The 144,179-nt window shown below is 44.1% G+C and overlaps 1 protein-coding gene and 1 long non-coding RNA gene across 2 annotated transcripts; both read right to left on the bottom strand.

Moving 5' to 3' along the window:
- Positions 1-39,060: 39,060 nt before the first annotated feature.
- LOC121279594 lies at positions 39,061-88,134 on the bottom strand. Its single transcript, XR_005943443.1, has 3 exons — positions 88,108-88,134; positions 71,275-71,389; positions 39,061-39,180 (listed from the first exon to the last, which is right to left on the bottom strand). It is a non-coding gene; the product is annotated as an uncharacterized LOC121279594 (long non-coding RNA).
- Positions 88,135-90,174: 2,040 nt separating this feature from the next.
- Positions 90,175-98,313, bottom strand: LOC121280022. The gene is made up of 4 exons (XM_041191651.1): positions 97,836-98,313; positions 97,728-97,804; positions 95,926-96,108; positions 90,175-90,405 (listed from the first exon to the last, which is right to left on the bottom strand). Exons 1-4 carry the CDS (start codon positions 98,311-98,313, stop codon positions 90,175-90,177), a joined length of 969 nt encoding a protein of 322 aa, XP_041047585.1.
- Positions 98,314-144,179: the final 45,866 nt, after the last annotated feature.

Raw genomic sequence — 144,179 nt, 5'->3', positions numbered from 1 at the left:
AAGGCTGAATGGTTCATAACTGTATCTGTGTTTTCTTGATCAGCAAGTGTGAAGACTTTGCTGATTGCTGGTTCTCCCTACAATATACTTTCAATATCTGCAACACAACTTTATTACAGTATTTCAATACCTCAAAAAACTTATTAAAGCATCAAGATAGAGTGGGATAGTAGGTAAGTAGACAAAAGGACAAGATTGAAGTCAATGAAAATACTCAAGAAGCATGTGCAGTGTAAAACAGGTTACTGAATTACTACGAGCCTATTACATTCTCCCATTGTGACAATTCCATCCCACAAAACCTGCTCAGAGTAAACTTCTATTAGCAACAATGAACTCCAGCCAAGATACCATCTTCTGTTCGCAAGGTAATTATAGATGACAAAGGCCAGTTGTCCCAGTTCATCTCATCCATCCAAATGACATATGAAGATATGTATTAGAAGCAAGAGAAAGGTATTCAGCCCCTCGAGCCTTCTCGGCTATTTGACAATTTTGTCTATACCAGCGACTACTATAATTCAAACATACTTAATTGTTTATAAAGTGATTGGGACATTGTGAAAGGTGCTGTATAAATGTAGGTTTTATCTTTCTTTCATTACATCTGCATGCAGTAGGTGGAGTGACTCTAACAACGGTGAAATTGATGGCCCAATGCTGATTCTCTAAAGATAATCAATCACAGAGCAATCAAATGATGTTGGAATTTGGCTACAAGGAAGTCACTACATTTACAAAACAATGTAACCCTGTAGCTAATACAGCCTTACCATTCCGACTTCTCTGACGCCAACCAACAATATACCAAAAATGGCATCTGCTCCTTTTACACTACACTTTCCCCAGGATTTGTCAATCAGATTTGTATCAGCAGTTCAGGAAAAATACACTTTGAATTATTGATTTGAATTTTTCAGAATGATACAGTGTACAAAAACTCAATATGGCCTTAACTCAAGAATTGGATTGTCTCCCCTTCCCCCAGAAGCTGTCATGCCAGTTGTGTTGTACACTGTAAACTTACAGCCTATCTGGGGTGAACCTAGGATGGTGTAGAGATTTGTAAAGCATTTCTTTAAGCAACCACCCAGTGACAAATAGAGATTTCATTCCCAAACTTTGCAAGAGTAATAAAATGGGTGATAGTCAGTGTTCCATCAATCCCAGTTTTTAGTTTCTCACATTTACTTTGATAAAGCAAGCAATCCTTACAAAACTGGAGTTGATGGGAATCGGGGAATCGCTGGTTGGAGTCATGCCTAGCACAAAGGAATGTGGTTGTGGTTGTTGGAGGTTGGTCATCTCAGCTCCAGGACATCACTGCAGGAGTTCCTCAGGGTCGTGTCCTTGGCCTAACCATCTTCAGCTGCTTCATCAATGATGTTCCTTCCATCATAAGGTCAGAAGTGGGGATATTCGCTGATGATTGCACAATATTCGGCACCATTCGTGACTCCTCAGACATCAGTTCCTGTCCAAATGCAGCAAGACCTGGACAATATCCAGGCATGGGCTGACAAGTGGCAAGTAATATTTGTGCCACATACATATCAGGCAATGACCATCTCCAAGTAAGAGAGTCTAATCTCACCCCTTGATGTTCAATGGCATTACCATCACTGAATCCCCACTTCAACACCCTGGGGGTTACCATTGACCAGATATTGAACTGGACTAGCCATATAAATACTGTGGCTACAAGAGCAGGGCAGAGGCTAGGAATCATGTGATGAGTAACTCACCTCCTGACAAAACCCACCCCCCCCCCCCACCCACCCCCCCACCTGTCCATCATCTACAGGGCACAAGTCAAGAGTGTGATGGAATACTACCCACTTACTGAAGAAGCTTGACACCATCCAGGACAAAGCAGCCCACTTGATTGGCACTACATCCATAAATATTCACTCCCTCCACCACTAACATACAGTAGCAGCAGTGTGTACCATCTACAAGGTGCACTTCAGGAATTCACCAAGGCTCCTTCAACAGCACCTTCCAAACCCATGACCACTACCATCTAGAAGGATAAGGACAGCAGATAGATGGAAACACCACCACCTGGAAGTTCCCCTCCAAGTCACTCACCATCCTGCCTTGGAAATATATTGTAATTCCTTCACCGTCACTGGGTCAAACTCCTGGAACTCCCTTCCTAAGAGCACTGTGGATGTATCTACACCACATGAACTGCAGCAGTTCAAGAAAGCAGCTCACCACCACCTTCTTACGGGCAACTAGGGATGGGCAATAAATGCTGGCCCAGCCAGCGAAGCCTACATCTAATGAATGAATAAAAAGAAAATCACTGCAGGAGCTCCTCAGGGCAGTGTCCTTGGCCCATTCATCTTCAGCTGCTTCATCATAAGGTCAGAAGTGGGGATGTTCACTGATGATTGCACGATATTCAGCACCATTCATGAAGCCTCAGATACTGAAGCAGTCCATGTCCAATTGCAGCCAGGCCTGGGCAAAATCCAGGCTTGGGCTGACAAGTGGCAAGTAACATTCCCACCACACAAGTGCCAGGCAATGACCATCCCCAACAAGAGAGAATCCAACCATTGCTTTTTGACATTCAATGATATTACCATCACTGAATCCCCCACCATCAACATCCTTGGGGTTGCCATTGATCAGAAACTGAATTAGACTAAATACTGTGTTTACAAGAGCTAGGAATCCAGCAGCAAGTAACTCACCTCCTGACTCCCCAAAGCCTGTCCATCATCTAAAAGGCACAATGCCTGTATGAATGCAACTCCCACAATACTCATGAAGCTTGACACCATCCAGGACAAAGCAGCCTGCAACACAAACATTCAATCCCTCCATGTTATGGCACAGCTGATGGTAAGTGCTGAGTTGTTCAAATCCCAAGGAGAATCTTGAAACAACTTGTTTTGCAATTTGTATAAATTTCGAGATACGTGCCCTGAATTCAGTAGTAATAAGACCACCATGCCTTATAGGTTCTTACAAAACTAGATTAAACATTTATTAATGGAGGAAATTACTTTAAATACATACATAGATCTACAAATTACTACTATGACTTCTAAATCCTCTAATCAATCTAACTCCCAGTTCCACTTTCGTTAAAGCAACAGTGAGGCACACAAGATCCAGGGAAAGTAAACGATACCCTGAACAGTTGAATTCAAAGTGAGTTCTCTTAATTTCAGCCCCTGAAGGCAATAGTTTGGTACATACAGGCTGAAGGCACTGCACACATGTTGAGTCTTAGATTGCCTTTTCCTTACACACAGCCTTCGGTCCTTTATACATATTTTCCCCTTTGAATGCTGTCACGACTCACTGAGGATAGTGTGCCATAGTATCAAGGCCCCACTGCCCTCTGAGTCATGACAAATATGAGAAGTTTAATCAGACCAAATTGCCCCAATTCTACCTAACTTTTTAATTTAGGTTAAAAAAATGAGCACCAGGTCTGTAAACCTAACAAGTAAATAACTATTTATTAAACAAATTGCCTGTAGCCAGTGGCAAAAGAAAGAAATATGAACTGCTAATCTTTAACTACATAACTTAAACTGTACCCCTTCTTAAGCCTCTATACAGAAACACACACACACACACACACACACATAAGACACACAAAACATGGGCCAAGATTTTGCTATGGTGTTCTGGGAGCAGGCGGGTGTGGAGCCGATCACCACCTACAATTGGCTGTGCACCATCAGTTTACGCGGGCAGGCCAATTAAGGCCCGTCAAGCATAATACGCGGCCAGTAGTGCTCAGCACTACCTGTGCATGCGGGGGGAGGAGGCAGAGTCGGGGCCAGCGCTCTTTCATGCATGCGCACAAAAGAGCGCAGCAGCCTCCCTGAGGCACGGAGCTGACTCAGGGAGATTGAATGGATATTAAAAGGATTGAATAAATTATTTTAAAATGTATTTAAACATGCCCCCTCATATGACTGTGTCATATGAGTTGGGACATGTTTTTAAATTTATGAAAATTACTTATTTAATAAAAGCTTCAGGAAACCTCATTCTGCTCGTGGATGAGGTTTCCTGAAAAACGCAAAGGCCGCTTGGGCTTTTTGCCTGCCCGCCAACCTTAAGTTTGGATGGGCAGCGTTCTTAAGTGCTTTAATTAATTTCTTAATGGTCTTAACAGGCCAATTACATTTCGGCAGCCAAGCAGCCGACTCTGGCATGCACCCGCCGAATGAAATATTGCAATTGCACCTGATGATGTTGGGATGCATGCCTGACGTCATCGCATGTCATTTTAGACGTTGATGTGTTAGGCCCGCACACGCCAACCGGAAAATTCTGCCCATGGATTTAAACAGTGAGATACAACAATTCACAGCACTAAGTTTGGGATTAGATGGGTTGACTTTGATTGCTTTCTTCCAAATTCCTTGCAGGTTGTTGTGGCTGGCACAAGGTGGTCTGCCAGCACTTGCAGTCTGTGGTTCTCTGATTCAAACTTGCTTTTAATGTCTCTACTGGTGCTTTTCCTCCTGACAGGTGTTTCTCAAAGAAAGCAGGATACAGTGATGTGAGGATTAGCCAGCTAGCTACTATGGCAGGATTACTGGAGCTTTACAAAACGCAGGAGAGAAAGGTTTCAGGTCTTTCCCCTTTTCAGGCTAAGAGCTGATCTTCTGCACTGTCCTCACACAAAACCTGGCCATTTGTTCAGAAGCCAATTAAACCGCCATCGCTAGGCAGTCCCCTCTTTAGACCAGCAACATTCTGTCCAACCTGACAAAAACTGTCCCAGGAGATAGCAACATTGCAGATTTTCTTCTTCCTGCTCCAGTGAACATCTCTTATAAACTGCAGCCATAGTAGTTTTAAAAGCCACAGTCTGATCTTAAAGCCACAGACCAACGAAAAATAAAAATATGTTCTTTACAAATTCCCATTGTTTCACCATGTTGTTGGACTTTATCTTTCTGCTCACAAATCAATTTAATTGGTCCCCTTACCTCTTTACCATAGACTAGTTCAAAAGAACTAAAACCAGTCGAGAATCCCTAATAACAAATAACAAGAATGGAATTCCTCTTTTCCAATCATGTGGAGAATCCTGACTGTATGCTCTCATCATAGTTTTTAGAGTTTGATGCCATCTTTCCAAAGCTCCTTGTGACTCCGGATGATAAGCTGTTGACTTAAACTGTCTTAACCCCAAACAGTTCATTACTTCCTTAAACAGCTGTGACATGATTGTATTTCGTTAGGTAAGTCATACCTTGTAAAAAATTTAGTTAACTCATCCACAATCTTCTTTATTGTAATATTTCTCAAAGACATCGCTTCAGCAAACCTGGTTGACACATCCATTATTGTCAGTAAGTGCTGATTTCCACCTTATGGAAGGGCCCTACCCAATCAATTGTGACCCTAGTAAAGGGTTCTTCAAATGCTGGAATTAGAATTAAAAGTTCCTGCTTAATCACTACATGTAGTTTCCCTATCACCAGACATGTGTGACATGTTCCACAGAATTTGACTATATATCTATGCAATTCAGGCCAAAAAATGTTCTTGTACTTTCATCTGTGCCTTTCTAATTCCTAAATATCCCCCCATTGGAATTTCATGAGCTATCCTCAGAATCTCATTTCCATATTCTGATGTACCTCCCCATAGCTTTCATTTGCTGAAACATAATAAGACCTTTTCTTATTAAAACTTAAGGTACTAACATTCTGGAATACATTTTGCCTGTTTCTGAGTAAACTTTGATATAAATGTTTTATTTGTGAATCTTTTTCCTGTAACTCCACCAATGTGCTTGAGTTAAACACTTCAGCTGAATTGTCTTCCAGTCTTTCTTTCTAAACAATCAGTGTCAGCTAATTGGACTTCCACACCTTCTCCCTGCCTTTGAATTTCCTGTTCTTCTTGTTTCAACCTATGAGGCTGTGAGCTTGTTATCACACATTGTAGAAACAACCCAGGATACTGTCTCATAGAGCCATAGACTCATAGATGTTTAAAACATTCTGCTCAACATGTCCACGCTGGTCAACAAAGATGTACACTAATCCCATTTACCAGTGCTTGGCCTATAGCCCTGGAGACTACGGCAATGCAAGTGAATATCTAAATACTTCTTAAATGTTACAAGAGCTTCTGACTCAACCACGCTTTCAGTCAGTGAGTTCCATAATCCCACCACCCACTGGTGAAAAAAATTCTCCTTAAATCTAAGAAGAGTTAAGCCTTCTACATCTTACCTTAAATCTATGCCCCCTGGCTATTAATTCTTCTGCTAATGGAAAAAGTGCCTTCCCATCCAGCCTATCCATGCCCCTTATGTACACCTCTATCAGGTCCCTCTCAACCTTGATTGCCCCAAGGAAAACAACCCCAGCCTATCCAATCTTTCCTCACAGCTCAGACCCTCCAGCCCAGACAGCATCCTGGTAAATCTCTCTAGTGCATTCACACCCTTCCTATAATGTGGTGACCAGAACTGCACACAGTACTCCAGTTGTGACCTAACCAGCATTTTATACGGTTCCAACATAGACTCCCTGCTCTTGTATTCTACACCTCGACTAATAAAGGCAAGTATCCCATATGCCTTCTTAACCGCTTTATCTACCTGACCCACTACCTTCAGGGATCTGTGGACATCTCTGATCTTCAGTACTTTCCAGGGTCCTACCATTCATAGCCCTCCCCAAGTGCATTACCTCACACTTTTCCAGGTAGCCATTCTGCCTACCAATCCATTGATATCCTCCTGCAGTTTATGGCTATCCTCCTCACTATTTACCACCTTACCAATTTTTGTATCATTCACGAACTTCTTGATCATACCCTCTACAATTAAGTCCAAATCATTTATGTACACCACAAACAGCAAGGGCCCACACTGAGCACTGCAGAACCCCACTGGAAACAGACTTCCAGTCACAGAAACATCCCTCTACCATCACCTTCTGCTTCCTGCCTCTCAGCCAATTTTGGATCCAATGTGTCACTTTGCCTTGGATCCCATGGGCTCTTACTTTCTTGACCAGTCTGCCATGAGGGACCTTATCAAAAGGCTTGCTAACGTCCATGTAGATAGACCACATCAAATGCATTATCCTCATCAACACTCCTAGTTACCTCCTCAAAAAATTCAATCAAATTTGTAAAATGTGTCCTTCCCTTAACAAATCCATGCTGACTATCCCTGATTAATCTGTGTCTCTCCAAGTGCAGATATATTCTGTCCCTCAGAACTCTTTCTAGTAACTTCCCTACCACTGAGGTTGACCGGCCCGTAATTTCCTGGTCTAACTCTTCCTCACCTTTTTAATAATGGGACAACATTAGCAATCCTCCAGTACCCTGGTACCTCACCTGTGGCCAGAGAGGATTTTAAAATTACTGCTAGGGTCCCTGATATCTCTTCCCTTGCCTCCCTGAACAGCCTGGGATACATCTCATCCAGGCTTGTGGGTTTATCTTTTTAAGGCTGCTAAACCCGCCAGTACCTCCTCTTGCTCTATGTTATTTTCCTCTAATAATTCACAGTCCTCCACCCTGATGTCTATATCTGCATTGTCCTTTTCTATTACGAAGAATGATGCAAAGTATTCAATGAGGGCTGTACCCATGTGGACCCACACACAGATTACCTCTATGGTCCCTAATTGGCCCTACTCTTTCCCAAGTTATTCTCTTGCTCTTTATATATTTAAGAAACCCCTTTGGGTTTTGCTTTATTCTACCCACCAATGCTTTCTCATACACTTTCTTAATTCCTTTTTTAAATTCCCCTCTCCATTTTTTATACTCCCCCAGGGACTCGGTATCTGCCATATGCTTCTTTTTTCATCTTAATCCTAGCCTTTATGTCCCTTGACATCCAGGGTTCTCTGGACTTGGTTCCCTGGCCCCCACTTTATCTTTATGAGAACATGTTTGCCCTGTGCTCTCGCTATTTCCTCCTTGAATGCCTCCCACTGCTCTGACACAGTTTCATAGGCAAGTAGCTGCTCCCAGTCCACTTGGGCCAAAACGTATCGTATTTTAGTAAAATTAGCCTTTCCCCAGTTTAGAACTTTTATTCCTGGCCCAACCTTATCCTTTTCCATTATTATCATAAATCAAGCTGAGTTATAGTCACTATTTCCAAAATGCTCCCCTACTGATACATCTTCCACCTGCCGGGGCTCATTTCCGAATATTAGGTCTAGAATTGCCCCCTCCCTTGTTGGGCTTTCTATGTAGTGGCTAAAAAAGTTCTCCTGGATGCAACTTAAGAATTTTGCTCCCTCCCTATCTTACACACTAAAACTATCCCAGTTAATATTTGGATAGTTAAAATCTCCAACTATTACTGCCTTATTATTCTTACACATCTCTGAAATTTGATTACATATTTGATCCTCTATCTCTCCCTGAGTGTTTGGGGGTCTATAGCACACACCCAACAGCGTGTTTGCCCCTTTTGTGTTTTTTACTTCTACCCATATGGCCTCATGTGATGATCCTTCCAAGATATCATCCCTCATCACTGGCTATAATTGATTCCTTGATCAATATTGCAACTCCCCTGTCCTCTTCCAACCCACCTATCTATCTGGTCTGAACACCCTATAACCAGGAATGTTGAGCTTTCAATCCTGCTTTTCTTTTAGCCAAGTATCAGTTATAGCTTTGACATCATACTCCCACATGCCTATCTGTGCCCTCAGCTTGTCTGTCATATTCCTCAGGCTCCTTGCATTAAAATATTTAGCCTTACTAAACTCACTTCTTTCTTATCTGGCCTATGTTTCCTCTGCCTTCCAGACTCACTTACTCATGTTTTAACTTTTAATTCCATCTGAACTTCTCTCCCCTCTGAAATATTTTTCAGGATCCCACCTCCCTGTCAATTTAGTTTAAATCCCCCCAACAGCATTAGCAAACCTCCCGCGAGGATGTTGGCACCGTTCGTGGTCAGATGTAATCTGTCCAACGAGTCCCACCTCCCCCATAAATGGTCCCAATGCCCCAGGAATCTAAAGCCCTCCCTCCTGCACCATCTCTCCAGCCACGCATTCATCTGCTCTATCCTTCTGATCCTATACTCACTACTGTGTGGCACCGGGAGTAATCTGGAGATTACTACCTTTGAAGTCCTGCTTTTCAATTTCCTACTTAACTCCCTAAAGTCTGCTTTCAGGACCTAATTTCTCTTTCTTCCTATGTCATTGATCACAACATGGAGCATGACCTCCGGCTGTTCACCCTCCTCTTTCAGAATCTAGTCTGGTTTATTTAAAAATACAAATGTTCCCTTGACACCGATGTTTTTAACTTCCTTCATGTTTACCTAATTACCATTTGAAACCTAACTTCTCCTCTTTCACAAAAGCACCCAGACTAGTTGCCTCTAATTCAATTAAGTTACACACACACACACACACACACACACACACACAGACACATATAGACACATAGACACATCCCACTATTACTCCATTTTACAATAAATACCAATAACATCATGAGAATTATTATATCTCCCTGATACCTCACCACCAAGTCACAGTGGCAGCAGTGTGTGTCATCTACAAGATGCACTGCAGGAACACACCAAGGCTCCTTAGAGAGCACCTTCCAAACCCATGACCTTCTAAAAGGACAAGACAGCAGATAGATGGGAACACCACCACCTGGAAGTTCCCCTCCCAGCCTCCGTTCCTTCACTGTTGCTGGGACAAAATCTTGGAATTGCCTTCCTAACGGCACTGCAGTGGTTCAAGAAGACAGCTCACCACCAGTGAAATGCAGTGAGAGAGGAACTGGGGGAATAAAAGAGTGCAAGCAGGAGAAAGATAACAGCTGGGAGGGTTAAACAGCATGAAAAGGAGCAAGACAGAAGCTGAGAGATAAAACAGTGTGAGAAGGAGCGAGAGAGGGGGCAGGGAGATAAAAGAATGTGGTAGGAGCAAACGAGGAGACAGGAGATTTAAAAAAGCATCAGAAAAGGGTAGAGATGAGCCAGAAGATAACAGTGCGTCAAAAGGAGCAAGAGGTAAATCAGGAGATAAAGGGAGTGAGAAGGAGCGAGAGAGGAGCCATTGAATGCAAGGTAATGTATTTTGGAAGGTCTAATACAGGTAGGAATTATACAGTAAATGGCAGAGCACTTAAGTGCATCAATGGGCAGGGGATCTGGGTGTACAGATCCACAGGTCACAAAGTGGCAACGCGGGTTAAAATTTTAAGAAGGTGTTTTGGAAATTATGAACATGTCCCAACTCTTTTGATATTGTCACATGAGGGGACATGTAAGAGAAATTTTTTTTTTCTATTTTTAATATTTTTGGAAGTAGTGGCGATCTCCCTGAGGCAGCACTTAGCCTCAGGGAGATGAGTGTGCTCTTTCGTGCGCATGTGCAAAAACGTGCACTTTCGATTTTAGGCATTCCCCCACCGCTCGCACAGGGAGTGCATAGCGCTTCCATGCAGACATCACGCTAGGTGGACCTTAATTGGCCCGCCCACGTAAAATGGCATCATACCCGCCCATCAACCTCCCCCCCGATGGGGGGAAAATTCAACCCTTTGTGTGGAAGCTACTGCAGTGCCAGTGCGGGAGCTGTCTTCGAAATAAACCAACTTTAACCAAGAGACCAACCTGGATTAATTCTTCCACCACAACCTCTTATTGTGAGTAACATGGTAGCAGAGGATGAACTTTAAGCTTTGCTAATTGATTGCTGTATATGAAGATGTTTGTCTCAGTCCTGTGGAGGAAAAGAAGTGAACTGTTGCTGACAATTTAAGTTATGGAATGGTGGGAGGAAGGTGCAAAATTGCAAGCTTTGACTATCCACCAATTTTTTCTGACTCTAAACCTCTGGAAGGCTGAAGTTGAAATGTGGACCCAGGTTACTGCTATACCCCGGAAGAAGCAAGGTATGGCTTTGGCATTATCATTACCAGCCAAAAGTAAGATAAGGAGTAAAGTATTTTCAGAGTGGAAAGTGGATGGTTCGGACCATGAAGAGCGATTAAACTGTCTGACACAATTTTCGGATAAGTTTTACAAAAAGGATGAGTTATTGGAAGTGTATGAAGCTTGGATGATCTTTGATAGGTTTAGGAAATCACATGATCAGTCCATGGAAGAATATATCATGTATTTTTATAAATGGCACAGGTGACTACAGCAATTTGAACTGGAAATTCCAGAATTGGTATTGGCATTTAAATTACTGGACTGTGCTCGCATTTCCCATGTTGATAGTCTTTTAGTGTTAACAGGGGTTCAGTTCTGGGGGAAAGAACCTCTCTTAGATCAAATAGCTGCTGCCCTAAAATTTCTGGGGAAACACTCGTTCTCTGCCACTTTCTTAGCAAATGTGAACAACTATGAGAATTCAATGGTGGCCGAATTTCGCGGTCAACCAAATGTTAGATGAATATTCCAATACAAAGATGGGGTTAATGACAAGAGGTCTGAAAATGGTCATAGCCCTAGCCAATTTGAGAGTTGGGACAAAATGTGTGTCTGGGATGGTGACTGTAGATGTTTAAATCCAAAAAATGCACTGAGAATGGTTAATCAGTGTTTTTAGTGTGATTCCCAGTGCCATAGGGCAAAGTCAGCATTGTTTCATCAAGGGAAGGTCATGCCTGACAAATCTGTAAGAATTCTTTGAGGAGGTAACGAGTAGTTTAGACAAAGGAGAGCCAATGGATGTTATCTACTTGGACTTCCAGAAGGCCTTTGACAAGGTAACGCACAGAAGGCTGCTCAGTAAGATAAGATGGTGTTAGAGGCAAGGTACTATCATGGATAGAAGATTGGCTGTCTGGCAGGGGCCAGAGAGTGGGGATAAGGGGGTCCTTCTCAGGATGGTGGCCGGTGACTAGTGGAGTTCTGCAGGGGTCAGTGTTGGGACCATAACTTTTCACTTTATACATTAATGATCTAGATGAAGGAACTGAGGGCATCCTGGCTAAGTTTGCAGATGATACAAAGATAGGTGAGGGACAGGTAGTATTGAGGAGGTGGGAAGGCTGCAGAAGGATTTGGACAGATTAGGAGAATGGGCAAAGAAGTGGCAGATGGAATACAACGTGGGGAAGTGTGAGGTCATGCACTTTGGTAGGAAGAATAGAGGCATAGACTATTTTCTAAATGTGGAGAGAATTCAGAAATCTAGAGTGCAAAGGGACTTGGGAGTCCAGGATTCTCTTAAGGTTAACTTGCATGTTGAGTTGGTAGTTAGGAAGGCAAATGCAATATTGGCATTTATTTTGAGAGGACTAGAATATAAAAGCAGGGATGTGCTGCTGAGGCTTTATAAGGCTCTGGTCAGACCACATTTAGAATATTGTGAGCAATTTTGGGCCCCGTATCTCAGGAAGGATGTGCTGGCCCTGGAGAGGTTCCAAAGGAGATTCACGAGAACGATCCCAGGAATGAAAGGCTTAATATATGAGGAACGTTTGAGGACTCTGGGTTGATGGATTTTAGAAGGATGAGGGGGGATCTGATTGAAACTTACAGAATACTGAAAGGCCTGGATAGAGTGGACGTGGAGAAGATGTTTCCATTAGTAGGAGACTAGGACCCGAGGGCACAGCCTCAGAGTAAAGGGAAGACCTTTTAGAACAGAGATGAGGAAAATCTTCTTTAGCCAAAGAGTGGTGAATCTATGGAATTCATTACCACAGAAGACAGTGGAGGCCAGGTCATTGAGTGTATTTAAGACCGAGATAGGTTCTTGATTGGTAAGGGGATCAAACGTTACGGGGAACAGGCGGGAGATTGGGCGAAACTTATCAGCCATGATTGAATGGTGGAGCAGACTCGATGGGCCGAATGGCCTAATTTCTGCTCCTATGTCTTATGGTCTTATAACACAATGAACTGCCCACAGCGAAGGAATCATGTTTTTGAATTGACCCATGAGACAGATTCATCTGAAACTGAAAATGATGATGGTGAATGCCATGATGGAGTTGTACTGATCACTGAGAGTTTGAATCCGATGATGAGTATCTTGATGGTAGATTCCATCAACTGTGCAGTTCTGGACAGTGGCAGCACCTCTACGGCGTGTGGCATGGACTGGCTTGACTGCTATCTGGAATCCCTCAATGAGGCAGACCGGCAGAAGGTCAAGGAGTATGAAAGCTCTACCTGTTTCAGGTTCGGAGATGACTTCATTAGTGTCCTCCAAAGGGGTTGTCCTTCCTTGTAAGATAGCAGGTATCAATCTGTTTATCAATACTGATGTGGTTTCTAGCGAGATACAGCTATTGTTGAGTCAAACTGCAATGAAGAAGGCTTAGATGACGCTAGGTATGAAGAATGATAGCGCAGTCATGTTTGGGAAAAATGTGGATCTACATTTTACTGGGTCAGGCCGTTACCGCTTACCACTAAGGAAGCCAGAGATTTCTCATCAAAATGTTCATGAAGTTTTGTCAACTGCTGAGAATGAGAATTTGGTGGACAACAAGATCATTTGGAAAATACATGGACAGTTTGTACATCTGGCGCCACAGAAACTGAAGATTCTGCTTCGAGATGTGGGAGTGGTCGATAAAGGATATGATGATCTTATTGAACAAATTACTGCTCAGTGTGAAATGTGCCTTAAATATCACAAGACACCACTGAGACCTGTTGTGAACTTGCCACTAGCCAGGGAGTTTAACAATGCAGTGGCAATGGACTTGAACGTTTGGGACAAGGATAGGATTTTTTTTACTACGCTTCATAGATATGGCAACCAGATTTAGCCTATCCACTGTGATACATAGTAAAGATAAAAGGACCATTGGTAATAAGGAGAAATGGGTAGGAACAGGATTAGGAACACCAGTGAAGTTACTCACAGATAATGGTGATGAATTCACCAATGAGGAATTTTAAGATATGTGCAAAAATTTAAACATCATAGTTATGCACACTGCAGCTGACAGCCTGTTTAGTAATGGTCTTTGTGAAAGAAACCATGCAGTAATAGATGACGTGTCACATAAAATATTAGTTTAAGGTGAGAGGAGAAAACTATAGAGGAGATGTGCGGGGGAAATTTTTTATGCAGAGGGTAGTGAGTGTCTGGAATTCGCTGCCAGAGGAGGTGGTGGAAGCAGGTACGATAGTGGTATTTAAGAGGCAGCTTGACAAATACATGAATAGGATGGGAATAGAGGGATATGGACCCTGGAAGTGCAAAATGTTTTAGTTGACGGGCAAAATGATCGGCGCAGGCTTGGAGGGCCGAAGGGCCTGTTCCTGTGCTGTACTTTTCTTTGTTCTTTGTTCTGATCAACTGGATTGTAAATTGCAAATGGCGCTGGCATGGGTAGTGCATGCGAAGAACTCTCTGCAAATGGTTGGGGGGGTACAGTCCATATCAGTTGGTGTCCAGAAGAAATCCGAAGTTACCTTTTGTGTTGTCAGATGCTCCCCCTGCTCTAGAAGGGACTGGCATTAGTTCCATCTTTTCTGCTCATCTAAACGCTTTGCGTGCGGGCAGAAAAGCTTTCATTAAAGCTGAGGTTTCGGAGAAAAGTCGGCAGGCCCAACAGCACCACATAAAACCATTGGGAATGCAGTTTAGACAAGGAGACATTGTATATCATAAAAGGGAAGACCAGAAAGAGTGGAAAGGACCTGGAAAAGTTATAGGGAGCGTTGGGAAAGTAGTAATTGTGCAACATGGTTATCAAACTGTGAGGGTACATTCTTCACAGTTAATTGGTACTGACTATACCTTTACAGGTTCTGAACAGGACATAGAACATGAGGAACCACCATGCACTTCACATACACATACACTGGGGAGTTATGAGGAGCAGACAACAGCAGATACAGGATTGACTGACCATGAACAAAGTAACACTGAGGTACAGGACAACGCTATTCATCCAAAAGGGCAATTACCCAAAGTAGGAACAAAGGTAACATACATGCCAGAAGGGACCAGTGTGTGGAGGGATGTCACCATCATAAGGAGAGCAGGAAAGGCCACTGGTTAAGACAAACAACGGCTAAATGTGCAGGATGAAGGGCAGGAAACAAGACCTATCAATTGGCAAACCGAGGTAAAGATGTGGGAACCCAGAAAGCGCCCTGAGTGCTGACTGTGGCCTAGAAAAAGATCACGGACTTGTAAACAGAGTTCTGTTTGCATGGGAGGATGATCATTGTCCAGAAAGGGAGAGGAATGTGAGTAAAGGCCGTAACTTAACAAGGAGGACTAGAGAGCAAGCTAGCAATCTCAATAGGAGTAGAAGTCCTTTTGACAGATTCTAGTAGCTGCTAATAAATTGGAAAGTAAACTGATAAGGAAGCCAAATGGAAAGAGTTAGAAAGTTGGGAGGAATTTGGGGTGTATTCTGAAATACCTGACAGAGAGCAGCCAACTTTATCTCACAGATGGATCTGGACAGAAAAGGTATTCCCAAGATGGCACATATAAGGCCAAAGCGAGATTAGTAGCCTGAGGCTTTGAAGAGAGACTAGAAAATCAGGATGTCAAAGTGGACTCACCTACAGCAGGGAAAGTGAGTTTGGAGATTTTTTTTAGCTATTTTGGCATCCTATTCCTGGGAATGCAAATTGATTGATATAAAGGCTGCGTTTTTACAGGGGGAGAAGTTTCAAAGGGAAGTTTTTTTGAAACCGCCCAAAGAAGCCGGGGGTGTAGAAGGAAGGCTATGGAAATTGAACAAGTCTTATGGGTTAAATGATGTGTCAAGAGTTTGGTATTTTTCTGTGATGTCTGTCCTGTTGAAAACAGGTTGCATTCAGTTAAAGGCAAATCCCATGATGTTCTACTGGTACCATAAGGAGAAACTAGTTGGAATCTTGTTGATGATTTCCTGTGGGGAGGCTCTGTAGAATTTAAACAATGGATAATCAAGAAGATGATGAATGAATTCCAGGTTGGAAGTCAGGCTTCTGGGGCCTTTAAATACATAGCTTTAGGCATTAAGCAGAGCAAGTTAGGATTGGCACTGAATCAACAACGATCATATCTAGAAAATGTTAATTATATCCCAATAACTCGTGGTAGATCCTCAACGAGGACCTTGCTACCAAGGAAGAAGTGGAACAGTTGAGAAGTTTGATTGGGCAGTTGAACTGGTAGTGCACTCAGACTAGGCCTGACACTAGTTATGATGTGTTGGAGCTGAGCACTATGATGAAATATGCGACAGTTGAGCAAGTTCTGAGAGCAAATAAAACGCTTAAAAAAAAAAATTCTGAGCAATGTGTGTTCAAGTTTCCAGCCTTGGGTGATCCAGAAGATTTGAGGTTGGTCATTTTTAGCAATGCTTCGCATGCCAATCTTCCAGATGGGTACTCTAGCACAGCAGGGTTTATCTTGGTGGGAAAGAATGATAAATGTTGCCCACTGGCTTGGGAGGCCACGAAAATAAAAAATACCCTTAGCTGCTGAAACGTAAGCCTTTGTAGAGGCATTAGATATGGGGGTTTACTTACATAGAAACAGAAAATAGGAGTGGGAGTAGGCCATTCGGCCCTTCGAGCCTGCTCCACCATTCATTATGATCATGGCTGATCATCCAACTCAATAGCCTGCTCCTGCTTTCTCCCCGTATCCTTTGATCCCTTTCGCCCCAAGAGCTATATCTAACTCCTTCTTGAAAACATACAATGTTTTGGTCTCAACTACTTTCTGTGGTAATGAATTCCACAGGCTCACCACTCTCTGGGTGAAGAAATTTCTCCTCATCTTAGTCCTAAATGGTCTACCTCAGACTGTGACCCCTGGTTCTGGACTCGCCCACCATTGGGAACATCCCTGTTGCATCTATCCTGTCTAGTCCTGTTAGAATTTTATAGGTTTCTATGAGATCCCCCACCTCATTCGTCTGAACTCCGGTGAATATAATCCTAACCAACTCAATCTCTCCTCATATGTCAGTCCCAACTTCCCAGGAATCAGTCTGGTAAACCTGCGCTGCACTCCTGCTATAACAAGAACATCCTTCCTCAGATAAGGAGACCAAAACTGCACACAATATTCCTGGTGTGGTTTCACCAAGGCCCTGTATAATTGCAGCAAGACATCCCTGCTCCTGTACTCTAATTCTCTCGCTATGAAGGTCAACATACCATTTGCTTTCTTTACCACCTGCTGTACCTGCATGCTTACCTTCCGCGACTGGTGTACAAGGGCACCCAGGTCTCGTTACACATTCCCCTCTTTCAATTTATAGCCATTCAGATAATAATCTGCCTTGCTGTTTTTGCTACCACATTAGAATTTTATAGGTTTCTATGAGATCCCCGCCTCATTCTTCTGAACTCCAGTGAATATAATCCTGACCGACTCAATCTCTCCTCATATGTCAGATCCACATTATACTGCATCTGCCATGCATTTGCCCACTCACTCAGCTTGTCCAAATCACACTGAATCATCTCTGCATCCTCCTCACAGCTCACCCTACCACCCAGCTTTGTGTCATCTGCAGATTTGGAGATATTACATTTAGTTCCCTCATGTAAAACATTAATTATACATTGTGAATAGCTAGGGTCCCAGCACCAATCCCTACAGTACCCCACTAGTCTGCCTGCCATGCAGAAAAAGACACATTTATTCCTACTCTTTGTTTCCTGTCTGCCAACCAGTTTTCTATCCATCTCAATATACTACCCCCAATCCCATGCGCTTTAATTTTACACGCTAACCTCTTTTTTGGGACTTTGTCGAAAGCCTTCTGAAAGTCCAAGTAAACCACATCCACTGGCTTCCCCTCATCAACTCTACTAATTGCATCCTCGAAAAATTCCAGTAGATTTGCCAAGCATGATTTCCCTTTCGTAAATCCATGGTGACTCTGTCCGATTCTGCCGCTGTTTCCCAAGTTATTAAATCTTTTATAATGAACTCTCGAATTTTCCCAACTACCGACGTCAGGCTGACTGCTCTATAATTCCGTTTTCTCTCTCCCTGCTTTAAATATTAGGATTACATTAGTTACCATCCAATCTGTAGGAACTGTTCCAGAGTCTATAGAATCTCGGAAGATGACCACCAATGCATCCACTATTTCTAGGGCCACTTCCTTAAGTACTCTGGGATGTAATTTATCAGGCCCTGGGGATTTATCGGCCTTCAATCCCATCAATTTCCCCAACACCATTTCCCTACTGATACTGATTTCTTTCAGTTCCTCCCTCTCACTAAACCCTGTGTTCCTCAACATTTCTGGTATATTATTAGTGTCCTCCTTTGTGAAGACAGAACCAAAGTATGTATTTAGTTGGTCAGCCATTTCTTTGTTCCCCATTATAAATTCCCCTGTTTCTGACTGTAAGGGACCTACATTTGTCTTCACCAATCTTTTTCTCTTCACATACCTATAGAAACTTTTACAGTCAGTTTTTATGTTCCCTGCAAGCTTACTCTCGTACTCCTATTTTCCCCTTCTTAATCCCTTGGTCCTCCCTTTGTTGAATTTTAAACTGCTCCCAATCCTCAGGTCTGTTGTTTTTTCTGGCCAATTTGTATACCTCTTCCTTGGATCTAATACTGTCTCTAATTTCCCTTGTAAGCTATGGTTTGGCCACCTTTCCTGTTTTACTTTTGCACCAGACAGGGATAAAAAATACTTAAGAACAACAACAAAGAAAAGTACAGGACAGGAGACCCTTCGACCCTCCAAGCCTGTACCGATCATATTGCCTGTCAAACTAAAATATTTTGCACTTCTGGTGTCCATATCTCTCTTTTCCCATCCTATTCATGTATTTGTCAAGCTGCCTCTTAAACACCACTATCGTACCTGCTTCCACCACCTCCTCTGGCAGCGAATTCCAGACACTCACTACCCTCTGCGTAAAAATACTTGACCCACACATCTCCTCTTAAGTTTTCTCCTCTCACCTTAAATCTATGTCCCCTAGTAATTGACTTTTCCACCCTGGGAAAAAGCTTCTGACTATCTACTCTGTCCATGCCACTCATAATTTTGTAAACTTCTATCAAGTCGCCCCTCAATCTCCGTCACTCTAGTGAGAACAATCCAAGTTTCTCCAACCTCTCCTCATAGCTAATAACCTCCAGACCAGGTAGCATCCTGGTAAACCTCCTCTGCACACTCTCCAATGCCTCCATATCCTTCTGATAATGTGGCGACCAGAATTGCACGCAATATTCCAAGTGTGGCTTAACCAAGGTTCTATACAGCTGCAGCTTTTATACTCAATACCCCATACCATATGCCTTCCTGACTACCTTATCCACCTGCGTTGCATCTGATCCCGTGTGACTTTACCTTCTGTACCAGTCTGCTATGAGGGACCTTGTCAAAGGCCTTACTGAAATCCATGTGGATAACATCCACTGCCCTTCCCCATTGTTGATCATCTTTGTCACTTCCTCAAAAAACTCAATCAAGTTAGTGAGACACGACTTCCCCTTCACAAAACCATGCTGCCTCTCACTAATATGCCCATTTGCTTCAAAATGGTAGTAAATCCTGTCACGAAGAATCTTCTCCAATAATTTCCCTACCACTGACATAAGGCTCACCGGCCTGTAATTTCCTGGATTATCCCCGCAATCCTTAAACAATGGAACAACATTGGCCATTCTCCAGTCCTCTGGGACCTCAGCCAGTGAGGATACAAAGATTTCTGTCAAGGCCCCAGCAATCTCATCTCTCACCTCCCTCAGTACTCTGGGGTAGATCCCATCCACCTTAATATTCTTCAAGATGCCTAACACCTCCTCTTCTTTGATCTCAACATGATCCAGGCTATCAACACACTCTTCCCTAGACAAAGCGACCACTAAGTCCATCTCTTTGGTGAATACTGATGAGAAGTACTCATTTAGCATCTCTCCCATTTCTTCTGTCTCCACACACAGATTCCCACCTCTGTCCCTGAGTGGGCCTACCCTTTCCCTGGCTACTCCCTTGCTTTTTACCTGTGTATAAAAGGCCTTGGGAATTGCCTTAATACTGGTTGCCAATGACCCCTTTAAGCCCCCCTGACTCCTTGCTTAAGTTTCTTCCTACTTTCTTTATATTCTCCACGGGTTTCATCTGTTTCCAGCCTTCTAGCCCTTACGAATGCTTCCCTTTTCTTTTTGACTAATCTCACAATATCCTTTGTTATCCAAGGTTCCTGAAACTTGCCATACTTATCCTTCATCCTAGCAAGAACATGCCGGTCCTGAATTCTTATCAACTGACGTTTGAAAGCCCCCCATGTCAGTTGTTGATTTGCCCTCAAACATCCGCCTCTAGTCTAAATTCCTCAGTTCCTGCCTAATATTGTCATAATTAGCCTTCCCCCAATTAAACACCTTAACCCAAGGACTCCTGTTATCCTTATCCACCAGTACCTTGAAACTTACTGAATTATGGTCACTTTTCCCCGAAATGCTCCCCTACTGCTACTTCGACCACCTGGCCGGGTTCATTCCCTAATACCAGGTCCAGTATTGCTCCTTCCTGGTTGGACTATCTACATATTGTCTCATGAAGCTCTCCTGGATGCACCTTACAAATTCTGCACCATGCAAACCCCTAGCACTAACTGATTCCCAGTCAATATAGGGAAAGTTAAAATCACCCACAACATCTTTCCAAAATCTGCCTAATATATTGACAGAAATATTATATAGGGGGCAATGGGGGAATAGTTTGCCCATAGAATGTTATGTTGACAATGTTCATTCCACAAAGTGTCACTGAAAAAAAGCCTACAAATAGACCTAGCCAGCATAGAGATGTTAGAAAGAAGAAAGATCTCTAAGGTAAAATGCATTGACACAAGTCACCAACCGTCAGACTATTTTACAAAAAGTGCCTGCTCTAAAAAGTTAAGTGTGTTGGAAGAGGGCTGTCTTCATAATGATGCAATGAAAAAAATTGTTTTTGCTTTATAATTGTGTGTGTGATGTGGATTATTTTCTTCTGTTTGATTAAAAAAGTGTTCAAGTTTTTTTTAGTTTTAATTTAAAAAAGAGGGGAATCTGTTAATATGGCAATCATCTTGTTAAAACTAATTGATGGTTAAACAGGTAATGGGCACTAATTATCCCAACTGAATAGAATAAAAAGGTGCAGCTGGAACACTTTGTGTGGAAGCTATGAAGAAGTTAGTAGCACTGAGAAGTTGGCTTGGAAATAAGCCAGCTTTAACCAAGAGACCAGCCTGGATTAATTCTTCCACCACAATCTCTTATTGTGAGTAACAAAAGAGAGGAGCTGGGTGGGATTAAAGAGCATGAAAAGGAGGGAAAGAGGAGCCGGGAGATGAGTGCGAGGAGAAGCGAGAGATGAACCAGGGGATAGATTGAGAAGGAGTAAGAGGGGCCTGCTGATAAAAGACTGTGAAGAAGTGGGAGAGGAGCTGGAGAGAAAGAGTATAAGAAGCAGTGAAAGAGGGGCCAGGGAGATAAACCAGTGTGAGAAGGAATGAGAGATGTGCCAGGAAATAAAGAGCATGAGAAATGTAAGAGAGGAGTTGGGAGAGCAAAAAGCAGATAGAGAAATGGGAGATAAAAGTGAGCAAGATGCAGTGAGAGGGAGGTTGGAAGAAAAGAAGTGTGAGCAGGGAAAGAGAGCAGCTGGGGGATTAAACAGCATTAGAAGGAACAAGAGAGGATAGGAAAAACAGTGTGAGAAGGAATGAGAAGACAAGAGATAAAAGGGCATCAGAAGGAATGAGCTAGTGAGATAAAACAGCATGAGAAGGGGTGAGAAAGGAGCTGGAAGATAAGAGCATGAGATGGAGTGAGGGAGGACTTAGGAGATAAAAGAGCCAGAGGAGGAGAGCAGCTGGGGGGATTAAACAGCATGAGAAGAAATGTGAGGAGCTGGAAGGTAAAAGTGTGAGAAGGATTGAGAAAGCAGGCAGGAGATAAGACCGTAGGAAGGAGCAAAAGAGGAGCTAGGAGATAAGAGCATGAAAAGGAAAAAGCTGTGGGGAGGAGTTAGGAGATCAAAGAACCTGACAAGGAGTGAGTTAGGAGCTGGAATGTGAAAGAACATGGGAAGGAGTGAAAGGAGCCAGGAGCAAAGTGAAAAGGAAAAAGAGTAGCTGGGGGAGGGGATAAGAGCGAGAGAGGAGCCAGGAGATCAAAGAGCCTGAGGAGGAGTGAGACATAAGTCAGGAGATAAAGGAGTGAAAGAGCAGCTGGGAGAAAAGGCAGTAGTTGGGAGGAATTAAGGAATGAGGGGAGTCAGGAGATCAAAAATCATGAGACGGAGTGAGAGAGGCCCAGGAGATAAGAGCAAGAAGGATCATGAGAGGAGCTTGGAGGAATAAAAGAACGAGAGACGAACCAGCAGATAGAGGGATGGGAGAAGTAGTGTGAGGGGAGCAGGGAGATAAAGGGATGCAAGAAAAAGTGAGTAGAGCTGGAAGATAAGAATGACTAGGATTGAGAAAGCAGGTGTTAGATAAAAGACCATGGGAAGGAGCAAGAGAGAAGCTGGCAGATAAGAGTGAGAGGGGCCAGGAGATATAGGAACATGAGAAGGAGCTGGAAGATAAGTGTGGGGAGGATCAAGAAAACAATATGGAAAATAAAGGAGTGTGACAAGGAGAAAAAGAGCAGTTAGGGGGTTAAAAAGCATGAGGAGCAAGAGAAGCCAGGGAGATAAAGCAATGTGAGAAGAAGTGGGAGAGGAGCTGGGAGATAAGTGTCAGAGCAAGAGATGAACCAGGAGATAGAGACTGAGAAGGAAAGAGAGGAACCGAGAGATAAACGAGCATGAGAAGGAGAAAGGGAGCAGCTGGGGGTGGGGGGGGGGGGATGAAATAGCATGAGAAGCAGTAGAGAGGAGCAAGGAGATAGAGTGAGAATGAGTAAGAGAGGAACCCAGATGTAAAAGAGGATGAAGGAGTGAGAGGAGACAGATGTAAGAGTGAGAGCTGAGCCAAGAGATAAAAGGGCATCAGAAGGAGTAAGGGCTGAGCCAGGAGAAAAATGAGAAGGAGAAACAGAGGAGCAAGGGCTCTGGGCCCTCGCTCTGTGTTGGGGCATTGTTGCAACACAGCAGTTGGTAAATGCTGAGTTATTAAAAATCCCAGAAGGAAATTTTAAACAACTGTCATAACTTATTATGTTTTGAGTTTGCAGCTCTAAATTCAGGAATAAGACTACCAAGTCATAAGTGGTCTCTATATCAAAGTAAATGAAACATTTATTAATTTACAACAAATTAAACACATACACATGGCTACAAATTACTACCATAACTTTTTAATAAATTCCCAAATTAATCTCCACTAAGGCAAGTTATTCTATTAAGCAAAAACTTTAAAAAGACACCAGGCAAGGCTGGTGTTCACCTTATGAATTCAAAATGAAGTTCCTTTCAATTTGCAACAGCCTTACAACTGCTTAGATCTTCTGTGCCTCTGACCTGCACACACTAACTCCTGAGGTTATATCTAGCCTTCCCTTTGAATGCAAATTCTCATTGTATCACCACACCCTTTGAATTCCATCTCCTCTAACAATAAAACCTCTTTCAAAGTACCAATTCTATTAGTAATATAAACATATTGCTTGGTCTCTGTTAGGTAGGTACAAGATTTCACCCCCAGTCTTTGAATGGTTTATTCAACAAAATGCAAATGCACCCTTTACCTTAACTACCTTAAGTTTAAAATCTAAGCTACCACACTTCAAAGCAACCAGGCTAGCTGTCTTAAATCCAAATAAAACACAAGCGCAGACTAAATCTCTATTTTTAAAAAAAAATAATTTCCAATAACATTATATACATTACTATCTTTTCATGACAGCCCTGCGCTCTCGCTCGGTCTGTGCAGAGCTCTGGTGTAGAATTCTTAGGGCGGCTAGGTCTGAGCACCCACCATCCGAAGAGTAGGCAGCAAGCTCATCCCTGTCGACTCCTGAGGAGCCCTGCTGCCCTTTTTACACTCTAACAAGTGTTGTTTGTCAGGAAGGTGGATCTTCCCCACCCCCCGACTCAGGAGGATGTGCCGCCTCGGGGATATGCCAGCTTCATGGACATGTGGCGGCTAGAAGAGCCTCTGTGAGAGCCTTTATGAGGCTAAGTCAGAGGAACCGGAGGGAAAGCTAAGTGTCAAAAGTCAGGTCGGGGATGGTAGGGAAGATCTGCAGGATCGCAAAGGGGCGATCAGGGTCTCGGGGCATAGGCCATGGGGCAGAGGGAGGACCGCAGGTCACCGGGCTTTCAAGGAACAGTGCCCCCAGTCAGAAGGGGGCTTCTGATGGAGTCATTCTCCCCCCCACCCCACCCTCAACCTTGGTGCCCGAGATCTCACTCCCTTCATTTCTGGCCTTACCTCTCACTGAGATCATTCGCCCACCAGCCTAAAAATTGAGACCACGCAGGAAGCAGCCGTTAAGTGGCCATTAAACTCTGCCGGGAACCAGAGAATCCCATCATGCAATTTGACAACACCCACCCCACCCTGCCTTAGAACCCAGTGTGTGTGTGTGTGTGTGTGTGTGTGTGTGTGTGTGTGTGCGGGGGGGGGCGTTGGTGGTTGGTGGTGAATGTGAAATTCTGCATCTGGTCTCATTTTGTATAGATTGGTCTCAACAATTTGGACTTTTCTCACTAATTGGCTCTCAGGGTTGTCATACAAGGGACGAGAATCACTAAAAGAACAATTTGGTTAAATTTAGGACAGTCATATAATCATTGCTGCACAAAAGGAAGGCATTAGGTCCATTCCAGCTCTCTAGAGTGATACAATCAATCACATTCCCCCACTCTATTCCTGAAACCCTGCAAGATTGTTTCTCTCAAGTGCCTGTTTCCTTTTGAAATCATTGATCGCCGCTGCTCCCACTACCCTCATTACCACTTCCTCACATTTCCTGGTTTCTCTCGCCTAAACCTTAAATCAATGCCCCCTCATCCTTGTATGATTAGCTAATGGGAATAGTTTTTGTCAGTAAACCTTGGCAAAATAATATATGGTGGAAATGTAAGTAAAATATTTTATTTGATCTAAGATGTCTTCCTGTCAAAAGGGATACGTATTACTATTGGGCACAAGTGCTGCTTCAGTTGAGAAGGAGAATATTTGTAAGGAAGGTGGCCAAGGAATTAAAAGTCCTGGTCTCTTGGTCTGTGCAGGAACTTTTAAGTTGTACAACTTTTGGCACCAATTCATGCTGATGACAGGAAGGAGTCGACGGATTTTTGCAATGTCCAAGTGCCACATGGTTCCAAGGAACGTTCTGCAGGCCCAGTCTGACTGCAAGTGGGTGGGTCACAGCCAGTAGCGCTTGTTCATTTCTATGTCCCTATATGTAAGATATCCCTGGTCGATGATGGGCCAACTCTTGTCATAGTGGTAGTAATAGGGACGGGGCCTTGCATCTTCATGGGTGCTACTAAAGAACACTTCTTTGTGCTCTATCTGGGTGTACGGGAGGTACATGCGTACTTTATCCAAAATGCTGCCAGGCCAGAAGGCATTTGTGTTGGTCTGGATGTTGGGAGACGAGCCTGGCACAGACTGAAGCTTTGCCTTTAACTTTCTGAAAAACACAATCAAGAGAAGGCATTGATAACATTGATAAAGGGTTTTAACCTTTCCAGCTCAATTTATTCTTGTGGATTTTGATGGAATCAATGCAATCAAGAATGTTTTGTCAGATGTGGGTGCCACAAGTAAGGCCAGCATTTGTTGCCCATCCCTAATTGCCTTTAAACTGACACCTGAAATGGCCTAGCAAGACATTCTGTTCAGAGTCAACCACATTGCTGTGGGTCTGGAGTCATGGCCAGTTCAGGTAAGGACAGCAGATTCCCTAAAGGACAATAGTGAACCAGATGGGTTTTTACAACACTCGATGATAGTTTGATGGTCACCATTATCGAGACTAGCTTTATATTCCATGTGTGCGCCTGTGGGTGTGTGTCTGCAGGGCTGTGTGTGTACCTGTGTGTGTGTGTCTGCAGGGCTGTGTGCATATCTGTTGGGGGGGTGCTGTGTGTGTGTGTGTGTGTGTGTGTGTGTGTGTGTGTGTGTGTGTGTGTGTGTGTGTGTGTGTGTGTGTGTGTGTGTGTGTGTGTGTGTGTGTGTGTGTGTGTGTGTGTGTGTGTGTGTGTGTGTGTGTGTGTGTGTGTGTGTGTGTGTGTGTGTGTGTGTGTGTGTGTGTGTGTGTGTGTGTGTGTGTGTGTGTGTGTGCGTGAGTTGGGATGTGCGTATCAAGTTTTCTGCAGTACTACATATTATTTTTCTCTGGAATCTGAGGATTGATTCATCCCTGTTGAGTTTGGAAGATCTGGTAATGTCACTGTGTGAGGTAAGCCTCATTAATGATGCACCAGGAGTTCACTCCCCACAATCTGTCCACACACGTTGACTCTACACCTGGTGCAAGAGCTCAGAGTTTGATCTCTCAACACCATGCCAACTGATGACTGCTCACTCTTTGCAGAATATATCCGCATTGCAGGAAACTCGCAGCACGTACTTACATAGAGGGCTGCATTCATCTGCAGTCAGGGCCCAGCTTTGCCAAGCGAGCTCCTACAGAATGTTAAAGCACTTTGCGAAATTACTACAATATTCCAGAAAACATTACATGTTAACCTTGTGTATTTCGTATAGTCATCCAGTGTCATGTGTAGTTTCTTGTTGCTAGGGCTCCACCATCCTTCTCTTTTCCACGGCCTTTCCTGCGGGATTGGAGTGAGGTAGTCTTAGGCACTCTGAGGAGAAATCGAGAGAACTGAGAAAAATTGAAATGAGAGGAAGATTGAAGTTTTGAGCTCAGCACTGAGTTGCAGATTCCCAGCACTGTTGTGGGAAGTCAGGATCCGAGGTCAGATCTTTCATAACTGTTTGAGCAGAAGAATTCAGTGTTTGTGGACACGTGAGATGGTCCCAAGCAAACACATCAGTTAGATTCCAATCTATTAGGTTCCAATCAATGAGGGGGAATGTGAGTTGGGGACACTTTGAAACTTAATGGGGGTGGTGCAGGGTCTGGACAGTTTACTCCAGACTTCAGTCATACCTGGTAGAGAGGTCTGTTCAGAATGGGTTTGGTGTGACCAACAGCATGCAGAGTAAGGGGAAACCAGGTGAGCTAGTGAATGAGGATCCTCAAACAGCTATAATGACATTGCTATTCCTGAGGATAAGGATAAAGACTGTCCTAAGAACTGTCAGAGGCTGGACCGTAGCACCTTGGAGCAAGCGGCTGTCCAAAGGAGCAGAGGTGATGGAGGAGGAGGAGTGTATTAATTACCCCAATATTGATTGGGATGTTGTAAGAGTAAAGTGAAAGGAGGGGGGGTGGTTTCTGAAATGTGTTCAGCAGAACTTCCTTGAACAGTATACAGAATAGGTCCAACTAGAACGGAGGCACTGCTGGATCTAGTGCTGGGGAACAAGGTGATTTTTTTTTTCCCTTCATAGGATGTGGGCATCGCTGGCAAGGCCAACATTTGTTGCCCATCCCTAATGGCCCTTGTTCAGGGGGCGTTTATGAGTCAACCACATTGCTGTGTGTCTGGAATCACATGTAGGCCAGACCAGGTGATTTCCTTCCTAAAGGACATAAGTGAATCAGATGGGTTTTTACAACAATTCATGGACATCATTGCACTTTTAATTCCAGATTTTTAAAAATTGAATTCAAATCCACCATCTGCCAATGGCACGATTCAAATCCAGGTCCCCAGAGCATTACCCTCTGGATTACTAGCCCAGCGACACCATCGCCTTCCTAATCAAGTTGACAAAGTGACGGGGGGAGGGGGAGACACATGGTCAGAGTTTTTAAAAAATTATTGTGGGCTTCGCTGGCTAGGCCAGCATTTATTGCCCATCACTAATTGCCCCAGAGAAAGTGAGAAGGTATTTTGCCTTCTTGAATCGCTGCAGTCCCTGTGGTGTAGGTACACCCACAGTGCTGCTAGAGAGGGAGTTCCAGGATTTTGACCCAGTGACGGTGAAGGAATGGCGATATATTTCCAAGTCAGGATGGTAAGTGCCTTGGAGGCGAACTTCCAGGTGGTGGAATGTATCTGCTACCCTTGTCCTTCTAGGTGGTAGTGGTCATGGGTTTAGAAGGTGCTGTTGAGGACCCTTGGCAAGTTGTTGCAGTGCATCTTATAGATGGTACACACTGCTGCTACTGTGCTTCAGTGTTGGAGGGAGTGAATGTTAAAGGTGGTGGATGGGGTGCCAATCAAGTAGGATACTTTGTCCTGGATGGTATCAAGCTTTTTGAGTGTTGTTGGAGCTGTACTCATCCAGGCAAGTGGGGAGTATTCCATCACACTCCTGACTTGTGCCTTGTAGATGGTGGACAGGCTCTGGGGATCAGGGAATGAGATGCTCATTCATGATAATGAATCTATCAATCTCATTTAAAATTTACAATTGATCTAGAATCTGGTCCAGTTTGTGGAAGAGTTCCAAACTTCTCCCACTTTTTTGTGTAGATATGTTTCCTAACGCCACCCCTGATTCCCAACCTCTGACTTGCTCTTGTAGCTATAGTTATATGGCTGGTCCAGTTCAGTTTCTGGTCAATGGTAACCCCCAGAATGTTGATAGTGGGGTATTCAGTGATGGTAATGGCATTGAACATCAACTGGTTATGGTTAGATTCTTTCATTGGAAATGGTCTTTAGCGTGCATTTGTGGGGCGCCAATGTTACACCAACGTGTGGCTGATCTGCAACCTAACTCCATATACCTGTCTCTGCCCCATATCCCTTAATACCTTTGGATAATGAATCTATCAATCTCATTTAAAATTTACAATTGATCTAGAATCTGGTCCAGTTTGTGGAAGAGTTCCAAACTTCTCCCACTTTTTTGTGTAGATATGTTTCCTAACGCCACCCCTGAAAGGACTGGCTCTAATTTCAGACTTTGCCCCTATGTCCTATATTGCCCAACTAGCAGAAATAGCTTTTCTAAATCTATCCCATGTCTATGTCTGTTCTATCTGCACCGAATAATTTGTTCAGAGAAGGCTGCGTCAGACTGATTTTCTGAGGAACACGATTCAGGAGCAGAAGTAGATGGTATGGCCCATTGAGCCTGCACCACCATTCAATACGATCATGGCTGATCTTGGGCTTCAACTCCACTTTCCTGCCTATTCCCCATGTCATTTAATTCCCTGAGAAACTGAAAATCTCTCTCCCAGTCTTAAATAAATATATTCAACTATGGAACATCCACAACCCCTCTGGGGTAGAGAATTCCAAACATTCACAATCCTTTGGGTGAAGAAATTTCTCTTCATCTCAGCCCTAAATGATCATCCCCTTATCCTGAGATTGTGACCCTGTGTTCTAGATTCCCCACCCCAGGGAAAACAACCTCTGTGTCTACCCCGTCAAGCCCCTTCAGAATCTTGTGTGTTTTACTGAGATCACCTCTCATTCTTCTAAACTCCAGAGAATATAGACTCAGTTTACACAGCCTCTCATCATAGGACAACATCCTCATCCCGGGGACCAATCTAGTAAACTTCACTTTACAGCCTCCAATGCAAGTATATCTTTCCTTAAATATGGAGACCAAAACTGCACACATTACTCTAGATGTGGTATAATTAGCCTGTACAATTGTAACAAAACTTCTAGTACTCCAATCTCCTTGCAATATGGCATTTGCCTTTGTCATGTCCATAAGACATGAATGAATTCAAAAATTGTGCAAATCAAACCTTGCTTTCAGCTTTTTTAAAAATGGGCTTTGCTGGACCAAAAACATGGCTGCTACAGATCACATGATTCGCAAGTTGACTACAGTTCTGGAAACTTCCGACAGTAATTCCAGGACAAAGCTCAACCCTCATCTTTGTGGAATCTCACATGAATCATTGTGTAAACCCCTTACAATCAACAAGACAAGGGAGGAGGTGTTCTGACACCCCAGCCTGGGTTTATAACAGAGAGAGCCATCGAAACTTGTTATACACGTGGAGGCGCTAATAGCCGCCATCTATCTCTAAAGATGAACAATGGATTTTGACCAGAGACATCAGAACTGACTGAGGTTCTGACACAACAAACTGAGGTTGATATACCGAGACAGGAATCTTCCAGAGAACCAGAGAATCTTCAAGAAGGTTTAGACTTGAAGCAGACTTTGTTGTCAGCCTGGAGTCCTGTGTTGGTGTTGACAGGCTGGATGTTAAAGGCAGACTGCCCTGTGAGTCCAGGAATGTAACGGTCAGCTGGGTTCAGGTGGTTAAAAGCAGGAGTTGCCGAATTCCTTCAAAGTTGATAATGACACAACATTGGACTCACTAATGGGCAACACCACATGACCTTGGCTCCTTCAGCTTTTGGAAAGTTTTAATGTTACATTCCTGGACTCACAGGGCAGTCTGCCTTTAACATCCAGCCTGTAAACACCAAAGCAGGACTCCAGGCTGACAACAAAGTCTGCTTCAAGTCTAAACTTTCTTGAAGCCTGGTTCTCTAGAAGGTCCATGCCACTACCTGTAGAGCAGACCAAGTCTCGCTATATCAACGTCAGTTTGTTGTGTCATTATCAACTTTGAAGGAATTCGGCAACTCCTGCTTTTAACCGCCTGAACCCAGCTGAGCATTAATTCCATGAAGGAACTGACAGTCATGTGAATTAATGTCCATATCTTTGGTGGGTTTTTTAAAAATGTTAGTCCCAGTTATAAAACCATAGTTGTGAATAATCTATACTTCCGATTCAATTCTAAAGAGAGTTTGCTGTGAGTTCACTTTGTAATTGACTTCACAAACAGAGGACTTGGGGAAAGACATCACAGCCTATTTCAAAAATTAAAACATCTCTGCTTACAGACAGATGGCGAGAAAAATAAAAGGGGTTCAGTTTGCCTCTTTGCCCCGTCTGTAATACAGTGCAACATTCCAAACATTACATAACTGGGTCTTCGACAATGGAGACCTCCATAAGAAGAGAAAGGCTTTAAGTCTACAATGCTGATGTTTTCAGCACCCTTATATAGGGCAGTGAGACTTGGGTCACCTACAAAAGGCACCTCTGGATGCTGGAGAATTTCCACCAGCAGTGTCTCCAAAGGATACTCAAAGACAAGTTGAGCAAACTCCAGCATCCTCACCGAAGTCAATTTCTCCAGCATGCAACCATGATCATCTGAAATCAGCTCTACTGGTCTGGACACTGAATCATCAAGTCAAGTATCAATCAATTCAAAACATCAAATAAGCAGCTTCCAAAACAGATCCTCCTTTCACAAATCAAGGGTGGTACCTGATCTCAAGGAGGATAGAGAAGGACACTCTGAAGGACTGATTGAAAAAGGGACAAATTAACATTGGTACATGGAAGGGACTTGCTGCTGATCATGCACCTCACCCAACAAACCACAACACAGTCAGAAATGGAAAGCATAAGCTCTGCCACTGAGAAGCGCTGGAAGTGATAGGAGAGAGAGCTGAACAATTACAAGGTTATTGTTATGACCCTTGATTATTAGTGTCTTCCCCACAACTGAGATTACAAGTGTAAAATTTTCTTGTTTCACTTTCCCGCCCTTCTCAAAGAATAGCAACTTTCCAAACCAGAGGGATAATTTCTACATAGAGACTGTTTTAGAAGATCATATCCAATGCACCAACCATTTCCTCAAGTCATGTCAATAAGATATGAAAAGAAATCCAAACCGTGAACATCAAACTTTATTCTTCTTTTTCTATTTTCAAAATAGACTTTTGCTGAATCAAAAGATGGCTGCTACAGGTAACATGACTCACAGGATTGGCCATCTGTCCTGGAAGCTTCCAAAAGGAGTTACAAGAGCAAGAGTTCCCTTCTCATCCTTGTGGAATCTCACACCCCATTATAAGGGCATTATCATCATGAAACAAGGAGACTTGCAGAAATCGAAACTTGTTAACAGACCAAATCGCACACATAGGACTGTCCGGGACTATTAAGGGGACAATGGACACCATCTGCATCTTGATAAGCTTACCCCTCTAGCAGAGTCAGTGTCTGCCTATACAATGGCTACCCAAAACAAGATCCTCAACATGGATGGTGACTCTTTCAGAGGCTAATGACTGGGACATTATAAGCCACAAAACAGAGTTCAGACATAGACACCTTTTGAAATCACTGTGGAGAAAGACTGAACTGACCGTTTTGAAATCTCTATATTCGTTTGAGAACTGAGAAACAAGCAGTCTGCTGAATTAACAGTAACAGAAAAGATCTCCAGCAGGAATCCCAGCTGACTATGCAGTTGGTCACCATGTCTTAATTCCTTGAAGTCTGCTTGATTTCAGAAGTCTCTGATCATTGTCTGCCAAGTGGTCTAAGCACAGAAATCCCATCGTGCTGCATCGTCATTTGTTGAAAGATTTTCATGTTGCCGTACTCAACCAGGAACCGGCCTGAACTAACTCCACTACAAAGGAAACACCTTTGGGATTTGACTTTCTGGACTCTGGAAATCACAAACTAATATTTATTTGTGGTTCTTTTAGATTGAAAAGCAGGACCTCAAATGTAATAACCTCAGGATTACTCCCAGAGCCATGTATTTGGGAGATCAGGGCCAGAATACTGCTGTCGGCGTGCGGGGGCGGGTCCGACATGAAAAATGATGCACTATGGCGTCGGGCGTGCGTCCCAGCATCATCGCGCATCATTTAGAAATTTTGTTTGGTGGGTGTGTGCTGGAAGTGGCTGCGCACCTACTGAACTATCAATGGCCTATTAAGGTCATTTAAAGTAATTAACCTTATTTACAATGCTGCCCATCCAACCTTAAGGATGGTGGGCAGGCAAAGAGCCCAAGCTGCCTTCACTTTTTTCAGGATAAAAGGTTTTATAAAATAATTTAATAAATTTTGCTAAATGCATAAACATGTCCCAGCTCATGTGACACTGTCACATGAGGGGACATGTTTAAATAATTTTTCAGATCATTTATTGTAAATTTTCACTATCAATTTAATCTCCCTGAGGCAGCTCCAGTGGAAGAAGGGGCTAGCAGCAAAAATGGCCATAGAACAAAAAAAATGCGTAAAAAGACAAGTCTACAGGCACTGTATCTAAATGCACAAAGCATTCGCTATAAGGTAGACAAATTAACTGTGCAAATAGATGTAAATGGGTATGAAATGATTACGATTATGGGGATATGGCTGCAGAGTGACTAAGGCTGGGAATTGAATATCCAAGGGTACTCGATATTTAGGACGGATGGGCAAAAATGAAGAGGTGGCGTGGCATTGTGTTAGTTAAGGATGAAATCAGTGCAATAGTGAGAATATGGGCTCAGAAAATCTAGATGTAGAATCAATCTGGGTGGAGTTAAGAAGCAACAACGAGCAGAAAATATTAGTGGGAGTTGTCCATTGGCCTTCAAACAGTAGTGGTAAGTTAGGGGATGGTATTAAACAGGAAATTAGAGATGCATGTAACAAGATTACTACAGTAATCATGAGTGGCTATAATCAACATAGACTGGGCAAACCAAATTAGCAATAATACTATGGCAGATGAATTCCTGGGCCAGAATCTTACAGCCCAGTTGAGGCAGGGTCGAGCCGAGGCATTCTAAATTCCATTGACTTCGGCAGGACCAGAAAATCCCGCTGGATTTTGCCCCTGGAGTGTGTACAAGATGGCTTTTTAGACCAGTAAGTTGAGCAACCAACTAGGGAACAGGCTATCCTATATTTGGTTTTGTGCAACAAGAAGGGGTTAATTAATAATCTTGTTCTGCGGGGTCCTTCAGGCAACAGTGATCATAACATGACAGAATTCTTCCTTCCGCTGGAAAGTGAAGTAGTCCAATCCGAAACTAGATCGATCTGAAACAATCCTAAACCTAAAAGGAGGCCATGAAGCCATGAAGGTATGAGGTGCGAGTTGGCTAAAATAGATTGGGCAATTTCATTAAAAGGCATGACGCTGGATAGGCTAATATTTAAGGACTGAATGCATAGTAACAATTATATATTGCTTTCTGGCGCAAAAACACAACAGGGAAAGTGGCTAACCATGGCTAACAAAAGAAATTAAGGATAGTAATAGATCCAAAGAGGAGTCATATAAAGTTGCTTTAAAAAGTAGCAAGCCTGAAGGAGCAGTTTAGAATTCAGCAAAGGAGGACCAAGAGATTAAGAGGGGAAAAATAGAGTATGAGAGTAAACTTGCATGGAACATAAGAGAACTGTAAAAGCTTCTACAAGTATGTAAGAAAAAAACAATCGGTGAAGATAAACATAGGTCCCTTATTGTCCAAAGCAGGCAAATTTGCAATAGAGAGCAAGGAAATGGCAGAGCAATTAAACAACTGCTTTGGTTCTGTCTTCACAGAGGAAGACACCAATAACTTCCCAGAAATACTGGGGAATCGAGGGTCTAGTGGGAAGGAGGAATTGAAGGAAATTAGTATTACTAAAAAAACAGTGCTGGAGAAATTAATGGGACTGAAACGAAAAGAAAAAAAGCGGGAAAAACTCCACAGGTCTGACAGCATCTGTGGAGAGACAGAGATAACGTTTCGAGTCCGTATTACTCGTCTACAGATCTGGGACTGAAAGCTGATAAATCCCCAGGGCCTAATAATCTACATCCCAGGGTACCAAAGGAGGTGCCCAGGGAAATAGTGGATGCGTTGGTAGTCATCTTCCAAAATTCTTTAGATTCTGGAACAGTCCCGGCAGATTGGAGGGTGGCAAATGTAACCCCACTATTTAAAAAAGGAGGGAGGGATAAAACAGGGAATTACAGATTGATGGCCTAACATCAGTGGTAGGAAAAATGCTACAGTCTATTATAAAGGATGTGATAACAGGACACTTAGAAAATATCAATGGGATTAGACAAAGTCAACATGGGTTTACGAAAGGGAAATTGGAGGTTTTTGAGGACATAACGAGCAGAATTGATAAGGGAAAACCAGTGGATGTGGCGTATTTGGATTTTCAGAAAGCTTTCGATAAGGTGCCACATAAGAGGTTAGTGCACAAAATTAATGCACATGGAATTGGGGATAATATATGGGCACGGATTGAGAATTGGTTAGCAGACAGGAAACAGTAGGAATAAATGGGTCTTTTTCGGAATGGCAGGCAGAATGCAACTCCAGCATGATGCCACCACCAAACACATCTTCCCTTCACCTCCATGGCGGCATTCCACAGGGATTGTTCCCTCCGGGACACCCTGGTCCACTCCTCCATCACCCCCTACACCTCAACCCCCTCCCACAGCACCTTCCCATGCAACCGCAGAAGGTGCAACACCTGCCCCTTTACTTCCCCTCTCCTCACCGTCCAAGGGCCCAAACACTCCTTTCAAGTGAAGCAGCATTTCACTTGCACTTCCCTCAATTTAGTCCACTGCATTCGTTGCTCCCAATGCGGTTTCCTCTACATTGGAGAGGTCAAATGCAGGCTGAGTGACTGCTTTGCAGAACACCTTTGATCTGTCCGCAAGCATTACCCAGACCTCCCTGTCCCTTGCCATTTCAACACTCCACCCTGCTCTCATGTCCACATGTCTGTCCTTGGCCTGCTGCATTGTTCCAGTGAAGCTCAACACAAACTGGAGGAATAGCACCTCATCTTCCGACTAGGCACTTTACAGCCTTCGGACTGAATATTGAGTTCAACAATTTTAGATTATGAACTCTCTCCTCAGTCTTTCCAATCCCCTTCTTTTTTTTTCCAATAATTTATACAGATTTTTCTTTTCCCACCTATTTCCATTATTTTTAAATGTATTTCCATCCATTGTTTTATCTCTACCTTTTTGCCTTTTTTGATTTCTTCACCCCACCTCCACTAGAGCTATCTGTACTTTGCTCGTCCTGCTTTCTACCCTTAATTAGCACATTCCTTAGATAATATCACCACCTTCAACACCTCTTTGTCCTTTTGTCTGTGACATCTTTTGGTTATCTCCACCTATCACTGGCCCTTTATTCAGCTGTACTTGTCCCCCCCCCCCTTTAAGCCAGCTTATATTTCACCTCTCTTCTATTTTTACTTAGTTCTGTTGAAGGGTCATTCGGACTTGAAACATTAACTGTGTTCCTCTCCGCAGATGCTGCCAGACCTGCTGAGTTTTTCGAGGTATTTTTGTTTTTGTTTTGGATTTCCAGCATCTGCAGTTTTTTGCTTTTATCTCAGTTAAATTGAGGATAGTTATGGAAAAGGACAAGGTTGGGCCAGGAATAAAAGTTCTAAACTGGGGAAAGAATAATTTTACCAAGATGACATACAATTTGGCCCAAGTGGACTTAGAGCAGTTACTTGAGAATAAAACTTTGTTAGAGCTTAGGAGGCATTCAAGGAAGAAATAGTGACAGTACAGGGCAAATATGTTCCAGTAAGAACAAAGGCGTGGGGACCAAGTCTGGAGAACCCTGTCAAGGGACATAAAAGGTTAGGAATAATGATATAAGAGAAACTTATGGCAGATACTGAGGGCTCAATATGGCAGAGTCCCTAGAGGAGTATAAAAGTGCAAAGGTGAACTTAAAAAGGAAATTAGGAAAGCTAAGAGGGCATGAGAAAGCATTGGTGGGGAAGGTAAAGTCCAAAGGGATTTTTTAAATATATAAAGAGCAAGAGAATAACTAGGGAATGAATAGGGCCAATTAGGGACCATAGAGGTGATGTGTGTGTGGACCCGGAAGACATGGGTACAGTTCTCAATGAATCTGAGCTAAGAGGAAAGAGTGGATAGGCTGGGGTTGTTTTCCTTGGAGCAGCGAAGGTTGGGAGGGGGCCTGCTAGCGGGGCACAGGTTCGGTAGAAAGGAAGGCAATTTTTCCATTAGCAGAGGGGTCAATAACCAGAGGGCATAGATTTAAGGTAAAAGGTAGAAGGCTAAAAGGGGTGCTGAGGAGAAACTTCTTCACCCAGAGGTGGTGGGAGTCTGGAACTCATTGCCAGAAAGGGTGGTTGAATCAGAAACTCTCGTCACATTTAGGTATTTAGATATTCACTTGCATTGCCACAGCCTCCAGGGCTATAGGCCAAGTGCTGGAAAATGGGATTAGTGTATGGTATTAGAAAATGGGACATGATGGGCCAAATGACCTTCTGTGCTGTAAACGCCTGAGTCCATGAGTCTGAGGCAGAGTATTATTTAAATGGTGATAGATTGGGAAATGTTGATGTACAAAGGGACCTGGGTGTCCTTGTACACCAGTCACTGACAGCAAGTATGCAGGTGCAGCAAGCAGCTAAGACGACAAATGGTATGTTGGTCTTCATTGCAAGAGGACTTGAATACAGGAGCAAGGATGTCTTATTACTGCTGTACTGGGCCTTGGTGAGACCACACCTGGAGTATTGTGTGCAGTTTTGGTCTCCTTATCTAAAAATGGATATACTTGCCATAGAGGGAGTGCAGCGAAGGTTCACCGGACTGATTCCTGGGAAGACAGGATTGTCATATGGAGGAGAGATTGGGCTGACTAGGGCTGTATTCACTGGAGTTTAGAACAGGATGGGATCTCATTGAAATGTATAAAATTCTGACAGGGCTGTCAGACTGGATGCAGAGATGATGTTTCCTCTGGCTGGGGGCTGTCAAACAAGGGGTCACAGTCTCAGGATATGGGGTAGGCCATTTAGGACTGAGATGAGGGAAACCTCTTCACTCAAGTGCGTGTGTGTGTGTCCCACCCCCTCTGCGATATGTCAAATAAACTAACTTTCTCAATTAATCATTATGTGACTTTGCTGCAAGTGATTATTGAATTGGATCAGACAAATTGAGCGATTGGGTAAACATGCTACAGCCTATTTTAAAACTAATGCAAAAATATCTCTTACGGACAGACTGAGAGGATAAATGAGTTCACTTTGCCTCTCTCCTGCCTGCAACCCTCACCTACTTCTTTTGCAGACCTACAGGTTCATGTGTAAAGCAAATCACCCATTCACACAATCAGTTATTCATTTACAGAGTAGGCCATCCACTCACACCTATGCATACTCACTGGTTTACATCCAGAGTGCGCCACAAACTCTCACTTGTACACATCCATGGCTGGTATCTAAAGAAGGACACCCACTTGCATTCCCCGAGTTCATATCTGGATCAGGTCGCCCACACACGTGCTTACACAACCGCTGGTTCATATCTAGAGTACGACTCCCACCCACAGTTTTGGTGAATAGGTGTGATATCAGGTAAGGAATACAATAAGTGTCTTGCCCAGCTGACATTTTGATTCCCCAGACACCTAATAGGAAACAACAATGTTCGGGAGAGCAGTAAGGTTAAGAGTTGAAACCTTGGTTCGTGCTGAGTTTTGACATTTGAGCCTGGGTGGCTGCTGGGCAGTATTGACTACAAGAACTAGCTTGACTGACTTGAAACAAAAACAAAAAATGCTGGTAAAACTCAGCAGGTCTAACAGCATTTGTGGAGAGAAAGACAGTTAATATTTCGGGTCTGTATGACTCTGAAGAAGAGTCATACGAACTCGAAACGTTAACTCTTTCTTTCCATAGGTGCTGCTAGACCGGAGATTTTCCAGCATTTTTTGTTTCTATTTCAGATTTCCAGCATCTGCAGTATTTTGCCTTTATCTTAGCAATTGACCAGAGCTGGGGAAGGTTCCAGTTTTGATCTACCCAATAACATAAGGCAGGATTGGGCCCATCTGTGAGGCAGTCCATTGTCAAATAATAATGAGTTCAGCATTCAGCTTGTAACCTGTCTCTCAGTTTTGTCTCAATACTCAAAACATAAAATTAAATACTATCTTATGTGGGCATTTGTGCCAATCTGTTTGCGAACAGCAAAGTTCCCACAAAGAACGCAGAGAGAAATAACCTGCTAAGCTGTTTGTGGTGGTGTTGGTTGAGGGAGGAATGAAGAGCACCAGGAAAATTCCCTGTCAGTGCTCAAACTATGCTTGTGGAATCTTCAAAACAAAGCAAGGCAGGCAGACATGGATAGTTGAGTGGACAACTAAGAGTGACCAGCTCAACATTCAAAGAGTTGGCACTTGTATTCCAGCAAGAGTTAGCAATTTCAGGACTGAACTTGGAAATATGGTGGAGGTTGTAGTGAGCAGGTGGGAAAAGAAACGGTCACATTACCTCAGCTTTCTCTCTGGCTCTTCAATGACTTCCTTCAGGAAATTGTGTTCCACTTCTAACCGCATCTGGAGGGACCCCTCCTTTTGTGCCAAATCACAGTTGAGCTGATCCAAAGCGATTTGCCGTCTAGGATATTGATAAGATGGAGAATTATTCACAAACATTCCTGTACTCTTTGGTACTCAGTGTTTTCCTGAAGTTATCTCAATAGAAACTCACAAATTTGACGTAGTCTACTTAGACTTCAGCAAGGTTTTGATAAGGCCCATGGGATCAAAGGCAATTTGGCAAATTGGATCCAGAATAGGTAGAGCGGCAGGGAGCAGAGGATGATGGTCAAGGGGTGTTTTTGTGACTGGATGCTTGTGTCCAGTGGGGTTCCACAGGGTCCCTTGCTGTTTGTGGTATATATAAACTTGAATGCAGGAGGGTTGATCAGTAAGTTCGCGGATGACACGAAAGTTGGTTGGGTGGTAAATAGTGAGGAGAGTAGCCTTAGATTACAGGAGGATATGGACGGGCTGGTCAGATGGGCTGATCAGTGGCAAATGGAACTAATCCGGATAAGTGTGAGGTGATGCACTTGGACAGGACAAAAGGCATGGGAATGCACAATGGTAGGACCCTGGGAAGCACCGATGATCAGAGGGACCTTGGTGTACATGTCCACCGGTTCCTTAAGGTAGCGGGACAGATAGATAAGGTGGTTAAGATCACAAAAGGGATACTTGCCTTTATTAGCCGAGGCATAGAATATAAGAGCAGGGAGGTTATGCTGGAACTGTATAAAATGCTGGTTAGCCCACAGCTAGAGCATAATGTGCAGTTCTGGAATCGGCATTATAGGAAGGATGTGTTTGCACTAGAGAGAGTGCAACCAGGATGCTGGCTGGGCTGGAGAGTTTTAGTTATGAGGAGAGATTGGATAGACTGAGATAAAAGCAAAAAACTGCGGATGCTGGAAATCCAAAACAAAAACAAAAATACCTCGAAAAACTCAGCAGGTCTAGCAGCATCGACGGAAGGGAGCACAGTTAACGTTTCGAGTCCGAATGACCCTTCAACAGAACTAAGTAAAAATAGAAGAGGTGAAATATAAGCTGGTTTGGGGGGGTGGGGGGGGGAGAGAACAAGAGCTGGATAGAGGGCCAGTGATAGGTGGAAATAACCAAAAGATGTCACAGACAAAAGGACAAAGAGGTGTTGAAGGTGGTGATATTATCCAAAGGAATGTGCTAACTAAGGGTAGAAAGCAGGACAGGCAAGGTACAGATAGCCCTAATGGGGGTGGGGTGGGGGAAAGGGATCGAAATAGATGGAAATAAACTTAAAAATAATGGAAGTAATGAAAAAAAAATCTATATAAATTATTGGAAAAAACAATAAGGAATGGGAAAATCGGGAAGGGGGTGGTGATGGAGGAGAGAGTTCATGATCTAAAATTGTTGAACTCAATATTTAGTGCAGAAGGCGTTAAGGTGCCTAGTCAGCAGATGAGGAGCTGTTCCGCCAGTTTGCGTTGAGTTTCACTAGAACAATGCAGCAAGCCAAGGACGGACATGTGGGCATGAGAGCAGGGTGGGGTATTGAAATGGCAAGCGACAGGGAGGTCTGGGTAATGCTTGCAGACAGACCGCAGGTGTTCTGCAAAGCGGTCACCCAGTCTGCGTTTGGTCTCTCCAATGTAGAGGAAACCGCATTGGGAGCAACGAATGCAGTAGACTAAGTTGAGGGTAGTGCAAGTGAAATGCTGCTTCACTTGAAAGGATTGTTTGGGCCCTTGGACGGTGAGGAGAGGGGAAGTAAAGGGGCAGGTGTTGCACCTTCTGCGGTTGCATGGGAAGGTGCCGTGGGAGGGGGTTGAGGTGTAGGGGGTGATGGAGGAGTGGACCAGGGTGTCCCGGAGGGAACGATCCCTGCGGAATGCTGCCAGGGGGAGTGAAGGGAAGATGTGTTTGGTGGTGGCATCATGGCTGGAGTTGGCGGAAATGGCGGAGGATGATCCTTTGAATGCAGAGGCTGGTGGGGTGATAAGAGAGGACAAGGGGGACCATATCATGTATCTGGGAGGGAGAAGAAGGTGTGAGGGTGGATGCGCGGGAGATGGGCCGGACACGGTTGAGGGCCCTGTCAACCACTATGGGTGGAAAATCTCAGTTAAGGAAGGAGGAGGACATGTCAGAGGAACTGTTTTTGAAAGTGGCATCATCAGAACAGATGCGATGGAGGCGAAGGAATTGAGAGAATGGGATGAGGTCTTTATAGGAAGCAGGGTGTGAGGAGCTGTAGTTGAGGTAGCTGTGGGAATTGGTAGGCTTGTAATGGATATTGGTGGGCAGTCTATCACCAGAAATTGAGACAGAGAGGTCAAGGAAGTGTCAGAGATGGCCATGTGAAAATGATGGAGGGGTGGAAATTGGAAGCAAAATTAATACATTTTTCCAGGTCCAGACGAGAGCATGAAGCAGCACCAAAGTAATCATCGATGTACCAGAGAAAGAGTTGTGGGAAGGGGCCGGAGTAGGACTGGAACAAGGAATGTTCCACATACCCCATAAAGAGACAGGCATAGCTTGGGCCCTTGCGGGTACCCATAGCCACACCTTTTATTTGGAGGAAGTGAGAAGAATTTAAGGAGAAATTGTTCAGTGTGAGAACAAGTTCAGCCAGACAGAGGGGAGTAGTGGTGGATGGGGATTGTTCGGGCCTCTATTCGAGGAAGAAGCGGAGAGCCATCAGACCATCCCGGTGGGGTTGGAGGTGTAGAGGGATTGGACGTCCATGGTGAAGAGGAGGCGGTTGGGGCCAGGGAACTAAAAATTGTTGATATGATGCGGGGTATCAGAGGAATCACGGATGTCGGTGGGCAGGGACTGGACGAGGGGAGAGAGAATGGAGTCAAAATAGCAAGAAATGAACACCACTGAACATCAAGCCATTGTTTCCAGGAGTGTTACTGACCTCATCTCCTCTGGAGATCTTCCTTCCACAGCTTCCAACCTGATAGTCTCCCAACCTCTTGTAGCCCGCTTCTACCTCCTACCCAAAATCCACAAACAGGACTGTCCCAGCAGACCAATCGTGTCAGCCTGCTCCTGCCCCACAGAACTCATTTCTTGCTATCTTGACTCCATTCTCTCTCCTCGTCCAATCTCTTCCCGCCTACATCCTTAATTCCTCTGACACACTACATCATATCAACAATTTCCAGTTCCCTGGCCCCAACCGCCTCCTCTTCACCATGGACGTCCAATCCCTCTACACCTCCATCCCCCACCAGGATGATCTGATGGCTCTCTGCTTCTTTCTCGAACAGAGGCCCGAACAATCCCCATCCACCACTACTCTCCTCCGTTTGGCTGAACTTATCCTCACACTGAACGATTTCTCCTTAAACTCCTCTCACTTCCTCCAGATAAAAGGTGTGGCCATGGGTACCCGCATGGGCCCAAGCTATGCCTGTCTCTTTATGGGGTATGTGGAACATTCCTTGTTCCAGTCCTACTCCGACCCCCTCCCACAAATCTTTCTCTGGTACATCGATGATTACTTTGGTGCCGCTTAATGCTCTCATCTGGACCTGGAAAAATGTATTAATTTTGTTTCCAATTTCCACCCCTCCATCATTTTCACATGGTCCATCTCTGACACCTCCCTTCCCTTCCTTGACCTCTCTTGTCTCAATTTCTGGTGATAGACTGTCCACCAATATTCATTACAAGCCTATCGACTCCCACAGCTACCTCGACTACAGCTCCTCACACCTCGCTTCCTATAAGGACTCCATCCCATTCTCTCAATTCCTTCTCCTCCGTCACATCTGTTCTGATGATGCCACTTTCAAGAACAGTTCCTCTGACATGTCCTGCTCCTTCCTTAACCAAGGTTTTCCACCCAGGGTGGTTAACAGGGCCCTCAACCGTGTCCGGCCCATCTCCCGCGCATCCACCCTCACACCTTCTTCTCCCTCCCAGATACATGATATGGTCCCCCTTGTCCTCTCTTATCACCCCACCAGCCTCTGCATTCAAAGGATCATCCTCCGCCATTTCCGCCAACTCCAGCCATGATGCCACCACCAAACACATCTTCCCTTCACTCCCCCTGGCAGCATTCCGCAGGGATCGTTCCCTCCGGGACACCCTGGTCCACTCCTCCATCACCCCCTACACCTCAACCCCCTCGCACGGCACCTTCCCATGCAACCGCAGAAGATGCAACACCTGCCCCTTTACTTCCCCTCTCCTCACCGTCCAAGGGCCCAAACACTCCTTTCAAGTGAAGCAGCATTTCATTTGCACTTCCCTCAACTTAGTCTATTGCATTCGTTGCTCCCAATGCGGTTTCCTCTACATTGGAGAGACCAAACGCAGACTGGGTGACCGCTTTGCAGAACACCTCTGGTCTGTCTGCAAGCATTACCCAGACCTCTCTATCGCTTGTCATTTCAATACTCCACCTTGCTTTCATGCCCACATGTCCGTCCTTGGCTTGCTGCATTGTTCCAGTGAAACTCAATGCAAACTGGAGGAACAGCACCTCATCTTCCGACTAGGCACTTTACAGCCTTCCGGACTGAATATTGAGTTCAACGATTTTAGATCATGAACTCTGTCCTCCATCTCAACCCCTTCCTGTTTCTCCCCCTCCTTTTTGTTTTTTCCAATAATTTATATAGATTTTTCTTTTCCCACCTACTTCCATTATTTTTAAGTGTATTTCCATCCATGTTTTATCTCTACCTTTTAGCCTATTTCAATCCCTTCCCCCTACCCCACCCCCACTAGGACTATCTGTACCTTGCTCATCCTGCTTTCTACCCTTAATTAGCACATTCCTTTAGATAATATCACCACCTTCAACACCTCTTTGTCCTTTTGTCTGTGACATCTTTTGGTACCCTTCGCCTATCACTGGCCCTCTAGCCAGCTCTGCTTGTCGCAACCCCTACCCCTCCATCCTCAAACCAGCTTATATTTCACCTCTCTGCTATTTTTACTTGGTTCTGTTGAAGGGTCATTTGGACTTGAAACGTTAACTGTACTCCTCTCCGTAGATGCTGCCAGACCTGCTGAGTTTTTCCAGTTGTTTTTGTTTTGGATAGACTGAGGTTATTTTCCCTGGATCAGAGGAGATTGAGGGGGGACATGAATGAGGTGTATAAAAGTTATGAGGGGCAACGATAGGGTAGACAGGAAGGAACTTTTCCCCTTGGTGGAGAAATCAATGACCAGGGGGCATAGATTTAAGTAAGGGGCAAGGAGGTTTAGAGGGGATGTGAGGAAGAATTTTTCAACCCGCAGGATGGTGGGAATCTGGAACTCTCTGCCTGAAAGGGTGGTAGAGGCAGAAACCCTCATAACATTTAAGAAGTATTTGGACATGCACTTGCAATGCAATGGCATAAAAGGCTATGGGCCTAGTGCTGGAAAATGGGATTAGAATAGTTAGACCAGCACAGACTTGATGGGCCAAAGGGCCTTTTCCTATGACTCTATTTACGAAATATAATGGCTCTTGAGGAGGCTGGGCATGACCACTGATAGGAACTTAATTCCTGCAAGATGTAAGGTCATTGAGTCCATTAGTATCACTCATTCTACAATCCATATCACTTAAATTTGTTATAGATGGCTTTTTTAGTTGGGGACTTGCACAATTGTCCTATCCGTATATTTGTTAAAGTGAAATATTGTGCTTTAAATTGGAGCACTGAAAATGCTCTTCCCTCTCCGCAAGGACCCAGGAGATTTAAATTAGAGATTCATTAAAATAGAGATGTTCTTTGATCTGACTGGATACTCATTAATTATTGGAAAATCAGTGGATGAATTTCAGGCATTCTTTATATCTGAATAAACTTCAAAACTGTTAAAGATGTTATAGAATAAAATATTTTTATAATGGCCAAATAAATGGTTAATGGCCAACAAGTTTAAATAATTTTAAAAATCCAAAGGATTCTGCTCCTTGGAAACACTTATAAAATACATTTCCATCTTCAACCAAACCCATAGCAAAGTTAGCTAAAGACAGATGTAGCTCAGAGTATATGTAAAAGTATCGTTTCTCTGCTCAGGCATAGAGCTATGACACAGAATGTTACTCCAGACCCACAGCAATGTGAATGTCTCTTAAATGCCCTCTGAATAAGGGCACGTTCAGCATTTATTCAGCTCTTCCTCGAGGCTTTTCCCTGACTCATTGATGCTCTGTAACTACAAAGCTGAAAAAAGAAATCTTTTTACTAAGAACTTTCATCTCAGTGAGGAGGCTTTAGGCCAATCCACATTCAATGACCTGTTCTGAAAACTCTGCTCACATATTGACAGCTGTGACAAATTCCACCACAGCAGCTGAGGTAACTCGCAACATTCTAAAATAATCAACAACATTCTAAAGCAAACAACCCACAACATTCTAAAAGAAAAAGTCAATTCACCCTATCTCCCAATGTTTATAGATTCTTTAAAAATTTCCAGGAACTGCAATTTCGAAAAACTAATCAGTTCTTCCTTAGGCCATACCCTTTCCGTGTAAAAGGTTTTGTTAAAATCCATTCATTAGTTTTTGAGATATATTGTTTACAGACTAACAGGGTAAAAATATTACCTTTACCCACCTTAAGTGATGGAGGTAATAAAGAATTGCTCAGCACTGGAATTAGTAGAGATTTTAAGAAAAGAGTTATCAAGACTGTGATTTTGAGTGTCTTGTTGTGTGTGGCTGAAGTGTGGACCTGGGTATATGTGCACAAATCGTTAAAGATGGCAGGGTAGAGAAATCATTTAATAAAACATACATGTTCCCAGACTTTAAAAATAGGGGCATAGTGTACAAAAGGAAGTTATAATAAACCTGTATAAAACACTGGTTTGGCCTCAACTAGAGGATTGTGTTGTTCTGGGCTCCACTGTAGGAAAAATGTGAAAGCATTAGACAGGTGGGCAGAAAAGATTCACGCGAGTTACCAGGTAGTAGTTCAGTTATTCTTAAGCTCTTTTTAATTTGGATTGTAGCTCATCAGAATTCCCTCAGAACCCCATTCCTAGTTCTATTTATAGGATCATAGAATGGTTACATCACAGGAGGCGCCAATTTGGCCCATCGTGTCTGTGCTAGCTCTTTGCAAGTGCAATTCACCTGGTCCCATTTCCCCACCCTTACCCAGAGCCCTGCAAATTCTCTGAGGTTCTAGGGATGAGACATTGCAGTTACATGAACAGATTGAAGAAACTAGATTGGAGAGATGATTAACAGGAGAGTTGATAGGAGTGTTCCTATCAAGAACAAGAGAGCACAAATACAAGGTGATTGACAAAAGTAGTAATGGTGACATGAGGAAAAACCTTTTCACGCAGTAAGCTGTAGGGATCTGAAATGCATCACCACAGAGCATGGTGGAGGCAGGTTCAATTGTGGTTTTCAAAGGGAATTGGATAACTATTTGAACTTAATTTACAATGCTAAGGATAGATGATTTACACTTGCTGACCCTTCTGTAATAGAACCAGGAATGAGGTTCTGTTGAGAGAGTTTGAGGAGTTAGGGACCAAATTAAAGAGACCCTTAAACATTACTGAATTACTACCTGAGCCTCACACACACTACCATATAGATAAGCAGATTAGAGATATAAATGGTTGGTTGAAAGACTGGTGTGGGGGGCATGGGTTTCTTTTCATGGGACACTGACACTTCTGAACATGGAGGGGACTGTTTCTTTGGGATGGAGTCCACTTAAACCAGACTGGGACCAGTGTTCTGATGAAACAAATATCTAGGGCAGCAAACAGGGGTTTAAATTCATAAGGATAAAGGAGGTCTCACGCAAGGATATATTTATGTCTGAAAAGGTAAATCAAAATCAAAGTTATAGAGCTGAATAGCAACTTCTGTAAAATATAGCAGATTGCATCAGGAAAGGGCAGAGAGTTTAACAATGGTAATAGGGCATTGTAACTCTACTGAGCTTCTCGCAACATGTAATTTCTACTTTTTAAAGACAACAGCTCCTGACCCTAGTGCAGAACTGCTCCGGTTAGCAGGGAGTTATCACAACACAATATTGACATTGCTGCATGAAGTGAAACGCACCTAGCAGAGGGGGGCGGAGGGAGGGGGGGGGGGGGGGCGGTGCAGCTAACAGGGCTACACATTTTTCTGGATAGGCAAGCCAAAGAATGAGAGGTGAGTGCAAATGTCAGCTTTGCTCTAGATACATAAATGATCCCCTCATGACTCCACAACTATGATTGTGAACAAGAATGCGACAATCATCAGTGCATACTCTCCAACAATGACTAGTCTGGAGGACAAATTCCATCAGGACCTGGTTAGAGCCATTGCAAATATTCCACAGAAGGGCAAGCTGACTGTGATGGGGAACTTCAGTGCAAAGCTAGGAGCTAACTATCAGACCTGGGATCATGTCCTGGTGAATTCTGGGTTGAGACAGAGACAGTCCACAGCAAAGTGGGCAAATCTGTTGATGGGTAGGACAAAAAAAACTGGGAGATGTTCAAAAACCTTTTCAATATGATACAAGAAACAGTTTATTATGCCCCTAGGGGCAAGAAACAAAAAAGAAAGCCATGGACAACTAAAGAGATGAGAGACAACATAAATCTAAAACAAAAAAAAATACAAAGCCCATAAAATTCCTGGCAAATAAGAAAGATACAAAAGCAACAGACAAAACAGATAGTATGAGTTACAAAAGGGGAGTTTGAAAAAAACTTGTATGGAATATCAAAAGCCACATGAAGAGTTTTTACAATTATATCAGGCAAAAGAGAGCAGTCAAGAGCAATGCGAACTGATAACAGTGATACTGTCAATGAAAGTAAGAAAATGATGCACCTGTTGAAGAATTATTTTACATTAGTATTTACTTAAGAGCATGCGAAGATGAAGACTATACTCCTGTGCATTACTGACTGGGTGCTGTCTGCCAGATGAGATATTAAACCTAGGCCCAATTGGACTTTTGGGTGGGTATTAAAGATTTCATGGCACTGTTTTGATAAAAAGCAGGGAATTCTCCCTGATGTCCCAGTCAATATTTATCCTCAGTCAACACCTATGCTGGACAACGATATAATTAAAGCAAGTCAAAGTAACTGGAGTCCTTCTAGTTGTACGGGTACCAAACCTGATGGACAACTAAGGTTCTGTGCTGATTACAGGAAAGTGAATGCTGCAAGAAAAACTGATTTGTATCCAATTCCCCGACTTGAGGAGTGCATTGCTGGAGTTGGAAATTCAGGCTTTGTTAGCAAGGTTGATTATCTGCAAGGTTATTGGCAAGTTCCACGAACAGATCAAGCCAAAGAAATCTTTGCTTTTGTAACACAGACAACCTGTAAGATTATGCCATTTGGAATAAAGAAAGCACCAGCTACTGTTTGAAGATTAATAAACCAAGTAGTTGCCAGATTACACAACAGTGTTTTGTATATCAATGATCCACTGGCCTACAGTCCCCACTTGGAAACAACATGTGGAACACCTAAGTGCACTATTTGATAGAATACAAAAAGTAAATTTGGTGATAAATTTGGTGAAGAGTGGGTTTGAGAAAGCCAAAGTCACGTATTTTGGGCATGTCATGGGGCAAGGTTGATTGTTGCCCAAAGAAGCTAAAGTTAAAGCAATTATGGACCTTCCTGTCCCTAAACAAAATGGGTAGTACCACAGTTCCTCAAGATAAATGGATTGTACAGGAAGTTTGACCCAAATTTCAGTGCACTGGTCACTCCATTAATGAACTTGTTGAAGAAAAATATAAACGTTAACTGGATAATCTTGTCAGACCACCTTTGAAGGGTTAAAGGCTGTATTAGCAAATGAACTTGTCTTGCCTGCTCCACATTTCAATGCAGTCTGTGCCAGGGTGGGGAGCAGGGGTAGGGGAGCACGGCGGCAGGGGTGGGAAGCAGGTCGGTTGGGGGGTTGAGGTCTGGAGCACTTTGGTGCCTCTGCATTGCTTGCGTGGGTAAAGAGGCGAGGTGCCTGACCCCAATCATATCACTGCGGCTATGGTGGCTACGCCTGAACTATCTCAGTTGCAGAGGAATGGTCAGTTTATACAGGTGTCCCTATTGTCATTATGCCTTAGGGGGCAGCAGAACAATTGGCCGACTGGGCAAGTTGTAGAATCCCCTTGCAACTTTGGCCATGGCACAGTCACTGGTAGAGGCGCTCACAACCCCTTGCAACGTCTCTATTAAAGTTTGGACCAGTATCCATCAAGGTTCAAGCTACAGTGCAGCCTTGCAGCGCAGGTTAGGAGAATGCCTGCACCTGAGCTGAGAGCACAGCATGCTGTCCAATGGCTGAAGCTGCCAGCAATTGGTCAGGTGGAGTGGGTGGGGTTTCAGACAGCCAATAAGCACACTACACATTGACCATCCAAGTGGTGGCCAGCACTCTCCTGCATGCATGAAGGGGCCTTCAGACTTAACCAAGAGAGGTTTATAGAACACAAATGCTAACCCACACATCTCCCCCTTTGATCCTGCAGGAGGAGAACATCAGGATCATGGAGTCTGGTGATTTAGCGGGATGCCTCCTGGTTTACAAGGAGCAGAGAAGAATAATAGAGTGGTGTAGGCACTTGGCTCGACAAAGGGAGGAGCACCTCCCTCAAGATGAAGGGCCTGCTTCACATACAACTGAAGATCCACAGGGAGCCATTGCTCACAGGCTGGACAGAGAGTCTATAGATGGTGCTCGTCATTCCTGCAGATGACTGAGAACCAGTGTCTCCGAAGACTGCGCATGTCTAGGGATATGGTCAGTCACATATGCCACCTGCTGCAGGATTTGGTGCCACAGGGGGCAATCACTGCTGGGAAAGTGACCGTGGCACTCAATTTTTACAGCAATTTTTAGAGCTCCCAGGGCTCCACAGGTAAGACCTATGCGAGATCAGGCAAGCCTCTGTGCACATGTGCATCCAGGTCACAGATGCCATCTTTGCAAAGGCACAGAACATTGTGCAATTTGCCTGGAATCAGGAAAGCCAGGAAATAAGAGCACTGGGATTTGCGCAGATCTCATGTTTTCCATAGGTGCAGGGTGCCATCAATTATACTCATGTGGCACTTAGATCTCTGTAGCTGAGAGAAACAGATATAAAAAAAATATTTTTGCGGAATATGGTGTTATACTGTCTTTGTGTATGATTTAATTAACCTAGGCAGAGATTAATGGGAGATAGGTTGTCTGAGGCGAGGTGGCGGAAGGGGGTGGGGGGAGGTGGTTAAAATATGGAACGGATAGAGGTGTAAGGTTTGAGATACAAGTGATTAGGTTAGATCTAACATTTGCATTTTCAGGTAAGCTGAGAGCATGTTTGAATATCAAAGGGAAGTCAGAGATAACAAGAAACATGCTTGCATCTTGCAGGAGTTCCATAGGTAAATAGAAATGTGGATCTTATATTGTATTGACCTGAAAGCAAAGACAAGATGGAAACATGAAAGATCTTATATTTGGAAGGATTTGAGTTTCAAAGAGGTGTGAGAACCTGAGATGAAAGGGGAAAAAAAGGTATTTTCGAGCTACTGTGGAGAGTTTAGGGTAGCTGTAGCTTTTGGGCGGTTGAGCTGGAACTGAGAGATGTAGCAGCTGAAGCTATGGCTAGAACTCTGGGCTGGTTGAATTAACCATCCAGTCAAGCCAGAAGAGTCTTGGGCCGCAGAAAGCAGTTTATTCTGAAGTTTGGATCTCCACCGCAGAGTGGAAGAGGGTTAGGGGTCATGTGGTATGCCTTTATTGAGGCTACAGAAGTTTGATTTGGATAATATTACTGGATTTTTTATAGTTAAACATCTATAAGGGTGTGTTGCCTGGAAGGTGTTTACTTGTGGGTCTGACCAAACAGAGTCTTTTTGGGGGAACGTTGTGTGAGACTAAGTTTAACTGTGTCACTGTAATCTTGCGTGCATAAGTTTTCTTTTAAGCTTTTATCAGATCTAAGCTCTGCAGTCCTGCCAAATCCAGTCGTGCATGGTGGTGGATAATTAAACAACTCACTGGGAGGACAAGGCTCCACAAACACCCCAACCTCAATGTTGGGGGAGCCCTGCCCATCAGTGCAAAAGATAAGGCTGAAGCATTTGCTACAATCTTCAGCCAGAATATTGGCCTCAATCCATCTCAGCCTACTCCAGAGGTTCCCAGCATTACAGATACCAGTCTTCAGCCAATTCGATTCACTCCATGTGATATCAAGAAGCGGCTAAGGCATTTGATAGCTTTTGCACTATGGGCCCTAACAATATTCTGGCAATAGTACTGAAGACTTGTGCTCCAGATCTTGCTGCACCCCTAACCAAGCTGTTCCAGTGCAGCTACAACACTGGCATTTACCAGGCTATGTTGAAAATTGTCCAGGTATGTCCTGTACACAAAAAGCAGGACAAATCCAACCCGGCCAATTACCACCCCATCAGTCTATTCTCGATCATCAATAAAGTAATGGAAGAGGTCAGCAACAGTGCTTTCAATAACCTGTTCACTGACATCCAGTTTGGGTTCTGCCAGGTCCACTCAGCTCCTGACCTCATTACAGCCTTGGTTCAAACATGGCCAAAAGAGCTGAACTCCGGAGGTGAGGTGAGAGTGACTGCCCTTGACATCAAGGCAGCATTTGATCGAGTGTGGCATCAAGGAGCCCCAGCAAAACTGGAGTCAATGGGAATCAGAGGGAAAGCTCTCCACTGTTTAGAGTCATACCTTGTACAAAGGAAGATGGTTGTGGTTGTTGGAGGTCAGTCATCTCAGCTCCAGAACATCACTGCAGGGGTTCCTCAGGGTCTTCAGTTCAACCATCTTCAGCTGCTTTATCAGTGACCTTCCATCATAAGGTCAGAAGTGGGGATGTTCATTGATGATTGCACAATGTTCAGCACAATTTTTAACTCAGACACTGAAGCAGTTCATGTCCAAATGCAGCAAGACCTGGACCTGGACATCCAGGCTTGGGCTGACAAGCGGCAAGTAACATTCACGCCACACAAGTGCTGGCAATGACCATCTCCAACAAGAGAGTCTAACCAGCACCCCTTGACATTCAATGGCATTACCATCACTGAATCCCCCACTATCAACATCCTGGGGATTACAATTGGCCAGAAACTGAACTGGGCTAGCCATATAAAAACTGTGGCTATAACAACAGGTCAGAGACTAGGATTCCTGCGGCGAGTAACTCACCTCCTGACTCCCCAAAGCCTGTCCATCGTCTACAAAGCACAAGTCAGGAGAGTGATGGAACACTCTCCACTTGCCTGGATAAGCGCAGCTCCCACAATACTCAAGAAGCTTGACACCATCCAAGACAAAGCAGCCCGCTTGATTGGCACCACATACACAAACGTTCACTCTCTCCACCACCGACACACAGTAGCAGCAGTGTGTACCATCTACAAGATGCATTGCAGGAATTCACAAGACTCCTTAGACAGCACCTTCCAAACCTACAACCACTACCATCTAGAAGGACAAGGACAGCAGATAGATGGGAACACCACCATCTGAAAGTTCCCCTCCAAGTCACTCACCATCCTGGCTTGGAAATTTATCGCTGTTCCTTCCCTGTTGCTGTGTCAAAATCTTGGAACTCCCTCCCTAGCAGCATTGTGGGTGTACCTACACCACATGGACTGCAGCAGTTCAAGAAAGGGGAGATCTGTATTGGACTTATGTTTTGACAGGGAGAGGGAAAGGAAGAGGAACATCTGAGGGGTGTAGGCGTTTTTGTGAACTGGAAAGACCTTTGTGCATTCACCCTACCCCACGGACCTTCTGTTCACGTCCGGGTTAGCTGGGGCTGCCCAGTGAAGAACACATTAGAGTGAGAGAATGCGTGCAGGCAGTCCCAGTTACCCTGGGGCGAAGACACCCTCCTATCCCTGTCTGAAGAAAACCAAGAATCAAGACACCTCCTCATTCTTCTCCCTGCCCCCCTCCATCCACCTGTGGCACTTGTCCACCTTGTGCCTCATTGTCCTCCCTCCTGTGTCCTCCTCCTTCTTTCTATCTCTCTCTCCCTTTACACCGGAGGGGATTCAACCCCACCATACCCGCACCCCTCCCCCTGCCCCACCCCACTGTTGCTTTCTATTGCATCAACACTTTTTGGAGTGGGTCTAGTTCTAGGAACCCATGGCGACACCATCAGCGCTGGTGACGGGGCCATCCAAGGCCAACTATGCAGGGGCAGTGGCTTCCTTGGCTCCTGCGGCCCTGTCACCCATTAAACTTGTGACAAAACAATTTGGGTTCAAGAGCTATACTCACCCCATGACAATTGAGGTGCACGTCAAGGCTATGGCTGTGGTTGTCTGCTCCTCAGCCGTAGCTGCCGCCTCAAAGATGTACAGCAAAGCCATATTTTTCTTGAGGTCAGAGCTGGTGATGCACCTGGCCTTTGAAAAGGGGCTCACTGTGGGCAGGACGTTTGTGGTGGTGGACCTTCTGGAGGCCATCGCCCAGAGGATCATAATCTCAAACATCCCGCCCTTTGTTCCCAGTGAGCTCCTCCTCCCCCACCTCCATCAACTGGGGGGAGGTTAGGTCAGGTGTCGCACCGATTCCGTTCATCCTCAAGGATGTGGCCCTCCGACACGTGTACTCCTTCCGGCTCCATGTTTTCATCTACCTGACCCGGGAGGAGTACGTGGAGTGGGGTTTAGTGTGGAGTACAAGGGAGTCGCCTACAGGGTCTTCTGGTCGGCAGACAGTATACGGTGCCATGCCTGCACCTGCAAGGAGGTGGGCCACTTCCTTAAGAACTGCCCCGCCTCCAAGGCTGCCAATGTCACTCAGGGTGGCTGCGGCTGGCATCGCTGCTCCTCCCTTCACCACCACTCCATCTTCCTCCCCACAAGGGGAGGTGCCACCAGCAGTCACCGCCATCTCAGCTTCTGGCAAGGAGGGAGGAGACACCTACACCAGAAGAAGGTGCGACAGAAGACTTGCCACCTGGATGCGGCCCCTGAAACCTCTTGAACACCTCAAAAACACCCTGATCCCAAGACTACTGAAGATACCAGCTCGGGGGATAAAACACCATCCAGCCCCAGTGACACGTCCGTGCGTGCTCCCGGGTCCGTGGGTGCCTCAGCGCCGAGTGTTGGGCCTGATGTTCACACGTGGGTTCCCCAGTCCGGCGGAGATGGGGTGCATGATTCTGAGCTGGTGGTCTTATTAAAGAGGGTGGATCGTCTGGTTGGGGGTGGTGGGGTGGGGGAGAGAACTGGAGGAGGCGGCGGGAGCCTCGGAGATGGAGGTTTTCCTAGCCCCCAGTCTACCCCAGAAGAGGTGTCACCCCTCAGAGGGGGCGGATCTCGCCACTTGTGAGCTCGGAAATGTCCCCTCCCCCAATGATAAGGTGGTTGGGTCACCGCCTCATAAGTCCTCGTTCTGCCCTCTTGGGCAGCCCAAATCCACGACCCCTTGCCGCAGTCCTCTGAGCTGGGACCCTCGGGGGCCGTGAGAGTACCATCCTTGCAGCGGTGCCCCACCCCAACCAACATTATACCCCCGAGATGCCATCTGACCCAGCAGGGGACTGTAGAACTCCCTTCATGGCCTCGACTGCTGGGCGGTGGTGGCGAGGAAGGCCTCCCTGCACGCTCCCAACCTTTAGCGCCGGGCACCTCCGTGCTCGGATCGGAGCTTTTTCCAGACTCTCAGAGCAACCTGATGGCCTGGGGATGAGTGGAGCTGAGCCACTGCCGTGCTTTGGCCTATATCCCCAAGAGGAGACCAGAGAGGACTGCTTTACCCTTGATCCTGGGATTGAGGTGGAGGTGGAGCCGACTGGCAGTTTCCCATCCTTGAGGCTATGGTGGGACATGGACAAGGTTCACGTCCGTGTCTTCTGTCAGGAATATGCAAGGGGGTTGACAGGAAGGCAGAAATCCAGGGTTGAGGAGTTGGAGAAGGAGGTGCTCGGCCTGGAGGCACGTCTCCGTCAGGTCGACGCGGACACGGCCCTGCGGTTGGTGTACGATGAGAAGAAGGGTGCGCTGCGGGACCTGCAACTTGTCGGGTCCCGTGGCGTGTACATGAGGTTGTGGATCCAGTTCCTCAGGGACCTGGACTGTGGCTCCCCCTTCTACTGGCTGGAAAAAAGGCATGGGGTTCGTCAGCAGCTCCTTACGCTGCTGGCCGACAATGGATCCCTTGTCTCAGATCCGGAGGGCGTCAGAGCCATTGCTCAAGACTATTACGCTGCCCTGTTCTGTCCAGATCCGTCCAGCGAGGACGCTTGCAGAGTTTTGTGGGAGGACCTGCTGCAGGTTGGCCCGGAGGGCACCGGAAAGCTTGACTCCCTTATAAGTCTGGGGGGGCTGACCGGTGTCCCCGACAGCCTCTCCAGGGGCAAATCCCTGGGGCTGGACGGGCTGACCGTGGAGTTCTTCAGGGCTTTCTAGGACATCCTCGGGAACGACTATGTGGGGGTCCTGGGGGAAGAGTACTGCTACCGGGGAGATGTCCCTCTCGCGGCACAGGGCGTTCATTGCCTAAGAAGGGGGATATCCACCAACTTAGGAACAGGCACCTGGTCTTCCTCAGCACAGATTACAAGATCTTTGCCAAGACAGTGTCTTCTTGCCTTGGCGCTGTGCTGGACCACATGATCCACCCTGACCAGATCTACACCATCCTGGGCCGCAATATTTTTGATAACATCCATCTGGTCTGGGGCATCATCCAATTTTCCGAGAGGACTGGTCCGTTGAACACCTTCATGTTTCTTGACCAGAAGAGATCCAGGGTGGATCACGAATATTTTTTCTGAACTCTGCGCGCATTCGGATTCGGGACACATTTCATCGCCCGGATCCAACTTCTATACGCTGCCTCAGAGTGTCTAGTTAAGGTTAACGGGTCCCTGAGGGTGCCCCTTGTCTTTGGGAGAGGAGTGCGTTAGGGCTGCCCCGTCTGGCCTCTTGCAAAGGAAGTTGTTGGGATTGATTCTGCATGGGCCGGGCATCGGGGTGGTCCACTAGGCTTACGCCAATGACGTGCTCCTTATGTTCACCGACCTGGCTGACCTGCGGAGGACGCGCAAGTGCCAGGAGGTCTACTCTGTCATGAGCTCAGAGGATCAACTGGAGTAAGTGTTCTGGACTCCTGGTCAGTCAGTGGCAGATGGATCCCCTACCCTAGGAGCTCAGGCCTTTCACCTGGAGCAGGAACAGTCTTCTCTACAACAAAAACAGAAATACCTGGAAAAAACTCAGCAGGTCTGGCAGCATCGGAGGAGAAGAGTACAGTTGACGTTTCAAGTCCTCATGACCCTTCAACAGAACTAAGTAGAAATGGGAAAGGGGTGAAATATAAGCTGGTTGGGGGTGGGGGGGGTGGTGGTGGTTTGTAGACGTCAACTGTACTCTTCTCCGCTGATGCTGCCAGACCTGCTGAGTTTTTCCAAGTATTTCTGTTTTTGTTTTGGATTTCCAGCATCCGCAGTTTTTTGTTTTTATAATAGTCTTCTCTACCTGGGGGTCCACCTCTGAGGAATCCTGGCGAACTGGTAGGAGCTGGAGGCCAAAGTCACCACTTGCCTGCGGCACTGGACAGGACTGCTCCGAGTGCTGTCTTACCGTAGTCGAGTTCTGGTCATAAACCAGCTGATTGCCACCATGCTGTGGTACCGGCTGGTCATTTTGACCCCTGCCCCGGATTTTGTCGCAAAAGTCGAGAGAATGCTCGTTGACTTCTTCTGGGACAAAAAGCTGCACTGGGTCGCTGCTGAGGTTCAGAGTCTCCTGCTTAGGGAGGACGGTCAGGCGCTGGTGTGTCTACATACCCAGGTGGCTACTTTCCACCTTTAGGTCCTGCAGCAATACCTTTACGTCAAGCCCCCTCCGAGATGGTGTGCCCTGCCGACAGTTCTTCCGCCAGGTGCACGGCCTGGATTATGATGTGCAGCTCCTGTTTATAGACCTGAGGGGCCTTCGTGGCTCCTTGCAGGCATTGCCTGTCTTTTTACCAGGACCCGATCAATGTTTGGAACATGGTTGCCTCACGCTGCAGCTCTCCATTGTCAGAGAGCCTCGGCTCAGGAATCCACACCTCTCCTCTTCTGTGTCTGGCAGAGAGGAAGGCTGTGGCTGCTGGAGTGACCAGGATCAGGGACGTGCTGGGTGGAGGGGGAGTTGGCACATCTTGTGTTGGTCAATGCCATCCAAGGCTTTAGGACGGTCGTTCTCGGCCCCAATGTCATACTGGGTCTCGAGATAGCGGAAGTGCGTGGTTGTCTTACGTCCGAGTGTGCCCGTTTGGATGGGATTCCACATTGGCCCCCAAGCCCTGCACCCTCCTTCGGGAGCCGGTGCCCTGCAACTTGAGTCACCTCACGGAAATGCTCTCTCTGTGCCCTTTAGCATGGCACAAAGGGTTTTCCTGTATGGGCTGTTGCTGCACACCCTTCATTTCTTTGCCATCGCCTGGACATATCCTGGCATGCCTTGTTGCTGTCCAGTGGCGGAGGTCCCCAATGCGGGTCCTAAACGGGGGTGGAGGGTGTTGCATGCAGCAGTCCCATTCAATCATAGGTTGTGTTGGTTCACAGATTCCCAAGATACCTGTGTTTTTTTGTGACCTTGTGGAGTCTGTGGACCATACATATGTAAGTTGTTGTTGGCTGCACCCCCTTTTTAGTTACTTGAGAAACCTTTTACTGTTGTTTTGTTTGCACTTCAGTCCTGATCTGCAAGCACCTGGTGCTAAGGGGGGCCGGAGGAAGGAGGACCTCCTCGTGAACCTGCATATGGCCAAGTTGGCCATTAACAGGTTCAGGCAACGGGCGGTCGAGGGGGTCATCTGACTTGATTGTCACTTTTCTGTGGCTATGTTCACTGCCTGGTGTCCAGGAGAAGGAGCACAAAGTGTCTGCTGGCATGGCCCTGCGGTGTGCACTTGCTGATCCTCCTCCCTATGGATGCCCAAGGGCCCTTGGCTGACTTCTTGAGGGGAAAGGGTAGCTGAAGTGAGATCGAGCTGACCCACACACTTCTCACATTGACACTGTTGGAGCCAACTATGGCGTCAGCAATGGAGTTCAGCCCGTGCAGCAGCGATGCCCTGGACTAAGGTCTCCATGGCAACCGCCATCCTACCAGTGTTGACCTCATTGCATTGGCATGCTGGAGCTATCACCTCAGTCAGAAGGCGGACAGACTCCATCGTGTCTTTCAATCTGAGGAGTGCAGCTAAGGGACATCCCTTCCTGATGTTCCCAAGCTTGCCTTTGCAGCTCCAGCAACTGCGGTATGACTCAGCCTAGAAGCTCCTCATCTGACTAGGACTCAGCAGAATTTTGGCCTCCAGCAGTCCCCCAAGTGCTGGAAACGTGAGAAGTCCCCAGTTGCTGCCTGCTGTGGATCAGACAGTGTAATTTGCTCATCAGATTGTGACCTTGAGGCAATTCTAGAACTAGGTCCCACTGAGGTGTGCATCTCTGCACTGGTGGAGGGTGTGGGTGAGCGCTGTGACAGGTCTTCAATGAGGACATCATCAAATTCTTCTTCTGAAGTGTCTTCAGGGCTTGAGTCGAGGACCTGACTTGTGGACCTCCTTGGCTCCTTCCCAGATGCAAAAGCAAGGAGAGATAATTAGTGCATTGCAGGGGAACTGACTCTCAGCACGGTTGTCTGATGGATGTTGCACTGCTGGATCCTCACTTGGTGGAGCAGCGCTAACCTCACCGTCAGCATTCCTCCACCAGTCTGTGACCTCTCCCTTTTGTTGTGTGCCAGCTTGTCCTGCATGAAAACAGATAGAGCACAAGCAGGACACCTGCCAGGCCAGGTGAGAAGGATGCCTTGCAAGTGTGGACAGAGTGATGCCATAGACGGGATGAGGACTTGATCCACAGGGCAGATGAAGGTGTGTGTGAGATGTCCCTTGAACTGGCATTGAACGAGGTCCCTGTGGATGTGTGAGGGGTTTGAGAGTGTGTGAGTTGAGAGTGATGAGAAGAGTGACTTACGAAACAGAGATCATTTGTCCTCTTTCAACACTGGGTGGCTGACCTCTTTTACAGGGCATTGGCGTTGACCACTGCTGCCACCACCTCCCATGCTGGATTGGTGACCTTTCTTGCTGGTCTTTGCCCAGAGCGGGGAGAGAGGACTTCATGGTGGGTCTCCTCTGCGCCCAGTGGAGGCGTCGCTAAATTTGGAGGCAGCTATGACTTTCCAGCAGTTTACGATCCCTTGGAGAGAGCTAGCTCTGTGCAGGGGTGCCTTTTAAATATAGTGCTGATTTACTGAAGGCCTGAGGTGATGGTGGGGCGGTTGAAACAGAGGCCACCCCGCCAGCAATGCAGTATGAACGCATTATTAACGAGGCTGGGAATATGATGATGATATAGCACGAAAACCCACCTTTGCAGCCGGCAGGTAAAGCGACATTTTTCCCTTTTGCTACTGCTCTTAGTGCAAACCTTGGACGATTCTTCCCCCAGTTCAATTAAAAAGAGAGGAGCAAGAAAGAGGCTTCAAGTAGGAAAAGGGCTGTGGTTAGCAAACTTCAAGTGAAGAGGACTCGGGAGAATTGCTGACAATTGAAACGGGCTGGGGAGAAGACCTAAATATCCAAGAAGGCAACAGGATTTTGGTGACCTTGTGCTGCAGGTCGTTGGAGCAAAGCTACCCCTTTGGAGCAGTAGTGTTTTGCTCAACATGGGAGTTTTGCCTGTGAGTTGGTGCCCGAGTGCAGATTCAGGGAACAGAATCTCAAGAGATGAAACTGAAGCCCTGCAACATGGGGGAACGTTGTTGATGCTGTCCAATTTGATGTGACATTTGGAGAAAATTCCCAGGTTAGATCTTCGAAGGTGAAGATGGGAATCCCTCATGAGAGACACCGAGTTTCCGTGAGATTGGTTGGCTCACAGTGCTTACTTACATCACTAATTTCATTGAGAAAATATTGTATTGTCTTGGTCGCATTGGCCAATTATTGTGCAGTCAGGTTTGACCTGTTTGCCTGTCAATTCACACATACCTCATATTAACCCTGAATGTTAGAGCTTCCTGTAAATTGTTTTATCTTTCTGGCCTTGTTTAGTAAAGTTTATTTTTGTTTGTTCAAAATGTGTGGAATCTTGTGCTTTTACTCGCTGGGCAACTGTCCTGAATCTCAAACTTTGTCTACTTTAAATAAAACATTATCAGTCCCTAACTGAATTTTATCCAAAACTTGGGTGTCAAGGATCATAACAAAACCTTTAGATCAGGAAAAGGGTCTTACAAACTTGGGTTCATTATGCACTGCTGTCAGCTGATGATCAGACTAGCTCTGAGGAGAGGAGCTGGATTTTTTCATAAGGAAGAGTTTTGAAGGACTTTGTGACTGAGTCTGATGACCTACATACAGAGTAGACTGCTGAACCAATCCGTAAGATCTGTCTTAGTTGTATCTGACAAGTAACGTATAATAGCTTATAATCAACTGTAATTTACCTGTTAATTCATGTTTAATATTTTGATTCTGGACCTTTGAGTCTAGGTGGTTTGCTAAAATAGTATTTCATGTTTGCTTTATTTGACTCTTGTATACTAAAAATTCTTCCATTTTAAATGGAATTTTGTGGGTTCATTCTTTTAGTAAATAACTGGGCTTTCAGATAAATTTTCAAAAAACAAGTTACTGCTTTCTATCTAACTGAAGGCCCCAACATGGCTATAATTTTTGCAGCTATCTATAATTTGCTTACAAATGTGTTCCCCTTAATTTTCCTGACTAACTGGTGGCCTATAGAGTACAGAAAGTAGTTTACTCTTTTGATGAACCAAGCAAACTAAATCAACAAAATGGGGGTCAAATTAAAAGGCAGCCCCTTAAAGGGGATACTTCAAAAAAAGAGAAACAAAGCCTTAAAGGAAGCTTATAAATGTCAAATCAAAATGTGCTTAAAAGGGGTCGATAAAACATCCCAGACCTCGTGGTGCCCACCAAATACAGAAGGCCTTGATCACGCTGCATGCTCCCTCTCCAAGGGCACCCAGCCACGGATAAAGCTACGGAAGAGGGGCAAACAGTCTGGCCGGATGACTCCCCTGATTGCCTGGACCTGACCTGTTGATGGCTAATTTGGCTAGACCCAGTGGCAGATTCACAAGGAGGTCCTCCTCCAACACCAACCTCCACACTGGGTGCCCGTTGATCAGGAGGGTGGGGCTCGAGTACAAACAGATCAGAAGGAAAAAGGTTTTCAAGCAAGTGGTTGTAGCCAACAACACCTCATACATCCTTTCTTTCCTTTTATATCTTTCCTGAAACCTTTTATTTCAGAATATTTATTACCTTCCCTCTTTGAAGCCAGGTAACTGTTACCATGACATTACGTTAGTATGTGGCTATTTGCATCTTAAACTTATTGATGTTTAGGAACACAAGAAAACAAGTTAATACATCTTTGGGGGAAATGCTGCAGGAGGGAGCTCTTCAGATCACTGGGGCATCGAGAGCAATACTGGAGCAGAAAGGGCCTGTAACATAAAAGGAAACTACAAAGTCTTTTATAAGAATATTAGTTAAAAAAAAAAGTAAAAGAATAGTCAAATGAAAGGTGGGGTACATTAAGGATGAAAATGAAAATCTTGTGGAGGCATGGAATAAAAGGGACAGGAGCAACATGGGTCCAAAACTGGTTGAATAATAGAAACAGCAAGTAATGGTTAGTGGATATTTTTCAGGCTGGAGGAAGGTTTGTAGTGGAGTTCCTCAGGTATTGGGACCCTTGCTTTTTCTGTGCAGGGGACAATTTCAAAGTTTGCAGAAGCTACAAAACTTAGAAGCATTGTATACTGTGAGGACAGTGTAGAACTTCAAAAGGACATAGACAAGTTGGTGGAGCAGGCAGATAAGGTGGCAGATGAAGCTCAATACAGAGAAGTGTGAAGTGATTCATTTTGGTAGCAAGAACAGGGAGAGACAATATAAAATAAGGAGTACAAGGCCTGAGTATATATATGCATAAGTCACTTATGGTTGCAAAACAGGTGGAGAGGGCAGTTAATAAAGCATACAAAATTCTAGGCTTTATTAGAGTACAAGAGCAAGGAGGCTGTGCTGAATTTATATACGACACGAGTTAGACCTCAGCTGGAGTGTTGTGCACAGTTCTAGACACCACCCTTTAGGAAGGATATGAACACACTGGAGAGAGAGCAGGAGGTTTGTTTACAAGAATGGTTCTAGGGATGAGAAACTTCAGTTATGAAGATAGATTGGAGAAGTTGGGATTGTTTTCTTTGGAGAGGAGAAGGCTAAGTGGAGATTTGATAGAGGTGTTCAAAATCATGAGGGGGCTGGACAGAGTAGATATGGAGAAAGTGTTCCCTCTCATAAAAGGATTAGGAATGAGAGGGCACAGATTTAAAGTGATTTGCAAAACAAACATGTGTGATGTGAGAATTTTGTTTTCCCACACAGTCAGTAGTTCAGGTCTGGAATGCACTGCCTGGATGTTTGGTGGAGGCAGGTTCAATCGAGGCATTCAAGAGGGCATGAGATGATTATTTAAACAGAAACAATGTGCAAGGTTACAGAGAAAAGGCACTGAGTCATAATGCTCATTCGGAGGGCCGGTGCAGATATGCTGGGCCGAATGGCCTCCTTCTTCACCATAACGATTCAGAGGTCATGACTGAGGTATTAAATGAATACTCTACAACACTAGTCACTAATTAAACTCATGCCAGTGTAAAGGAAGAAGTAGAGACATTGGATAGATGAAAATAGAGTATGTAATAAAATGGTTGGCAGTGTTCAAAATAGAAAAGTCACCTGGTCTGGACAGGATGCATCCTAGATTGCTAAGGGAAGTAAAGGCAGAAATAGCTGAAATAGCTGGCAACAATCTACCAAACATGCTTGGTGATGGGAGATATAGTAGAGGACTGGAGGGTTGCAAATATTATAACCCTGTTCACAAAAGTGAGGAATAAATCAGTCACCTAAAATTAATAGCTGTGGAAGCTTTGGAGAAAATAACATAATTACCACTTGGAAGAACTTACATTAACAAATCACAAGGCAGCACAGATTTGTTGAAGGCTAACTGTATCCGACTAACTTGATTTAGTTCTTCAACCAGTGTCAACAGTGCGAACAGTTGTTCAAACGAAAGAGAAGCAAACAGTAATGTAGTAGAACCACTGCTGTTTTTGAATATATGTCAATGACCTGGACTGAAATAGAAAAACACAGTCTCGATGTTTTCAGAGAACACAAAGATAGGCAGTAAGATGAAAGCAAAATACTGCAGATGCTGGAAATCTGAAACAAAAACAGAAAATGCTGGAAAAACTCTGCAGGTCTGACCCTTCTTCAGCTCTGAAGAACTGTTATCAACTTCAGGAGGATACAGAAAACTTCAAATGATACATTTTAAAATGAAGGATAAGGATGGGCCGTAACTTCCAACTAGCGTGGAAAGTGCTGGCCTGCAGGAATTAGAAATAAATACCTACTTACCTGGTCTTGAAAATTACACTGACACTTGCGTTTGCTGGAACTGATTGGGGCCTACGTTGCAGGCCCCAGTGGATTCAAGGAGGCCACACTCACATTTTACAGCGCTTGCTGCTGGAAAGTAGGTAAGTTTCAAGTGCCAGGGAGATTGACAGGCCAGGGAGAAGGCAAGTGTCTAAGGTAAGCGGATAAGATTTGGGGGGGTGGGACTGTCCGGGGGTGGGGGTGGGTCGGTTGGCGATCTGGCGCGGTGATGGTGGGGGTGGGGGTGCGGGTGGGGTCGGAGGTCCAGTGGAGAAGAGTGGTCGGAAATTCATGTGGCTGGGGGGTTTCCGAGGTATGCGAGGAGGATGAGGTATAGCTATGGGGAGGATCCAAGGTCTGGGGAAGGGGGGTCCGAAATCAGGAGTGGAGGTTGGAGGGCCTGGGTGGGGTGGGGTCCCAAGTCTAGGGTGTGATGGGTGGGAGTTGGGGGTCCCGGGGCTGGTGATCAGTTGAAGGTCCGGGTGGGGGGGGGTGTCAGAGGTCAGGTGACTGGGGATCAGGCGTGGGGAGTGGTGTCGGAGGTCGGGGAGGGGGGTGTGTGTGGTGATGGTGGTGGAGGGTGTCCGCCTTGTGGGGGGGGTTGCTGTGTGTGTGGAGTCCCATGCAGTCAGTTTGGGTCTTTAGTTATTCAGAAGTTAGAAGATGTTTTAATTCTTCTAACTTCTTTTGAGTAACTATTGGTATAACCCTGGTGGAACCGTCCGAAGTTTGCGATTTAAACCACATTTTCAGATGGGTCTTAGTGAAGCGCAATTGTCCACAGGAAGAGTGCACTTCTGGATTCCCTAGCATACCTTTGGGATACACCTCAAATCCGAAGCTGAGGAGCTCGGAAGTTCTGGGCCGGCATGAATGATATTTTCAATGGTAAAACTAAAAGAAGTATGGGAGCAGGGAGACTGGAACAGTGGAGGAAAATTGACTGAAAAAAATTTAAAGCATATGCATCAATTGGTTTTATAAATTGTTGTATCGAGTTCTAAAGCAAAGAGGTAATTCATACAAATTGTGCTCAGTTTTGGTGCCTTATTTTAGGAAGGATGCCAAGGCAATGGAGAGGGTAGATGAGAGACTTCCTGAGAAGATTCCCTCGAGATGACACACTAAATAAAATGGGGCTCTGTTCACTGGGGCAGAGAAAATTAAGAGAAGATTGACACAGGGGCTTAAAATTATGAAAGGTTTGAAGAAGGCTGTAGGTTGTCTAGGGCAGTGGTGGAAAATGGGCACCATTAGATAAGCTATTCATTGTACAAAGCGCCGGGCATTCAGTTTCATTTCGGTCAATGGAATTATAATGGGCAGCCGATCCAAAATCACTCATTTTGTGTTATCGCCCAAGATGAATTTTTACGCCAAAGGGTTAGCACTTTCTACTTAACTGAATTGGCAACTAGAGGGAATGAATTTAAAATCATCACCAAAAGATTGCAGGGAGAGGTTAAGACAATTCTTTCTTACGCAGAGGGTTGGAAGGACTTGGAATCCGAGAAGTGGTTGCCTTGACCCGGATGGGAGTTTCTGGAGTGATTTTGGAGCAGCACTCACCTGGGCAAGTGGAGAGTATTGCATTACACTCCCAACTAGTGCCTTCCTTAGAGATGGTGGATAGGCTTTCTGGAATCAGGAAGGAGTCATTCTCTGCAGAATTCCCAGACTCTGACTTATTTTTGTAGCAACAGCATTTATGTCATCCAATTCAGTATCTGATCAATATTAACACTTACCCCTTCTTGGGGAACTCAAGGATTGTAATGTCAAGTGTGCATCAAGCAGGAGGTTGTTAAGCTCTTCCTTTGGTGGGGGGGGGGGGGAAAAGAGGAGTCATCACCTGGCACTTGTGTGGCATGAACATTATTTGCCACTTATTAACCCAAACCACACTTGGTCAAACATTGCCCTGATCTCACCTCACCTCTGGAATTCAGTTTTTTGTTCATCTTTTGGACCAAGACTATAATGAGGTCTGGAAACAAGTGGTCTTGGCAGGATGCAAAGTATCTGTGAGCAGGTTGTTGCTGAGTAAGTGCTGTTTGACAGCATCATCGACAACATCCTCTATAACTTTACTGTAGATTGAGAGTAGACTGATTTGTCCTCCTTTTTTCTGGACATTTTCCACATTGTTGGGTAGATGCCAGTGCTGTAGCTGTAATGGAACAGCTTGGCTAGGGTGTGACTAGTTCTGGGGCATAAGTCTTCAGCATTACAGCAGGGATGTTGTCAGGGCCCATCACCCTGCTGCTGCCAGAGTATTCAGCCGTTTCTTAATATCATGTGGAGTGAACTGAATTGATTGTAAACTGGCATTTGTAATGTTGGGAACCTCAGGAGGAGGCTAGGATGGATCATCCATGCAGCAGCCATTCCCTAGTTGAAGATGGCTGCAAACACTTCAGCCTTGTCCTTTGCACTCGTGTGCTGGGCTCCACTATCATTCAAGTTTGGGGGTGTTAAAGGAGCCTCCTCTTCCAGTTAGTTAATTGTCCACTACATTGTCAGGATGTGGCAGGACTGCAGAGCTTTGATCTGCTTTGTTGGTTGTGGCATCACTTAGCTCTGTCTATACCATGCTGCTTCTGCTGTTTAGCATGCATGTAGTCCTGTTTCATAGCTTCACCAAATTGGCACCACGTTTTTAAGTGCTGCTCCTGACTGCCCATTGAACTGGTCCCCTGATTTAATGGTAATAGTAGATTATAGGAAGGATGTGATTGCACTGGAGGGGGTGCAGAGGAGATACACCAGGATGTTGCCTGAGATGAAACATTTAAGTTATGAAGAGAGGTTGGACAGACTTGGGCTGTTTTCGTTGGAGCAGAGGAGACTGACGGGCGACCTGATCGAGGTGTGCAAGATTATGAGGGGCATGGACAGGATAGATAGGGAACAGCTGTTCCCCTTAGTTGAAGGGTCAGTCACGAGAGAGCAAAAGTTCAAGGTGAGGGGCAGGAGGTTTAGGGGGGATGTGAGGAAAAACTTTTTTACCCAGAGGGTGGTGACAGCCTAGGAGGGTGGTGGAGGCGGGTTGCCTCACATCCTTTAAAAAGTACCTGGATGAGCACTTGGCACATCATAACATTCAAGGCCATGGGCCAAGTGCTGGTAAATGCGATTAGGTAGGTAGGTCAGGTGTTTCTCACGCTTCGGTGCAGACTCGATGGGCCTCTTCTGCACTGAGATTCTGTGATGGATGTACTGGGCCATGAAGTTGCAGATTGTGTAACAATCTACTGCTGATGGCCCAAAGCCCCTCATGGATGTCCAGTTTTCAGTTGCTAGTTCTGTTCTGAATCTAGCCCAGTTAGCACAGTGATAGTGCCACACAACACGATGGAGAGTGTCCCCAGTGTGATGACAGGAGTCCACCTCAGCAAGGTTTTTGTCATTGTCACTCCTACCAATGCTGTCATTGACAGATGCATCTGGGGCAGATGGATTGGTGAGAACGAGGTCAAGTAGGTTTTTTTCCTCCATGTCAGTTCTCTCACCAGCTGCCACAGGTCTAGCCTGGTAAATATGTACTTCAGGAGTCAGCCAGTTCAGTCAAGTAATGTTATGTAGTCACCCTTGGTAAGGACATTGAAGTCCTCCATCCATTCTGTATCCTTGTTGCCCTCACTGCTTCTTCCAGATTGTGTTCAACATGGAGGAACACTAAGGGAAGATGGTAGGTGACAATCAGCAGGTTTCCTTGCCCATGTTTGTTCTGATGTCATGAGGTTTTATGGGTCTAGGCTCAATGTTCTGGACTCCCACAGTGACTCCTGCTCACCTGTATGCCACAGGGCCACTGCTATCTCTGCTGGTGGGACAGGACATACCCAGGGATGGCAATGGAGGAGTCTGGGGCGTAGTTGATTGGTATAAATCTGTAAATATGAGGATGTCAGGCTGTCACTTGACTAGTCTGTGGAAAACATAAGAACATAAGAAATAGGAGCAGGAGTAAGCCAATCTGTTCCTCAAGCCTTCCCCATCATTCAATAAGATCATGGCTGATCTGCCCGAGGTCTCAACTCCTCTTTCGTGCCAGCTCCTCATGGCCCTCAACTCCACGATATTTCAAAAATCTATCTCCCTCCTCTTTAAATATTTTGTGATTCAGCCTCTACATCTCTCTGGGGTAGAAATTCCAGACATTCACTACCCTCAGAAGAAATTCCTTCCCATCTCAATTCTAAATGAGTCCCCTTATTCTGTAACATGCCCCCTCGTTTGAGATTCCCCCCTAGTGGAAACATCTTCTCAACATCTACTCTGTCAAGCCCCCTCAGAATCTTGTACATTTCAATGAGATCATCCCTCATTCTTCTAAACTATAATGAATAAAGGCCTAACCTGTTTAGGCGTTCTTGATAAGTCAACCCCTTCATCCCAGGAATCACCCTTGTGCATCTCTTTTGAACTGCATCCAATGCCAGTATATCTTTTCTTAAATATGGGGACCAAAACTGTACACAGTACTCCAGGTGTGGCCTCACCAACACCCTGTACAGTTGTAACAAGACTTCCTTATTTTTAAACTCCAGCTCCCCCCTACCAACACAGGCCACAATTCAATTTTCCTTCTGAATTACTTGATGCACCTGCATGCTAACTTTGTGTGTTTCATTCACAAGAACACCCAGATCCCTCTGTGCTGCACTTTTTTGGAGTCTCTCTCTCCATTTAAATCATAGTTTGCCTTTTGATTCTTCCTACCAAAGTGCATGATTTTGCACTTTCCTACATTAAACTCCATCTGCCAAGCTTTTGCCCACTCCCTCAACCTACTTATATCCGCTTGCAGATTCCTTGTGTTTTCATCACAACATGCTTTCCCAACAATTTTTGTATCGTCAGCAAATTTGGACACATTACACTCTGACCCTCCTCCAAGTCATTAATATAGATAGTAAATAATTGAGGCCCTGGGACTGATCCTTGTGGCACTCCACTAGTTACATCTTTCCAACCTAAAAAAGACCCATTAATTCCAGGTCTGTCTTCTGTTTGTTAACCAATCCTCAATCCATGCTAACACATTACCCCCAATACCATGAACTCCTATCTTGTGCACTAACCTTTTATGTGGCACCTTATCGAATGTCTTCTGAGAATTCAAACACACACCAACCGGTTCCCCTTTATTAACTCTGCTTGTCATATCCTCAAAGAGCTCTAGCAAATTTGTCAAACATGATTTCCCTTTCACAAAACCACATTGACTCTTTTTGATTGCATTAAGCTTTTCTAAATGTCCTATTTCTTCCTTAATAATGGACACAAGCATTTTCCCAACGACAGATGTTGGGCTGACTTGCCTATAGTTTCCTGCTTTTGTCTCCCTCCCTTCTTGAACAGGAGTGTCACATTAGCAGTTATCCAATCTGCTGGGGCCCTCCCGGAATCCAGTGAGTTCTGGAAAATTTCGACCAATTCCTTTAGAACTTTGATGCAGGCCAGCGAGTCCTGGCGACTTGTCTGTCTTTAGTCCCATTAGTTCATCAAATGCTTTGTCCCTTGTGATAGAGACTGTTACAAGGTCTTGCTTCCCATTAGCTCCTTGCTTATCTGATGTTTTTGAGACGTTAATAGTGTCCTCCATCGTGAAGACCGATGCAAAATATTGGTCTAAATTATCTGCCATATCCCTGTTCTTCATTATCAATTCTCCAGTCGTATCCTCCAAGGATCCCAAGCTCACTTTAGTCACTCTTTTTCTTTTTATATACCCATAGAAGCTCTTGCTGTTTGTTTTTATATTTCTTGCCAGTTTACTTTCATAAACAATTTTCTCCTTCTATTAGCTTTTTAGTCATCTGCTGCTGATTCCTAAAAAAAAAATCGCAATCTTCTAGCCTACCACTAGTTTTTGCCACTTTGTATGCCTTAATTTATGATTGAATACTCTTCTTGACCACCTTTGTTCACCATGAATGGTTCATCCTTCTCATCGAGTCCTTCGTTTGGACCAGGATAAATTTTTGCTAAGCGTTATGAAATATCTGCTTAAATGTCTGCCATTGCTCATCCACTGACCTTTCCCCTAGTCTATTTTCCCAGCTTGCTTTAGACAACTCTTTCTTCATGCCTCTGTAAATGCCCTTATTTAAGTTGAGAACATTGATTTGAGATGCGAATTGCTCACCCTCAAACTGAATTTGAAATTCTGCCATGTTGTGATCACTACCCCTAGAGAATCCTTAAATACAATATCTCTTATTCACCACACATTACTAGATCTAAAATAGCTGGGTAGAGAACATATTGCTCTAAGAAACAATCCCTAATGCACTCTTTATAGATCAGGTCACTGACCCTGAAAAGTCCTCCTCACTAATGTCTGAGATTGTGTGCAAAAATTGGGAGAGGGCGAAATAAATGAATATGACTTGATAGCTATTACCTGGTTGCAGGATAACCAAGACTGGGAATTTAATATTCAAAGGTATTCAACATACCGGAAAAATAGGCGAAAAGGAGGTGGGGTAGCTTTGTTAATAAAAGAAGGTATCAGTGCAGTGGTAAGTAGTGATATAGGTGCAGTAGATCATGATGTGGAATCAGTTTGGGTGGAAATAAGGAATAGCAAGGGGAAGAAGTCACATCTTCCATGTTACCCCTGCCAATCTGATTTATCCAGTCAATATGAAGATTAAAAACAAAAACAGAATTACCTGGAAAAACTCAGCAGGTCTGGCAGCATCGGCGGAGAAGAAAAGAGTTGACGTTTTGAGTCCTCATGACCCTTCAACAGAACTGAGTGAATCTTAGGAAAGGGGTGAAATCACTATAGATGACTCCCACCCGTGACTTCTTCCCCTTGCTATTCCTTATTTCCACCCAAACTGATTCCACATCATGATCTACTGCACCTATATCACTACTTACCACTGCACTGATACCTTCTTTTATTAACAAAGCTACCCCACCTCCTTTTCGCCTATTTTTCCGGTATGTTGAATACCTTTGAATATTAAATTCCCAGTCTTGGTTATCCTGCAACCAGGTAATAGCTATCAAGTCATATTCATTTATTTCGCCCTCTCCCAATTTTTGCACACAATCTCAGACATTAGTGAGGAGGACTTTTCAGGGTCAGTGACCTGATTGAAAATGATGATCTGTCTGATTTTCTGATCAGTAGCTGTTTGGTACAACTGCATGGCTTGCTAGACCATTACAAAGGACAGATTAAGGTCAGCCACATTGCTGTGGGTCTGCAGTCACAGGTAGGCCACATTGAGTAAGGACGGCAGATTTCCTTCCTTAAAAGAAATTAATGAACCAGATGGGTTTTTACAAAAATAATATAGTTTCATGATCACCATTACTGATATTAGCATTTTATCCCAGACCTAATTCATAAATTCAATTAAAGTTCTCTAGCTACTGTGCTGAGATCTGAGTTCCTGCTTCTGGCCATTAGTCCAGGCCTCTGGATTACTAAAGCAAAAGCAAAAACTGAGGACATTGGAAATCTTAAATAAAAACAAAAAATGCTGGAAATACTCAGCAGGTCTGGCAGCATCTGTGAAGAAAGAAACACAGTTAATGTTTCAGGTCAATGATCCAAAGGTCCCATCTAATTTAAAGCCCTGTGCGCCATCAATTCAACCTCTACAAGATCTGCACCTCACCAGGTACAACCCAAATGCACAGCCTGGCTCTCCCTTTTACCTGGTGGAATGCCACTGCTCCACAGCATCAACAGATAACACAGCAGTTTCAGGCTGCCTTAATTTCAAATGTACTTCTGGCTCTTGCGTCAACTTGTCTCCAGGGTGAAGTAAGGCTGCAAAGAAAAGACAAATCTACAAATGAATTTGAACAAAGTGGCAATTTCCACTGGTCCGCTTCAACAACAATAACTTGCGTTCATATAGCACATCTAACATAGCAAAATATTTCAAAGCGCTTCACAAGAGTGATGCTCAAGCAAAATTTGGCAGGAAGAATAAAAGAGAAGCATATTATCTAAATGGTGAGAGATTTCAGAGCTCTGAGGTGCAGAGAGATGTGGGTCCTAGCAACTCACTTTGTCCTACTCCCCAGCCATTTTTCAGTAGCCCTGCAAATGTTTTCCCTTCAGGTGATTACCCAATCTCTCAGGCAGTGCATTCCAGGTCCTAACCACTCACTGTGTAAAAAAAGTTTTTTTTCTCAGTTGCTGTTGCTTCTTTTGTCAATCATCTCAAACCTGTGCCCTCTGGTTCTCATTCTTTCCACCAATGGAAACAGTTTCTCCCTGTCTGCTCTGTCTAGTTCCTTCATGATTTTGAACACCCCTATGAAATCTCTCAACCTTCCTTTCTCCAAGCAGAACAGACCCAGTTTCTATAGTCTAGCCATGTAACTGGAACATCTCTGGAACCATTCTTATAATCTTTTCTGCACTCTCTAATGCCTTCTCATTCTTCCTAAAGTGTTGTGCCGAGTACTGGATGCAATACTCCAGTTGAGGCCAAACCAAAGTTTTATCTTTTATCATATAGTTTCAGGTTCCTCATAACTTCTTTGCTTTTGCACTCATGCTCCTACTGATAAAGCCCAGGCTCCCAAATGCTTTATTAACCGCTTTCCTTACCTGCCCTGCGACCTTCAAAGACTTGCGCTCATATACTCCAAGTCCTTCTGCTCCTGCATGCTTTTAGAATTATATTCTTTATTCTATTTTGCCTCTCCTCATTCTTTCTACTAAAATGGATCATTTCACACTACTCTGCATTAACTTTCTACTGTCACTTGTCCACCCATTCCATCAGCCTATGTCCTTTTGAAGTTATTATCCTGCTAACAGTTCTCAAAAGTCCCTGTTATTCCATGAACTCTAACTTTGCTCACAAGCCTATTATGAGGCACTTTACAAAATACCTTTTGGAAGTCCATGTACACCCCACAACAACTGCAATACCCTCATCTACCCTCTCTGTTAACTCATCAAAAAAACTCAAATTAGTTAAACACGATTTGGCCAGAACAAACCTGCACTGGCTTTTCTTAATTAATTCACATTTATCCAAGTAACTGTTAATTCTGTCATGAGTTAACTTTTCTAAAAGCTTCCCCAACACCAAGGTCAAACTGACTGGCCTGTAGTTGCTGGGCTTATCTTCATATCCTTTTTTGTACTAAGGTGCAACAGTTGCAATTCTCCAGGCCTCTGAGACCACTTCTGTATCACAAAATCCAGCTTGACAGAATACTTACTTAACTTGGGGAATTTGGTGAGGAAGGGAATTCGACACACGGAGGGAAGAGATGCTGTTCTGGTCTTTTACAGAGCAAGGCGTGGTCTGAGAGAAGGAGCAAGTGAAAGTGAGAACTGAGAGATGAAATCCAGAAGCATTAATTAGGTAAGCAGGTAGGTGATTGGTGATTTTTAAGGTTTCTTTTTTTCTCTAAAGTGGGGCGATTGTTTAAACTCATACTGGGGAGAAATAAATATTGCATAAAATTGGCTAGTTAAACCACAGGGATGCAGTTTACCTAATTTGCCTAGATGACTAGCATATGGATCAGAATAATGCCAACTGCATGGGGTTTGATCCCTGATATGGCTGAGGTAGGCCTGGGGGGCCAGCCTCTTCGCCCTGTCCCATAGCAATATCATGGCATAAGCTGTGATTTGGCAATCCTCAGATACTTAGAAGAAAACATTAAACTATTTGATATAACTACAAATAATCAGTGATATTTCTGAACTTAAAATCAGAATTAAACAAAATATATTAGAGATGGCAGGGCAGGTGACGTGTTGCAGCTGTAGTATGTGGATCCACATACTACATCCAACTAGTGTGATCCACAGTAACCACATATGTAGCAAGTGTCTCCAGCTGCAGGACCTTTGATTCAGACTTGAAGAGCTGGAGTCCAAGCTTCGGACGCTGCGATGCATCAAGGAGGAAGAAAGTTGTCCGGGTACTTCAGATCTGGTCTATGGTCAGATTCAAGAGTGTGCAACTGAGACAGAGGTAGTTATGGGAACCAGTAGGTGGCACTGGAGCAGCCACAGCCCTTTGCATATGTCCAGCAGGTCCAAGGTTCTTGCTACCTGTGTGGATGAGAGCAGTAATTGCAGGGAGGATCAGCAAACTGACAGAGCACTGTGGTACAAGGGCCATTCAAGTTGGGGGAGTGAAAAAGAATGTAGTTGTAGTACGGGACAGTGTGGCTAGCAGAATAGACACTGTTCTCGTAGCCGAAAGTGAGACACCCGAAGGCTATGTTTACTGTCTTGTGTCAGGATTACGGTCAGCTTGCTCGGGGCTGTAGAAGAATTTGGAGTGGGAGGGGAAGGATGCAGTTGTTGTGGTCCATGTGGGTACCAACAATATAGGTAGCACTAAAGAAGAGATTCTGCTGAGGGTGTATGAGCAGCAAGGGGGCTAAATTAAAAGGCAGAACCACCAAAGTAATAACAAAAATTGCTGGAAAATCTCAGCAGGTCTGACAGCATCTGTGGAGAGGAAGACAGAGTTAACGTTTCGAGTCTGTATGACTCTTCATCAGAACTAAAGAGAAATAGAAATGTGGTGAAATATAAGCTGTTCAAGGGAGGTGGGACAGGTGGAGCTGGATAGAGGGCCAGTGATAGGTGGAGGCAAAGGAGAGATTGCCAAAGATGTCATAGACACAAGGTCAAAGGGGTGTTGACGGTGGCCGTGTATTCACCACACTCCCTGACCTTCCCCTCTCTGATGCTGGATGCTCAGTGCTCAGCAAAGGACTCAGTTTCATACCTTTACACCCTCATCTCAATGAATTCTGGGCTTGGCACGATGCTGAACTCTTCTTCCGCCACCTTCATCTCCATGCTCACTTCTTTGGGCAGGTGTCCTCCCCCCGTTCAATGGGTCCTTTCACCCGTTTCCAATATTCTCCCTCACCTGGGCCCCTCCCTCTGGATGCTTACCTGCTCTTGATCTTTTCATTGAGAACTGACATCAGTCGTCTCAATTTCTTTGCTCCTCTCACCCACTCTAACCTGTCTCTTTCTGAACTTGCCGCACTCCAGTATCTCAGGTCCAATCCTGACTTTGTCATCAAACCTGCTGACAAGGATGGTGCTGTTGTTGTCTGCCATACTGACCTCTACCTCGCAGAGGCTGAGTGCCAACTCGTAGACACTTCCTCCTACCTCCCCCTGGACCATGACCCCACTGCTGAACATCAAACCATTGTTTCCAGGACTGTCACTGAACTCATCTCCTCTGGAGATCTTCCCTCCACAGCTTCCAGCCTCAGTCTCCCAACCTCGGAAGGCCTGCTTCTACCTCCTACCCAAAATCCACAAACAGCACTGTCCCAGCAGACCGATCATGTCAGCCTGTTCCTGCTCCACGGAATTCATTTCTTGCCATCTTGACTCCATTCTCTCTCCACTTGTCCAGTCTCTTCCCACCTACATCCGCGATTCCTCTGATGCCCTAAATCATATCAACAATTTCCAGTTCCCTGGCCCCAACCACCTCCTCTTCACCATGGACGTCCAATTCTTCTACACCTCCACCCCCCAAAGGGATGGTCTGAGGGCTCTCTGCTTCTTCCTTGAACAGAGGCCCGAACAATCCCCATCTACCACCACTCTCCTCTGCCTGGCTGAACTTGTTCTCTCACTGAACTCATCTCACTTCCTCCAAATAAAAGGTGTGGCCATGGGTACCCAAATGGGCCCCAGTTATGCCTGTTTCTTTATGGGGTACGTGGAACATTCCTTGTTCCAGCCCTACTCAGGCCTCCTCTCGCAACTCTTTCTCCAGTACATCGATGAATGCTTCGGTGCTGCTTCATGCTCTCATGTGGACCTGGGAAAATGTATTAATTTTGCTTCCAATTTCCACCTCTCCATCACTTCCACATGGTCCATCAATGTCACTTCCCTTCCTTGACCTCTGTCTCAATTTCTGGTGATAGGCTACCCACCAATATTCATTACAAGCCCACCAACTCCCACAGCTACCTCGACTACAGCTCCTCACACCCTGCTTTCTATAAGGACTCCGTCCCATTCTCTCAGTTCCTTCGCCTCCGTCGCATCTGTTTCGATGATGCCACTTTCCAAAACAGTTCTTCTGACATGTCTCCCTTCTTCCTTAACCCAGGTTTACCACCCACGGTGGTTTACAGGGCCCTCAACTGTGTCTGGCCCATCTCCGCGCATCTGCCCTCACACCTTCCTCTTCCTCCCAGGGCCATGATAGGATCCCCTTATCCTCACTTATCATCCCACCAGCCTCCGCATTCAAAGGATCATCCTCCGCCATTTCTGCCAACTCCAGCATGATGCCACCACCAAACACATCTTCCCTTCACCCACCCTGGCGGCATTCCGTAGGGACCGTTTCCTCCGGGACAACCTGGTCCACTGCTCCATCACCCCATACACCTCAACCCCCTCCCATGGCATCTTCCCATGCAACCGCAGAAGGTGCGACACCTGCCCCTTTACTTCCCCCCTGCTCACCGTCCATGGGCCTCAAACACTCCTTTCAAGTGAAGCAGCACTTCACTTGCATTTCCCTCAATTTAGTCTACTGCATTCGCTGCTCCCAATGCGGTACATTGGAGAGACCAAACGCAGACCGGGTGACCACTTTGCGGAACAACTTTAGTCTGTCCGCAAGCATGACCCAGACCTCCCTGTTGCTTGCCATTTCAACACACCACCCTGCTCTCATGCCCACATGTCCATCCTTGGCCTGCTGCAATGTTCCAGTGAAGCTCAACGCAAACTGGAGGAACAGCACCTCATCTTCCGATTAGGCATTTTACAGCCTTCCGGACATAACATTGAGTTCAACAACTACAGGTCATGAACTTTCTCCTCCACCCTTGCCCGTTTTTTATCCCCTTTTTTCTAATAATTATTATATATTTTTTATATATATATTTTTTTCTATTTTTATTTTTAAAATATACTTCCATCCATTGTTTTATCTCTACCTTTTAGCCTATTTGGATCCTTTTCCCCCCCACCCCACCAGGGCAATCTGTCACTTGTTCATCCTACTTTCTACCCTTAATGTCACCATTAGCACTCCTTTAGCTAATATCACTACCGTCAACACCCCTTTGACCTTTTGTTTATGACATCTTTGGCAATCTCTCCTTTGCCCCACCTATCATTGGCCTTCTATCCAGCTCCATACCCCTTAAACAGCTTATATTTCGCCACATTTCTATTTCTTTAGTTCTGATGAAGAGCCATAAGGATTCGAAACGTTAACTCTGTCTTCCTCTCCACAGATGCTGTCAGACCTGCTGAGCTTTTCCAGCAATTTTTGTTTTTGTTTCAGATTTCCAGCATCCGCAGTATTTTGCTTTTATCACCAAGGTAATAATCTCTGGATTACTACCTCAGCCACAAGCAAGTTGGCATAGGGTAAATAAGATCAGAGAGTTGAATGTGTGGCTCAAGGATTGGTATGGGAGAAATGAGTTTTGTTTCACAGGATACTGTCAGTACTGAGGAAAGAAGGAGTTGTACTGTTGGGATGGCCTTCACTTGAACTCCCCTGGGGCCAGTGTGAGGTGAGATTTAGAAAGGCAATGAGAAAGGACAAGTCACTAGTGCAGGGTACATGCTAACATACGAATTAGGAGCAGCAATAGGTAATTTGGCTACTTGAGCCTGCTCCGCCATTCAATAAGATCATGGTTGATCTGAGTGTGGCCTCAATTCCACTTTCCTGCCTAACCCCCATTCCTTCTGACTCCCTTGTCAATCAGGAACCTATCTAACTCAGCTTTAAAAATACTCAACAAACTCAACCTCCACCGCTCTCTACAAAAGAGAGTTCCACAGACTCTCAACCCTCAGAAAAAAAATTCTCCTCATCTCTGTCCTAAATGGGAGACCCTTATTTTTAAGCTGTGTCCCCTCGTTCTAGTCTTTCCCACATGGGGAAACATCCTATCAGTATCCACTCTGTTAAGTCCCCTCAGGATCTTATGCTTCAATAAGATTACCTCTCATTCTTCTAAACTCCCAATGATACAGGTACAATCTGTCCATCTTTGTTCATAGGATACCCTGCACCCCCACTCCCCACCATCCCAGGAATCAGCTGAGTGAACCTCCTCTAAACTGCCTCTGATGAAATAATGTCCTTTCTTAAATAAGGAGACCAAAACTGCACACTATTCCAGTTGCGGTCTCACCAATACCATATACAACTGTAGCAAAACATCCCTACTTTAATATTTCATTCCCCTTGCAATAAACGATGACATCCATATGCCTTCTTAATCACTTATTGTACTTGCACACTTAGTGATTCACGTACCAGGACACTGATTCCAGTTCTGCAACCTAGTTAACTAGTATACTGCTTTTCTATTCTTCCTGTCAAAGTGGACAAGTTCACATTTTCCCACATTATACTCTGTGGGAAAATAAAATACATCTAAAGGATAACAAAGGGTTAAGTGGTTAAACCATAGTGGAATACTACAACGAAGTTTCCTTGCACCAGTAGCAGACAAACCTGCGCTGTCAGCTATTGTGAAGGAAGAAAAACATGTATCATAAACAAACTACCAAGAGTCCTTGAAACAAAGTTAGGATGTCTGTTATCAGCACATGAGACAGGGCCTAGTCATGCTACCTGTTGTCTGTCCAGATGACTAGTCGCCAGATGGGCTACTCAAGATTTTGTGTAACTACAAGGTTTTTGCGTAATTATAAACTAAGACAGAACAACTGTATGCATGCCAAAGATAATATTTCAATGTTATTAATTACTAAGGGTCAAGCAGCTTTTGTAATTTGCATGACCTCTGTTATGCACGCTTTTACTATAATTATGTGTGTACTCTGACGCTTCCTCAGAGTGCCGGCTAGCTCCGTTGAATGCTGCTGGGCTCGCCGTGATATTACGATTCAATAAATGCTTCCAAGACAAACCTCCTGGGTCTGAAAGTTCACTCCGTTTTCCGCGACATACTCCATCTGCCAAATTTTTGCCCACTCACTTAACCTATCGGTTTCCCTTTGCAAACACCTTATGTCCTCTTCACAACTTAATTGTGGAGATATTATGGAGATGCACAGAAAGCAGAATACATTGGAGTGTGACTTAGAGAGCAAAGTCAGGAATTTGGTTCACGTGGTAAGTTAAGGTAAGCTTTTCTCAAGTTTAAATTCAGATTAAGAGTCGGGCATTAAAACAGAATTTTCAAACTGCAAAGATAGTTAAGTAGCCTGGTTAAACAGGGAGTTGTCTGGCAGTGGCAGTTGTCTGGCAGTGGCTAATGAGCTGAAAGCGGTTGCCTTGAATTATTGTAGCAGGGAGCTGAGCGAGCATTGCAATTTAGGATTGAATCATTTTAATGAAATATATCTTTGCTGAAAGTTATGAAATATATCCTTAAATGTCTGCCAATGCATCTTTACTGTCCTAGTTATTAACCTATATTCCTAGTTCACTTTAGCCAACTCTGCCTTCATACCCTTGTTGCCTTTAAGTTTCAGATACCAGTCTTAGACTCACACTTCTCACTCTCAAACTGAATGTGAAACTCTATCAGGTTATGATCACTATTGCCTAGAGGCTCTTTTACTATGACGTAATTAATTAATCCCATCTCATTGCACATTACCAAGTCTAAAATAGCCTGCTTCCTGATTTGCTCTGGAATGTACCTCACTAAGAAACTGTCCCGAATACACTCTATGAACTCATCTTACATGCTACCTTTGCCAATTTAATTTGTCCAATAGATATGAAGATTAAAATTGCCTAATATTATTGTGGTACCTTTCTTACAAGCCCTCATTTATTTCTTCCTGTATACTCTGTCCAAAAGTGTAACTACTGTTATGGGACCTATAAACTACTCCCACAAGTGACCTCTTACCTTTGTTATTTCTTATCTCTATCCAAACTGATTCTCTAGCTTGATCTTCCAAAATCATCTCATTACTGCATTAATGTCATCCTTAATTAACAGAATTACCACATCCACCTTTTCCGAACTGTAAAATAGTTTAGAATATTTAGGTCCCAACTTGGTCACCACATCCTTGAAATGGCTATCATGTCATACATATTTATTTCTATTTGTTCTATTGTAAGGAAAGTATAATTTTCGTAATATTTTTTCTGGTTTATTGTGAGGTAGGTTTATAGGGGCAAGTATGTTTGGGTCTGTCTGTATGATTTAATTACATTTGGAGTGAAGTAGACTGCAGCCTTGAAATCATCAAAAGAAGCTATGTGCTTGACATGCTAATGAGTAAACATATCTTACATGCTAAACCAGTATCTATGAAGGGAATTTGCATTTTTAGATAAATGAAGAGATTTGTATTGCAAAGGGATCTTTGTCTATTTACAACTAGCCAGATAAGCAAGGCTAAGGAGTGTTTATTTTTCTCAAAGGTTACTGACAATAATGGCAACATGAAAGTTTTTATATTATGAGGAAGATACAGTTTCAAAGACATATGGAACAATAGAATTTACATATTAAAAGAGAAACATATATAAAGGAGACTGAAAGGCTATATGGAAGAAGTCCATGTAAGATCTAACAGGGGTGTGTGAGATAGCCTTAATGAAGTCTCCAGCCTTTTTTGCATAACTGCTAATAATAACGAAACTGAAGCTGGGGAAAAGCTATTTGTAATTCCACTGTAAAGTGGGTATTGTGTTAACTTGCTGGTTCTGTTTTAAACTTAAAATCTATTTTGGACTGTAATCTTAAAAGGAACGTAACTGGGGATCAGGTTAATTAGGAATTTTAGGAGTTATTATAGTAGTAATTGTAGTCTTATGTATGTGCTTGAAATCTTTTACTTTGTTAATAAATATTTTAATTTAACTTTTAAAATCTCTAAAGGTCTTGGACTTATTACTTCTGAATTCAGTGCACATATCTTCTCGTAATAAATGCAAAATTGCAAAATTGTTGTGATAGCACGACCAAGTTTCCTTGTGGATTTGGTCCACCTGACACACATCTGCCACCTCAAAACATTATCAATTCATCTATTTTGTTACAAATGCTACATACATTCAGATACAAAAGCTTAAATTATGCCTTTATACTATTCTTGCAAACTCTGGCCTCATGTGCTAGTGTACTCTCTGTCTCTTCCTACCACACTCTGGTTGTCATTACCCATATTGTTAACCTACTCATTTGCCTTATCCTTTCAATTTAATTTATAACATTTCCCTCAGGTGATCCCTCACTGCCACTATTTAGTTTAAAGCCCTTTCTGTTGCCTGAGTTCTGGGACTTGCCAGAATACTGGTCCCAGCAGTTGGTTCAGCTGAAGACTGTCATAATGGTACAGATCACACTTTCTCCAGTGCTGGTGCCAGTGCCCCACGAATCTAAAACCCATTTCTCCCACACCAATCTTTGAGTCATGCATTCAACTCTCTAATCCACCCTACACCAATTAATTTTATTCTTTCATGGGTTGCGGGTATTGCCGGTTAGACCAGCATTTATTGCCTTTTCCTAATTGCTCAAGGTGGTGGTGAGCCGCCTTCTTGAACTGCTGCAGTCCATGTGGTGTAGGTACACCCACAGTGCTGTTAGGGAGGGAGTTCCAGGATTTTAACCCAGCGACAGTGAAGGAATGGCAATATATTTCCAAGTCAGGATGGCCTGTGGCTTGCAGGAGAACTTCCAGGTGGTGGTGTTCCTATGGTCTGCTGCCCTTGTTCTTCTAGGTGGTAGAGGTCACTGCTTTGGAAGGTGCTGTTGAAAAAGCCTTGGTAAATTGCTACGGTGCATCTTATAGATAGTACACACTACCGCCACAGTTTGTCAGTGGTGGGAAGAGTGGATGTTGAAGGTGGTGGATGTGGTGCTAATCAAGCAGGCGGCTTTGTCTTGGATGGTGTTGAGCTTCCTGAGTGTTGTTGGAGCTGCAGTCATCTAGGCAACTGCAGAGTATTCCGCCACACTCCTGACTTGTGCCTTGTAGGTGGTGCACAGGCTTTAAGGAGTCAGAAGGTGAGTTACTCACCACAGAATTCCTAGCCTCTGATCTACTCTTATAGCCACAGTATTTATATGGCTAGTCCAGTTCAGTTTCTGGTCAATTGGTAACTCCCAGGATGCTGATAGCAGGGGATTCAGTGATGGCAATGCCATTGAATGTCAAGGGGAGATGGCTAGATTCTCTCTTGTTGGAGATGGTCATTGCCTGGCATTTGTGTGGCCTGAATGTTACTTGCCACTTGTCAGCCTAAGCCTGGATATTGTTCAGGTCTTGCTACATTTGGACATGGACTGCTTCAGTATCTGAGTCGTCGCAAATGGTGCTGAACATTGTGCAATCATCAGCAAGCATCCCCACTTCTGACCTTATGATGGAAGTAAGAACATTGATAAAGAGGCTGAAGATGGTTGGGCTGAGGACACTACCCTGAGGAACTCCTGCAATGATGTCCTGGAGCTCAGATGATGGACATCCAATAACCACAACTATTTTACTTTGTTCTAACTATTATTCCAATCTGGAGAGTTATCCCCGGATTCACATAGACTTCAATTTCCCTAGGGCTCCTTGATGCCATACTCAGTTTAATACAGCCTTGATGTCAAGGGCAGTCACTCTTTCCTCACCTTTGGAGTTCAGCTCTTTTGTCCATGTTTGAACTAAGGCTGTAATGAGGTCAAGAGCTGAGTGGCCCACAGACCCAAACTGAGCATCAATGAACAGGCTCTTTCAGAGTAAGTGCCGCTTGATAGCCCTGTCGATGATTGCTTCCATCATTTTGCTGATGATCGAGAGTAGACTGCGCTCAAGAGTAGACTTTGCTCATGGCTCAGGTAGTAATCCAGAGATTACCTTTGTGGTTCTGCTTTTTAATCTAGCCCTTTCCTGCTCATAGCCATTCAGCAGAACTTCTTTCCTAATCCCATCTATGTCATTGGTAGACACATGGACCACAACATTTGGACCTCATCATCCCAATGCAAGTTCCTCTCCAGCCCCAAGCAGATGTTCTGAACCCTGGCACCAGGGAGGCAACACAGCCTTCTGGACTCATGCTCTCGGCTGCAGAGAACTGTATCTATCCTGAGTCCCATCTTCACACTGAGCATACTATACCCTCCATCGTGTTGGGTGGCACTACCACTGCACTAGCTAAATGGGATAGATTCAGAAGCTCAAAACTGAGCATCCATGAGATGGCGTGAGCCATCAGCAGTAGAATTGGATTCAACCAAAAGCTGTAACCTCATAGGCTGGCATATTCCATAAACTACCATTGTCATTCGGCCAATTGAACCCTAGTTCAATGAGATGTGCAGGAAAGCATGCCAAGAGCAGCACCAGGCATACCTAAACATGAGGTGACAATTGGTGAAGCTATAGCACAGGAGTAAGGCATACCAAACAAGGGTTGCAGCATGCAATAGACAGAACTAAGCGATCCCACAATCAACGGATCAGATCTAAACTCTACAGTCCTGCCACATCCAGTCATGCATGATGGTGGACAATTAAACAACTAACTGGAGGAGGCTATTTCACAAATATCTCCACATTCACTGGTGGAGGTGCCCAGAACATCAGTGCAAAAGATAAGGCTGAAGTATTTGCAACCATCTTCAGCCACAAGTGGCGAGTGGATGATCCATATTGGCCTCCTCTGGAGGGCCCACCATCTCAGCTTCCAATCTTCAGCCAATTCGATTCACTCCATGTGAGTTCAAGAAACAGTTGAAGGCACTGGATACTCCAAACACACAGCCCCTAATAATATTCCAACAATATGAAAGACATGTGCTCCAGAACTAGTCACACCCCTAGCCTATCTGTTCCAGTGCAACTACAACTCTGGCATCTACCCAGGTATGTCCTATCCACAAAAAACAGGCCAACCCAATCCAGCCATTACTGCCCCATTAGGCTTCTTTTGATCATCAGCAAGTAACATCCATGCCAAACATGCGTCCAGCAATGGCCATCTCCAAAGAAGACAGAATCGAACTATTTCCCTTTGACATTGTGGGGTTCCCCAGCTATCAACATCCTCGGGAGTTCCCATTGACCAGAAGCTAAACTTGGCCAGCCATATAAATATTCTAGCTACAAGATTAGGTCAGAGGCTGGGAATTCTGCAGTGAGTAACTCATCTTCTGACTCCCCAAAGCCTGTCCATCATCTACAAGGCATAAGTCAGGAGTGTGATGGAATACTCTCCACTTGCCTGGATGAGCGCAGCTCCAACAACAGAAGCTTGACACCATCCAGGACAAAGCAGCCAGCTTGGTTGGCATCCCATTCACCACATGTTTAAACATTCCCTCCCTCCACCACCAATGCAGAATAGCAGCAGTGTGTACCATCTACAAGGTGCACTGCAGGAATTCACTAAGTCTCATAGAAACATAGAAAATAAGAGGAGTAGGCCATTTGGCCCCTCGAGCCTGCTCCGCCATTCATCATGATCATAGCTGATCATCCAACTCAATAGCTTGCTCCCACTTTCTCCCCATATCCTTTGATCCCTTCCACCCCAAGAGCGAGATCTAACTCCTTCTTGAAAACATACAATGTTTTGGCCTCAACTACTTTCTGTGGTAGCAAATTCCACAGGCTTATCACTCTCTGGGTGAAGAAATTTCTCCTCATCTCAGTCCTAAATGGTCTACCCTGTATCCTCAGACTGTGACCCCTGATTCTGGACTCCCCCACTATCGGGAACATCCTTCCTGCATCTACCTTGTGTAGTCCTGAAAGAATTTTATAGGTTTCTATGAGGTCCCCCCTCATTCTTCTGAACTCCAACGAGTATAATCTTAACTGACCCAATATCTCCTCATATGGCAGTCCCGCCATCCCAGGAATCAGTCTGGTAAACCTTCGCTGCACTCCCTCTATAGCAAGAACATCCTTCCTTAGATAAGGAGACCAAAACTACACACAATATTCCCGGTGTGGTCTCACCAAGGCCCTGTATAATTGCAGCAAGACATCGCTGCTCCTCTACTCAAATCCCCTTGCTATGAAGGCCAACATACCATTTGCCTTATTTACCACCTGCTGCAAATGCATGCTTACCTTCAGCAACTGGTGTACAAGGACACCCAGGTCTCACTGCTCATTCCCCTCTCTCAATTTATAGCCATTCAGATAATAATCTGCCTTGCTGTTTTTGCTACCAAAGTGGATAGCCTCACATTTATCCACATTATACTGCATCTGCCATGCATTTGCCCACTCACTCAGCTTGTCCAAATCACACTGAAGCATCTCTGCATCCTCCTCACAGCTCACCTTCCCACCCAGCTTTGTGTCATCTGCAAATTTGGAGATATTACACTTAGTTCCCTCATCTAAAGCATTAATATATATTGTGAATAGCTGGGATCCCAGTACCGATCCCTGCAGTACCCCGCTAGTCACTGCCTGCCATTCGAAAAAAGACCCGTTTATTCCTACTCTTTGTTTCCTGTCTGCCAACCAGTTTTCTATCCATCTCAATACATTACCCCCAATCCCATGTGCTTTAACTTTACACACCAATCTCTTATGTAGGACTTTGTCGAAAGCCTTGTGAAAGTCCAAATAAACCACATCCGCTGGCTCCCCCTAATCAACTTTACTAGTTACATTCTCGAAAAATTCCAGTAGATTTGTCAAGCATGATTTCTCTTTCGTAAATCCATGCTGACTGTCCAATTCTGCCACTGTTTTCCAAGTGCTCAGCTATTAAGTCTTTTACAATGGACTCTAGAATTTCCCCAACTACCAACGCCAGGCTGACTGGTCTATAATTCTCTGTTTTCTCTCTGCTCTCTTTTTAAATAGTGGGGTTACATTAGTTACCCTCCAATCTGTAGGAACTGTTCCAGAGTCTATAGAATCTCAGAAGATGACCACCAATGTATCCACTATTTCTAGGGCCACTTCCTTAAGTACTCTGGGATGTAGATTATCAGGCCCTGGGGATTTATCTGCCTTCAATCCCATCAATTTCTCCAACACTATTTCCCTACTAATACTGATTTCTTTCAGTTCCTCCCTCGCAATACTGATTTCTTTCAGTTCCTCCCTCACACTAAATCCTGTGTTCCCCAGCATTTCTGGTGTTATTTGTGTCCTCCTTTTTGAAGACAGAACCAAAATATGTATTTAGTTAGTCAGCCATTTCTTTGTTCCCCATTATAAATTCCCCTGTTTCTGAATGTAAGGGACTTACATTTGTCTTCACCAATCTTTTTCTCTTCACATATCTATAGAAACTTTTACAGTCAGTTTTTAGGTTCCCCACAAGCTTACTCTCGTACTCTGTTTTCCCCTTAAGGTCCTCCTTTGTTGAATTCTAAACTGCTCCCAATCGTCTGTTGTTTTGTCTGGCCAATTTGTATGCCTCTTCCTTGCATCTAATACTATCTCTAATTTCCCTTGTAAGCCATGGTTTGGCTACCTTTCCTATTTTACTTTTGTGCCAGAAAGGAATAAACAATTGTTGTAGTTCACCCATGTGCTCTTTGAAAGTCTGCTATTGCCTATCCCTTTAAGTAACGTTTCCCAATCCATCAAAGCCAAGTCGCGCCCAATACCATTGTAGTTACCTTTATTAAGATTCAGGACCCTAGTCTCAGAATCAACCACATCACTCTCCATCTTGATGAAGAATTCTACATCATGGTCACTCATCCCCAAGGAGCCTCGCAAAACTAGATTGCCAATTATTCCTTTCTCATTACACAATACCCAGTCTAGGATGGCCTGTTCTCTAGTTGGTTCCTCAACATATAGGTCCAGAAAACCATTCCATATATACTCAGGAATTCCTCCTCTACGGTATTGTTACTAATTTGATTTGCCCAACTATATGCAGATTAAAATCACCCATAATTACAGATGTTCATTTATTGCATGCATCTCTAATTTCCTGTTTAATGCTATTCCCAACATCACCACAACAGTTTGGGGGTCTGTATATAACCTTCACTAATGTTTTTTGCCCCTTAGTGTTTCTCAGCTCTACCCATACAGATTGCACATTGTCGGAGCTAATATCGTTCCTCACTATTGCGTTAATTTCCTCTTTAACCAGCAAAGCAACTTTACTGCCTTTTCCTTTTTGTCTGTCCTTCTTAAATACTGATTACCCCTGGATGTTCAGTTCCCATCCCTGGTCACCTTGCAGCCATGTCTCCATAATCCCAAATTTATCATACCTATTTACATCTACTTGCGTGGTTAATTCATCCACTTTATTGAGAATGCTTCTCGTGTTAAGGCACAAAGCCTTAAGGCTCGTCTTTTTAACATTACTTCTCCCGTTCCCACTTTTTTTTTTTACTGAGGCCCTGTTTGATTCTTGCCCTCGATTTCTCTGCCTATCACTTTTCTTATACCCCTTTCTGTCTTTTGCTCTTGTCCTTGATTCCCCCTCCTGGGACTCCTTGCATAGGTTCCCATCCTCCTGCCATTTTAGTTTAAACCCTCCCCAACCACTCCAGCAAATATTCCCCCTAGGACATCAGTCCCGGTCCTGCCCAGGTGTAACCCGTCCAGTTTGGACTGGTCCCACCTCCCCCAGAACCGGTCCCAATGTCCCAGGAATCTGAAACCCTCCCCCTCACACCATCTCTTCAGCCGTGTATTCATCAGATATATCCTGCTATTTCTACTCTGACTAACACGTCGCACTGGTAGTAATCCTGAGATCATTACCCTTGAGGTCCTACTTTTCAACTTACTTCCTAACTCCCTATGTTCTGCTTTTAGGACCTCATCCCTTTTTTTTAACCGATGTCGGTTGTACCAACACGTACCACGACCACTCACCCTCCCCTTTCAGAATGTCCTGTAGCCGCTCAGACATCCTTGACCCTAGCACCAGGGAGGCAACACACCATCCTGGAGTCTCATTTGCGGCCACAGAAATGCCTATCTATTCCCCTTACAATTGAATCCCCTATAACTATTGCATTCCCACATTTTTTTACTCCTCCCCTGTGCAGCAGAGCCAACCGTGGTGCAACAAATTTGGCTGTTGCTGCTTTCCCTTGAGAGGCCATTCCCCTCAACAGTATCCAAAGTGGTATATCTGTTTTGCAAGGGAATAGCCACAGGAGATTCCTGCACTGCCTGCCTGCTGGTCACCCATTCCTTTCCTGCCCGTGGACTCTTAGCCTGTGGTGTGACCACCTCTCTATAAGTGCTATCCACGAAACTCTCCGCCTTGCGGATGCTCCACTGTGTCCCAAGCCGCCACTCCAGCTCTGAAACCTGGACTTCCAGGAGCTGCAGCTGGAGACAATTCCCGCACACATGCTGGCCCCGGGCATTTGGAACGTTCCCGGTTTCCCACATAGAGGAGGAGCACACTACTGTTTTCAGCTCTCCTGCCATGACTTACACCTTTAAATTAAATTAAGCCTTTTGGAAGATACATAATATGAAATAATATCAATTACTCTAGGGCCCTTCTTCCCTGCTCCTCATTGTTACAGATGATGAACCACAAAATAAGACCTTAAAAACTATAAGCAATAATAGTAGTAAATACTTACCCAACCGTACTCACGGTACTCAAAGGATCACCTCGCTCCCTCCTCACCGAACTCCCTTAGTTGCCTCTGCTCTCCCGGCTCCTCTCCAACTCCCGGCTCCTCTCCTACGACAGCACCTTCCAAACCCAAAATCACTACCACCTAGAAGGACAAGGGTAGCAGACACAAGGGAATGTCACCACCTGCAAATACCCAAATCACACGCCGTCATGACTTGGAGATGTATCTTCAATCCTTCACTGTTGTTGGGTACTTCTTGTGGGTGCATTTACACCACATAGTCTGCAGCTCAACACCATCTGTTCTCGTGGACAATTAGGGATGAGCAACAATTCTGGCCTAGCCAGCAACACCCAATTCCCAAGAAAAATTTTTTTTAAAAACTTGAAATAAAACACTGGTTTGGCTTCAGCAGGAGTATTGTGGTCATCTCTAGGCACCACACATAAGGAAGGTAGTGAAGGTACGTATTAGAGAGGGTGCAGAAAAGATTTATGAGAATGGTTCTGAGTTTGGGGTGAGTGGATAAATTGGAGAATCTAGAATTTTTCTCCTTCAAATAAAGGTTTGAGAGGAGATTTAATAAATGTTCAAAATCATTAGGGTTCTACACACAATAGAGAAAAACTGTTCCCATCTGTGGAAGGTTCCAGAACCAGAGGATACCAATTTAAGATAACTAGCAAATGAATCACTGGTGACATGAGGAAAAAACTCTGTTACACAGTGAATGGCTCATATCTGTTGTACACTGCTTGAGTGGGTGATGCAGGCAGATACTTTGAAAACCACGATGGTGAAGAGCATAAGCACCTGAAGAGGAAAGGCTTGCAATCTGGCCAGTGTCCACAAGGTGCAAGTCAAGAGTGTGATAGAATACTCTCCACTTGTCTGGATGAGTGCAGCTCGAACACTCAAAAAGCTCAACATCATCCAGGACAAAACAGCCCACTTGCTTAGAACCCCATCTACCACCTTCAACATTCACTCCCTCGAACTGTGACATCATATACAAGATGCAGTGCAAGAACCCACCAAGCCTCCTTCAACAACAACTTCCAAAGGGGAAGGGTGGTGAAGTGGGACTAACTGAAATGCTCTTGCAGACAGCCAACACAAATAAGATGGGCCAAATTGCCTCCTTCTGATTATATGTAACTGTAAGCCATGGGAGCGAATCTCTTGTTATGAATCCAGGAGAGTGAGGGCAGAGGAATGAAGTAATTGTGGGGTCATGTGTAGTGAAGCCATTGGGATTAAAAATATGGCAGAGAGGCCATTGGGGGAGAGAACAGGAGAGTGCAATGTATTGCGAATATGGAATGCTGATATTTGTGTTAAGCATATGGAATGTACCCCACCCCTGCTTTAAAGCACTTAGCACCATCTTTCACCTCTGCATCCAATTCCTACTCTCACCAAATTCCCATTCTCATCAAATTCCCATAACCAATCTAATTAGCAAATACTCCAAGCTCACACCTCGGTCCATCAGCAAATATCCCTCTAACAAATGCGTTGTACAAATGTATAGTTACAACTGGTCAGACAACAGCCACAAGAATTAGCATCTGGTCATGGACCTACTTACAGCTGTTTGGCTGCTAACTGCCACTGACTTGTAGTTTACACAACATGCTTTGAAGTAAGGAAGCCAATGACAATTCAGTTTTATAACACCACCATATCTGTACTACTTACCAGAGAATTCTGTGAGTTGAAAAGGGATCTGGCCCAAGTGGATTGAAGTCAAGAATTGATAGGGAAAACAGCAATTGAACTAAAAAGATGGTTCTGGTGCAGAATAAACACATTCACACAAAAGAAAAGTTATACTCCCTAGATAACTAAAGACTCTATGCTGTTGCATTCTATGAAATATTGGTACATGTGTCATGAATATTGAATACTTTTATGGATGTTGAATAGCAATGAACCCAAGACCAAGAAGCTAGTTCTCAACTCAGTTTCTTAGTTGGAAAGCATGTGAATAAATAGCAATCTGCAGGTCATTTTTAAAGTTGAGGTTGTGGTGTGTGGTAGCTTTGTAAAGCAGGCTGCAATAAATTAGATTCGAACATCATCTTTCTCAAGCATCCCTTCAGTAAAAGTGATGCCATAGTATTGGCACATTTCCAGAATTTTCTTATAATCCGTCAGGCATCGTTGTCGATATGTGTTGGTTGCCTCCCCCATCTCTCCTCCCATTGTAGTTGGTAGAGAATGGCAGGCCATGGAACGCTCCTCTCCACTCAAAAGCAGACATTCCTCTATCAGGTCCATGTGATGCATTTTGCTCTACAGGATTAAGATCAGACCCAATGAGTGGCAAATATTGAATCTTATCTTTCAGAACAGCTGATGTTTCAGTGGGTAAATTGACTAACACAGCAAAATCAGAAAGTCTCAGGGCAGATTTCTCTTGTTGACAGGTGCCTTGAGTGACTGCAAGGCAATAGCCCTGTTCACTGTCATGACTCCTACAGAAGGTGCTAGTCCGTGAATGTTGATTATATGAAGAAAGGTTGGACTAGTTGAGATGCATGCTAACAAGGCCTTAAAAAAAGAAGCAAATCAAGCACAAGGCCTTATTGCTTGGGATATTGAGTGAAAAGCAGGGAAGTTATTCTAAACCGGTATACTGAAGATGTGCTTCCAAAGAGGGAGCAAATACATACAAGCCAGAAAAACAAAAATGACCAAACCGTTTTGGGTGTTCTCTCCTCAACAAGAGGCACAGGCTGCTGGAGGAGGGGAGTCAGGGGGGCTAATAAGTAAGGTAGGTGGAGTCTGCAATGAGGGCAGTGGGGTGTTCAGGAAGGATCGGAGCATTTTGAAATTTTACTCGCTACACTTGTCTCGGGGTGAGGCAATATGAAGGCAGCTTTACTTTGCATCAAATTTGTGCTGTAACTACCTTGGTAACAGAGAGGCTTGACAAAAGTAGTGTTGTCGATGTTTGAGTGTCAAAGGCATATGATGAGGTAACTAAAGGTAAAGGTAGATAGAAAGGAACCAGTAGATGTCTGGATTTCCAAGAGGCATTCGATAAGGTGGCACAGAAAAGGTTAATAGGCAAAATAAGGGCTCATATATGTGGGGGTAATATATTAGCATGGATAGAAAACAAAGAGTGGGCATAAACAGGGCTTTTTCAAGTTCGCAGGTAGTGAATAGTGGAGTACCCCAAAGATCAGTGCTGGGGCCTCAGATATTTACAATCTTAATGAAGAAACAGAGTAACGTATTAAAGTTTGCTGATGATACCAGACTAGGCTGAAAGGTAAACTGTGGGGAGGACACAGGGAGGCTGCAAAGAGATATCGTCAGGTTAGGTGAGTGGGCAACAAGATGGCAGATGGAATATAATCTAGGGAAGTGTGAAGTTATTCATATTAGTTGTAAGAATATAAAAGAATATTTTTAAAAGGTGAGAAACTTGTGTGTGTTGATGTTCAAAGAATCTTGAGCGTGCTTGTGCAAGGAACGCAGCAAGTCAGCATGCAGATGCAGCAAGTGAGTCGGAAAGCAAATGTCTTGTTGGCTTCAGGATAAGGGGCCGATCATTTAGGGCTGAGATGAGGAGAAATTTCTTCACTCCAAGGGTTGTGAATCTTTAGAATTCTTGACCCCAGAGGGTTGTGGATACTCCATTGTTCAATGCATTTAAGGCTGGGATAGACAGATTTTTGGTCTCTCAGGGAATTAAGGGATATGGGGGGGTGGGCATGAAAATGGAGTTGAAGCCCAAGATCAGCCATAATTGTATGAATGGCAGAGCAGGCTTGATGGGTCTAGTCCTGCTCCTATTTCTTGTGTTCTTGTGTTAGCCACAGCTAACTTAGCAGCCCCCATTTCTCATCTGCAATCTGCCCTCACCAACATCATCCATTAGCACAGTGCTAGTTTTCACATTCACACAACACCCAGCTCAACCTCACCACCAGCCTCTATTCATTCCTGCACTGTTGCTAAATTATCAGAATGGTTATCTGATATCCAGTACTGGATGAACAAAAATTTCCTCCAATTAAATATTGGGAAGACTGAAAACATGGTCTTCCATCCCCACACTAAACTCTTTTCCCTAGCTATACAGTTATCCGTATGCAGCAAGATCTGGACAATATCCAGGCTTGGGCTGACAAGTGCCAAGTAACATTCATGCCACAAAGTGCCAGGCAATGACCATCTCCAACAGGAGAGAATCTAATCATCGAACCCCCGACATTCAATGGCATTACCATCGTTGAATCCCCACTATCAACATTCTGGGGGTTACCATTGACCAGAAACTGAATTGGACTAGCCATATTTATACTGTGACTACAAGAGCAGGTCAGAGGCTAGGAAGCCTGTGGCGAGTAACTCACCTCCTGACTCCCCAAAGCCTATCTACCATCTACAAGGCACAAGTCAAGAGTGTGATGTAATATTCCCCACTTGCTTGGATGAGTGCAGCTCCCACAAAAGTTTGACACCATCAGGACAAAGCAGCCAGCTTGATTGGGACCCCATCCACAAACATTCACTCCCTTCACCACCGATGCACAGTGGCAGCAGTGTGTACCACCAAGGAATTCACCAAGCATTACTAGACAGTGCCTTCCAATCCATGACCACTACTATCTAGAAGGACAAGGGCAGCAGGCACATGGGAACATCACCACCTGGAAGTTCCCCACCAAGCCAGTCACCATCCTGACTTGGAAATATATCACCATTCCTTTACTGGGTCAAAATCCTTTCCTAACAGCACTGTGTCACCACAGGGACTGCAGCGGTTCAAGAAGGCAGCTCACCAACATCTTCTCAAGGGCAATTAGGGATTCGCAATAAATACTGGCCCAGCCAGTGTCACCCACATCCCATGAATGAATAAATAAAAAAACCCGCAACTCTCCGAGATAGCTGTGCTCCTTTAATTCTGACACTAACATCCCTGATTTTAAGTGCTCCACCATTGGCGGCTGTGCCTGCCGTTGCCTCAGTCCCAGGCTCTGGTATTCCATCCCTAAACCTCTCTGCCTCTCTACCTTGCTTTTCTGCTTTAAGATACTGCTTAAAGCTTAACTCCTCGTTTAAGCTTTCAGTCAATTGACCTAACATTTCCCTCTGTGGCACGGTCTCATATTTTGTTTTATAATGTTCTGGTGAAGTATCTTGGGATGATGAGATTGTAAATTTGAGTTTTCATTAGTTGTGATATGATTCTGCTTATACTGAACTATATTCCTGTTTGTGATACACCCTGGTTAAACATAGTTGAGAAGTGACTTGATGGGGAACTGTGATATGAGCCTTCATTGGCCAATTGTTGGCCCTGAAGTTTTTAAAAGGAACCAAATAATCAAAAACTAAATTTTAGCAGAAATTTAGTAAAGCATGAAAATGGGCAAAAGAACGAGTAGATAAACACCTTGGGAGAATCCCAAAAGCCCAGATGTAGGCAGAGTGCCTTGAATCTGAGACAAGATAGTCAAATTCCAAGGTCATTGTATTTCCCTTGCTTTAGTCAAGCTTGGCATTGGAATGTTTTTAGGACCTGACAAATGTTTAAGCGAGGGAAGCAAGAGATCCTGAGTCTTTGACCTGGCTAGGGAAGGTAGATAGGTACATGACAACTCAAAAATAACAAGGTGACATGAGATTAAACTAGTCTCCAGAGGCTTTCCTGTGCTCTGAAGGTTTGATGTGACAGCACCAGGGGCTCAGCCAGGGAATAGTTCTATGGAGATTACCATTATACCTGAGTAGAAGCGTGATGTTGTTACGCTTTGACACTCAAGCAGAAATATGAGCGCTCTGAACAAAATATAATCACCTTCACTGTTTGGAGGAATTAAATGTATTCAAAGAAAATAGTGAGAATTTACTGAAAATGCTTAAAGTCTCTTGGCAGCTAGTGCTATTAAGCAACCTTGCACAGTCTTGGGAGTCAGACTGGAGACAAAGCATGACATCAAGAATAGATTAAGTGTGCCCTTCAACAGATAAGGAAGGGGAATATTGTTTATCTTCCCATGTCTAAGCTAATACTATGGACAAAGAGGGGCTTTGATGAAACACAAACAGTTTGGAGTTACAAAACCAAGGTTCATGTATTCTGATTGGGTAATACAATCATGAATATGTACCTGAATATGATTGGATAGTATAACCATGTATACATATTTTGGAATGATTGGATAAACATAGTCACATGTATACGAACTCAATAGAGATAGTAGAGCATCAGTTGATTAATCAGTGTGTTAGGCATTGATTTTTGATGTATTCAAATGTACTCAACTGTATTGTGATAAGAAAATAGTACAAAAGTAGCGGAATGTAATTATCAGGGAGCTGCGTCCTCATCTTACGGAATGGCTGCAGCTCCCTTGCATATGCTCGAATAAAGTTGGTTTAAAGAAGCCGGAGTCTAGTGCAGTCGCTGCAGAATCTGAGAGGGTTTGAGCTCCACTACAGACACCAATAAGGGTTATCATTTCAAATAATTTCAGAACTTGAATGTAAAAGTGTAAAATAATTAATTGACTAATGCCCTGAATTCTACACACCCATTCTTTGTGCAGGAACAAATTTGTTCCGAACTCTACCTCTTTCTTGAATGCTTGCCACTGTTCTGACACTGATTTACCTTCAAGTAGCTGTTTCTAGTCCACTTTTGCCAAATCACATCTCAGCTTACCAAATTTGGGCCTTTCCCACTTGAAAACTTTTACTCCTCATCTATCTTTGTCCCTTTTTATAACTAATTCATAAATCATAACACAAACTCTGACTGAATTATGATCATTACCACAATAATGTTCTTCCACCGGCTCAGCTTCATTCCATAAAACTAAGCCCAGAGTGACCCTTCCTCTTGCTCAGTTTGTTATGCACTGGATAAAACGTTCTGGAATGCATTAAGAATTCTGCACCGCTACACCCTTTACACTGAATTTATCCCCAATTAATATTCAGGTGGTTGAATCCCCTGCTGTTTCCATCCCTTTGCTTCTGCACTTCTTAACAATTTGCCTACGTGTTTCCCTATCTCCCTTTGACGTTCTGGGGGTTCTACCATATACATTCAGCAGTGTAATTGCACTTTTTTGTTTTTCTGTTCAACCCATATGGCCTCGTTTGATTAACCTTCTGGCGTATAAAGTCCCCTCACAGCTGTAACCAATATTACATTCCCCTCCTTTTTAATCACTTACTCTCTTGTCTGAAAACCCAGCAACCAGGAATGTTGTGCTGCCACTTCTCCTTTAAGCCATGTTTCAGTGTTAGTTCCAAGTGTATATCTGTATCCACAACTATTATACACTAATTTTCTTGCATTATTAAAGTATAATTGCTGAAAAACTTTTCTAGTCTTTTTTTCCCCCCACTTTCTCTGACATTCACTAATTTCCAGTCTTCAATTTCCAAGTTTTCTTTCTTCCATCTTGAATCATTGTTCAAGTTCCCATCCCCCTGTCAAGCAGCTCTACACAATGGTGCTATTATCTAAAAAAAAATTACACGGAATCTGATTTCCATACTTTCAGATTTCCAGCATCTGCAGAATTTATTTTGCTCGTGACCTGCGCTATTCTTAAAGAATAGTTCTGTAAATACTCAGTCGATTGCATGAAAGACACTTAACAGTCAGCATTCTAATAGAGAACAACACAGGAGATTTAAGTTATATATGTTAGAAATGATATTACACTATATATGTCATTATATAAAACTCACAATTGGGATGACATATTGGAAATTCAGGGGCATGACCCTGTGACATTTCGTACCATTGACCTCAAATCCTTGAGTGTCTGTGCTCACCTTTTCAAACAACATGAGGTCATATTTTGAAAGTTTCCCTTTCTTTCCTTTATCACTGCTTTGGAAGGAGTCTACAAATCTCAGCTGTTTTTTGTTTAAATCTTCATGGAGTAATTTCTCTGACTCCAGAGAAGGCAAATTAATCAACTGGTTTGATGCCTGTTGTTGCTGTGATGTGTATCGCTGCAAAACATGTCAAAATTACTGCATTAACTCAAGTATTAAATTTCTTTGTTGTCATTACCTATGTCAGGAGTAGGAACTCAATGTTTCCTGGTCTGTAAAATCAGCCACAATGCTCAACTGTATTGCATTGCGTTCCATGCATATAGTGAACTAAAACTTGGTATGGCACCATTTTACACCTCAGGCTGATTACACTTTACACTTGTGATCAGCAGTGTTTCTTGTTAGTCTATCAGTACTGCTTTTTGAAATGTTGTTCAGTGATTAAATATAACTCTTATGAGTAAGTGCTTTGTCACAGATCATCTCCATCTCCAACCTGCACTGTCTTCTCATGCAGTGTAAATTGTTGTTCCCCTATTGCAGCTGGTAATTTCTTGTGAGCTATCCTGACGAGTGCAAGCTGAAAAATTTTGATAGCATGTCTCTTTTTTCAGCAACACAGTTATGTATTATCAATAAACACAATGTTCAATCATACAAGACTCAGAGCCTCTTCATGAAACATACTGAACATACAAGATGGTGGCAGTGAAGGGTAAAACTCAGAACCTCAGAAGCTGGAGCAGAAATTCAAATGCTGGAAAATTAAAGAAACAGCATTCTGACCTCAATAGAAACACCTGAAGTGAAGACACAGAGGGAGATCATCTTAAAGAAGCTCCATTGCAGAATTGAAAGCAGAAAGGGTCCACGCTGCCATTTTACGTGGGAGGGTCAACCGGAAGCATTGAGTGCTCCCTGTGCAGGCAGGGTGGGATCCCTGGGTCAGGGCCTGTGCTCTTTTGTGCATGCGCACAAAAGAGCACAGAAATCTCTCAAGTTCCCAAAATTTTAATAAAGAAACAGAAAAAATTTTAAGACATGCCCCTTCATGTGACTGTCACATGACCTGGGACATGTCAATGAATTTCTATAAAAATTTTCATTCAATTTATAAACACTTCATGAAACCTCATCCTACTTGTGGATGAGGTTCCATGAAAAATGCGAAGGCCGCCTGGGCTCTTCACCTGCCCGCCAACGTAAAGGTTGGATGGGCAGCTCAGCTAATTGCTTTATTGGCTATTTAAATTGCCTTAATAGGCCTTTGATAGTTCGGTGCAAAATCTAAATGACATGCACCTGACATCACCGTGTGTCATTTTACACCTCGGTGAGCAGGACCCACCTCCACTCACCGAACTGAAGATTCGGGCCCAAAGATTAGCGGGAAAAACAGTAGCTGAACAATGGGCTGCCTTCAAAGAGGAGATGGTTTGGGCACAGTCAAGGTATGTTCCCTCAAAAGGGAAGGGTAGAACAAACAAATCCAGAGCTTCCTGGATAACAGAGGAGATAGAAATTAAGTTAAAGAAGAAAAAGTGTGCTTACAACATGTATCGAGTAGCAAATGCAATTGAGAACCAAGCTGAATACAGAAGGTTAAGAAGGGATGTGAAAAAGCAAACAGAGGGGTTATGAAAAAAGACAGGCAACTAACGTAAACCACACAAACTCAGAAACTCTTTGAGAGACCTATTGAACATACAACATTAAATGGTGGGGGTGGGGGTGGGGGTGGGGGGGCGGAGGCAGGAGAGGGACACAGTTGGGCTCAGGATGTGGATGCTGACCTCAGGCTGGGCCTGCTGGGTGGGGATTTTGTCCCGGGCTCGGTCTCTCCGCTCACGACTCTCTAGTCTCCAAGACGCGGAGCTCCAGGTCGTTGGCTGAAATTTTGCTGTTGATCCACCTCTTAACATCGGCCATCATTTCCAGTTCTGCTCTCTGCCGCTTCCGCACCGACAACCACTCAGTGTAATCGGTCACCCCCCAGCCAGCCTCACCCTGTCCCGTAACTCCCAGCTCCTCCACCACCCCGGCCAGCTGCAGCCGGGGCCAGGCCCGGAGTTGGGGCTGGTCTGGAGCTGGCACTGCGGTTATGACCCTGAGCCGACATTTTGGGGAGCCAAAGGTCTTGGAGGCCATTCGAAGTAAGTGGGTTTGGACCATTTGCCGTCGGCGGCGGCGCCAGAGACACAGATCCTCCCCACTCCCAGCTCCCTCTCCCCCATAAACAGCTCCCTCCTCTCTCAACTTAACTCCTTCTCTCCCCCCTGTCTCGCTTACCTGGATCCTTCTTTCTCTTCTCCCCCTCTCCCCTGGTTCTAGCTTCCCGTTCCCCCTCTCGGAATCCTTCTCCCTCGCCCACAGGATCATCCCTGCTGCCAGCAACTACTCCAGCTCTGAAGGATCAGTTTGGTTACCAGGGCGACTGAGGAGGGATTTCTTTTCCCAATCGTTTCGCAATTGGGCAGCTTTTCGTTTCCTGATTGGTTTACGGTTCAGTGCGCTTATTAGCCAATCCATCAGAACGCTCCGATTGGCTAATCAGGAACAGGCCGGCTTAAAGGTGATTGGCTATGAATCAGAGGCGGGCACCTCTGAGCAACGCCCCCTCACCGACCCCCGCCCCCTCTAAGCTACGCTCACAGCCCCACCCCCCTCTGCGACTTGTTCCCCTCAGAGCCCCGCCACATTACAGTTGCGCCCTCAGTGTCTCGGGTCCTCATGACCCTTCGACTGAGTGAATCGGATTCACTCAAGTTCTGTCGAAGGGTCATGAGGACTCGAAACGTCAACTCTTTTCTTCTCCGCCGATGCTGCCAGACCTGCTGAGTTTTTCCAGGTAATTCTGTTTTTGTTTTGGATTTCCAGCATCCGCGGTTTTTTTGTTTTTATCCTCAGTGCCTCGCCCTATCATAGCCCCGGCCCCTCATTGAGGCTGTTTCCCTTAGAGAGCCACGTTCCTTTCGGCATACCGCTTCCTGAGACACGGCCCCTTCACTGGACCCGTCCCCTCTGTGCCGCACCCCCCCTAAGAGCCTCATCCCTTTCTGCCCCGCCTCCTCTGAGCCGCGCCCCCGCTTAGCCTCTCAGTGTTCACAAGCTCGTCATGACCTGACATGGTTTCTGATCCAGTGCAGCTCAGTGATTGTCCTGAGGGGAATCTCCTCTCCGAGCACTGAGATAGGCTGAATGTCTTTGAAATGACCCTCTTACCTTCATCATGGGCTGCAGAGCGACATGGTAGGGCTCCAACAATTTGGAGTGCTTGTCCAGGAGAGTACCAGCTCTAGTGGTGAGGCCTAGTTGAAGCAAAACCACTCCATCTTCCTCCTCAAGAACTGAAGCTCTTGAGGCCTGTTTTCAGTGTTTCCAAGGGTTTTAACATCAATTTTTAATTTGAGCTCCCCCCACCCCATGAGATCTCCAGTGTTTCTCGCCCCCACAGACCCCATGTCATTCACCCCAGCCCGTCATACCCAGCTCCCATCCACCCATCACTTAGCCTCCTAACAGCACCACCAGCTCTGGTCTAATATAAGCAGAACAAAGGAGCTGGGGAATGTTGGGGCAGGAGGGCATTGAGCCAGGGTGTGGGGTGTTCAGATCCCCAAGAAGGAGACCCTGTTGGATCAGATGTCTGCTGTCTTGAAAAATTCCTGGCGCAACAGTCATTTCCTTAAGTCTTCAAAGAAATGAGACATTTCACATGACACAAAGGAGGAAGAATTGCCAGATTTTGAAATGGTCCAGATACCAAGCGCAGTTGTCGGTACAATAGAAAGATTAAAGGTTGGCTCCTTGGTAGCATCTTTAATAGATTTGGCTATTAAAGCAAAAGACACAATTGGAACAGCAATGATAAGAGCCTGAATTCCAGGATTAACCCAGGAACAGTTATTAGATGCTTCAGGTGTGACTCAAAGTATTGTTACGTGGTGAACTCCCCAAAGCAGAGAGGAAAGGTCCTCAAAGGCACATGCAAAGAGAATTCTAAGGAAGCAGATGAAGATAATAATGAATCTGAATGAATACTGGTCACATGGAGCTTTAGTCCTGTGATGAATGTGTTGGCTGTGGATCCTTCAATTGTATAGTGCTGGATAGTGTTTGTATTTCAACAGTGTGGAACAGGTTGGTTAAAATGTTACCTGGTATCACTAAGTAGTGAGGATTGATATACAATGAAGGAATATAAAGTACTACTTGCTTTAGGTTTGCTGATGACAACATATTGAGGTCACTAAAGAGAGAATTCCATGTAAGGTAATGGTTGCAGTCTCTAGTGAGATACCTATGCTGTTGTGTAAAGCTTCTATGAAAAAGGGACAAAAGAAACTTGACATGAAGAAAGAAAGTCAGTCGGCTGATTTTTATCATGGAGGCTGAAACTCTGGGGAGGCATATTCTGTCAGTGGCCAATTAAGTGGCTGCCCTTCAGCAGCACCACTGCTAATGATGGCCAGTACTAGGACTGCAGCTGCAGTGGGGGTGTACTGATAGCCAGGTGCCCTCGGAGAGTGCCAAACAGGGTCAGATGGCATTGGTGCCACACAGGCAGGCCCCCAATCAGGGTGGAGGAGTTGCTGAGGGAAGGCAACATCATTGCTGTGGAAGCGACCTGTTTCTGGGGGCTCCTAAGTCACGGAGTGCCTAAAGATGTGGCCCCTCCTCCCACTTGGAAACTTAGATTTCACTGCATGGCCTATCCATATGGCAACAGGCACCCCCAATGTGAGAACATGCCTGCTGAGATGCAAAGAGTTCATTAATTGCCCACTTTAGTGGTTCAGTTGGACTACTGGTGGCTTGCCAATCTGCCACTTTTCCTGCCATTGGCAAAATGCCCCCTCCCCATATTTTCCTGCACTATTTTGCCAACCTTCCTGGCTCCCAGCCTGTCGCTAAAATTCTGGTCATTAAATCTGCAGTTTATCCGGTCAAGGCATTATTGACACTGGTATATTAGATGGCATCAGGTGATAAGAATCAGAGAGGAATAAAGCAAACTGTCTTAAAATTAAAAGGAAATTTTCTCACCCTACAGGTCAAAGGTTAAAAATCCTGCAAAGATTTAAATGGTTCAGGTGTAACTGCTGAAGAGTATACAAGGCTGATAGAATAGTGCAAAATGTGAAACCTGTCAAATGTATCAGAGGAAGCCAGCATATTCTAAGCCTTCCATTGACACACAAACACACAACGTTAACAAGGTAGCTGCCATGGATCTAGATGTATGGCAAATGCAAAAATATTTTCATTCCACATTTTGTAAACCTAGCAATGAGATTTCATTTTCCTACAATAATACACAGGATGCACAAAGGATAATTACTGATAAAATCATTGAGAAAGGGGCAGGAACCAAAATTAGGAGACAAGTGAAGTTTCTGGTTGAAAATGGAAAGTGAAATTGAAAATGCCAATCGTGAGTTCAGAGATGTGTAAAAACATGAACATCATGGTCATGACTATCGAAGCCGTAGTCCTTTCGGCAGTGGAGTCTAGGAAAGGAATCGTGGTGATCGCCGAAATGCAATTTTAACAAGTTGACAACCTCACTGGGACAGGTGGTTCATTTAAAAAAATCACCCAAGAAGGTAGGAGATTATAGACCTATCAGTCCCTGGGCAAACTCCCAAATCGTCTTCTCTGTTGTATGATGGTCCTCCTGCTGTAGAAAGTACTGTAATTATTTCAATTGTTTTGCACATTTGAATGCTTTACATGCAGGGAGATGGGCTTTCATCAAGGCTGAGATCTCGGAGAAAATTTGGAGAGTATAGAGGTGTATTTTACTGCCAGCTGAGAGAGAATTTGTTTCAGGAGGTTTAGTGCTTTAGGAAAGAATGGGTTATAGGAAATGGATAGGCCCTGGTAAAGGTAATAGGTCCTGATGATGAGACAAACTGTTGAGCTTCCTTTCTCACGTTTAATGAAATTAATCACAAAATCTCAGACTCAGGAGAGCTGATAAGACTAAATGAGGTACGTATACAGACAGTGCTTAATTAAAGAGGTACTTTATAAAGTAAGTCCTCAATTAAAGAGGTACATTATACAGGAAGTCCTCAATTAAAGAGGTATTTTATATAATAAGTCCTCACTTCAAGAGGTACCTAATACAGTCCATCCTCAATTAAACAGGTACCTAAACAGTAAGTCCTCAATTAAAGAGGTACATTATACAGTACATCCTCAATTAAACAGGTTGTTTATACAATAAATAAATCCTCACTTAAAGGTTCTTTCTACTGTAAATCCTCAATTATAGAGGTATTTCATAAAGTAAGTCCTCAATTAAAGAGGTACTTTATACAGTCAGTCTTGAAATAAAGAGGTACTTTTACAGTAAGTCCTCAATTAAAGTGGTAATTTGTACAATAAATCCTGACGTAAAGAGGTACTTATACAGTAAATCCTCAAAGAATAACTAAATACAGTAAGTCCCCAATTAAAGAGGTACATTGTATTCTAAATCCTCAATTAAACAGGTTGTTTATACAATAAATCCTCACTCAGAGGTTTTCTCCTGTAAATCCTCAATTTTAGAGGTACTTCATACAGTAAGTTCTCAATTAAAGTACTTTATACAGTGAACCCTGAATTAATGAGGTATATATACTGTAAATCCTCAATAAAATAGCTACTTTACACAGTAAGTCCTCAATCAAGGAAATACTTATACAGTAATTCCTGAATTAAAGGGGTACTTTATACAATAATTCCTCAATTCAAAAAGTACCTTATACAGTAAGTCCTCAATTAAAATGGTAGTCATACAGTAAATCCTCAATTAAAGGGGTACTTATATAGTAAATTCTCAATTAGAGTTACTTCATACAGTAAGTCCTCAATAAAAGAGGTACTTTACACAGTAAGCCTTCACTTACAGATGTACCTTATACGGTAAGTCCTCACTTAGAGGTACTTTATATAGTCAATCCTGAATTAAAGACGTACCTTATACAGTAAGTCCTCAATTAAAGAGTTACTTGATACAGTAAATCCTCAATTAAAGAGGTTGTTTATACAGTAAATCCTCACCTAAAGAGGTTCTTTATACTGTAAATCCTTAATTATAGAGGTATTTCATATAGTAAGTTCTCAATTAAAGAGGTTCTTATACAGTAAGTCCTCAATTAAAGAAGTATTTTAAACAGTAAGTCCTGAAATAAAGAGGGTGTTTATAGAGTAAATCCTCAATTAAAGAGGTACTTTATACAGTACGTCCTCAATTAGAGGTACTTTATATGGTAAGTCCTCACTTAAAGAGACACTTTATACAGTAAATCTTCAATTAAAGACGTACCTTATACAGTAAGCCCTCAATTAAAGAGGTACTTATGCAATGCACTCAATTAGAGGTACTTTATTCAGTAAATCTCTATTAAAGGGGTAGTTTGTACAGTATTTCCTCAAATAGGTACTTATACAGTAAGTCCACAAACAAAGAGGTATTTTGTACAGATAGAAACAAAAAATTGCGGATGCTGGAAATCCAAAACAAAAACAGAATTATCTGGAAAATCTCAGCAGGTCTGGCAGCATCGGTGGAGAAGAAAAGAGTTGACGTTTCGAGTCCTCATGACCCTTCAACAGAACTAGGTGAATCCAAGGAGAGGGGTGAAATATAAGCTGGTTTAAGGGGAGGGGGGCGGTGGTTGGGTGGGGGGAGAGAAGTGGAGGGGGGGGATGTGGTTGTAGGGACAAGCAAGCAGTGATAGGAGAAGATAATCAAAAGATGTCACAGACAAAAGAACAAAAGAACACAGGTGTTGATTTTGGTGATATTATCTAAATGGATGTGCTCATTAAGAATGGATGGTAGGGCACTCAAGGTACAGCTCTAGTGGGGGTGGGGTGGAAAGGCTAGCAGGGCATAAAAGATTTAAAAATAATGGAAATAGGTGGGGAAATAAAAATATATAAATTATTGGAAAAAACAAAAGGAAGGGGGAAGAAACAGAAAGGGGGTGGGGATGGAGGAGGGAGTTCAAGATCTAAAGTTGTTGAATTCAATATTCAGTCCGGAAGGCTGTAAAGTGCCTAGTTGGAAGATGAGGTGCTGTTCCTCCAGTTTGCGTTGGGCTTCACTGGAACAATGCAGCAAGCCAAGGACAGACATGTGGTCAAGAGAGCAGGGTGGAGTGTTAAAATGGCAAGCGGCAGGGAGGTTTGAGTCATTCTTGCGGATAGACTGCAGGTGTTCTGCAAAGCGGTTGCCCAGTTTACGTTTGATCTCTCCAATGTAGAGGAGACCGCATTGGGAGCAACGAATGCAGTAGACTAAGTTGGGGGAAATGCAAGTGAAATGCTGCTTCACTTGAAAGGAGTGTTTGGGCCCTTGGACGGTGAGGAGAGAGAAAGTGAAGGGGCAGGTGTTGCATCTTTTGCGTGGGCAAGGGGAGGTGCCATAGGTGGGAGTTGAGGAGTAGGGGGTGATGGAGGAGTGGACCAGGGTGTCCCGGAGGGAACGATCCATACGGAATGCTGCTGGGGGGGGTGAAGGGAAGATGTGTTTGGTGGTGGCATCATGCTGGAGTTGGCGGAAATAGTGGAGGATGATCCTTTGAATGCAGAGGCTGGTGGGGTGATAAGTGAGGACAAGGGGGACCCTATCATGTTTCTGGGAGGGAGGAGAAGGCGTGAGGGTGGATGCGTGGGAAATGGGCCGGACATGGTTGAGGGCCCTGTCAACGACCGTGGGTGGAAAACCTCGGTTAAGGAAGAAGGAGGACATGTCAGAGGAACTGTTATTGAAGGCAGCGTCATCAGAACATGCGATAGAGGCGAAGGAACTGAGAGAATGGAATGGAATCCTTACAGGAGGCGGGGTGTGAGGAGCTGTAGTTGAGGTAGCTGTGGGAGTCGGTAGGCTTGTAATGGATATTGGTGGACAGTCTATCACCAGATTGAGACAGAGAGGTCAAGGAAGGGAAGGGAAGTGTCAGAGATGGACCATGTGCAGATGATGGAGGGGTGGAGATTGGAAGCAAAATTAATAAATTTTTCCCAGTCCCGACGAGAGCATGAAGCAGCACCTAAGTAATCATCGATGTACCGGAGAAAAAGTTGTGGAAGGGGGCCGGAGTAGGACTGGAACAAGGAATGTTCCACGTACCCCATAAAGAGACAGGCATAGCTGGGGCCCATGCGGGTACCCATAGCCACACCTTTTATTTGGAGGAAGTGAGAGCAGTTGAAGGAGAATTGTTCAGTGTGAGAACAAGTTCAGTCAGACAGAGGAGAGTAGTGGTGGATGGGGATTGTTTGGGCCTCTGTTCGAGGAAGAAGCTAAGGGCCCTCAGACCATCCTGGTGGGGGATGGAGGTGTAGAGGGATTGGACATCCATGGTGAAGAGGAAGCGGTTGGGGCCAGGGAACTGGAAATTGCTGATGTGACGTAATTTGTCAGAGGAATCACAGATGTAGGTGGGAAGGGACTGGACAAGAGGAGAGAGAAGGGAGTCAAGATAATGAGAAATAAGTTCCGTGGGGCAGGAGCAAGCTGACACGATCAGTCTACCGGGACAGTTCTGCTTGTGGATTTTGGGTAGGAGGTAGAAGCGGGCCGTCCGACTATCAGGTTGGAAGCTGTGGGAGGAAGATCTCCAGAGGAGATGAGGTCAGTGACAGTCCTGGAAACAATGGCTTGATGTTCAGTGGTGGGGTCATGGTCCAGGGAGAGGTAGGAGGAAGTGTCTGCAAGTTGACGCTCAGCCTCTGTGAGGTTTCTCCCTTTCTGTTTCTTCCCCCTTCCTTTTGTTTTTTCCAATAATTTATATAGATTTTTCTTTTCCCACCTATTTCCATTATTTTTAAATCTTTTATGCCCTGCTAGCCTTTCCACCCCACCCCCACTAGAGCTGTACCTTAAGTGCCCTACCATCCATTCTTAATGAGCACATTCGTTTAGATAATATCACCAAAATCAACACCTCTGTGTTCTTTTGTCTGTGACATCTTTTGATTATCTGCTCCTATCACTGCTTGCTTGTCCCTACAACCACCCCATCCCCCCCAATTTCTCTTCCCCCCCCCCCCACCCCCGGCCCCCACCTTAAACCAGCTTATATTTCACCCCTTTCCTAAGCTTCACTCAGTTCTGCTGAAGGGTCACGAGGACTCAAAACGTCAACTCTTTTCTTCTCCACCGATGCTGCCAGACCTGCTGAGTTTTTCCAAGTAATTCTGTTTTTGTTTAGGTATTTTATACAGTAAGTCCTCAATTAAAGGGGTACTTCATACAATACGTCCTCAATTAGAGGTACTTTATACAGTAAGTCCTCACTTAAAGAGACACTTTATTCAGTAAATCTTCAATTAAAGACATACCTTATACAGTCAGCCCTCAATTAAAGAGGTACTTATACAATGCACTCAAATAGAGGAACTTTACTCAGTAAATCTCTATTAAAGGGGTAGTTTGTACAATATTTCCTCAAATAAGGAAGTACTTATACAGTAAGTCCACAAAGAGGTATTTTATACAGTAAGTCCTCAATTAAAGAGGTGCTTAATACAGTAAATCCTGAATTAAAGAGCTACTTTATAGAGTAAGTCCTCAAAGAGGTACTTTATACAGTGAACCCTGAATTAATGAGGCGCATGTGCAGTAAATCTGCAATAAAATAGGTACCTTACACAGTAAGTCCTGAATTAAGGGGGTACTTTATACAATAATTCCTCAATTCAAGAGGTAACTTATACAATAATTAATTAATTAAAGAGGTACTTATATGGTATTATATAGTAAATTAAAGAGGTAGTTATACAGTAAATTCTCAATTATAGAGTTACTTTATACAGTAAGTCCTCACTTACACACGTACCTTATACAGTAAGTCCTCACTGAAAGAGGTCCCTTATACAGTAAGTCCTCAAATAAAGAGGCACCTTAAACAGTAAGTCCTTAATTAAAGATGTATTTTATACAGTAAGTCCTCAGTTAAAGAGATACCTTATACAGTAAGTCCTCAATTAAAGAGGCATTTATACAGTCAATCCTGAATTAAAGAGATACTTTTTACATTAAGTCCTCAATTAAAGAGGTAATTTATACAGTAAATCCTCAATTACAGACGTATCTTATACAGTAAGTCCTCAATTAAAGAGGTACTTTATACAGTAAATCTTCTATGAAAGAGGTATTTTGTACAGTAATTCCTCAAATAAAGAGGTACTTAAGTCCTCAATCCAAGAGGTATTTTACACAGTAAATCCTGAATTAAAGAGCTACTTTATAGAGTAAGTCCTGAATTAAAGCAGCACTTTATACAGTAAACCCTAAATTAACGAGGTACATATACAGTAAATGCTCAATTAAAGAGGTACCATACACAGTAAGTCCACAATTGAAGAGGTACCTTCTTCTGTAAGCCCTCAATTATAGAGGTACTTTATCCAGTAAAGTCCTCAATTATAGAGATACTTTATACAGTAAGTCCTCAATTAAAGAGGTATCTTATACAGTAAGTCCTCAATTAAAGAGCTACCTTATACAGTATGTGCTCAATTAAATGGCTACTTAAACAGTAAGTCCTCAATTAAAGAGGTACTTTATACATGCATCAGGATCTTCCAGTTGGCGAGCGGGGGAGAGGGCCGCATGCCGACGCGTAAAATGGCGCAGAATGATGTCGGGTGGAACTCCCGATGTCACCCCCTGTTATTTCCATTTTCAGGTCGGCGTGGGAGCCTATTGAGGCCATTGGGAATGAATTAAAATCATTAGTGGACCTGCCCGTCCAACCTGGCGGTCTTCAGAAAAAGTGTGAGACCTCATCCACGGGTGGGATGAGGTTTCATGAGGGTATTTAAATTTTTAATAAAGGTTTCAATTAAAATTATGGGCATGTCCCAACTCATGTGATAGTGGTCAGGATTTTTAGGTCGGCCATCTACTTGGCAACACGTAAAATGACGCGGGATGATGTCGGGCGGAACTCCCGATGTCACCCTGCGAGATTTCCATTTTCAGGTCAGCGGGGGCACAGCAGAATCGGGTGTGCGCCCGCCGACCTGTCAACAGCCAACTGAGGCCATTTAAAAACTAACTGAGATACTTAATGAACCTGCTCATCCAACCTTAATGTTGGCGGGCAGGCCAGGAGCCCTGGCAGGTTTCAGAAAAAGCATGAAACCTCATCCATGGGTGGGATGAGGTTTCATGAGGGTTTTTAAAATTTTAAGAAATGTATGCTTTAAAGTGATGAACATGTCCCAACTCATGGGGCAGTGTCACATGAGGGGACATGTCAGGGAAATTTTATTTTTGCTCCTTCACCATTTTAAAATTTGTCGCCGATCTCCCTGAGGCAGATGAGTGCGCTCTTTCGTGCGCATGTGCGAAAGAGCGCACTCTCGTCTGAGGGAATCACCCTCCCCCCCCCACCGCCCGCACAGGGAGCACATAGTGCTTCTCGGCGGACATCACGCTGGGCGGGCCTTAATTATCTTCCCAGTGTCACATGAGGGGACACGTCAGGGAAATTTTTCTATCATTTGTATTGCAGATTTTAATTCAGAGCCGATTTCCCTGAGGTAGCACTTTGCCTCAGGGACATGAGTGCACTCTTTCGCACACATACGTGAAAGAGCACACTCCTGGCTGATGGAATCCCCCATCTGCCTGCACAGGGACGCATAGTGGCGCCGATTGCTGGCTCGCCCGCACCCGCTCCCACTCCCGCAGTCTTCCCCAATGGGGGAAACTTTTTCCCATGAAGTCTTCAACTAAAAAGGTACTTGTACAGTAAGTCCTGAATTAAATAGGTACTTTATCCAGTAAGTCCTCGATGAAAAAGGCACTTTATACAGTAAGTCCTCACTTACAGATGTAACTTATACAGTAAGTCCTCACTGAAAGAGGTCCTTGATACAGTGAGTCCTCAATTAAAGAGGAACTTTATACATTAAGTCCTCACTTAAAGAGGTACTTTATACTGTTCAGTCCTCACTTAAAGAGGGACTTTATACTGTTCAGTCCTCACTTAAAGAGGGACTTTATACTGTAAGTCCACACTTAGAGGTACCATATACCGTATGTCTTCAATTAAAGAGGTACTTATACAGTAAGTCCTCAATTAAAGAGGAACTTTATACAGTAAATCCTCAATTAAAGAAGTACTTTATACAGTAAATCTTCTATGCAAGAGGCACTTTATACAGTAAGTCCTCACTTAAAGAGGCACTTTATACTGTTAAGTCTCCACTTAAAGAGGTACCATATACTGTACATCTATTAAAGAGGTATTTATACCGTAGGTCCTTAATTAAAGAGGCACTTTATACAGTAAATCAATTAAAGAGGTACTTGTACAGGAAGTCCTGAATTAAAGAGGTACTTTATACAGTAAGTCCTCAATAAAAGAGGCACTTTATACAGTATGTCCAGAATTAAAGAGGTTCTTTATACAGTAAGTCCTCAATAAAAGAGGCACTTTATACAGTATGTCCAGAATTAAAGAGGTTCTTTATACAGTCAGTCCTCAATAAAAGAGGCACTTTTTAATTCAGGATGTACTGTATAAAGTGCCTCTTTTATTGAGGACTGACTGTATAAAGAACCTCTTTAATTCTGGACATACTGTATAAAGTGCCTCTTTTATTGAGGACTTACTGTATAAAGTACCTCTTTAATTCAGGACTTCCTGTACAAGTACCTCTTTAATTGATTTACTGTATAAAGTGCCTCTTTAATTCAGGATGTACTGTATAGAGGTACTTTATACAGTAAGTCCTCAATTAAAGAGGTACCTGAGACAGTACATCCTCAATTAAAGAGGTGTCTTATACAATACATCCTCAATTAGAGGTACTTTATACAGGAAACCCACTATTAACTAGGTACCTTATACAGTAATTCCTCAATAAAGGGGTACTTTGTACAATGAAGCCTGAATTAAAGAGGAACTTTTACAGGAAATCCTCAATTATAGAGAAAATTTATACAGTAAGTCCTCAATTAAAGAGGTACTTTATACAGTAAATCCGGAATTAGTGAGGTACTTATACAGTAAATCCACAATTAAAGAGGTATCTTACACAGTACATCCTCAATTAAAGAGGTACCTTATACAGTATGTTCTCAATTAAAGATGTACTTAGTATATCCTCAATTAAAGACGCACTTTATACAGTAAGTCTACAATTAAAGATGTACCTTATACAGTAAGTCCTCAATTAAAGTGGCAATTTATACAGTCAATCCTGATTAGAGGTACCTTATGCAGTACGTTCTCAATTAAAGATGTACTTTATACAGTAAATCCTCAATTAAATGGGTATTTGATACATAAAGTCCTCAATTAAAGAGGTACCTTATACAGTATGTCCTCTATTAAAGAGGTAGCTTCTACAGTAACTCTTCAATTATAGGTACTTTAAATAGTAAGTCCTCAAATGAACAGGTGCTTTTACAGTAATCCCTCAATTAGAGGTACTTTAAAAAGTAAGTCCACAAATAAACAGGTACTTTTACAGTAAGTCCTCAGTTAAAGAGGCACTTTATACAATAAATCCTCAATTAAAGATGTACTCATACAGTAAGTCCTCAATTAAAGAGGAACATTATACAGTATATCCTCACTGAAAGAGGTCCCTCAAACAGTAAATCCTCATTTAAAGGGCTACCTTAGGCACTAAGTCCTCAATTAATGAGTTAATTTATACAGTAAGTCCTCACTTAAGGTGCCTTATACAGTAAGTCCTCAATCAACAAAGTACTTTATACAGTAAATCCTGAATTAATGAGGTGCTTATACAGTAACTTTAAACAGGAAGTCCTCAATTAAAGAGGTACTTTATACAAAAGTCCTACTTAAAGAGGTACCTTATACAGTAACTCCTCAATTAGAGGTACTTTATATAGTAAATCCTTAATTCAAGAGGTACCTTATACAGTAACTCCTCAATTAGAGGTACTTTATATAGTAAATCCTTAATTAAAGAGATACCTTTTACAGTAAATCCTCAATTAAAGTGTTTTTTATACTGTAAGTCTTCAATTAAAGAGATAATTTATACAGTAAAATTTCATCTAAAGATGTACTTTATACAGTAAGTCCTCAATCAAAGAGGTAACTTATAGTAAGTCCTCAAATTAGAGGTACTTTATACAGTAAATCCTCAACCAAAGATGTACTTTATACAGTATGTCAATTAAAGAGCTATCTTATACAGTAAGTCCTCAATTAAAGCGGTACTTTATACTGTAAGCCCTCAATTAACTTATACAGTAACCCCTCAAGGGTTACTTTGCACAATAAATCCTGAAATAAAGAGGTACTTATACAGGAAATCCTCAAATACAGAGAAAATTTATACAGTAAGTCCTCAATTGAAGAGGTACTTTATACAGTAAATCCGGAATTAGTGAGGTACTTATACAGTAAATCCACAATTAAAGAGGTACCTTATACAGTATGTCCTCAAAGATGTACTTTATACAGTAAATCCTCAATTAAAGAGGCACTTTATACAGTAAGTCTACAATTAAAGACGTACCTTATACAGTAAGTCCTCAATTAAAGTGGCAATTTATACAGTCAATCCTGAATTAAAGAGGTACCTTATACAGTACGTTCTCGATTAAAGATGTACTTTATACAGTAAATCCTCAATTAAATAGGTATTTGATACAGAAAGTCCTCAATTAAAGAAGTACCTTATACAGTATGTCCTCTATTAAAAAGGTAGCTTATACAGTAACTCTTCAATTAAAGATACTTTAAACAGTAAGTCCTCAAATGAACAGATACTTTTACAGTAAGTCCTCAGTTAAAGAGGCACTTTATACAGTATGTCCTCAATTTAAGAAGTACTTTATATAGTATATCCTTATTTTGAGGTACATTATACAGTAAGTCCTCAATTAACAAAGTACTTTATATAGTAAATCCTGAATTAATGAGGTCCTCATAAAGTAACTCCTCAATTAGAGGTACTTCAAGCAGGAAGTCCTCAAATAAAGAGGTACTTTATACAGTATGTCCTCAATTAAAGATATACTTTATACAATAAATCCTCAATTAAAGATGTACTCATACAGTAAGTCCTCAATTAACGAGGTACATTATACAGTATGTCCTCACTGAAAGAGGTCCCTCAAACAGTAAATCCTCATTTAAAGGGCTACCTTAGGCACCAAGTCCTCAATTAATGAGTTACTTTATACAGTAAGTCCTCACTTTAAGGTGCCTCATACAGTAAGTCCTCAATTAGAGGTACTTTATATAGTAAATCCTTAATTCAAGAGGTACCTTATACAGTAACTCCTCAATTAGAGGCACTTTATATAGTAAATCCTTAATTAAAGTGCTTGTTTATACTGTGAGTCCTCAATTAAAGAGATAATTTATACAGTAAAACTTCAACTAACGATGTACTTTATATATTAAGTCCTCAATCAAAGAGATAACTTATACAGTAAGTCCTCAAATTAGAGGTACTTTATACAGTAAATCCTCAACTAAAGATGTACTTTATACAGTACGTCCTCAATTAAAGAGGTATCTTATACAGTAAGTCCTCAATTAAAGCGGTACTTTAAACAGTAAGCCCTCAATTAACTAGGTACCTTATACAGTAACTCCTCAAGGGTACTTTGTACAATAAATCCTGAATTAAAGAGGTACATATACAGGAAATCCTCAAATACAGAGAAAATTTATACAGTAAGTCCTTAATTAAAGAGGTACTTTATACAGTAAATCCTGAATTAGTGAGGTACTTATACATTAAATCCACAATTAAACAGGTATCTTACACAGTAAATCCTCAATTAAAGAGGTACTTTATACACTAAGTCCTCATTTAAAGAGGTACTTAATACATGGGGCAGGATCTTCTGGTCGGTGAGCGGAGGCGGGCATGAAAGAGCGCACTCATCTCCCTGAGACTAAGTGCTGCCTCAGGGAGATCGGCTCTACTTTCAAAAGTATTAAAAATAGAAAAAATTTCCCCTACATGTCCCCTCATGTGACAATGTTTGGGACATGTTCATAATTTCCAAAAAAACTTTATTAAAATTTTTAAAACCCTACATGAAACCTCATCCTGCCTGTGGATGAGGTTTCATATTTTTTCTAGTTGCTGCCGGAGCTTCTGGCTTGCCCGCCAACCTTAAGTTTGGATGGGCAGGTCCGCTAATTATTTTAATTGCTCTGTCAATGGCCTCAATTGGTCAGCGGGTGCACAGTTGATTTTGCTGTGCCCCCGCCTTCCTGAAAAGTTAAATGGGGTGCGACGACGTTGGGAGTTCCGCCTGACGTCACCACGCATCATTTTATGCATCGATGAGCGGGCCCCGCCCCTGCTTGCCGACGGTAAAATCCAGCCCACTATATGAAGTACCTCTTTAATTGAGGACACTGTATAAGTATCTCTTTAATTGAGGATTTACTGTATAAAATAACTCTTCAATTCAAGATTACTATATAAGTACCTCTTTAATTGAGGATTTACTGCATAAAGCACCTCTTTAATAGTGGACTTACTGTATGAGCTACCTCTTCAGCTGAGGAATTACTGTATAAACTACCTCTTTAATTGACAGCTTACTGTATCTTTAAGTGAAGACTTACTGTCTAATTTATCTCCTTAATGGAGGATTTACTGAATAAAGTACCTCTTTAATTGAGGACCTACTGTATAAGGGACCTCTTTCAGTGTGGAGTTACTGCAGAAGTAACTCTTTAATTGAGGACTTACTGCATAAGTTACCTCTTTACTTGACATACTGTATAAGATATCTCTTTAATTGAGGATTTGCTGTATAAAGTACCTCTTTAATTGTGGACTTACTGCATATGCCTCTTTAGTTGAGGACATATTGGAAAACATATGTCTTTAATTGAGGACTTACTTGATCAGTACCTCTTTAATTGAGGACTTACACTGTGAAGTACCTCTAATTGAGGATTTAATGTATAAAGAACCTCTTTAATTGAGGATTTACTGTATAAAGAACCTGTTTAATTGAGGACTTACTGTATCAAGTACCCCTTTAATTCAGGATTTACTGTATAAAGCACCTCTAATTGAGGACTTACTGTATAAGGACCTCTTTAATTCAGGGTTTATTGTATGAATCACCCCTTTAATTGAGGTTTTACTGTATAAAGTGCCTCTTTAATAGAGGACTTACTTCATAAAGTACCTCTTTAATTGAGGACTTATGTATGAAGTACCTCTTTAATTGAGGACTTACTGTATAAGTACCTCTTTAATTGAGGACTTACTGTATAAGTACCTCTTTAATTGAAGACTTACTATATAAAGTACCCCTTTAAGTGAGGACTTACAGGATAAAATACCTCTAAATGAGGACTTACTGTATAATGTGCCTCTTTAATTGAGGACATACTGTGTAAGGTACCTCTTTTATTGAGGATTTACTGTATAAGTACCTTTTTAATTCAGAGTTTACTGTATAAAGAACCTCTTTAACTGAGGCGTTACTGTGTAAAGTACCTCTTTAACTGAGGACTTGCTGTATAAAGTACCTCTTTAATTGAGGACTTACTGCATAAGGTACTTCTTTTATTGAGGATTTACAGTATATGTACCTCATTAATTCAGCATTTACTGTATAACATACCTCTTTAATTGAGGACTTACTCTATGAAGTCGCTCTTTAATTCAGGATTTGTTGTATAAAGCACCTGTTTAATTGAGGATTTACTGTATGAAATACCTCTTTAATTGTGGACTTACTGGGCAGAATTTTCCATTGTTGGAGGTGGGAGAGTGGGTGCGGGCGTGGGCACAATTGGCACTCACGACTGGTTTCGTGCCGCCACTTTACGCAGGTGGGCCAATTAAAGCCCGCCCAATGTAGTTGCCAACTCCCATGGATAGCGGGAGTGTGCGAGTGGAAGCGGGCATGCACAGACCACCGGGTCCAGTGGCAACCCGGCAGTCTGTTTAAAAGAAGGCCTAGCAGCTTCCTGTAGGCTGGTGACAATGGTCAATTCGATGGCGCACCACATGGGGTTAGCTGAGCAGGCCAGGCTGGAGGAAGAGCAGAGGAGCAGGCCAGGCTGCAGGGTCTGTCACAGGAGCAGGGCAGGCTGCAGGGTAGGCCAGCCTCTCACTTTTCAGATGAATGCCTTGCTGCCCTCCTTGAGGAGGTGGCAGCACGGCGGGAGGTGTTGGTCCCCCAGAATGGGAGGAGGAGACTCCCCCACATGACGAAGCGTGCCTGGGAGAAGGTAGCGGAGGTGTGAACTTCCGCGACGTGGTGCGGTGCACCTGGATCCAGTACCATGTTGGCATTGGGTATTTAACCCAACAGGTAGCCTTAGCCCTTGAGGCCACCTACCCCCCCCCCCCCCACCTTGTCGTGACTGCATTGAATCATGTTGGGCATTTTTCCTACACTGGATGGGCAAGCAGATAGTGCCCATGCTTAGATTAGTCTGAGTGGTTCATGAGGAGATGGGTTCTCCCCTGCACCATGTGTTGCTTTTAGTCACACGTGACAAGTCTGGGGGCAACCTGCAGGAGATACAGCTAGGCGCATAATCAGAACTCCAGCACATGTCCTATTCAGGGTGATGAGATAGTGGAAGAGGAGCCACAAGGTGTCGTGGTCAAGAACCAGCTGCTGCCCTCAACGCTGCACGTAGTTGCGCCTCCTTGCTATGGGAGCAAAGACAGTGTGGTTCCTAAAGTGATGTACGCAGCATGTGTCCAAGGTGGCCATTGGGGGTTTGGGAGCAGGCTTACTATCTTTGTGTGAATGATCAACAGTAGTGGGGAGAGCAGGCACTGGAGGCCTGACATGGTCCACTGTAGTTGGAGTGTGGCGTGCGCATGCAGAGTCTATGTGCAATTTGCCGCAATGAATGGTGTTCTCTTTCTCAGGAGAAGAATGCTCATAATGTGTCAGAGCATGCGAGGACTGGAGGTAGGCCAGGCTCACCTCCTCATGTTAAGCCACTTCGAGCAGGAGGCCCCTGAGTTTGAGAGGTGGCATGCACCCAGGTCAAATCATGTCGGTGGAATGGCCAGGCATTTGAGGTCAACAGTGACATCCGTTCTGTCTTCGCACCATCCATAGCACTTGTGATTGTTTAATTTGTTATTGTTGCAACATTGTTCGGTCACAGACTGATAGAGTCAGAGGTGTAGATCATAGAAAAAGGTCCTTCAGCCCTTCGAGGATGCGCGGGTCAAACACATACCTTAAGTCTTCTAATCTCATTTTCCAGCACTATGCCCATAGCCTTGTATGCCATGGCATCACACGTGCACATCCAAATACTTATAACATCTTAGGAGGGTTTCTGCCTTTCAGGCAGTGCGTTCCACATTCCCACCACCCTCTGTGTGCAAAGGTTGCTCATCACATCCCCTGTAAACCTCATGCCCCTTACCTTAAATCTATGCCACCTGATTACTGATCCCTTCACCAAGGGGAAAAGTTCCTTTCTGTTGACCCTATCTATGCCACTCATAAGTTTGTACACCTCAATCATGTCATCCCTCAATCTCCTCTGCTCCAGGGGAAATAACCCCAGTCTATACAATCTCTCTTCATAAGTGAAACTCTCCAGGCCAGGCAACATCCTGGTAAACGTCCTCTGCACTCGCTCCACTGCAATCACATCCCTCCCATAAAGCGCATTTCAGAACTGCATGCAAAACTATAGCTGTGGCCTAAGCAGTGTTTTCTGCAGCTGGAACATTACCTCCCTGCTCCTATATTCTATGCCTTGGCTAATAAAGGCAAGCATGGCATATGCCTTCTTCAACATCTTTTGTACCTGTCCCGCTACCTTAAGGGACCAGTCGACATGCATACCGAGGTCCCTCTGATCCTCATTACTTCCCACGGTCCTAACATTCATCATGTATTCCCGTGCCCTGTTTGTCCTGCCCAAGTGCATCACCTCACACTTATCCATTCCATTTGGCATTCATCAGCCCATCTGACCAGCCCGACTATATCCGCCTGTAATGTAAGGCTATCCTCCTCATTATTTACCACACCACCAACGTTCCATGTCCATTGGTTCCGGAAGGTTGAGCGCACAATGAGCCAGGGGAAAGGGTAGAAGTGTGTCACTGTGTGCATGCTAACTGATCCACTGTCCTTGTTGTTCATTTCAGCATGATCAGAGCATGACCGGCAGGAGGAACTGCAAATGCCCCCTCTCACACCTGAGGGCCCTCAAGTGTCACCTGCGTCACACCATTTCTGCGAGGCAGGCACCAGCACACATCCTAGCACCTCGGTGGACATTGGAACATCAGCTAATGTCCCAGGGCACAGAGGGCACATCACATTCACTGGAGGAGCTGGCAGAGAGTGCTGATGGCGCCAGCAGTCAGAGGACTGTAGGGGACCAGGCACATGCTCAGTCAGTGCATGATGATGTGCCTCTGGAGTCATCTGCAACGCAGCAGCTGCAGGAAATGCTGCTGGGTGTGTGGGAGCATCTAGGAGTGATACATGAGGCTGTGCTCCGCTTGGTGTCCGCGGTGGAGGAATCCGTGCGGAGCATCAGTGATACAATGAGCCTCATGGCAGAGCATCATGCTTCCTCCATGGAGAGTGGCAACTGTTGTGGAGAGGGTGCCTCCAGGAGAACAATCAGGTCTTCCTGGGGTTCCGCTCGGACTTGCAAGCCTTCACAGTGACACTGGCCACAGCTGGTCAGTGCCAATGTGGGAGATGGTGTGGGCTTCAAGCTTCCCAACTCGTTGCCTGTCCATCCACGGTGAGCAGGGAGGTCCGTGGTGACCTCACGTCAGTGCAGCAGCTGCCTGTCATATCTGTGGGCTCCTTAAGGCACTCCAGATGAGGGCACCAGCTCCTCCACCCCTCTCCAATGAGTGTTTCATCCAGTGAGGCTGCAACGACTGGGGAGATGCCAGCTGTACAACTGGCAGATCCCCTCCCTGGCGGGCCAGAGGATGATCGCCAAGGTCATCGAGGCCAACAGGACAGCAGAGTTAGCAGGCTGTCGCAGATGCCATCTGAGCGATGGGGCAGCACAAGACATAGCACCTGCAAACGGAAACATTAGGCACACCACAGGTTTCTCACTGATGCTTTTGTGTTGGCCCAAGATTAGGTCCTTATAATTTTTGCTGGCTTGCAGTATTGTTTTGCAATTGGGAGAACATTTGACGTTAGAATTAAAAATCAGATTTATGACCATGGCCAAGGGTGGCTCGTTTGTTCTGCATGTGTATGTTTAAGAAAAATGTCATGAGTGTTTGTTTCGACATTCAAATTTATGTCCAAGGCCCTTAGTTCCTGCTGATGACATGACAGATTTGCCGAGTATGGATGTGCCAGGCAATGCTGTTCCATTTGTGTTGTGCTAGCTGAAAGTTTATTGGATTAAACCCTCCCAGGTGTCCCTGCCTCCTTAGTGTTGTCCCGGGTAAGCGTCTACCCCCTCAGCATTTCCCTGTGTGTGCTCATCCTCAAAATCAGTGCTGAACTCGTGTGCAGCCGCAGCCACTGCGTCTATATCTTCATCGTCCACTGCGTCCCCCCTTTTGAGCGCAAGATTGTGGAGAGTGCAGCATGCAACCACTATTACCAACACACGATCTGGGGGGTACTGGAATGCTGAGCGGTCCAAGCATTGGAAGCGCATCTTGAGAAGACTGATGGCTCTCTCCACCGCAGCCCTTGTGGAGGTGTGGTTCCTATTGTACCGCTCCTCAGCTTCTGATATTGGATGGTGGAGAGGCATCATGAGCCACCTTATGAGGAGCCCTTGTCACCAGCAGCCAATCATCAAGCCGGGCCGAAGCACTGAAGAGCCCCAGCACCTGGGAATGTCCGAGGATGTAGGCATCCTGGGAGCTGCCTGGGTACCTTGCAAAGACTTGCAGAATCTGCATCCTGCGATCACACATTATCTGCACGTTCATGGAGTGGAAGCCCTTCCTGTTGACGAAGGCACCGGGCTCACCCGCTGGCGCCTTGATGGCCACATGTGTGCAGTCTATTGCACCCTGGACACGGGGGAAGCCAGCAATCGCCGTGAAGCCTCTGGCTCACTCTGTCTGGCTTGCCTTATCCCAGCGGAAGTGGATGAAGGTCAATGCTCATCTGCACAGAACATCTGTGACCTGCTTGACACAAGTGTGGACAGCTGATTGCTTTGAACTAACAATATTGAAGTTCTTTTTAAAATCAATTTTCAGAACAACTACTTTCCAAACCGCGATAAGACTCCACTGGACGGGTAAAGCAAAGCAAAGATCACCCACCGAGCCCTGGTAGGATCCAGAGGCATAGAAGTTGAGGGCAGCTGTGACCTTCAGAGCCACTGGCATGGAGTGTCCGCCCACACAGCTAGGGGAGATCTCAGGACCAATCACCTGACAGACGTAGTTGACTGTCTCCCTTGACAGTTGGAGCCTCCTTCGGCACTGCACCTCAGACATATTGAGGTAGCTGCTTTGCTGCCTGTATACCCTGGCAGCAGGATAGTTGTGTCTTCTGCGGCCCCTTCCACCTTGGACTATCTCTTGCCCTTGCGCCCCTTGTGCCTGTACTCCCAAAGGTGGCTCCCCTGGAGGCTGAATGTGCACTCCTGGCTTCCTCCCCATTCTAACTCTCTCTTCCTCCTCAGAGGAGCTGCCTCCAGTGGACACGTCAGATCCCATACCCAGGATAAGAGGAGGCCTCCAGAAAGCTGCAGGCCTGATAAAGATTCCTGACTGTAGAGTGCGGACCTGAAGGTTCAAAGTACACAGAAAGCTGCTGGACGGTGTTTTGAACTACTGCAGATCACACAGGCAAGTTTAAAATACTTTCTCCAAAAATATGCCACAAAGCAGATTGACGACCCCACTGAGCCCTCTTATCCTGCCCGAGGATGAGGTACATAGAAAAGTCTCTTACCCACCTGCCCTTGCGCCAACCTGAAGATCGCATGGGCGCCTAAAAATCACCGTCGTTGACGACTAAAGCGCCTTAACTGGTCCATTAATTAATGGCAGGTGCGCGTTGGACCTCATCGTGATGGTGCGCGGTGACATCGGGATGCTCGCCCAATGTCACCGTGCATCATTTCACATGCAAACGTGTGGGGCCTGCCCCCTGCAAATTAAACTGAAAATTCTGCCCACTGTATACGTACCTCTTTAACTGATAACTTACTGTATAAAGTACCTCCCTAATTCAGGACTTAATGTACAAGGTACCTTTTTAGCTGAGGAATTACTGTATAAGGTACATCTTTAATTGAGGATGTAGTGTGTAAAGAACACTTTTAATTGAGGACTTACTGTATAAAGTACCTCTTTAATTGAGGAATTACTGTATAAACAACCTCTTTAATAGTGGAAACTACTGTATTTGTTGCTCCCAATGCGGTCTGCTCTACATTGGAGAGACCAAACGTAAACTGGGCGACCGCTTTGCAGAACACCTGCGGTCTGTCCGCAAGAATGACCCAAACCTCCCTGTCGCTTGCCATTTCAACACTCCACCCTGCTCTCTTGCCCACATGTCTGTCCTTGGCTTGCTGCATTGTTCCAGTGAAGCCCAACGCAAACTGGAGGAATAACACCTCATCTTCCGACTAGGCACTTTGCAGCCTTCCGGACTGAATATTGAATTCAACAACTTTAGGTCTTGACTTCCCTCCTCCATCCCCACCCCCCTTCTGTTTCTTCCCCCTTCCTTTTGTTTTTTTCCAATAAATTATATAGATTTTTCTTTTTCCCTCCTATTTTCATTATTTTCAAATATTTTTAAATCTTTTATGCTCCCCCCACCCCCACTAGAGCTATACCTTGAGTGCCCTACCGTCCATTCTTAATTAGCACATTCGTTTAGATAATATCACCAACTTCGACACCTGTGTGTTCTTTTGTTCTGCTGTCTGTGACATCTTTTGATGATCTGCTTCTATCACTGCTTTTGCCTACAACCACACCACCCCCTTCCACTTCCCTCCCTCCACCCAACCTCCCGCAGGCCCCCTGCCCCGCCCCCCACCCACCCACCACCTTAAACCAGCTTATATTTCAACCCTTCCTGGGATTCACCTAGTTCTGTCGAAGGGTCATGAGGACTTGAAATGTCAACTCTTTTCTTCTCTGCCGATGCTGCCAGACCTGCTGAGTTTTTCCAGGTAATTCTGTTTTTGTTTTGGATTTCCAGCATCCGCAGTTTTTTGTTTTTATCTCTGTGTTTAATTGACTGCCACTGCTCTTCAAGAAATGCCTACCTCCTTGAAGAAGTTTTGTTCGTCTCTGCGACAAGATTTCTGTATCTCTCTTTTGCCTTGTTCACCTTCATTGCTTTCCATTTCTCTCCTGGTGCTTGACAAGGTGTTTACTAAAACCCGCTTTCACAGCCATATCTCCTTTCTCAGTGACTGTCTCCATCTCCGAATTACCCCACGTGGATTTCAACTGAAATTCCACCTCTCATGTTTCGAACCCACCCAGGATTACAGGTATTTCCGGGACATAAAATGTTTCTCGGACTGCTGTTCCCGTCGCATCCTGAGATCCACACTCAGTGCCATGCGCCGCCATATGAACACACTCAACCTCTCCCTCCAGCAGCACCGCCGTACCCTTTTTCAAAGCTGCGCGTGCCCCCAGTTTAATTTTATTCTTCGGCTCATCCGATGCCTCAAAAAGAAACTTTTTCTCTTTCTCTCAAGTGCTAAGGAACACAAGCTCCAACAACTCATCCACACCAACACCCATCTAGGACCCTCCACCCCTGCCTGTCCCTCCGTCCCCACCCCATCTTCCAATCCCAGCCCCAGCCATGTATTCACTATACCCCCTGACCTCCCCCTCTCCGATGCTGAACGTTCAGTGCTCAGCAAAGGACTTAGTTTCATACCCCTACGCCCTCACCTGAATGAATTTCGGGCTCGGCACGATGCTGAACTCTTCTTCCGCCGTCTTCGTCTCCGGGCTGACTTCTTTGGGCAGGAGTCCTCTCCCCGTTCAACGGATCCTTTCACCCACCTCCAATATTCTCCCTCCACCTGGACCCCTCCCTCTGGATTCTTACCTTCTCTTGATCTTTTCATTGAGAACTGTTGGCGCGACATTAGTCGTCTCAATTTCTCTGCTCCTCTCACCCATTCTAATCTCTCTCTCGCTGAACTTACTGCACTCCATTCTCTCAGGTCCAACCCTGACATCGTCATCAAACCCGCTGACAAGGGTGGTGCTGTTGTTGTCTGGTGCACTGACCTCTACCTTGCGGAGGCTGAGTGTCAACTCACAGACACTTCCTCCTACCTCTCCCTGGACCATGACCCCACCACTGAACATCAAGCCATTGTTTCCAGGACTGTCACTGACTTCATCTCCTCTGGGGATCTTCCTCCCACAGCTTCCAACCTGATAGTCGCCCAACCTCGGACGGCCCGCTTCTACCTCCTACCCAAAATCCACAAACAGAACTGTCCCGGTAGACCGATTGTGTCAACTTGCTCCTGCTCCACAAAACTCATCTCTCATTATCTTGACTCCCTTCTCTCTCCCCTTGTCCAGTCCCTTCCCACCTAGATCCCTGATTCCTCTGATACCTTATGTCACATCAACAATTTCCATTTCCCTGGCCCCAACCGCTTCCTCTTCACCATAGATGTCCAATCCCTCTACACCTCCATCCCCCATCAGGATGGTCTGAGGGCCCTTAGCTTCTTCCTCGAACAGAGGCCCGAACAATCCCCATCCACCACTACTCACCTACGTCTGGCTGAACTTGTTCTCACACTGAACAATATCTCCTTCAACTGCTCTCACTTCCTCCAAATAAAAGGTGTGGCTATGGGTACCCGCATGGGCCCCAGCTATGCCTGTCTCTTTATGGGGTATGTGGAACATTCCTTGTTCCAGTCCTACTCCGGCCCCCTTCCACAACTCTTTCTCCGGTACATTGATGATTACTTTGGTGCTGCTTCGTGCTCTTGTCGGGACTAGGAAAAATTTATTAATTTTGCTTCCAATCTCCACCCCTCCATCATTTTCACGTGGTCCATCTCTGACACTTCCCTTCCCTTCCTTGACCTCTCTGTCTCAATCTCTGGTGATAGATTGTCCACCAATATCCATTACAAACCCACTGACTCCCACACCTACCTCGACTACAGCTCCTTACACCCCACTTCCTGTAAGGACTCCATCTCATTCTCTCAGTTCCTTCACTTCAGTCGCATCTGTTCCGATGATGCTACCTTCAAAAACAGTTCCTCTGTCATGTCCTCCTTCTTCTTTAACTGAGGTTTTCCACCCACGGTCGTTGACAGGGCCCTCAACCGTGTCCGGCACATCTCCCGCGCATCCGCCCTCACGCCTTCTCCTCCCTCCCAGAAACATGATAGGGTCTCCCTTGTCCTCACTTATCACCCCACCAGCCTCCGTATTCAAAGGATCATCCTCCGCCATTTCCGCCAACTCCAGCATGATGCCACTACCAAACACATCTTCCCTTCACCCCCACTGTTGGCATTCTGTAGGGATCGTTCCCTCCGGGACACCCTGGTCCTCTCCTCCATCACCCCCTACTCCCCAACCCCCACCTATGGCCCCATCCCATGCCCACGCAAATGATGTAACACCTGCCCCTTCACTTCCTCTCTCCTCACCGTCCAAGGGCCCAAACACTCCTTTCAAGTGAAGCAAAATTTCACTTTCATTTCCCCCAACTTAGTCTACTGCATTCGTTGCTCCCAATGCGGTCTGCTCTACATTGGAGAGACCAAACATAAACTGGGCGACCGCTTTGCAGAACACCTGCGGTCTGTCCACAAGAATGACCCAAACCTCCCTGTCGCTTGCCATTTCAACACTCCACCCTGCTCTCTTGCCCACATGTCTGTCCTTGGCTTGCTGCATTGTTCCAGTGAAGCCCAATGCAAACTGGAGGAACAACACCTCATCTTCCGACTAGGCACTTTACAGCCTTCCGGACTGAATATTGAATTCATCAACTTTAGGTCTTGACCTCCCTCCTCCATCCCCACCCCCCTTCTGTTTCTTCCCCCTTCCTTTTGTTTTTTTCCAATAAATTATATAGATTTTTCTTTTTCCCTCCTATTTCCATTATTTTTAAATATTTTTAAATCTTTTATGCTCCCCCCACCCCCACTAGAGCTATACCTTGAGTGCCCTACCATCCATTCTTAATTAGCACATTCGTTTAGATAATATCACCAACTTCGACACCTATTTGCTCTTTTGTTCTGCTGTCTGTGACATCTTTTGATGATCTGCTTCTATCACTGCTTTTGCCTACAACCACACCACCCCCCTCCACTTCTCTCCCTCCACCAACCACCACCCACCCCCCCCCCCGCTCCCACCCACCACCTTAAACTAGCTTATATTTCAACCCTTCCTGGGATTCACCTAGTTCTGTTGAAGGGTCATGAGGACTCGAAACGTCAACTCTTTTCTTCTCTGCCAATGCTGCCAGACCTGCTGAGTTTTTCCAGGTAATTCTGTTTTTGTTTTGGATTTCCAGCATCCGCAGTTTTTTGTTTTTATCTCTTTAACAAGGGAATTACTGTATAAGGTACATCTTTAATTGAGGATGTACTGTTTAAAGAACACATTTAATTGAGGATTTACTGTATAATGTACCTCATTAATTGATGACTTACTGTATAAAGTACCTCTCTAATTGAGGCATTACTGTATAACTACCACTTGAATTGAAGACTTACTGCATAAGGTACCTCTTTTGCTGAAGAATTACTGTATAAAGTACCTCTTTAATTGAGGACTTACTGTATAAGTAACTATTTAATTGAGGAATTACTGTATAAGGCACCTCTTTACTTGAGGACTTACCGTACAAAATATCTCTTTAATAGAGGATTTACTGTATAAAGTACCTCTTTAATTGAGGATTTACTGTATAAAGTCCCTCTTTAATAGAGGACATACTGTATAAGGTACGTGTTTAATTGAGGATGTACTGTATAAAGTACCTCCTAATTTGAGGGTTTACTGAAGAAAGTACCACTTTCATTGAGGACTTACTGTATAAAATACCTTTATTATTGAGAATTTACTATATATGTACCTCATTAATTCAAGGCTTACTGTATAAGGTACATCTTTAATTGATTTACTGTATAAAGTACCTCTTTAATTGAGGACTTACTGTATACAATACCATTTTTGTGGACTTACTATATAACTACCTCTTTAATAGAGGAATTACTGTACAAAATATCTCTAATTGGGGACTTACTGTATAAGGTAGGTCTTTAATTGAGGACTTATTGTATAAAGTATCTCTTTAAGTTAGGACTTACTGTATAAAGTACCTCTTTAATTGGGGACTTACTGTATAAGGTATGTCTTTATTGATTTACTGTATTAAGTACCTCTTTGAGATTTACTGTATAAAGTGCCTCTTTAATAGAGGACTTACCGTCGGGTGCCAGATCCAACGGTGACTTGGTGGGAGCTTTAAAGCCGGCAGAGGCAACTCCCTGAAGGCTACCAGGGGAGAAGCTTTGGAGACTGTCCAGGAGGCTGGAACAATGGCCTTACCAGCGACTGGATAACAACTCCAGTAACATACCAAAATGCAATTATATCCTTTGTGAATCCCAAAGATTAATAATTTTCTCAGTGCCATGCCTCTTGCTGGGAGTATGGCAGAAATTCTGTTTCTTCTCTATAAATGATTTCTTCCTTCTTGTCTTTTCTTACTTGCCATATTCTCCATTTCATCACCAAAACATTACAAATCACTTTTGCACAGGCTTGCTTCTATTTGTTATAACAGAAAATTTGAATAATTTCTCAGTTAACTTATTGTAGTAAATTAAACTCTGGTGAAATTAAATCTTTGGTCTAATCATTCAGCCATTGTTTAATGAAGCAAAGCTAACTTAAGTTCCTTTAATCTCAAGATATTTTCCCCATGATGTTTAAGGATGAATAAAATGCTGAGTTTGGTTCCACCTGTTTATGTTCGGCATGGAGGCCTCTGTTCTGCCATGTTTTGTTAATATGTTTACCGGTGTGACAATTAATACTATATATTTTTATAAAACAAAAACAGAAATACCTGGAAAAACTCAGCAGGTCTGGCAGCATCGGCGGAGAAGAGCACAGTTGACGTTTTGAGTCCTCATGACCCTTCAACAGAACTAAGTAAAAATAGAAAAGAGTTGAAATATAAGCTGGTTTAAGGGGTGTTCATTTGATGTGAGTCCCAACATAATATAAATTTTGCTTTTGTCTTAATGGCCTGATATGCTTCACTTGTTTTGTTGATGCAGGGCATGCCAGTGTCTACTGCTGGATGTGAGTGGCTCTAAACTTTATTGCACAAGCACTGAGTGGACTTTGGTTTCAAATGAAAGGGTCATTTCAGACACCCGGGATGGAGACGGCAGCCCTGGCATGAGGTGGAAGCAGATCTTTGGCAGCCTAGCTGAAGGAGCATTGAATCAAGGTGTCCCTACCTCAATAAAGGATCCAGAGGTCTGCCTCCAGATCCTCACCATTCTCCCCACTAGGCTTCACTTCTGACTCACCACTGGATTCATCCTCTGTGGCCTGTGGAGCTGCCTCAAGATCCCCTTCCTCCTTGCCAGAGCCAGATCGTGAAGAAAGCAGCATGTAACCACTATCAGTGACACCCACTCTGGGTGGTATTGTAGGGTTCTCCCCAAACGGTTCAGGCATCGGAAGCGCATCTTCAGGAAACCTATCATTCTCTCTATCACCACCCTTGTGGAGGCATGACTCTTATTATAACCTGCTCTGCCTCTGTTCTTGGGTAGCGGAGAGATATCAGAAGCAACCTTTTCAAGGGATAGCCTGTCGCCCAGTAGCCATCCATCCAGTTGAGCTAGAGCAGTGAACAGCCTTGGCACTTGTGAGTGTCTGAGGATATAAGCGTAATGGGAGCTGCCTGGGTACCTTGCACAGACTTGCAGAATCTGCGTCTTGTATTCACAAACTATCTGCACGTTCATGGAGTAGAATCCCTTCCAAAGGAACCCAGCTGACCCGCTGGCACCTTGATAGGTACACATGTGCAACTGATTGTACCCTGGATGCGGGGGAGCCCAGTAATTGCTGCAAACCCTCTAGTTCATTCAGCCTGGCTGGCCTCATCTGTATGGTATAGAATAAATGTCAGTACCTGCCTGAACAGAGCTTCTGTCACCAGCTTGATGCAACTGTGGACAGCTGATTGGGAGACTCCACAAAGATCCCCCACTGACCCCTGGAAATAGATGGAGGCATAGAAGTTGAGGGCTGCTGTGACCTTCAGAGCCACTGGTATGGGGTGTCCACCCACACAGTCGGAGCTGAGCTCAGGCCCGATCATCTGACAAATGGAGATCACAGTCTCCCTGGACAGGTGGAGCCTCCTTCGGCATTGCACCTTGGACATGTTGAGGTAACTGCATCCTGCGTGTAAACTCTGGCAACAGGACAGTGGCATCTTCTGTGGCCCCTTCCATCTAGGACTACCCATTGGGCCTGCACCCCTCCTCCCCTGGAAGATTCCTCTCCTTTCTGCCCCCCTCTTCCTCCTCAGAAGAAGCCTCCAGCAGAGAGCCACAATCCCCATTACCAGGGTAACAGAAGGCTGTCTGATATCTGGAAGGGTCCACACGGTCTGAGTCCTGCGGGGGTCTTGGAGCAACCAATGAGTCCTGAAATGAAGCCTAGAAATGCTAAGACTGAAGCTCAGAACAGGGATGAAGCTGTCAAGTTCAAATAAGCAACCAGCAGCAAATTATCTCCTAAACTCCTCACTACTCAGAATGGCAATCCTGCTGACCCTTTTTATTCCACCCTTGGATGAGATTTGATTAAAAGTGGGCTGCCCGTTTTGCCTGTGCGATGAGTATGAAATTACACAGGTAATGTAAAATCGAGTTCAATTAGCTTTTTAGTGGCCTTAAGGCATTAATGGCACTTTAGTTGTTGGCAGGCAATGGCTCCAACGCCCATGTGCATCCACTGACCTGAAGATTGCTTATGTGCACGATGACATCGGGACACTCGCCCGACATCATCTTGTGCTATTTCACATTCATTCGGGTCAGGCGTGCGCTCACCAGCGAGACGTAAAATTCTGGCCGTAGCATGTTTCAATGATTCATCTCCATAGCCTCAACAATAAATGTAAGCATGAATTGGCCATTCAACATATCACATACTCCAATGATTGAATTGATTTACCAACATACTCAGTTATATACAGTGAGATGAGAGATTTTCTCATCAACTGAAAATATTTCACTTTGTCACACAGTCACTTAAGTACGATGGATGTTTTCTGTCACAAATAGGATGTTGTCTACCATCAGGTGTGGTCTCATTGGACTTATTTTCTTCACCTGATGTGTCATGTTCTTCATCTATGATGTCAATGCTGGAATCTGATTTGATGGCTATGAATAGTGTTTTCAGTGCTTTGGAGAATGGTGCACTCCATGTGATGATTTGTGAACTGCATTTAGCAGTGATCATTTGTCCTTTTGTGTCAGTCACAACAAATGGTTGGATGTTATCAGGGGTTCTTTCCAACATGACCATCATGTTTCTAAAGCACTTTATCTCCTGGATTTAGTGGTTTAGCTCTAAATTTCATGTTTCGATTCTACTATTCATGATCGCGTTAGCAAAGATGATTATTGGATCCTTGGGATAGCTCAGGAAGATGTATGTGCATAGGATGTGCAAAAGTGAGTGTAGCTGGTAGTTTTCCAACAGTCAAGGGAGGAGTTGCTCTGTAATACAGCTCTTGCTTCCATGACTTGCTCTCAGCTGTACCTATTTTTCAAATTACACATAAATCTCTTGACTTCTCCATTAGCTCTTGGCCAACAGGTGTGATCTTCCAATGAGTGAAACCTCGATAGTTCACAAATTTACTAATCTAATTGTCGTTGAATGGGGGTCCATTGATACTTCTCACCGTTTGAGGAATTCCAAACAATGCGAAGACCTTGTCAAGCTTTGGGATGGCTGCTTTCATTGAGGTAGACACAACTATTTCTACAACTGGGAATCTGTTGTAGTTGTCAGTGACAAGTAGGTCTACAGGTCTACAAAATCAACACTAACCTCAATCCATGGTCCTGGAGGTAGCCCAGACATCTTGAGGGGATCACGAAGTTTTGACATTGTGGTTGCTTGACATGGCAAACACTGGTTGAACACAAAATCAATCATATGGTCTATTCCTAGGCAATACCTTTTCCCTAAGTTGTTTGGTTTTGACAATTCCCTGATGACCTTCACACTGCCTCAATGATTGTGAAATGATAATGCAGTTATTGTATGACATGAGGTCAGATGCAGTTGCAACAATAAGCTCATTTTGAACAATGTGAAGACTTTGTGAGAGATTTCATTTTGTAGACTCTCTTTCGATCACACCTTCCCAGTTTCCTGATTCCATGGCTGTCATACCTCATCTTGTTAGTTACCACTTTGATGTTGGCTAGTTTTAGTGACTTAAGCACTTCATTTAGGCCTATGCGGCTGAGATGTTGTTTGTTGCTGGTATACATCGGGATCGCGTGTGTGAAAGCAATCATGTGCAGATGCGTTGTTGTATGAAAACTGATTAGTGTGTCAGATGCTCCAGGGACAATATAGAATACAGCCTTCATTTTTACGTCTTTGAATGAGATTGCCATTTCAAAAGCCCTGAGAATTTTAGTGCTTCAGTAGTGTTGTAAGGAAAAACAGTCTCATTCCCTGGTTTTCACAGAATGAGGCGATCCTGAAGCTTCTTGGATGTTTGCAGATGTCCCTGTATCTATGAGAGCATCTACATCTGAGTAGCTAGTGGTTACTGTCACATGTGGCTCGTTGGTGCATTTGAAAGAGAGCAGCAAAGTATGTTCAGGGTCATCTGCCTCTACTTTGGCTGCATTCTCTCATCCTTTTGCTGTGGTAACCATACATGGCACCCTTCTGTTGATAACTGGCAGTTGAGTCTTCCGATGAGTGATAAACATGAGCGAAGCAGTTAGGTTTTCCACAGGTTTTGCACTGCTTACCAGCAGCAGGAACTTTGTTCAGTGTGGGTAAGCACTGCCACAGTGGAAGAATTGTTTGGACACGTCGTGACTCTCTTTGTGTGACTGCTATTGCTTTGGTTTCCTGCATGTGACCTATGAACAAGCTTACAGGCGTTGATCTTGGGATGCAGTTTTTGGCAGCCTAAATGTCAATGGCTCTGGAATCGGATAGCAATAATGACCTTACAAGATCCAGTAGCTCTGATAGCTTTCTACCTTTCTCCATCACTTTCCAGTGGAGAGGCACTCTGATCATTTGTGTTTTTATTTCCCTTTTTACCTGTCCAACTTCACCAAAATTACATTTGCTGTTAGTATCCTCGAGTGTGTGCAGTATTGGTCGATTGTCTCATTGGCTTGTTGTCCTGTGCATCTGAAAATGATTGCCTCATATGTTGTATTTTACTTTAGCTTAAAATAAGACATTCAGTGCCTTTGTAGTGACTCATAGTTACTTTGCTCAGATGCATTTTGAAAATATCTTCTAATAAATTTCTTCTCCACACCGTCAGAGTGGAAAAGTAATACCTTTTTCCTTTTGTCCTCTGTAACGGCAAAACCTGTAATGGCTCCTTCAAAACGCCTCAGCTACCTTTTCCAGCATGGGAATACAGAGGCTGGCTCCAGATGTACTTCAAGGATGGGGTAAATTAGGCATAGACATGACTGCTATTGTCATCAGCAATTGTGATTAAACTTCTTTGTAAAACTGTCCTGATTGTTAAATCTGAGTAGCTTGCACACCTTTGAATACAGGCTGACTGTCTATCTGCAGCTTGCAACTTGAAATATTGTTTGCAACTTAAAATGTTTCTTTTCTCTGCAAAGGTTAGGCAAAACCCTCCAAAAAGATTCATACCTTCCTATTTTGCTTCATCCATGTGAGGCCCCTGGCCAAGTGTGAGCCTTTTGGGGCTTAGAAACAGTTGGAATTCAAAGTGCACGAGCAAACAATACGGATCCTCCAATAAACAATCACTCCATGCTTTCTCCTGCTTCTACTTAAAGCTCCATCTCCTAGTGTTATTCTGTATGACAGCTTTAAGTGAACGCTATGTGCAAATTGCTATTTCAAGATATTATAGTTTTCATTCAGTTTAAGAGAATTACTATCGCAACATTTAATGAATCTCTCTGCCAAATTCCTAAAGCTAACTTTGTTATTCCTGATGAGACCAACAAGTAGCGTGTCATCAGCATTCCTCAGGTGAAAAAACACAGCCAGGGGAGATCCTGCATTCGTTAGCATGGGTTCTGAGTAAATCCCAGGGACTAACACCTGCTGGGTCCTGTTGTGAAGGAAATCACTGATCCAAGGTAGGAGAGTAGGGTTCATATCAAGGTTTTTCATTTTCTTAATAAGCTTGAATTGTTGCATGAAGTTGCAACTTCAATTAAAGTTGAAGAGAAACCAACAAAGGTGGTGTGAGCATTGATACGAGCACACTGAGCACTCTGCCTTTATTAGAACTAAGAACTTTAGTAACATGGCTACTTCGAGTCAGTACCTCATAGCAGAGGTCATCTGACTACAGCAAGACAGATAGGACCTTTAGAAAATAATTGCATTTTAACCGAAACAAGCGAAGTGTTTAATCTATCTGTTTGCTGTTGGATCAAATGAACCAAGACCAAACAGTATCATCCACTGAATTATGAGGTTGGTAAGCAAACTGTAACTGATCAATATGTGGAACAAGAGGATCTAAAAGACACTTTGACACATTATGTTCGAAACACTTTATAACTACCAACGTAAGAGAATCTGGTCAGCAATCATTCAGCTCAAAAGGCCATCAGTGACTTCTTAGCAACAGGAACAATAATGGCTGATTTCCAACAACAATGACCAGTAAACGTGTCAAACAATTTCTGAAAGACCAGGGGGAAAGGAACTGCCAGCTGAAGAGCACATTCTTCAAGAATATTGCTGCTTATCTGATCTTGGCCACATGCTTTCCGCCAGATTCACTCACTTGAATTGCTGCTCTCCACCCATTTGTTTATAGTAACATGAGATCCTTCTAATTCACAAATTGAAGCCTGCTGCATAATCACAGGTCCCTCAAATTCATCATTTTCCAAACAGCTAAAAAATCCATTCAGTTTATTCACAACATCATGGGAATAGCCTGCAAACTAAGAGGGGTCATTTCTCTTTCTCGATGTGTAGCCCGTCACTTTATGCGTACGCTTCCATGCATCTCTGAGATTATTTGTCCGAAAACTATTATGTGGCTTGTCTCTGGACACATCTTTCACATTCTGAATTTCGTTTCTCACTTTAATTTTAGTTCATTAAGTTTGTCTTGGTGCCCAATACTAAATGCAATTTGTCTTTCCTTCATTATTACTTTCAAATCCTTTGTAATCCAGGGTTTCTCATTTGGGTCTATCTTAATCATTTTAGTTTGGACAAAAAGCTGTTCACAAACGATAATATAATCATTTCTAATGTCTCTGCTCTTACTTATGTCAACATCGTCCAGAAAAAAATTCTCAATTCATGTTATCAAAGCAGTTTGCAGGTCTTGAATGGGCCACATTATCCCAAACTTTCCTGACAGGTTTTTTTCAGTTTTTGTCTATTTTCAGAAAGGGATTGCACAGCATTATGATCTAACTCTCTAATCACTAGTCAACTCAGAGACTTGTAAGGATCAGGAAAGGAGAAGAAACATTGTTCCAGAACATCCCTCAGAGTCAAGTCACAATGATTAATCTCACCTAAGATAATCTTCAGTGAATCTGGAGAAGAAGCATCCATTTCTTTGACTATTGCATAACTCCTAGTGCCTCCTCCACATTAGCATCCAGTGGAAATATGCCAGAATAATTTGTACTTGATTGAATTCAGAGGGCAGATAGAAGCGTCAAAGAGCCACGCACTGTAGTTTAATGTTAACAAGGCAAATATATTTCTTAACCTGAAAATTTCAGCAGCAATGTTTATTCACATACATCCCCTCCTCTAGATTGATTTGTAGCAGTAGCAGATCCATCTTGGAGATTAAATAGATCATAGATCAAATCCATCAATGTTAATTGCACTGCCTGGGATGTCCAGATTTTAGTGAAACAGAAAACATTCAACCCCTGACTTCTGACAAAATTCTTTGGAAGTATTGCTGAAAAAAGAGGCACATTAAAGCTTTTCATTTTGCACTCATGAGGATGCTTTGCAAGAATACTAATATAAGGGGAAAACAACAATTTATGCTGTTTGTGAAGAAAGTGCTGATTCGTTGGCAAGTGGGTTTTGATTGGTAGAGGCACTGCCATGGAGAATGCACCAGTGTTGGTGACTGACACTTAATTACCAAGCATTGTTTGAAATTTAAACCAGGCAGCTTGATCCTGATTGGTCAAGGCATTATCCTGAGGAATGAGTTAGCGAATAGTTGTCACTCATTTTGTTTAGCTGAAACAGGTGCAATGTGTGTACATGTTCTTTCTGCCTGCAAAGAACAGGGCCCTATTAATATATGTAGCTTCCAATACACGCAAATGAGCCACACTGTGAGCCCAACTGACAATCTTAAATTGGTTGTCAGCATAATTCTTACACACTAAGGATTATTTAGCAAATGTTGTCCAATCACGGAATCACATCTAATGTTGGACACTGTTTTGAATTTTACCAGCACAGGCTGGTTGGATGCAGTCTGTACCTTGCCCATTGCAAACAGCAGCTGGAACATGCTGTTTGATACAATCCGCCACTCTTTTGGACGTACAGCTACATACATAGCATCACACTAGCACTGAAATTCATATACCATATTACTCACCTGTGTGATTGGAAGAACTTGTTCTTGGCTTGACAGCAGCATCCTGTTAGTGTGAATATCATTTGTGTTGTAGCAGCATGAAACAGCGAGCTTCACCTGTTGCTCAAATTTTTCAGACACCTTACCCTTCCTGGGTAAGCGGAGGTATACGGGGTGCTTTTTAGGGCTGAAAGTGATGGCCTTAAACCTGTTCGTGAGTTTGTGTGATATACAGCGTGAAATGATCTGTTCAGGGTAGTTAATATCCTGCAGGATGCCTTTGATGCCCCTATTTCAACATCAAGCTTGCAAGGTGAGCAAATTGCTCAGACCCTATTTACAAGGTTACCAATAAGTTCAATCAGTAGCAAATGGAACTGTAAGAATCGCAACGCTTATATTGACCAGTGAAGGTAGGCTTGCGGACAATCCCGTAAAATGTGTGACCCTGGCTGTCAGTCAAATTAGCAGACACCCAGTTGGGTGCAGGCCTACACAGGCGGGAACAGTGTCACAGACATAGTGGGGGCATTATGGGTGTAGGGTCCCTAACCCTGGGCATTGTAGGATGGGGGGGTCACAGATGCCAGGCATTGTGGATACAGATTCACTGACCCTGGGTATTGTGGGTGCAGGTCACTGTTCTGATATGTTGCATGTAAACGGTCACATATCCTCGGTATTGTAGGTACAGAGTATCTAACTCTGGGCATTGTGGGTATACCATCATTTACCCTTGTCATTGGGGGTGTAGGATCACTGAGCCTGGGCATTCTGAGTGTAGGGTCACTAATTATGGGCATTGTGGGTGAAGGGTCACTGACCCTGTGCATTGTGGGTACAAGGTCACTAACCCTAGGCAGTGTGGGGGTAGAGTCAGTTATCATGAGCATTGTGGGTGAAGTGTCATTGACTCTGTGCATTATGGGTGCAAGGTCATGAACCCTTGGCATCATGGGTGCAGGGTCACTAACCCTGGGCAATGTGGATGCAGGGTATTGACCCAGGGTATTATAGATACTGACTCACTGACCCTGGGCGTTACGGGTGAAGGGTCACTTACCCCAGCATTACTGGTATCGACTCACTAACCCTGGGCATTGCGGGTGAAAGGTCACTTACTCCAGCATTACGGGACCGACTCACTGACCTCGGCCGTTGCAGGGGAATTGTCACTGACCCGCGGCATTCTGGGTATAACTCCCCGGAAATTCTGGGTGAAGAATCACTGACTCACGGCATTACTGTTACCAACATACTGACTCCGGACACTGCAGATGAAAGGTCACTAACCTGCAGCATTACAGGTACTGACTCACTGACCCCTACCATCGCGGCTGAAATGTCACTGACCCACGGTATTGTGGGTACCAACTCACTGACCCTGGTCCTTGTGGGTGAAAGGTTACTGACTCGCAGCATTCTGGGTACTGACTCACCAACCCTGGCCATTGCGGGTGAAGAGTTACTGGCTTGCGGCATTCTGAGTACTGACTCACTGACCTCGGCCATTGTGGGGGAAGGCTCACTGACCCTAAGTAGACATCGACTCCTTCAGGATCTCAGGAGTTTCAAATAGATCTGAAGACTATGAATTCAAGTTTTATGGAAGCAGCTGGCCATTTAAGTCATGAGCTGCCCCGGCTGAAGTAGGATTTTTGTAGGCCAAGAGGGCTCCCCTTTGGAGAGGTAAGTTACCCTTTTGGATCTGTTCCAGCGACACCTTCATGGGGTGGTCCTTTGAAGGCGGTCAGGTGCCTTTTGGAATTGTTAAAAGTTGCCATAAATGTGTGTAAAAAGTGCATAAACTCATCATCCGGCTCTTTGGAACTGTCAACAGACCTTTGATGATCTTGACGATCGACTGTCAATACTATCAGAGGCACCTATCAAAGGGACCTGTCAAGAGGACCTGTCAAAAGCTACCTATCAAAGGGGGCTGTCAATCTATCAAGGCATTTAAAAGTCCAACCCTTTAAATTTTTGGTTAAATAATATCTGAAATGTTAAAAACATTGTTTTCTTATGGGTGCAGGGGCATAGGTTGGCATGAAGAGTATGAGGGGCCATGGGTGATGGGTACATGGAAATAGGTTGGAATGGTGGGTATGAGGTGGGTGGGGGGCATGAGTTGGCATGGATCAGGCATGGAGGGTGTGTGAGGAGTGAGGCCTGGAGGGATGATTTTTGTTTCATTGTTTGTTTTTTCCAAACTTTGACAGTGCAGGAACAAGAGGCCAGCCTGCCTCTTCACCCACTTTGCAGGTGGTGGGCCCAAATCCCATTTCACGATGTCCCAGAGGGGAAAATGAGAATTTTTGACACAGCAATTTGTTATGATGTGGAAAGCACTGCCAAATCCAAGCCACTTGCTCAGCAAAAAAAAAAATTTCCTCACCTTAGATTTCCTCTGCCCTTTCATCATTTCCCTGCATGTTTTTTTTATTTATCCAATTCTATTCTGAATCTGCTTCTACCACTGTTTCAGGCAATAGGTACAGATTCAATAGGATCTTGCAAAAGGGAATTGGATAAATATTTAAAGGAGAAAAAGTTGCTGAATATCAGGGATAGAGCAGGGAATTCAGACAATCTGATTGCTCTTCAAAAGAACCAAAGCATGTTCAATAGGCTGAATAGCCTCCTTCTGTGCCGTACTTTTCTGTGATTCTATCAGAGTATCGTGGGACATGGAGAAAAATGGAGTGAAGGTGCAGATCAGCTATGATGTTGTCACTTGGAGCAACAGGCTCAATGGTGGAATGGCCTCCTCCTGTTCCTGTATCCAATGTTCTGATGTAGGAATCTGTGACTTCCAATAAGTCTCAGTCGAAGGTTAGTGTCTACATGGATGTTCAAATTAGTTGTAACTGTGGAAATAATGAACGTGCAAAAGAAAGGCAGAATATTTGAACTAAAATCTTCATTTAATCTTGCAGTCTGGGTTAAAATTGTTAGTCAGTAATCTAGATCAGGACAATGACAGCGCTGGAAAGATGAAATACTTCAGCAGAATTCCTCCTGTGCTGTGCACTAAGAAGGGTATTAGGAAATGACTGGTTATATTACCCAGTATTTACAGCAGTCATATGACATTGCCTGCCCATTATTTTAACAAAGGTTTTAACTAATTTCAAATAAATGATGATATCTGGGTGACAACATAGAACTATTAATGACCAGATGTCATGTGCTAAATACGCTAGTATTCACAACTGTCAGTTCCAGTTTCCAATGCCAGACTTTTTCAAAGAAAGAAACATAGAACTGAGCAGGTCTCTGGGATAGGTGCCATTTAATTAGCTTCTTTGGACACTCAAAGCCTGAGAAAAAGCTACAGCCATTTTGCATTGATTCAGAAGAATGAAATCCCATTTCCATTGTGTCATTCACCACGTCAAGATGCCCCAAAATACTTCACAGCCAGGGAAGAACATTCTGAAGTGTGATCACTGTTGTAATGGAAGAGATGCAGCAGCAAACTTTTGCACAGCAGGATCCCACAAGCAGCAATGTGATAATGGCCAGGTAAGCTTGTTTTGGTGAAGGCTGAGCAATCAATATTGGCCAAAGGACCAGGAAAAACTTTTCAGCTCTTCATGAAATGGGGGCTTTGGCATTTTTAACGTTCAACTGAGAGGCCAGACTTGTTCAACATTTCATCAGAGAAATGTCTCCTCTTTCAATGAAGCACTTATTCAGTACCAGCATCAGGAGTGTCATATTATAAGATCATAAGAATTAGAAGCAGGAGTAGGCCACTCAAACCATTGAGTCTGCCCCACCATTCAATAAGATCATGATTGATCTGATTGTGGCTTTGATTCCTGTCTGGTCTGTCCCCCATAACGCTTGACTCTATTGTCAATCAACAATCTGTCTAACACAGCACAAATATATTCAATGACCCAGCCTCCACTGCTGTCTGTGGAAGAGAATGCCAAAGATTAATGACTGGTGGCTTCAGTCTCTGGATTAGGACTTGAATCCACAATCTTCCGACTCAGAGGGATATTGTCAAACACAAGTAGAGAAATCTTGCTTCTAATGGAGTTTGAAAGAGAGACCAATCAATAACCCAGCCTGTCCAGGGATTCCTGCTACACTTAACAGTCAGGTGGAGGCATATAGTCAATATTTTGCAGTCACAGGACTCCTGCTGCCCTTCACTTCGGTTTGCTCAACATCGGCCATAATTTCTGTTTCGTTTAGCCTGTCACCTGGGGGAGGTGGTGGTGTAGTGGTATTGTCACTAGTGATCCAATGGACTAGTAATCCAGAGGCCCAGGATAATGCTCTGGGGACAGGAGTTCAAATCCCACCATGGCAGATGGTGGAATATGAATTCATAAAAATCTGGAATTAAAAGTCTAACGATGACCCTGAAACTATTGTCATAAAAACCCACTTGGCTCACTAATGTCCTTTAGGGAAGGAAATCTGCTGTCCTTATCTGGTCTAGCCTTACTCAAGATCCACAATAATATGGGTGACTCTTAAATGCCCTCTGAACTAGGGCAATTAGGGATGGGCAACAAATGCTGGCCTAGCCAGTGATGCCCACATCCCATGAAGGAATAAAAAACACCAGAGATACTCCTGAAGAAATCAGCTGGAGGGCATATTGACCCTGATAGGCTCAGTGAGGAGGTTAGTGTTCAGGAGAGAGGCCCCGGTACAAACTCTCCAAGTCCCTCACGGTTAAATACCAACAATAAGGTTTTGAGGAACAATACAAGAGCATTAACTTACTCCAACCTGAGATTCTCCAGATAATGTAAAGAATTGGGCCTTTCAATTGATAGACCATCACCTACACCTATTCCAGTGCATACTGAGGCCAACGTGGAATCATTGGAAAGGCACAGGCAAGGGGGCTGGAATTCAAAGGGTGGGAGTTATGTTACAGTTGTATAAATCTCTGGTTCATCCACATCTGGGGTACTGCATTCAGTTCTCCACACCTCAGGAAGGATAAACTGGCTTTGAAGGGGATGATAATGTGGCTGAAAGGATTAAATGTTGAGAACTGATTGAATAGATGAGGCTTGTTTTCCCTTGAATATAGAAGATTACAGTGAAATCTTGTCGTACCATGATTAAAGGAGTTGGTAATGTAGATGGAGAGAAACTATTGCCTCTAGTGAGGGAATTCAGAACAAGAGGGCATAACCTATTAATTAAAACTCGGTTGTTCAGGGGTGATTGCCAGGAAGCACCTCACACAGAGGACAATGGGAATTTAGAGCTCTCACCCCCAAAAAGCTGTTGAACAAATGGAGTTAAGATGCAAATGAGCCATGACTAATTGAATGGTGAAACAGACTGGAGGGCCTGAATAGCCTCCTCTTGTTCTTCTGCCATGCATCTTCCATTGTCATTAGCTGTGCCTTTGTATTTTCAAAGTTTGACTTACCCCACTTTTTTTTTATTTAGGTTACTGAGAAGGGTCCCTTTGTGTCTGCCAGACTCTACCTCTTGTTCATTCAGCCTTCATTAACACTGCCGCATACTCTCCCCCTGACACCGTCTGTGTATCTCTCACTCTGCCTATATTTATAATATATATATGATGGATTGCTTATTCCTCAGCCTAGCTCAAGTTACTTCAGTAAAAGCACAGCAATTACATTTTTAAAAAAACAGCAGAAATGTCCAGGAAACGGGCATAATTCCCAGAACTGAGACAGCTAATGGGCATCTTTACTGAAACAGTAGAAACCCCTGGAAGCTCAATGAGCCTCCTTCACTCCAGAGGTTTCCAGAGGCCAGCTTTACCCACACCTGATCCCCCATGTGGAGATCGAGGATGATATTTCGCATGGAGAGCTGGGAACTGTCCCTGGGCAGGACACTGTGGATCAAACTAACTTCTTGCCCATTCTTCATCAGGTCACGTTGGTCTGCAGTCCTCGACCTGGGAGTGAGGAGAAGCTGAAGAAATACAGGCCATACTTGGGACAGGTGAACTTGCCGGTCTGTAGGCCTTGCCCCTGTTCATGTGGACCAAGTCATACACAATGGGATCCACTGGGGTCAACACATGGTTCATGGTGGAGCGTTGGACTTCGAATACAACACCAGTGTCTGAAAGACAGAAAGTGCCCTTTTAAATACATCATGACTGAGGTTACCTTTCAACACTGAGGTTCTGAGAACCAGTACCAACACTACTGTTAGAAAGTGAGGGGAAAAGAGCAGGTGGACAGAGCATAGAGAGAAAAATCGTTCCTCTGGTGGAAGAATTCAGGGTAAGGGGAACAAAACCTTCAAATTAGAGCAAAAATTACAGCCAGCTACTGTTCCTATGATAGAGTAAATAAGCAGAAACTATTTCCATTGGCTGGAGGGTCAATAACCAAAGAACATGTGTTTTAGCTGTTTCACAAAAAAAGAGGGACATGAAGAGATTTCTTTTGTACAGCAAGTTGTTATCATCCGGAATGTGTTGCCTGAAAGGGTGGTGAAAACGCTACATGGATCACTCATGGCACAGGCATGCTGGGCCAAATGAACTTCTGTGCCGTATCATTCCATGATTCATTTGTGAAGTAGGAGAAGTGTAGATGAAGTGTAGGTACTCTAACTGACAGAATTTGCTAAGTTGTTTTTCCCAGAGATCTGTTTTGGGAAACAATATTTACTAATAACATGTCAAAAATTTTTGTCTTGCACTCATCAGGTCATTTGCAAGAATGTCAAATGTAAAGGGAGCAACAATTGCAAGTGTGGACTCTGATTGTTAGAGGTGTTGCCATGGAGAATGCACCAGTTAAGCGATGACTGACAGTTAACTGCCAAGCTTTGTTTAAATTCAAATCAGGCAGGTTGACTCTGATTGGTCAAGGCATTGCCCTGGGGAATATCCAACATTAGATGTGATTCCGCAATTGGACAACATATGCTAAAAAATCATGAGTGTTCTAAGAAATACGCTGACAACCAATTTAAGATTATCAGTTGGGTTGGCAATGTGGTGCACTTATGCATGCTAGAGGCTACACATATTAATACACAGGGCCTTGTTCTTTGCAGACAGAAAGAACATGTTGTGCCTGTTTCAGCAGAACTAAATAGGTAACAGCCATGCCCTGGTTCTTTCCCCAGGATTAATTGCTTCTATACAGTATATAGTGGGTGAATGGGCATGGGAGTTCCAAAGCTTGGGATGGGGGACATGAGGGGCCAAAAGAGGCAGGTGAGCACCCTTACCTTGGTACAAGGGGCATAAGGGGTCATAGAGGGTGGTTGGGGAGCATAAGGTGACATGATGGGGCATGGGGAATGTATGAGGGCTGAGAGGATGTGAGGGGTGGAGGGTCTTTCTGTAATGTTTTAACTTGGGATAACTCCTGTAGCACCATGGCCTTTTAAACAGCCTGCCTCAGAATCTGGCAGCTTCTGTGTCTGCTTCCAAGCATTTTCTTGGGTCAGCCTGCCAACTTTAGTCCACACCCACCACCCCACAATGAAGATCTTTATGGGCACTTTCTTCTGAGGTGGCCAGGCCAAGCCGGAAACTTTCCTGACTCTTGCTACCCATCTCGAGGATGAAAACCCAGGCCAATATAAGGGCATTAGAGAGGGTGCAGAAAAGATCTACAAGAATGGTTCCAGGTGCTACAATTATGAGGCTTATAAGATTGTTATGTTTTAGGTCTGCGCCTTTAACTTTAAGATAAAATGAAGAGGGTCATGAGACCTGTGATGAAGTCTGCCTGCTTACAGGTCAGTGTGATGGGCTGCTGAAGAGTAAAGGAAGATCTAGTTTTCTTTACTGGGAGAAAGGTTCACAGTTGCAGACAATGGCAAAGGTAGCTATGATGCCAGTGGATAGACTGTGAGTCTCCAAGTCATCACCACCATCTCAAGCGCAACTAGGGATGGGCAATAAATGCTAGCCCAGCCAGCGAAGTCCACACCCTGTGAATGAATAAAAGAAAAGCATTGAGAATGTTAGGTTGTAAATGGATGTGCTTTAAACTGCCCATTTAGTATCAAGATAAAAGAAAGTCAGGGTCTCAAGGATAGCTAATCAACATCTCTACCTAGATACAAGGCCCATGTGATTCACATCACCATGGTGATGGGCTTTGAAATGGGAAAGAAACAGAGGAAACCATTGTGATAGAGTCACAGGTTCTCCCAAAATATCAATGTATATCATGGATAGTTTAATCTTCTAAGTTCCACAACAGAGAGAACAGCTCGAGCCAACATTTTTATGGTTCACTGGGCCAGAATCCAGGTGGAAGCTTGCACAAAGTTTGAAATGACCAAATTCATGAGGAGTTAAAATGAAGCTGAAAGATTTGCCTAGCTTGTGCTAGAGAGAGGATCTCCATTAATACTCTCACCATGAAGGACAGTTCTAGGGGTTAAAGTAACCAGGCTGGGAAATGAAACGAACAAAGGTAAATCCTTGGGAGCTGGAAATTGCATTGGACTGATTTCAGCAGAACTGAATGTCTGCTTAAAGGGCAGTGTAACATAAACCTGTGAAGCCTGTTTCTTTGGTTGCACTAAAAATAAAAAAGGGGTATTCCATTCTGTTGTTTAAAGTATAAGTTGTCTACAAAGGTAGAGTTTAGTCAATAGTTTCTTTTGTTTTTTTTGTTATAGTAACCATCTTAAAAACGTGAGATCTTCTTGTGTCATTCTTTCAGCTATTAACTAGAAGTTCAAATTTATTTTTAAAAAGCTGTCTTGAATCTTTTCTGCACCCTCTCTAATGCCTTCACATCCTTCCTAAAGTGTGGTGCCCAGAACTGGACACAATACACCAGCTGAGGTTGAGCCTGTGCTTTGTACAAGTTTATCGTGGCTTCCTTGATTTTTAAATCTATACCTCTACTTATAAAGCCCAGGATACTATATGATGAACCACTCTATCAACCTACCCTGCCACCTTCAATGATTTATGCACATATATTTATACACCCAGGCCCCTCTGCTCCTGCATCCCCCAAAGGATTTTTAAAATATTCTTTTCAGGCGTCGCTGGCTAGGCCATAATTTTCATTGCCCATCCCTAATTGCCCCTTGAGAAGGTGGTGTTGAGCTGCCTTCTTGAACCACTGCAGTCCATGTGGTGTAGGTACACACACAGTGCTGTTAGGGAGGGAGTTCCAGGATTTTGACCCAGTGTCAGTGAAGGGAGAGTGATATAGTTCCAGATCAGGATGATGTGTGACCTGGAAGGGAACTTGTAGGTGGTGGTGTTCCCATGTACCTGCTGTCCTTGTCCCCGGTGGTAGAGGTTGTGGATTTGAAAGGTATTGTTGAAGAAGTCTTGGTGAGTTTTTGCAGTGCATATTTTAAATGAAACACATTACTGCCACTGTGCATTAGTGGTGGAAGGAGTGGATGTTGAAGGTGACAGAGGGGGTGCTGAGCAAGGGGGCTGCTCTGTCCTGGATAGTATCGAGCTTCTTGAGTGTTGTTGGAGCTGCACTCATCCAGGCAAGCGGCGAGTATTCCATCACACTCCTGACTTGTGCTTTGGAGAGTCAGGATGTGAGTTACTCTCTGCAGAATTGCCAGCCTCTGACCTGCTCTTGTAGCCACTGTATTTATATGACTAGTCCAGTTCAGTTTCTAGTCAATAGTAACCCCCAGGATGTTGATAGTGGGAGATTCAGTGATGGTAAAGCCATTGAACGTCAAGGGGCGAAGGTTGGATTTTCTCTTGTTGGAGATGGTCATTGCCTGACACTTGTGTGGCACAAATGTTATTTGCCACGTCAGTCCAAGCCTGGATGTTGTCCAGATCTTGCTGCATTTGGATATGGACCTCTTCAGTATCTGAGGATTGTGAATGGTGTTGAACATCAGTGAACATCCCCACTTCTGACCTTATGATGGAGGGAAGGTCATTGATGAAGTAGCTGAAGATGGTTGGGCTGAGGACACTACCCTGAGGAACTCCTTCAGTGATGTCCTGGAGCTGAGATGACTGACCTCCAACAACCACAACCGTCTTCCTTTGTACTAGGTATGACTCCAACCAGCAGAGAGTTTTCCCCCTGATTCCCACTGACTCCAGTTTTGCTAGGGTCCCTTGATGCCACACTCGGTCAAATGTGGCCTTGATGTCAAGGACAATCACTCTCACCTCACTTTGGGAGTTCAGTTCAAAAGTCCATGTTTGAACCAAGGCTGTAATGAGGTCAGGAGCTGAGTGGCCCTGGAAGAACCCAAACTGGGCGTCAGTGAGCAGGTTATTGCTGAGTATGTGCCACTTGATAGCACTGTCAACGGTTCCTTCCATCGCCCTTTATTTTGTATTGTCATTCCATTTTCTTTCTGCCAAAATGAATCACTTCATACTTTTCTGCATTAAATTTCATTTGCCACACGTTCACCCATTTCACCAACTTGATTATGTCCTATTGAAGTTCTACACTACCCTCCTTACAGTTCACAATGCTTC

Source organism: Carcharodon carcharias, chromosome 7 (assembly GCF_017639515.1).
Source record: "Carcharodon carcharias isolate sCarCar2 chromosome 7, sCarCar2.pri, whole genome shotgun sequence".
NCBI lineage: Eukaryota > Metazoa > Chordata > Chondrichthyes > Lamniformes > Lamnidae > Carcharodon > Carcharodon carcharias.
Note: the sequence above shows the minus strand (reverse complement) of the source record. Positions and strands in the feature narration are given on the sequence as shown.

What these genes read in the sequence shown, in the direction of transcription:
- LOC121280022 (XM_041191651.1), bottom strand. Translation starts at nt 98,313, where the DNA reads ATGATCCTGTGGGCGAGGGAGAAGGATTCCGAGAGGGGGAACGGGAAG. An exon ending in CCCAGCAGGCCCAGCCTGAG is followed by an intron (nt 96,109 to 97,727) that starts GTCAGCATCCAC and finishes CATGTTTTGCAG; the next exon opens with CGATACACATCACAGCAACA. An exon ending in ACCTCATGTTGTTTGAAAAG is followed by an intron (nt 90,406 to 95,925) that starts GTGAGCACAGAC and finishes TTAATCCTGTAG; the next exon opens with AGCAAAATGCATCACATGGA.